Genomic DNA, 128,698 nt, shown 5'->3' on the forward strand with positions numbered 1-128,698 from the left:
AGCATGGTGCCAAACATTCCTTTAAAGCAAAACGTCAATTTCTAATCTTCCATCACTTTGGTCTCATGCTTGAATTTGCCTTTGTGAATGCAATGCTCCATCTTTAAAGGCTTACCTCAGGTCAAATATTTCTTTTTGAGGACTCTACTTTATGAGGTTATTAACTAGTAACAGGAACCTATACTCTACACAGTGTACATTTTCGTTGGCCTCAGGTTTGGGATTTAACTTTCTTTAATTTCTCCTAAAATTGTGAGTATAGTTGTGATTGCTCCTTTACTACCATTTAAATATTATTTCCTCATTGATGGTTCTATGAAGATTGTGTATGGATGGTTACATCTACTGCATCTGGCACTTCTTTAAAGGACCAGAAATCTTCAAAATAGTATTTTGCTTATCATGATCAGACATTTTGTTATTGGAGTTTCAGGATGAAAACTTCCTGTCATATGTGTATGACTTATTTTTTTCATTTCCCAGTTTACTGCTTCCCGGTTTAGGCTTGTTGTAGTTACTGCATTTGGTAATTATTATTATTATTTTTTAAAGATTTACTTATTTATTCATGAGAGACAGAGAGAGAGAGAGAGAGAGAGAGACAGGCAGAGGGAGAGGCAGGCTCCATGCAAGGAGCCCGATGTGGGACTCGATCCCGGGACTCCAGGATCACGCCCTGGGGTGAAGGCAGGCGCCAAACTGCTGAGCCACCCAGGGATCCCCAGTAATTATTTTTTGAGTATAATTTTTCTTGGCAGAAATCAGCCCAGATTACTTACCCTGACATGGTTTTGACTCTTGTGGTAGTCTTTTGTGTTTCCAAAATAGCTAGGGAGTCCATTAATTCTACCATATAACCAACCATTTGATCAAAAAAAAAATCTGTCAAACTAGCTACTTGATTAAGCCATTAGATTGATTACATTGCTGTATACTGTACAATTAGATTGGGATTAGAGTATATTGCATATTGTCAGTTCAAAGCATACTACAGATCAAATTCTTGTCTTTAGGTTATTACTAGTGTGATGGATTATCTAATTTATAGTGGTCTAAGTATATATTTGAAATGGGGCTAAGAGCTGTAGGATAAACAAATACAACTCCAGTAATATACCTACAAAACTACAACTTAGTGTCTGTGATAACGAATAGATTACAATGCAGAGTTAAGGGCAGTGGATGGGAAGCAGAATAGCTGAGGTCTATCCCAGCTCTGCCACAACACAGTTCTTTGGACCCATCTGGACTTGAGTTTCCTCATTTGTAGAATGAGGGAGTTGGACTATATTTTCTGGGGCCTCTTCTAGGTCTGAAAAGCTTAGACTCTACCCTCCGATGGAGATTGACTGTCCCCTCTTCACTTTGGAAGATGGTCAAGGATCAAGGATCCTTCTTCAGATCCTTCTTTCAGATCTCTTCTTCTCTTTGACTTCCGAATATAGTTTGTTTAATCTTATGGCAGGAAACACTTTTTAGTGAATTGAACTGCCTCTTGTCATGAAACAGAGGATACATGGTTAACTTGGTGGAATGATACTAAGTAATTTAGGTCGTTTGTTCTTATTTTATTTAATAATGAGCTCCTAAGACCTTTGGGAACCTCTCCATTTAGACACTAACAGTCTCTCTCCAGGTTCTCGTTCTAGGTGAGGGAGTGATCTTCTCACTGTGAACAAGTTAATCCCTGTGGTCCAGTAGGGAGGTGATGGCCTGTAGAACCATTTGCCTATTGGAGCACACATCTGGAAAATTCTCCTTGGTGGAGCAAACATAGAACACTGAATATTTTATCCACATCAATGAGAAGCGAGGAGTGGGCCTTTAGTAAGATGTAACTATGCAATAACGCAACAAAACTGGCTAACAGCACTTCATTTATTACAGGGCTAAATGCTCATTATTGTTTGTAAAGAATAAATTCATAACCTCTGCGGAGTTATAGTTTATGCACAGTTGATTTCCATTTACAGAGGAAGAAAGTCCTAGTTTTCTCTAAATGTCAAGCTTTGACTTACAAAACTCCCGTTTTCTTTTAGTGTGTGGGGTTTGTGTGTCTGTGTGTGTGTGTGTGTGCGTGAGCGTGTATGTGCATGTTTAAGAAAATGTTTAGCAACTAGATGGGAAAGCAGGGAAATAGGACTTGCAATGCAGAAGAAGGGAAAACACATTTCAGAAATTCGAAACAAACAAAACCCAAACAACTGAGGGGATGTCACGGAAGGTCTCACCAGAAAAGACCCACATCATATGTTTCTTTTTTATGTGCTTCCTCCAGGAGCAGAAGGGACTAGAAAGACTGGATTTTTCCAACAGAAGGAGTGTGAATCTGGAATTCGTATGCTGAAATCAGTGTAATTTGATGCTGCAAAGAGGCACTTTGCTTCTGCAATTGAAATAAAAAGTAAAGTGCCTACCTGGGTGTTTCCAGGATAATTGCAAGCAAATAAGACTAATTAGGAGACTTTGTAGTCTCTAATTAAAAGCTGGGAAATAATTCATTCTGTGATACAAGAATCCCTGGATGTTTGGCAGAGGTATACAGAAAGGGCACATAATTCCTTACTGGGAGCTTTTACTTCCCAAGACCGAGGTTCCTGTTCTACAGAGCACATCATTTTGGAAGCAGGGGATGAACAGATTCAAGGCTTGGTACCCACAGATCCATCCCCTAAATACACATCTGGGACAATGAGTGTAGGAGATAGGGAGAGGCAATGTATTAGCACCAGCTGTACTTGGAAAATGTCATCTAAATAGATCTGGGGGTGTACATGGGGCAAGCTGCCAAGTGCTTCAGGTTGAAGTGGATAAATTGAAGCACTTTGCTTAACCTTTGGGGACTTTTAAAACATTTCCCTTTTCATGCCCCAGGTTATTATTGGGCAAGGGAGAAACTGAAATCCAGGGGGAAAGAGCATGTGTTGGGGAAGGAAGGGAGCGGGAAAGTTCACTTTGCAGAATAAAGAATATTTTAAAAGCTAGGTGGGCCAGATTCTCCCCCAGGGAGTTCGATTAAAAAGCAGAAATGATACTTTCTTAAAAACAGTTCATTTGTAATTTCCCATGACAGTATAAATATGGAAAAAAATAAGGCTCCGCATCAGTGATAACGTTTCCGGGGTGAATCTTTGGCAAAATTGTGGCCCGGCAACGATTCAGGTGGTGCTCGTGTTCTTCTTTCAACCAGGTTCACAAATCCTGGCTGCGTAAAATTTCCAAAAGGTTTAGCATTTTCTCGTTTTCTTCTTACAGTCAGGCATTCAGAGGTACGTGTTGGTTCTGTAGCTTTGGCAGAAACACGCTGAAAATGGAAACGAATATAAAATACTTTGTCTTTAGGCTAATTGGGACTTGCAAGGCCTGAGTAAATTGGTACATTAGTACATTTCTTAAAATAATGCAAATGAATGCAAGACACGTAGGTAGAACCACAGATGCAGAGAAAAAGGTTAGGATAGTAATTCCTGCGTTTTTGTAGGAGACACCGGGTAAGGCCACCACTTCGGGAACCAAGTTCCCCTTGGGGGTGCTGGGTGATGATTTTCGATGAGCTTCACGTTCTTGGAGGGGAGACGCGAGCGCAGCTGGTCCCGCCGTGGCTGGGGGCTGCGGAGCGGGGGCCGCGGGCTGGAGGGGCGCAGCTGGCGGGCGGCGGGCGGGGCCGGCGGGCTCCCGCCCCCCCGCCCCGGGCAAGGGGCTTCCTCCCCGGGCCTGGCCTCCTGCGTGGCTTGAGCTCGGTCTCAGCGCGGCTGCCACCCCGCCCTCGCCGTCGGGTGGGGCGCAGGCCCGGCCCCGCAGCCTCAGATAATCGAACAGCAGCCGTGACACTCAGAACAGCACTTCTTCTTTTTCTTGGGGTGGAAAATGGTGAGGATCGCTTCATCAAAAACCGCTTTGAGACCTTTCTGAGTTAGGGCCGAGCATTCCAAGTAGCACTGTGCTCCGATCTTCAACACACACACAAAAAAGGAGAGAGAGTGACATAAGTCAATCGGAGAAGGACAAACATTATATGGTCTCATTCATTTGGGGAATATAGAAAATAGTGACAGGGAATAAAGGGGAAAGGAGAAAAAAATAAGTGGGAGATATCAGAAAGGGAGACAGAACATGAGACTCCTAACTCTGGGAAAAGAACTAGGGGTGGTGGAAGGGGAGGAGGGCGGGGGGTGGGGGTGAATGGGTGACGGGCACTGAGGGGGGCACTTGACGGGATGAGCACTGGGTGTTATTCTGTATGCTGGCAAATTAAACACCAATAAAAATAAATTTATATATATATATATATATATATATATATATATATATATATATATGGAGAGAGAAAGGCATGAGAGGGAAAGAAAAAAGAAAAGCAGAGCAGGGTTCAGTGTCCTGCCCAGCCAAGTGCTACTGCGGCCTGTGCCACAAACAGCCCCTGCTTGGTTTGGACTGTTGTTGTGGTTTCTTTTGCATTTTCATTTGCATCTGCTATCTTAACTTTTATGTTTTACTTCCTGATATTAGCAATAAATGCTTGTGGATTGCTTTTGCTTAAGCAGTAAATTCTGAAAGTGATCCGCAGCCACTCATTCTTAATGTAAGAATATAACAAATGTAAAAACTGCGTGAGGATTCAAAAGCGGCGATGTTGTTTAAATATAGTTTGCGAACAACAGGGCTACATGATGTTGTTTTTAGCAACCTTTCATATGCAATGCAGAATGCGGAATGTATAAATCTGGTACAAGTGAAATGTATCTCCTTCTGTATGCGGGAAGGCAAAGTGTCAACTTGGTGGGAAAGCATATAGAAAGGGAGCGGGTGATAAGGTTTGATAGGTCATTCTTCACTACAGTGCACTTCTGATGAAGTATCTCTCAGCAAGGTAATATCCAGTTGACATTATTATTTGGTTTTAACATACTTTAAAAGGCATGTTTCTAAGGAGTTGAAAAACCCAAAACATGTAAAATAAAAATCATAAAATACATTTACTGAGGGGACACCCTCCTTGTTAAGTATACATTCTATGTGTACTTAAACGATAAAAATATTTTGTTCTTGCTTAGGATTTTCTTTCAAAGCTTTTGAAAATTTCATGCTATGGTATATTTGATAATCACAAAAATCTTTTTGAGAAATATAGGAATTCAGTTCAGAACTATAGCTTCTCATTTAACAGATAGCAAGGCAGGCAGAGCAGACCATGTTTGGCAGTCAAATTCATGAGATTGTTCGTGTGAAGGAGACTCAGGGTCTTAATTGCTCATAAGCTTGGTATGAGCTAATGACATGATGTAGGCTTTTTAATGTGAAGAACATCTGGAGAAATGCTTTTTATTATATGCTTCACATTATATGAATAACTGAAGAATTAAAGAAGATTCGCAGGAGGGTAGTTGGATGGTGAGCCCTTGGAAGCCACAGCAGATATGTGAGTAAAGCAGGGTAGCAAAATCACATGCCTATTGCAGTAGCTTATGTTCATGAGGAAAGCAGAGTGGGTGCCAGACAGTAGGGACAGGTGGAAAATGTGGTGGCCTGAAACACACACCCCCTCTAGAGTTGGCAGTCTTACTCAGCTTTGGACAATTGTTGCCATGGTTCACTGTTGCCCATCCTTGTAGAGTTGGTCTATTGGATTTTTAGGGACATCTTGGTGGCTCAGTGGTTGAGCATCTGCCTTCCACTCAGGTCGTGATCCCAGGGTCCTGGAATCAAGTCCTGCATCAGGCTTCCCGCAGGGAGCCTGCTTCTCTCTCTGCCTATGTCTCTGCCTCTCTGTGTCTCTCATGAATAAATAAATAAACTCTTTTAAAAAAATAATTACCAATTTAAAAAATATTCTGTGAGCCAACCAAGACACTAATGTGTGATTTCTGTGGCAATGACCAGCCAGTTTGCAATGAGTGGACTGTAGGAATTTGTAGTTTTGCTTAGGATATAGTGGGAGCTGCCCCAGAAGATGAAATAAGTTGTTTAAGGGCTCCCACCCAGAAAGTGGAAGAACTAGACCAGAATCTGGGTCTCACTTGGTGTGTGTTTTCTCTGTTCTATGGTGGTAACACTTACCACTCAACTCTGCAAGGAGCTGGTCAAAAATTAAGCATGAAATAAAGTTTTTCTGATTGGGTCCACATACTATGCACTTCCCCCCTAAAAGGAATAGATACTGTATGAGTTAAAGGAAAATACCCACAGAAAAGATGTTGGATATTAAAAGTCTATTTTATGGTTTTATTTTATTTTATTTTTTAAATATTATTTATTTATTTATTCATGAGAGACACAGAGAAAGAGAGAGAGGCAGAGACACAGGCAGAGGAAGAAGCAGGCTCCATGCAGGGAACCCGACACAGGACTCGATCCTGGGTCTCCAGGATTAGGCCCTGGGCTGAAGGTGGAGCTAAACTGCTGAGCCACCTGGGCTGCCCTTATGGTTTCATTTTAATCATGGTTTGGCCTTTGGATTAAAATGTAGCTTTTTCATATGTAACTGATGAATCGTTACATTCTACCTCTGAAATACTGCCCCCCCCCCCAAGAAAAAGGCTTTTTAAAATCATTAAAAACAGTTGGATGCAAAAGAGGGATAAAAAATAGAGAACATTTTCCTAATAATGTCATGAAATGTCATCTATTACATTTTGGGATTGTAGCCAACGCTTGCTATGCACATGTGAAATGCACACCACTGTAGTGAAGAGTCAGCTGAATGATCGCTTGTCATGTGCTACCTCTTCTCTGTCATCCTGAAAACATACCCAGAGAGTGCGGTGGGGCCATTCTATCTGGAGTGCCTCCCCACTAAGATGGCAAGCCTCACTTAATTCGGAAATTACAGGAGAGCTGGGCTCAGTTCACATGTGGGGCTCTGGGCCAGCTGATCCTGTATGGTGGGCAGAGGCGCTGTGTCGTCCTCACTCCAGAGTGCTGCTAACAGCATGGTAGGGTTTGCCTTTTGAAGGTGGAGAAGGAGCCCAAATGTGTCTGTCTCAATTCAGGTATTTCTGAAGATAATGAAACTGTGGATCGGGGGATTATTGTGTAACTGTATTAATGTAACATTGTTTTGGACTGATGATTCTAGGAAAAGTAGCACACAGATTTTGGGTGTGATTTGGGAAATTTGTGTGAGAAACAGAATCCAAGTATGAGGCGAGTATTTTGTTAACTGTGTATCAGGTGCTCTGAAGGTCAGAGAGAAGACTTCACCCTGGTTCAGGGAAAAGGCACAGCCGTGTGATAGACATGACTGAAAATAAGCCACCTCATTTATGACCTCCACAGGGTGAGATGGAAAACAGTCTCAAGGAAACATGACTTTCCTTACAGCTTCCTCTGCCTCTTGGAGCAAAGTGACCTACATAGTCAAATATTTAGAACAATCTGTAAGAGCTCAGGATTTGTGGATCCTTGTTTAGATATGCATGTTAGCAATCTGTGACATACTTTGTCAAGATGATTTCTTTTCCAGAAAAAAAAAAAAACCCAGAGATTGAGGAATACAAACTGAGAGAACATGTTTCTCATAGTTTTGTAAGAGCTGAAATTTATCATCCCAAAGCTGGGAAATTTATCAGGCATGTGCAGAACATACAAGAATCTGACAAGAAGAAATTAAACAAACAAAACCCACAGTGACCAACTGAGTGAAGGAAAACTACCCCTTCTTCCAGGTTGTCCTTGTGGAGGTAGGACAGGTTATAGAATAAAATAGAGTGTAACTGGAAGCAATAAAGGCAAAGAGGTCTCCCCAGCCATAGATGCATCTGAGAGGCACATGAATTGCAACTATTTGCTGAGCTGGACCTCATGTTTCATTGGTTCACTTACTGGTAGTAAGAACTTTGCAAGGTGAGTCTGTCATTACCCTCATCTGCAGCTCAAAAAACTGATGCCAGAGAGAACAAGTTACCTCCGGAAGGGCACACAGCTAAAACAGTATCGGAGGTCTGAATTTGTCTGTCCCCTAAGCCAGAGTCTTAACCACTCTGTGAGGGTGCCTTCTACCAAATGAAAAAAAAAAATGTGGCCGAAGGAAAAGAACTAATGAAATAATTGAGATGTTGTTTTGGATGTAGTGAGGGTGTTGAGAGAGGACGAAAAGAAAGAGTAAGGCATTTCCTATAAGTGGAGAAAAGAGAAAATATTAGTGGAATGAACAGACTAAGCTGGCATCTAAACAATCAGCTAATAACTGAGAAGAACCCTCTTTTAAGAATTAGGAAAGGTATAGGCAACTTGAAAGCCAAGAAAAGGAAAAAGAACCCAACAGCTTGTGAGATAAATTTCATCATAACAAATTGCTCAAAGAGGAAAAATCTGTCTAGGCTGGATAGATTTGCAGTTGATTTTTTGGTAAGGCTATAAAGCAGAGATTGCCAGCTCAGGGATGGGTAGATAATGTGAGTGCCCTGCTTGAGCATTGGTAATATGGAGTGGTGGGGATTGTGACAAATTGAAGAGTATGTTCCTTGTTTAAAAGACTGTTTAAAGGGGATCTCTGGGTGGCTCAGCGGTTTAGCACCTGCCTTTGGCCCAGGGTGCAATCCTGGAGTCCCAGGATCGAGTCCCAAGTCGGGCTCCCGGCATGGAGCCTGCTTCTTCCTCTGCCTGTGTCTCTGCCTCTCTCTCTCTCTCTCTCATAAATAAATAAAATCTTTTAAAAAATATATATATATAAAAAGACTGTTTAAAGGTTGCAGTTGATGAGGAAGTCCTGGCCTAGTGTTGCCAGACCTTCAGATTTTTTATTTTTAGAAGCCAGAAGTGTGTATCTTCATGGAAAGTTTCCATTGTTCAATGTCGGCCACTAAATCACATTAAAAATACACATGTGGACTGATGAAAGCATTTGTGAGTGAAATCTGGCTCATCGCTTGCCAATGCACTCTCTATGCTTTAAAGGATGCCTTTACATGCACTTGTCTCTCTATTTGGATTTTTTTCCTTCCTAGTCTCCTAGTTTGTCCACCTGACAAACTCGTCCTTATCCTTCAAACCTGGCTCAGATGTCACTGGCTCTGAGAAATTGTCTCTGAATCCTCCTTCCGTGAATGTGTCCATCACTACCCCTCTCTGCTACCTCAGTACTAAGTATTCATGCAGGGGGCATGAGGGAAGGGGCCATGGACCTCTTGAAGGAAGGTGCTTCATTCTTGCAACCCAGACCCCAGCAGTGAAGTGACCAATCAATTTTCAGTGAACATGAGAGAAGGAAGAAATGGCCAGCACAGAAAACAAGGAGGTTAACGGTGACTTTTGCAGTCAGTAGGTGGGTATTAAAGATTCCAGTTGATTAAGATGACTGAATATTGAGGAGTGCCTGGGTGGCTCAGTGAGTTAAGTGTCCGACTCTTGGTTTCGGCTCAGGTCATGATCTTGCCATCGTAGAATCAAACCCCACGTCTGGCTCTGCACTCAGTGTGGAGTCAGCTTCAGATTCTCTCTCCCTCTCCCTCCTGCTCTCTCTCTCTCTCTCAAATAAATATATAAAATCTTAAAAAAAAAAAGGTATCTGAACATAGATTACAGGATTTCTGCAGTAATTTTGCTGCTTTAAACCCACTGGTGCATGCTTGTCACAAAGCCAGCCGGAAATAGGTACAAAGACAAAGAATGAGAAAACCAGTAAGAAAGACACAGGCTGAAGAAGATAGCAGAGCAAAAAGAGGCCAAAGGCTGCAAAAGGCAAAATGTTTTGTCAAGAAATACCTTAGGAAGTTGGAACTTAGAAAATCATGTTTAGGTTGCATCAAATGGTATTGGGAAAGAGAATGCACAAAGAATTATATTCTTAGAGCTAAAGTGTAGCAAAGTGTCCTGCACATGCTAGGTGTTCAGTGAGTTACTGACAAGCACACCCAATAGCAGTAGCAATGTGCGCAAATGGGGAAAGCTGGCTGGAGATTAAAAGATGCAATAATGGCAGGAAGAGGGAGAATAAAACAAGTAGAGGGATAATGATGAATATTTATTATCAATTGATACAAAATATTTATGTAAATGTGGTTGACTTTTGACAAGTGTAAGGAATTGTAAATATGCATGATGTTAAAATACCCTTTAAAAATAAAATGCCCTTTGAGGCTAAAAGGAGATGGTAGATGAAAAATGCTTTGGAAGTTGAAAAGTCTTGAGCAAAAGGAATTGGATATGAGAAATTTTAACGTGCAAAGCTTTTAAACTATGGGGAGAATGTGCACATTAAAATACGGGGCTTCAGTGTATAAAAAAGAAGCCCCAAACCTAAGGGTTTCTTTTCAGAATAGAGGAGGGAAGAAGAGCATAGTGGGAAAAGCAGTTTCATATCCCAGCTCTGCCACTTTCTAGCAGTATGACCTTAGCCTCTCTGGGCCTCAGTTTCCTCTAGGAAAGTGGAAATAATAATACACACACCTCAGGGGGTTGCTGTGAGGATTAATTAAGACAAGGCATGTGAAGTGCTTGGCATAAAGCCTAGCGCATTGCAAACACTCCATAGATACTAGCTGTTATTATAAACTACTTGAAAGGAAAGTCAGGGAGCAGAGAAACTTAAAGCATCTCTATAATTACATGTATTGTGATGAAACAAGTTAAACTCTTGCTTGGATTTCTTCTAAATTGGATTTCGTAAGCTAAACATGATTCTCTCTGTATCTGAGAGCAGTTGCTAGGAGAAACTGGCAAAAGGCAATAAAGATGTGAACTCAGCCATTGTTCCTAAAATTAGTATGAAACGAGATGGGAGGCTTTGGAGTGACTTCTTTTCAGAGGGAAAAACAACCCCCTAAATGAGAAGTTAGGCCAGGACACTGACAACATGATGGTGGCGCTAGGACAGAAGCGAGGCACACAGACCAAGCTCCTGCAAAATGCTGATTCTCCCGGGGGACCTCCTCGTTGTGAAAAATGCATAGCTGGGAATCACATATACTTGTTGGTGGAGTTATTTGTCTATGCGCCTTAGTGAGGGAAGTTTTTTTTTTTTTTTTTTAAAGATTTTGTTTATTTATTCATGAGAGACACACAGAGAGAGGCAGATACATAGGCAGAGGGAGAAGCAGGCCCCATGCAGGGACCCTGAGGCAGGACTGGATCCCAGGACCCCAGGATCACGACCTGAGCCAAAGGCAGATGCTCACCACTGAGCCACCCAGGTGTCCCTCAGTGAGGAAAGTTAAGCTGAATGTGTGAGGAAGAGGTTGAGAAACCTATAGACATGTACCCATTTTACAGGAGGCAAAATAAATGGTTGGAGGAGACCATGGTCAGGTACATGGCATCCCCAGAGCTGGATTAGAGTTGCTTGGGGGATTAACTGCTGCACGAATCCAACATGTTCATCTCCCCAAGACTCTATTTCCTCACCTGCAAGATGAGACACACGCTATGTGCTTCAGAAGATCACCTGGAGGCTGAAATGAAGCTGAGCCTGCAGAGTGCTTAGTATCCTAAGAACTCAATGAATGGCTCATACTGGTAGTTACGACATGATATTCACAGAAGTAGGAAGTGTTGTCTCAAGTATTTGTGACACTTTCTCATGTATCACGACCATAAAAACATAATTCTATTTAATTCACTTCGGTTTGAGTGTATCACTTAGTCATGGTGCCTATAAGAACATTTTAAGAAGAGAAATGCTTACATCTTTGTTCATGAATTTGTAGGTAATATTCTTCTTGACTGGTTTAAAAGGGTGACTCCTCTGCCCAGTGTATGCATTTTGCAGGGTTGGTTACTTTAGAAACTTTAGTCACTTTAAGATTTTATTTATTTATTTATTTGAGAGAGAGAGAGAGAGCACAAGTGGCAGGGCTGGGGGGTGGGGCAGAGAGAGACTCTCAGGCAGACTCCAGGCTGAGCTTGGAGTGCAACTTGGGGCTCGATCTCATGACCATGAGATCATGACCTGAGCTGAAACCAAGATTCAGATACTTAATCGACTGAGCCCCCCAGAAACTCCTAGAAGCTTTAGTTACTTTAGAAAAAGAACAATTTCTAAAACCTCTGGCCTGGGTCTGTGGGTTTGTGACTAAATCAGTGAGGAGGTGGACTCAGATTATGGAAATATGATTTAAAAGCCTCTTCGTGTATAAAACAGCTCCTCCACTTGTCCCCATTTTATTGTCTGCTTTGGCACACACATCTTGGTGGTAATCGGGAGACAGATTTGGTCTACATAATTTCCCCATCAGAATCACCATTCACGTTAAGCTCTCAAGAATGAAGAAAAGTTGGTGAAAACAGTTCCAGCTGTGAGCTAGTTGATATTATTCTGTCAGCAGCCACTTGGATTCTCCAACTGGTTACCTTCTTCTCTATGTTACTCTTCTAGATACTGTTCGTGACATAATCCAGTGTCCTAAGTGGCCATTCATTATATGGGGAGCAGATATAACCCTGCCAGACGCTAATCCAAGTTTTTCCCAAGGAAATCACAAAATGACTTTTATGGGGTCATTTCAATGAATTACATTGATAATAAGCAGTGAGATATACAAATATATACCTAATGACTCACTTTATTCATACTAAATACAGCAACTGGATATTTAAAGGTTGCTAAATCAAATGATAAGTGCTTCAGCAGTTTAAATTCACCAAGTTTTTTCTTTTTCTTTCTTTCTTTCTTCTTTCTTTCTTTCTTTCTTTCTTTCTTTCTTTCTTTCTTTCTTTCTTTCTTTCTTTCTTTCTTTCTTTCTTTCTTTCTTTCTTTCTTTCTTTCTTTCTTTCTTTCTTTCTTTTCTTCTTTCTTTCTTTTCCTTCCTTCCTTCCTTCCTTCCTTCCTTCCTTCCCTCCTCCTTTCTCCTTTCTCCTTTCTTTTTCCTTTCTCCTTTCTTCCTGCCTGCCTGCCTGCCTTCCTTTATTCTTTCTTAACAAGAAACTGAGAACAGTGGCTGGGAAGAACACTAACCAAATGGTCGGTCCCTTCCAGCCTAACTGAAAGAGGGGGGACAGCATGAAGCAGACAGAAGACCCTCAAACACCTATTTTAAAGCAAAAGCCTACGGAGCTCACCCATTCCAAATCATACACCAAATTCTTCTCTTAGCATATATTTAAAATTAAATTCAAATCTGACTCTACCGCTTTTGCAAGCTTCACACCATGCTCGTAGGTGAGGGGTTTCTCTTTCATATACAGCAAACGGGCCAAGGTTTTGGGGTCATCTCGGAGATCAATCTGGCAAAAAAAAAAAAAAATACACATGTGACCAACTCACATATTTTTTCAGACCTAACCAGGTATTTTAAACTGTGATATGATAGATTCCCCTCTCCCTCTTAAGATCTATGAAGTTGCTTACTTTTCTTTAAGGAGGCACATACACATGTCCATGTTACATCTAAAAAAGTAAAGTGATTTCTTTGTAAGTGTAAACAGCAGGCTTTCCATGTGTTTTCTTCTTCAAAAGCAAGTCCCCTGAGAGCTGAGGACTTACTCCTGAGGTTGTCTGAGGTGTTTTTGAAATTTCCTATTTATTTTTAGATCCCGCTTATAGGAAATGCATGATGATCGATCGGTCTTATTACCTTACAGTAATGCCTCATTTGATCCAAAATTATATTACTCATTTCTTAATAGTCTATTTCCTGGCTCTGAATACATCTTTGTCTTCACCCTCACGGGGATAATGATTTGCCTTCTGTTGGAATATTCTAAGGACTGTCACTGCAGGCTCTGAAGGCACTTCCTCAAGAGGAACTCCCAAAGGGTCTGCTCAAGGAATAAGTGTTAATCTTTTCAAAGGTAGAACTGCTTTGAAAATGGCATATACATTTGGATTATTTTTGGTAATTTAATTAAATATTTTAGTTGCTTTAAAATCTCACTGTGTATGTGAACCTATGCATACATGAATGGGTGTAAATGTGAGCTTGGATTTTAAAGAAAAACCAATGTATTCATCTATTAGAGGTCCATTTATAAGCACATTGCTCAGCTTTCCTAATTTGTGGGTTCCTTCTTGTTTAGTTCTGATTGCTCAATGCAGTGCCCGCCGATGATAAAGCAGGCTCAAATGGCACAGAGATGCTTCTGTCCTGTCACATATTTTGGCAGCAGGGATGTAGGCCTTATCTATATGGTCGAACATTATCATCTGGAATTAAGGTAAAAGACTGCATTTAAAGAATTATCTTTCAGAATAGAAGCATTAACTCTACTCTGAGTTTTGGATATGTTAATTATCTGTCCATATCTTTTCTAGGAAGTACTTTTCTTTTATCATTTTTGAACACTTCTCTTTGTCAATCAGAGTATAAAATGAGATATAGAAAATAGGAGCATATGAAACAGATAACAATAAAACCCATCAGTATTATTACATTTCTGTGTCTTTGGATAGTAATTTAAGTTTTAACATAGCAAAGAATAAAATCCTTTCAAAACTAGAAAAAAGTAGAAACAATCTTGAACACATTTGTGCAATTGGCTTACTGTTGGAAATTCAAATTATAGAACTTTATTAGCTTTCAAAACACTTCACAGCCTTTTACAGTCACAGGTTTGTTTATCTGATACATCTGTTTTTAACTTCCCTCCTAAGATCTGTAAGACCAGGAGGTTTAATGGGAACGGAGGAGTCCATTTCTGTCTTCCTTCTCCAGTGGTGTTAAGGAGCTCCTGTTATCAGGTGCTCATTCTGACTGCTGGAGTCATTTTGACATTCACACCCATTTTGTGACTTTCAAGCAATTGTAGATTTCAGATATGAAAAATATTAGGTAGTAAGTGTGATTGACATCCCCACCTCATTCCTCTGGCTCAGGGCTGGAGAAGGGTGTCTGCTTCAAAAAGTACTTTGTTATTTAAAATAAAAAGCAGAGAGAGAGGGGCACCTGGGTGGCCCAGTGGTTTAGCGTCTGCCTTTGGCTCAGGGCGTGATCCCAGGGTCCTGGGATGTGGGATGGCACCCTGCATCAGGCTCACTGCAGGGAGCCTGCTTCTCCCTCTGCCTATGTCTCTGCCTCCCTCTCTGTGTCTCTCATGAATAAATAAACAAATCTTAAAAAAAAGGAGAGAGATTAATTTTTAAAGACCACATCAAAACCTCCTGTTTCCTATTAAATAGCTCCTTTTTTTTTTGACCATATGCTTAATAGTAAGGCAGACCTTAGGAATGGCTGTCTATCGAATTGATATATCCGAGACTCTCTTATCTCTTGTTGGTGAAAGAGGATGCTCAGGAGACACCTAAAGGGTCTTTCCTTTTGTGCTGCCCTCCTGCCCCTCCCGCCCCACCCACCATCTCTGCCATCGCCGCCTCTAACCTGAGTCCCTATGAGGACATAAGGCACATGAGGCATGCAGTCCTTCAACTCCGGGACCCATTCCTCCTGGACGTTGTGGTAAGAGGCAGGATTTACGACGGAGAAGCAGATCAAAAACACATCCGTGTTGGGGTAGGAGAGTGGCCTCAGCTGGTTGTAATCCTCCTGCAGGAAGAGCAAAGAGTTTGTGCAGCCTGGGAAAGGCCGTTCCCCTACAGTTGAGTGTCCTGGGCCAGGATTCCCCTGCAGGGCCCTAGGACTGGGTTCCCTCCCAGCCCTGGGATCTGGTGGTTGCCTCCAGGTATTGCTAGAAATAGAGGAGCCATCAGTCAGGAAAACACCCTTCCTTGTGTAAAGAGATTATAAATTGCCCCCTTTTAAAGAAGAACTTAAAAAGAACTTTTTTTTTTTTTTTTAGCAGCTTTGGTGAGATAATTTACATACTATAAAGTTCACCCATTTTTTTTTAAAAGTTTACTCATTTAATGTATGTAATTCAATAAGAATTATTGCAATATCCTGTTGCATTGGAACTATGCTGTATTGAATATGATTTAAATTAGTGCAGCATTGGCCAAGGCACAGCAATTTTCTTCCTATATGCAATTTTAATTTAGAATAAGCTAGCTATAAATGTAAAGCAAACAGCTGTTGCCAGATCAGACCCCACAATTTTGTAGAAATGTATTGTGTGAGAGTTTAAAGTCCAGATTTTGAGATTTCCTCTTAAGTCTACCTAGAGGCTATTGTGTGGCCTAATAAATAAAATACCAGATTAATTATTTTTTCCCCCAAACACTATTCATACCAGAATATGCTCTGAGTGAAGAGTTCCTGGTTACATAAGTTGTTTGTGTATATACTGTTTTAGTGGAAAATGATAAAGACAAAGTAAAACATTGGATCATCTCAACTTTTTGGGAAAAAGTCAGCAGGTACCTTTTGTACATGAAGTGTTTCAGGAGGTTCCAAGGTAAATCTGCTATTTCGATATAACATTTTATATCTTCATAGAATTTAGTAACACATAAGCCAAAAGTAATTTTATTTATGTTGTATACTTATACCATGTCAGTATATACTATGTATACATACGTGTTTGCACATACCACAATTGACATGGTCGTCATCCACACCATGCATACTTTATATATGTATGCACACTATGTACATGCATGTACTATACCTATATAGGGCAACCAAACCTGCATATTCATACTTAATCACATACATAGACATGGACAACATAACAATTCATTTATTAGGGTTCTGATTACTCTCCCTAACATTTCAAGCAAATTATAAAACTCATATATGCTCATTACAAAAATTGAAACATTCCCTAGAGTAATCCAGAGAGTAGAAGTGAAAGTTTGTTTTCACCTTCTATGTGATCTCTAATAGTTTTTCATCTCTTCCCAGAGGAAGCCATGATTTAAGAGTATCCTCCTGAATATTATATATTTATAATAGATATAACAGATAGAATAGACACGTATTTAGTTTCTTTTAAAAATTGGTTGCATAGTTCATATTGCTGTGCCACTTGATCTTTAAAACTTAATATGTCATGGATATTTAAAAATATCAGTCTTGCCAACTTTCTATTGACTCTCATGATGTCTTTATAATAAGAGAATATGTCCATACATGGACACGTGTGACTGGAAGGAAGTCCCTTAGCGTGTTGAGTGCGGCATCTCTGGTCAATGGGCATGCGCTGATCTATTGTTAAGCTACTTCAAGTACCCAGTCCTCAGGGACTCTGGAACACATGGCTGCAGCTATTACCACTGCTAATCCCACTAGAATCTCAGCAAAGGTTTTTAATTACCTAACCAAAATCAGTGCAAGATGGCAAGGATGCTGAAAAATCCTAAGTTCTCTTTATACATGAACCCTGTAACCAAACCTTCTTGCCCACCATCTCTGCCCTGCTTTCCTTTTGCTCTGGGGCTTTTCCTTAGGATGCGGCCATGAGGCTGACAAGCTAAGACTCTTCTTCCCAGACCATAACTTACAGCTGTGCACAATACCACCTGCTCTCTGCCATTTCATCCTCCCATCTGGATTGTGATAAATGGAGCAGGGACCATGCTGTTTTTTTTTTTCTTTTTCTCATGCCCTACTTATACTCTGTCCACAGCAAACATTCCATAAATGCCGTTGACTGATTGGCTGATACCAGGTCTGCAGTGACCTGCAAATAAACACGTGGCTATTCCGTGGGTCATTTATGGCAGAGTTTTTGTTAGAATCACCCAGGGAGATTTGAGAATATCTTGACACCCTGCTAGCCAGCTACCTGCCTCTCTCCCCACACTTCAGGACCAATTAAATAACAATTTTTGGAAAGAGGGCCTGGGCATTCCAGTCTAATCAGTTTGGAATTGGCATGGAGTTGAGAATACCTGATTTGCATTGTTCTTATCTTCACAATCACTGAGGGTGCATCAAGGGCTTAGCACGAAGAGCCTGGCATTGTTTCAGTCACTTACTTGCATTGCCTTGTTGAATCTTCACAGTAGCACTGGAGAGATAGTAACATCCACAACCATATTTCATAGAAGAGGAAGCTAAGTTTTAGAGAAGTTCAGTAATGAACTAATGCCTCAGAACTATTAAATACTGGGATGGATTATTTAGCCCGAATCCAGCAGCAGTTCTTAATTGTGACCACATTATTTGCTTCAGCTCAGAACCTCAAGTGACAGGTTAAGCATTTTTTTTTAATTAAGTTATCTAGGAATCTTAATACAGACTCATGCTTTACCCAGGAATCTAAGAAATGTGGGACCTTGCATGTTTTAGATCGATTCGTGGCCTGCGATTGCTAGAAATTACCAGTAGATGGAAGCAGATACTGTATATTTAAAACCTCAAAGTCCTAAAACCAGAAACTGTACAATCAGAAGTGTCACAACTAGATAAGGTAGGAACAAATAACTGGTGGTCTGAATGGATTGTGTTTATTTGATTCTATACCCAGAAGCTATCAAAGCAATTCTGCTTACGTTCTGGAAGAGTTAGGAAGACCATGGATTGAGAATGTGAGAGGAGTCTGGGGTTTTGATCCTTTCTTTACTCCTGGCAGGGTAGCCAAGGCCCTCCAGCTGAGTGACTTTCCACTTTGTCCTTTGCTGGGGTTTATCTTGCTCTGTATTCTGGATATCTCTTCTGTAGAAGCCTTAGTTCTGCTGTGTAACTCCAGTCAAAAAGCTTGATTAATTTTCTCCTGTGCATGTAGCACTGTTAAAGATGCTATATGAAGCTGATAAGGTCAGTAAGAGTTGATTCTCCCCTTAGGGGAAAGAAAAGGAAAATATAGAAGTCACTCAATTTATTTGCAAGTGAGACAGGCCAAGTTTCTCTTGCTCTTGGTTAGCTCTGTGATAATAATGTAGAATATTTATTTACCTGAATCGGAAGAGCACAAATCAGAGCGGGAAGAGGCCTTTGAGACCAGGTGTGGTCGCTGCTTGGCAGCCTTGGCCTGGGAGCTTGTAAGGAATGCACATCCTCAGGCCCTGCCCAGCCCTCCTATGGCTGTGGCCCCGGGCAGGGGCTTTACCAGCTGTTTTGTGACTTTGTCAGGTGACTTTGTTGGAATTCAAATTTCAGAACTACAGGTTACTGTACTTCCCTGTCCCCTCTGCTGATTTCATAGTCGAAGAAGCCCAACTCTAGACAGCTTGAGTGATTTCATCAGAACTAATCAGAATCAAAAACACCTTTAAAGAAGTCCTCACATCATGGGCTGGCAGGGCTCCTGTTGGCCCCCATTAGCCACAGGCTGCAGCGATGACACATGGCAGGGGGTTCAGAATTAAAAAAGGGAAGTGTCCTCTTGAGATTGAGGGCTGGGCGGGTGGTGGGAGGTTGGGGGATTTGAATTTGTACCAGCTGATAAGTTTTCCACAATAGGGCACATTTTAAGCCTAGGTTGGATGACCACATGTTGAGAGGATGTAAAGGAACTCTGAGAAGTGGAGAAGTGGTTTAGCTGGTATTTGAGGCCACTTACAATGTTGAAACTGAGAATGGAAGGCTGCCAATAAAAATTAATTTATTTAAAAAAATGAGCACTGGGTGTTATTCTGTATGTTGGTAAATTGAACACCAATAAAAATTAATTTATTAAAAAAAATGGAAGGCTGGTGCTTGACTGTTTCTGGAGGAGACAGCGTCTCAATCTAAAATTGCCACTCGAGTAGGGCTTTGGAGGGCTAAAATGGACAAGGGGGCTGAGGTGGATGGGGAGGGGCTCAGGGAATAGGGAGGGATTTGGGACTTTAGGCTCTTGAGTACTTTTTACCAACTTCACCCTGAAGGCGGAGCACTGGTTTGCAGACAGATCTGGCGCTTTCAGATGACTATGGACCACTCTTGGGAAAGAGCAGTTCAGGGGAGCCTCACTGGATGGCCACACGCCTTCCGTATAGTCTGGAACAGCCAGAGCATGATAGTCCAGGTAGTGAGGAAGAGAAACGATTTGACCAGTCCTTCACAGACTCCAGGGCCCCTTGAGTCTTGTTAACGTGCAGCTTCTCATTCAGCAGCAGGTCTGGGATGAAGCCTGAGAATTTATTTCTAACAAGTTTCCAGTGATACTGATGCTCTGGTCCAGGGATCACACTCTGAGTGACAAGGAGAGTTGTACTGAGTCTCTCCTCCCCAAGCCCATCCATCCCTGATGCATATTCAATTGGAAATAGAATTCTGCTTCCAAGTCCTCTTGGGTTTAGTGACATTTATCTTGGATTTTAGCATAAGTCTCATTTTCATAATTCTCCCATAAGTACACTCATATCTGTCAGTCTTGGTTTGGAAAATGTGAGCAACATCCAGAGGGTGGGAGTGTAGCATAGTGCTTAAGAGGCATGGGCTAGGGAGACATGTTCTCTGGGTTCAAATCCCAGCACTGCCTGTGACTACTGTGTGATAGTAGGTAAGTTCTCTCTGCCTCAGTTTCTTTATCTGTAAAATGAGATTTATAACAGTGCTTGCCCCATAGGGTTGTTTGAGGATGAAATGCATTAGTATGTGCCGACCACTTAGAGCAATGTCTTGAATGTATTAAGTTCTTTAGTGGTCAAGAGTCCATCCTGTCAACAACAGCTGCAGTGTCCCTGCCCTCAGTGGATACCAGGGCTGAATCTGAAATTAACTTTTTCTAAACTGAATTGTAACAGGACCCATGTGCTTACATACTCTAATAGCACTTCTGAATCAATGTCCCTACAACCCCATATTCTTTTATAATTTGAGAAGTAAGATTGTGTCCTATGGTTACTTTTACTGATAACTTGTCATGTGAGCAAACTTCTTTCTAATCTCCGGATTGCACACTTCTAAAACCACATTAAGGCACATATGAGCAAGAAAAGTTGAGTGGCTCATTGAGGAAAAACATTTGTTTTGAGGCGTTAGGCAAACTTTCCATGGAGGATTGAGGCCAGATTCTGTGCTCCAGATGGCTCCATTGGGTCAGCCAATAGCAAAAGGGAAGGTTCATGTCCTTCCAAGTGGACCCTGGTTTGCCATTAATGAACCCCAATTATACTTGCCTCGTGTGCCTCTTCAAACTCTTTGGGACAGAGGCACTTCAGAAACCAGAGCAGATGAAGACATGCAGTGTGTAGTCCTGGCTCAGGGAGGAGTGTGGCTGATGGCCTTTCTACTCCCACACTTCCATGGTCACTGGTGACCACCGAGATTCTCGGGGCTGTGGTTTCTCAGTGACAGACACCCTTCCATGCTTGCCAACATACAGACAACCCCCTATCCTGAGGGGCTTGTATGCCAAGAATCCGGGGGGTTCACCCTGCTGAGAAACCCAGCTCCTGACTCCAGGAGACTCTCACTCTTCCCTGGTGGTGCTGCCAACTGCCACTTTTGCAAATATGGCCTTTGAGATATGTCTATCCTGGAGTTTGGCCTGAGGGGCCACAGTCTGAGTAGAGTTTTGCCCACATGGCTCTTGTAGTGGAGGGCCCACTGACAGAAGGAGGTAAGATGTCTTAGTGCTATGGCTGGCTCCATTCTAGGTGCCCAGCAGCAGGATGAGAGGATGCCTGGCTCTGAGCCATGACCAGGGACTGACTGGTCCCCCAGCTTGGCATTCCTCAGTTGGCAGATGCCCAGGCTTTGCTGCAGCATCCCCACCCCAGCATCCTGTTCTCTACTTGGTCTCTAATGACGCACTTGAAACATACTGGCCTGCAAATATGTCATGGAAAAGTCGGCTCTGGGACTCTTTGTAGCTGAGCCAAAGATCTGAGCTCTAGAAATCCCTTTCAGAAAAATTTTCAGTAATGCACTACTAGAGGCATGTGCTGTACAGCATAACCTGGCACGATCTCAATAGATTTGGCTTACAGGCCCAGCCTTATTGCCTCTCTGGTGTGAGCTGAGGGGTAATATGCAGAGTCAGCTTGTGAAAAAATCCCTTCCCTCATTGCCTAACTTAATGTTTGGAATTCTATCTAACAGATGAACCAGAGTGCTGAAGACTTTGTTTTCAAAGGATTCTACTCAAAGTCCAAATATTTGTTTGTTTTAGGGATTTGGGGAGGGAGCACATGTTGTGTAGGAACTGCCATGTGATAGGAGTGTATACATGTGACCTCATTTATAAAGTGCTTGGCGGGCTTCTGAATGGCCAGGAGCATGCCTCAGGTGGGCCTGGTGGGGACCGCAGTGGTGACCGAGGTAGACTAGGGATGACAATGTGGACGGAGCCAGGTTAAATCGTTTTGTCTAGAGCTAACTTTGAGGGTGGTAATGCCAAGTTCCTATCACTTTGCTTTGCAGAATATGTGCCCCTTGAGGTTGTTTTCACTAACTCTGACCCATGATTAGCTCAAGACAAAGATGAGGGACACTGCTTCCTGGTTTATTCATGTGAGACAATCTAATTATTTAATTACAGCAAGATAGAATTCTAGAGTTGGTTTCAGAGACCTTTTTTTTTCTTTTTTCTGTGGTTCAGGGATTAATCAGGTGGATCACCTCTCTTTCTTCTTAGTAACTCTGACCATATGAGTATTTTTGAATTAGGTGAATGTTCCTTAACCATGTGACCTCAGTGACATTTGCTGGGATATAACTGGAGACAGTGGAGGATCTTGCCTGAGGCTGGAATTGGAAATTTGGGGATCATACTTCTAAGTTAAATGTGTCCCAAAGCGTTATTGGCAGAGGTATAGAACCAGGGGGATCAACTCAGGTAAGGAGTATTTTCCTGTTAGAGCCATGCTTTGACCACCAAAGACTTTACTGCATATGGATCATGTAGGGGATCTTCTTAAAATGAATTTTCGGAGTCAATCGGCTGGAACTGGGGCCTGGGAATCTGCATTTCGAGCAAGCTCCCTGGTGATGCTGATGTTGCTGGTGGACCCCACACTTTGAGTGGCAAGGTTCCAAAACAGTGATTCCCTTTTTTTTTTTCAGCCCCAGGCTTGAACTCATGACCCTAAGATCAAGACCTGAGCTGAGACCAAGAGCCAGATGCTTAATGGATTGAGCCACCCAGGCACCCCCAGAACAGTGTTTCCTAAAATATGGTATATAGACTAGTGGCAGCAGCACTAAGAAGCCTGTTAGAAATGCAAATTCTTGGGCCTCATTCCAGACCTATAGAATCAGAAATTCTGGAAGTGGGCCCAGGGGCTGGGTGTTAGAAGGACCTGTACATGATTCTGATGTCTGCTCAAGTTTGAGAACCACCACTATTATACAAAATGAATTACATGTTACCCTTTAGTGTAACTCACTCCAATATTTAATGATCCTTTGCTGCTGGAAGATCTTCCTTGGGTCTAGCCTCAAATCATTTTGTTTAATTACTCTAGGTCTTTTAGGCCTTCTTGAAGTAGTCTGTGAAAAGTTCTAATCATAGAATTTTAGGCCTAGAAGTAACTTTAAGATGTGTCCTGATTTCTTTTCCCCAAGCTGCATGCTCCCTAATGAATCTTGTCCACCTTTGAGCTTTCAAAGTAGCTGGTAGAAAGCATTAGAGGAAAGCATTAAGTTGAGGAAATATTTATAACCCACTTGTTGTGATATTTTATCAGTGCCCATTGCTTCTTCTGTGTCAGAGGTTTGGATCATTCTATTTTCTTCAATTTGGAGTTTGAGGATATTTTTATACTGCCTTAGAGCTTCAAGTCCTATACTACTGTTATTTAAAATTTTTTCTAAAAAGGACAGCAGTGGGAAAGAATAATTAAACTCTACAGGAGCTTTTAAACAGTGTCATTGGATTGGAAATTAAACAGAGGCTTGGGAGGTTGTTCTGGGGACAATGAATGTGAAGAAGCTAACACTTGTCATGGATTGCTACAGAAGAAGGGAGCACTGGGTGGGTGTGAGGGGGCACAGGGAGCTTTTCAGAAGGCGAGAGAAACAGAGAGGACTCAGAGTCAGGCAATAATCTTTGCTGTACTGAACTTTTTGAACTAGGTTATATTCATAAACTCTAACTATGGGGATGAAAGGTATAAACTGTCCCTTTCGGGCTATGAGTTTCTGATGAATGGCAAACCCTAATAACTAGATGACTGAATGAAAAGTAGGCAGATTCGGTCCAAAAAGCAGTGTTCCTTTATCACCGGCAGGCTTTCTGGTGGAGGGACAGTCAAGCAGCAGGTACACTGAGGCCGTTGTACCTTAACCCAGAGGAGCCAAACCAGTTTTCCAGTTTAGGCATTTGGAGCATCCTTTCCTGGTTGTGTGTCTTGATATTGATATGAGAAGTCTCCTGCACTCCCCAGTTCCTGAGAGTAGATGGCTAAAACAGCCATCTGCAAATGATGGGTAACTGACTAACTCTTAGGAGTCTTGAGTCTGGTGTAAGATTTTCCAGGTTCCCCACTGTCCTGGCCTGCCCAACATCAGCCTCTGGTGTCCCACAGACATTTATACGTGGTCCTTGCAGATGCACGCAGAAATCCCCCAAAGAATGCCATTTATTATTATTTTTCTTAGTACAGAATTTTCAAGTTGAGCAAAAAGACGTATCTCCAGATAATTGTGGAAAAAAAAAAAAAAGGCCCAGACAAATGCATGACTACAAAGAACAATTACCAGGAAGCTCACAGTGGGAAAGAGCATGGTCAGTGTTCACTCCAAAGGACTTAAGATGTATGAGTTTGGACAGACTGAACAACCCGCTGATTTTGGCCTAAATAAATGACCCAATGGTAACAAAAGCTCTATCAAAGAAACTGGGCCACAGCCATCAATTGCTTAACCCATGAATTTTGTAACACTAGAAACTTTTCATAGTGGAGTGTGGGGTGCAAGGAAAGAAAGATGAGGTGGCATTTTCATCCAAGTAAGGCATGTGCTAACTGAATAAATATTGAGGGTTCATTCTAATCTACAGCCCTCCATTATTGGTTGGCCACATTCTCCAACTTGAAGACACATCTCTGACAGAATGAGAATATTTCAAGAATCTTAGAGAATTTAGAGTCAACTTCCAGTTATTCAGGGGTCGACCCTCACTTTTGGAAACCATTCCAAAACCAAAAGATCCTGGCTTTTCTTCTTCCCAACACTTCATCCATCTCCCTACCCTACCCCCGCTCATTCTCCGTCTCTTTTTGGACTTTTCCATGGCTCATTAGCCAATTCAAATAAAGGCTGGGCAAAGAATATAATGTGAAAAAAATGGGTGAAACTAAAATTCATAAAATTGACTCATTAATCCCAATCTGGAATTGGTGTGGTTAGGAAGAACTTGAGACTCTTGGCCAAATTCATTATTTAGTTATTGATGGTCATCCATCAATGAATGAATGAGTATTTGCCTACCAACACCTTGAGTAACATAATGATTTAGTTTTTGTAATTATCCGTGTTATTAAGATATTAAGAATATGCCTTTGTTCTCATTTAGATAGACAATAAATTTGTCCTGAGTGATCAGAAGAGGTAATAATACCTGTACTCTCAGTCTCCATGTGTCTAGCCAAATGGATCATTCTCCCCACCCCCCAAACCCTCAATGAAGCAAAATAGCAAAAAGGTACCTGTCCTGCAGTGTCATACAGTCCAAGCAGGTGTTGCTTGCCTCCCACTGTCACAGTAACTAGAAGAGAAGACAAGAGGAGAGTTTATAAATGCCAGCTTCAGTCAGGAGGCTTCACATTTCTCCATGCCAACATCTTCCTGGGCAGTCAGGACAAGCATATGCCTCACCCATGTAACATTCTAAACCAAGCTGACAGTGCGATTTCCAAATGCAAGGCAACCTTAGCCTGAAGTGAGAGCAGATGGGCTCAGCCAAGTCAAAATTTCTCAACTGAGATGAATATTATCGGTGCCACGAGGGTACCCTGTAGGCTACTCATTGATCCCGCGTAGGCCCTAGGATATCAAGCTATTGAAAAGAAAAGGATGCTGGAAGCTTTCTTGGTTTGGTTATTTTTTTCTTTTGTTTTGTTGGGGCCATCTTTCAGGATACAGAATGGGATGAGCAACTTCTCTGTTCAAAATATCTTGGCTTTGGTCTGTCTCTGAAATGTTAATAAAATCATGAAACAAAGAATAGTAACCCACCTACATATTTTATAGTCTATAAGGCAGGACTAAGAATGACACAAGAAGGGCTTAACATTTATTTTATAAAAGTTTTTCTTTTTTAGTGAAATAGTCTAGTGCTTTAGCCTAATTGATTTATTACAATACTGAACGTCAGTTGCAGGAGGAGATGTGGGATGGGTTTGCTTGCACAGACCTAAAGGGTGTACGTAGAGGGAAAAGTAGACAGTCTGATTTACCCAGCTGGCTTCCTGCCTTGCAAGTAATTGTGTCCATAAGGGAGAAGTAATAGAGGGATACCAGCCACTCTGTACATGTCTGGGGATGAAATAAAGTCTCAACTTGAAACTAAACTGAGATCGAACACCAGGAATGCAAAAGTAATACAATCTCACGGTGGATGGAGAGAGCGAATTTAAATCCCCTCCCCCCAAGCTCCATTTAATCTCTTTTTAGAAAAAGGAAGTAAAATGTGAGGGAGAATGTGATTTTCCCCCCCCTACTTGATCAAAAAATGTGCAAGTGCAGCGTAAAGATAATTTTGGTTCTTCCAACTGTTGGCTGTGCAGGAAAGAAAGATCCACTGCACAGTTACCTTTATCACGGCCTCTCTCACACATGCCCACTGCCCGCCCCATTCTTCAGCCTGTTGCTGAGCCTCGCTGATTTGGTACTGATTTGACTTTTGTTTCCAGGACCCTGGGCTACATGTATGTTAAGTACATCTCAATGGCTCATTCTCTGAAAAACACTTGTTTAGAAGTGCTGTCTCCCTAGACACCAGGAACGATTTTTCTAATCTACCCAGATCAACATGTGTTCAGCCTGATAACATGGCTGCGGCCACTCAGAGGAGCTTCCAAATGTGTGTTTTTAAGTGGTGAACCCAGCTCCGTGCAACGCTGGTGACAATGCTGACAGAAGAGGGGCATCCAAACATTTTTGTTTCCTTTCACATGTCAGGCAAGCAATGGAAATGAAGGTGAGACTGTGTGGTCCAGAGCTTTGTCTTGTTTTATTTTCCTCTTCCTACATGCTCAGAACCCAGTCAGATGTTCCTGAAATCTGCCTAAATGGTTTCTTTAATGACCAATTCACTACCTAGTCATGGATCAGGAATGAAGGGAAAAAATCCAACCATTACAACATGGAATTTCCGGCCTCTGGTGAGCCCAGTACACACAGGTCAGGGGCAGCTGTTCTGGAGACCCTCCTGGAGCCTCCCACGACCTACAGGCCCAGGGCCATCTGTGGAGCGAGCTGCAGATGCCGAGTCATCCTCACGGCCCTTTGGGCACTGTGGATATTCCTGAGCAATGGCTCTGACCTTTGTCATAGGAGCTCTGGGGCCTTTCCCTCTGGCCTGCTCTCCCTTCAGCTTCACTCTTCTCTCCCTTGGCAGCTTTGACAGCCGGAACTTACACCAGGCCCAGGGGAGTTGCAGGCCCAGTGAGGCTGGGCTGTGGGAGGAGGCTCTGGGCAGTCTTCTCTTCAGTCTGTCCTTCCCTAACTCAAGGCTTTATTGAGTTCCTGGAGCACACTCAGTGTTGGGAGTAGAAACACCAGATGTGATTCCTCCTGTCATGGAGTGCGGGGACTCCATGAACAGAGCCTCATGGGCAGAGCCTGGGCACCGTGACATGTAGCAAACACTATGCCGAGGCAGCGTGGAGGGGTGTGGGGGCACACAGTAGGGACATCACTGTATTACTGTGTGTGTGTGCAAGTGCGTGTGCGCCGGTGGGGGTGGGAATGTGCAGGGGCACTGCTGCTTGTGTGTGCATGTGCCACACACACACACACACACACAAACACACTCTCTGCTGGAGCTTCATGGCTGTGAGTCACTCAGGGTTTACTGGGGGATGTGGGCAGGAATAGGTGAGCATGCAGGGTCTGGCTGCCCTGACTCACTAATTTTGATTTTTTTCTGAAGGCTTTGTTAAGCTGTGAAAGTCCCCAATTCTTTTTCCTGAAGAAAGTAAAAGAGAAGGGCACCTGGGTGGCTCAGTGGCTCAGTGGTTGAGCATCTGCCTTTGGCTGATGGCATGACCCCCAGGACCAGGTATGAATCCTTCATGGGGCTCCCTGCTCAGTGGGGAGCCTGCTTCTCCCTCTGCCTGTGTCTCTGCCTTTCTCTCAGTGTCTCTCATGAATAAATAAATAAACTCTTAAAAAAAAAAAAGAAAGTAAAAGAGAAGGAATTGAAATAATTTCCTGTACCAAGGCAAAATGGTGGGAGGAGGGAGGATGGCATTTTTCAGGTGGAAATCTTGCTGGCTTTCAGCTTTGCTGGGTAGTGGCTGTCTGTTCTGTGTATTTGGACAGCCCTGGTGGAAGGATCCTAAAGGAGCTTGTACCTCTGTCCCTGGAAATCACTGTTCTTCTCTCTTCTCTGCCCTGTTAGTCTCCCATTTTACTGGAAGGCAGATAAGCAGATCGCACAGATGACGCTAGGGAATACCAAGGGATAGATCCAAGCATTAATCATACACTGTCGAGAGTGCAGATGGCTTTGTGAATCCATATCTTAAAGTTGCAGGGCATGCCTTATTGCCAACCTGTATCCTACAAAGTTCCTCAATTTGGAAACAAATCAGTCATGACAGCACAGAAGGAAGGTGTGCCCTAAAATGCTAACAGCAAATGTGGTGAGGTTGAAAGAGCAGGATCTTTTAAGTCAGATGGTTCTGTGTTCAATACCTATCTTCGCTATTCACCATCTGAGTGATCTTGGGAAAGTCACCTAACATCGCTGAGCCCCTCCATTCTTATTTGTTAAAAATGGAGATAACATCACCTATCAAAGAGAGCACTTGTGAAAAAGCAAATTAAGTGAGAAAATGACTGACACACAGCCTGGTCCACAGTAAGTGCTGAGCAATTATTACCTTCCCTCCTTCACCAAATGCTTCCTGAACCTGTAGTAATGACAGGCTCTCCACTGAATAGCCAGGGCACATAGCTGGTACAAAAATTCATAATGTTTGTGAATTACTGGTCACTCTCTACCCTACATGATAGCTACTTAGATCCGAGTCTTATATCTCCCACTGGATAGGAAGACCCTTGAGGACAGAATCTCCTTATTTCCTATCCTGCGCAGGCCACAGCTGGATCCCTGGTATATATGGTTGATGCTGAACACATGGTACACAAGTGGAACACCAGGGGCAGTTCAGAGAGAAGAAAGTCCTTCAAAATGTGCCAAGCTGCAGCTTGAAGCTCCCTGCAAGGCACTAACTGCTAGGAAGCACCTGCAGCCAGCAGATCTGTTGGCAGGCCGTTGGCAGGCTAAAATCCCAGATCACCAACTATTCTTGGAGCTATTAGAGTTGTTTACCGAGCTTAGAGGGGTTTTAAAGAGAGCAGGCCAAATGACCTGCTAATGGCTCAGTTGGTTCTCTCAATAAAGTGTGAGGAGTTGTCAGTGACCTGTTAAGATGTAAAACGAGGGCCTTCTTTAGATCCATTAAACTCTTTGCTTCCTTGTGTTCCTTTGGGCAGATGGGAGTGGTTAATTTTGTGAGCTGCATGCGGTGCTAATGAAGTCTAAGTCAGGGGTTTGCTCTCTTAAAGGATCAGTAAGTTTCACCCAGAAAGAAAATGTCCCAGGCGGGCTCTGAGCCTACTCCCCTCGGCATTTCAGTCACCTCGCGTCTGCCCCTGTGTGTGTCATTTGCAAACCTGGATGAGGAAGTGCGGATCATTCCTGGGAAGCCAGCTCAGACCAGCAGCCCAGCCCATCAGAAGCACCAGGAAACTGATCCAGAGTCCCTCGCTTGCTAGCTGATGGGCTGGCCATCTCGTGTGCCAAGAGCAGTCTTTTGAGGCCGACATGATGAATCCAAAGAACTGAAATAGTGGGAATGCCAGGTCAGTTGGGAGGAAGCCGCCCTTCCATCCCCAGCACCTAGCCAGCTGTCTGCATGGCTTATGTGGAGTTACTCTATTTGGGAGGTTGGATGAGGCACATTCGACGAGGTGCATGCATGCAATGCCGTACAGGTGCTATTTTGGAGGAAGAAACACTAGATTATATACATAGCAAGAAATAGAGTTTTAAGCAAGTTGAAAACGTGTTTTCAGGTGAGCATAGGGTGAAGATAGGTCAGAGATTTATTAACTCATTGGTGAGAGAAGCGGTAAGATGACAGATCTTGTACAAGGAGCATTTTGAAGAATTGACGTGTACAGGTACTTAAAAAGCAAAATGTTAGGATGAAATGACTAGATTCAGTGGGAAACTAGTTGTTGTCCTATGGGAAAGATAACCTTCAGTGTTCTCTTTTCTACTAAACAGGAATTCTTTGCGTGTCTATCTGACAAGATTTACAAGTTAACATGCACCTTCAGAAAGTCTAAGCTTCTTTCTAGTTAACAGCAGGATCAAGCAAAGGTACATTCCCCTAGATTATTAATCCCTGGGGGGAGGGCACCCCAGCATGGCAGCAAAGGGACAGTTTCATGCTCTTGGCCTTATATCTAAGCTTCAGGTAATTTTTGTTCATGTCTGAATCCAAGTCCCTGCTTTGTGACTCATCTGGTGAGAGGTTGGGCAAGCCAGTAGGTCTCTCTCACCTGGAAAGTAAACAAATCATGTTTACCCTAAGGGGGCATAAAAACTCTTTCTAAGCCGTTCAAAATCTGGGGGTAATCATTGCAACAGTTTGTCTGCGTCTAGGGGGCTGTAAGAAATGGGGAGTTTAAATGAAAATTTTCGATTCTGACTCTCATCATGCTTAGCTGACTGGACGTCTTCAGGGTCACCCACTGATCTTTTCTTCTCTGAACTGACCTGTTTTTCCTCGTTTCTGGAAAAGCCCATCTGGGGCAGTGACTTACCTAGCTTCACCAGCCACTCTTAGGAGCTGCTTGTGTGTGTTTGTGACCTGGTTGAAGCCTCACAATGTGCATGTTCATTTTATAAGGAACCAGCTCAGAAGCATCTGAGATTTTCTCCAAATTAAGGTAGGTTAGAAAACTATGAAGCTAGAAATACACAATACATTTGCCTAAATATCAGTGGTGATGAATTCCTTCCTGATGGGTTTCAAACTTCCAACAGACATGATCTTCATGCAGCTTGAAACCTTTTGCCCCCATCTACACCAGCCCACCCCAGCCACCTCTTTCCCCTTTTTTGCAAGGAATGCTTCTTACTCACTGAGCAGCAGACTCTCCCTCTCCTTCCACCCTCTCCCCACCCCACCCCTCGCTCCGCCCCAAATAAAGTTGCCTGGGGAGGTCTTTTATTTGATGTGCTGTATGAGGTCTTGTTTCTGCAGAACACAGACTGAGGAGAAAACCAAACAGGTGACCTGAGAATCTGTTAGGAAGGACTCCAAGGGCAGCCTGGGTGACCCAGTGCTTTAGCGCCACCTGCGGCCCAGGGCCTGATCCTGGAGACTCGGGATCAAGTCCCGTGTCGAGCTCCCTACATGGAACCTGCTCCTCCCTCGGCCTTTGTCTCTGCCTCTCTCTCTCTCTCTGTCTCTCATGAATAAATAAATAAAATATTTTTTTTTTTTAAAAAAAGGACTCCAAATTGAGGACTTTTTGGTTTTTTTGGTTAGGTCTGTATATGTGTCCTACAATAAGGAGAACCCCAAGTGAACAGGGTACCACATATTTGCCCTGCATTTTCCATCCCTGGTCACATTTCTTTCTCTTGACAGGGGATTTGGTTTGTAGTTATTTCAAGTTGTAACTGCCCTGGATTTTAAGGCAGAAGAACTGGATGGAACTGTGAACTCACTGTAAATGAACTCTGGGAGCTTGAGCAGGCCATAGCTTTTCTAAGTCTTGATTTTCTCATTGGAAATTTGAGGAGCAAAAGAGAGCAGGAGTATGACGATTTTGTACAGAGCAGCTTACACAAATATAAGGTGGCATCACTGAACAAACGGCTTCTTAAAGAACAATACTTTTGAGGGACACATGGGTGGCTCAGTGGTTGAGCATCTGCCTTCGGCTCGGGGTGTGATTCTGGAGCCCCTGGATTGACTCTCTCATCTGGTTCCCTGTGGGGAGACTGCTTCTCCCTCTGCCCATGTCTTACCTCCCTCTCTGTGTCTCTCATGAATAAATAAAATCTTAAAAAAAAAAAAAGAACAATACTTTGAGAACAGAGCTTGTGGGAATGGAGTTGCCTTGGCTCTGGGTGTGGGGTGGATGTTCTGGAAAAGTCTGCCCTTGTCAGTACTTGTTTGATGATGGAAGAGACGGAGGAGGAGAAGAGGGAAGAGCTTGTTTAATTCTAGGACTCTTGGAGCTGACTGGGGATGAATACACTAATAGTGTGTTCCTGTCAAGAGTTTTCAAGGAATTTAAAAAAAGTCATGATTCCATGACGTCCACACCCTGGAATTTCAGAGTTCTGCTTGGCCTCATTTTTCCTTCCACAACATTCATTTGGTCTGCACATCTTGACAATTCTACCTGCTAGATAGCTCAGGAACCTGGGTCCTCTTTACCATTCTTGTAGCTGTCCCCTGGTGACCCCTAACTCCCAGCCTTGTCAATTGCCAAAGCCTCCTAATCCACCTTCGGTTCTCCAGGCTCATCTGCTGTGCTTTCCTTACTGCCCCTGGAGTTCATGCAGCTGTGGCTCCCAAAGATCTCCAAGATAAACTTCAAATACCTTCCAAGAGTATACAAAGTCCTTGTAATCTGGCCCTGGTTTACCCTCTCTTTTATTTTTTTACCCTCCAATGATCCAAACTTTTTGTAATCTATTATACTCATGATGCCTTCGCTTAAGCTGTTCCCTCTGGAATACTGGAAAAAGAAATTCTGCTGGAATGCTTTCTCCACACTTGTGTGTCTGGAAAACATTCACAACCATAAAACTCGCTTCCATAACTTTTTCTTGATTCCCCCCAAATACATTAAGCCTCACCGGGCCTTGCTCACCGGGCCATACTGTGCCCGGGCCATACTGTGCTGTGTGTTATTTACTCTCACGTCATGGAGTTTAGCATGGGCCTGCCATGTAACTCCATAAATAATGGTTGAGTGACTACAAAGTGCATCAAGCTCTACCCAAACTGAAGGTTTTCTCTGAGACACCTATTTTCTGTAGATGAATCTCTGGCCTTTCTCAAAGGATCGCCATGGGCTCTTCTGGATGCTAAGTGGCAGGATGGGGTCCCCAGCAATGCCGGCCTCCACTGGAGCTGGCCACCTGCTGTGAGAGGATGCCATGGCAATGGGGCTCTGCTGGGTGGTCTCTGTGCTTGGAGCACCCTGCCACTTTTCCAGGCAACTCTCACCAGCCACAGGGCTGCCAGATTCTAGGCCAGAAGGGCAGAACCACTGCCAAGGTGTCCTGAGGTTCACTGGGGCTGTAGAAGCCATGGTCTCCAGGCAGCTTGGCATTAGCCACAGGGTTCAGGGGAGCTGTCTTTTAATTAAGACTTTGGGAAGTCGTGACTGAATTGTAGGTGAAGCCTGCACACAGGGGCTTGTTGTGGCAAACCAGAGCAGGCTTTTTGCAGGATCCCCTCTATCAAGAACTTCGTTAAAAAATGCCAGCTTCTTCCTAAATTGCTTTTAAAAACCTCACAATTATTAAGCTTGCATTGAGGTATTGTAGAATAAATAAATGCCTAAGGTGGAGGCAGAAATGTAAAATTTTAGCCTTTGGACTCCGTGATGGAGATGCTTCATGGCGGCCACCAGGGGGAGCTGGTTAAAACCACAGATTCCCTGGTTTCACACCAGGCCCCTAAGATTTTGAAGAACTAGGTGTGGGGTGGGACCCAGGTGTCTGCATTTTAATCACGCTCTTCAGGAGGCTGATTCAGAGCTGAGCCTCTGTTTCCTTATCTTTAAGATGAGACTAATGATACCTCGATTACTCTAGAGTGTCCCATCCACTTTAGACAGGTGTGGTGGATGTTAGATGAAGTAGTATGTGGGAAAAACTAAGTTTACAGAATGCTACAGATATAATCTTTTTGGCCATGTCTGACCTACAACACGGAAATGCGGCACTTTGGATATGATGGCACTCCTTTTGTCTAGAAATAGTCACTGTGGAAATACAAGCACTGGGGTGATGATAAAAGTGGAATAGCATGTTCCGGTGAAGAATTTTCAGAGAATTATTAGGCCCATAAAAATTGTATCAGGTACCCAGCTATAAATGAGTTAGAAAATATGATGGAAGGTACCCTTTTCACAATGACAACACAAACTATAAAGTGTCTGGTAATGTGCAAGACCTTTCTGACCACCCTGTTCAGCCACATAAAAGAAGGACATGGAGAAGAAACACTCATGGATTTAGGTGGGAAGCTCTGTATTATAAAGATGCTCTGTTTAATAATTTTAAAGTAGGGTGGCCCGGGTGGCTCAGTGGTTTAGCACCTGCCTTGGGCCCAGGGCATGATCCTGGAGACCTGGGATCGAGTCTCGCGTCAGGCTCCCTGCGTGGAGCCTGCTTCTCCCTCTGCCTCTGTCTCTGCCCCCCTCTCTCTCTGTGTCTCTCATGAATGAGTGGATAAAGTTAAAAAAAATTTAAAGTAATTCCAATAAGATTTTTGAACTGAGAATGCAACAGAGTGATTGCAGTAGTTTTACAGAAAATGAAATTGATAAGAATAGCTAATCATTAAAAAAATTACAGGATAAAAAAAATTACAGGATAACCATGTTAATATACATTAACATGTATTATAAAGTTATACTAATCAAAGAAGCATAGCACCAGCACAAGAATCAATGAAACAGAATAGGATCTCAGCCCCAGAGCTGATGCTACATGTGTAAGGATTTAGTATATAAAAGGCAGTGGAAAAAGACAAAGTATTCAATATATTGTATTTACACAGTTGGTTACTATTTGGAAATAAAACAGCAAGTGAAGAATACCATAAAGAAAATGATCAATATATTCGATTTTTAAAAATGAAAGAAAGGTTTAAGTGTATTGGGAAAAATGGTCATGATATATGGAGGTTGAAGAAGGTTGTCTTTGATACATAAGGTGCATTCTAATCAATAAGAATAATTTTTAAAAAAGATTTTATGTATTTATTCATGAGAGACACAGAGAGAAAGAGAGGCAGAGACACAGGCAGAGGGAGAAGCAGGCTCCATGCAGGGAGCCTGACCCCAGACTTTATCCCGGGACTCCAGGATCATGCCCTGAGCTGATGGTGGCGCTAAACTGCTGAGCCACCTGGGCTGCCCAATAAGAATAATTGTTCAAAAGAAAAGAAATAAAGAATATGTACAATTTACAAATAAATTAAGGGGCAATGAATATTGGAGCAAAAATGTTCAAGTTAAACAGGATATAATCTCTGGCCTATTAAACTGACATAGATGAAGAGAATGGCACCATACTGGTGAGTACATGAAGACATGAGCACTCATACCTGATGGAGGAAATGTAAATTGGTTCAAGTTTTCTAGCGAGTCATTTGTCAGTATAGATCAAATGCCTAAACATGGGTCTGTCTCTGATTCAGCAATTTTATTTCTACTGTGTATCCCCAGGAATAACAATATATCCATATAAGACAATTAATCACCAAAGTATTTATAATTGCTAACAGTTGGAAACAACCTAAAAGTTCAGTAATTGGGGATTGATCCTTTTCAGATACGGAATAACCTTACAATGTAACTTTTTATTTTATTTTTTTTAAAGACTTATTAATTTATCCTAGAAGGAGATAGAGCTTGGGGGAATGGGCAGAGGGAGAGGGAGAGAGAATCTTAAGCAGTCTCCACAGTGACCACAGAACCTGACGCAGGACTCTCACGACCCTGAGATCAGATCTGAGCTGAAACCAAGAGTCCAGAAGCTCAACCGACTGCACCACCCAGGCACTCCAAAATGTAACCCTTTAAAGAATATTGAGAAATGAGGTAAGATATTGAGGATATAATGTCTGATAGTAGGAGATAAAATTCTACATTTCATATGTAAAAATATTTATTGAGAATACTTTTTTTAAAGATTTTATTTATGTATTCATGACACACACACAAAGAGAGAGAGAGAGAGAGAGAGAGAGAGAGAGAGAGAGAGAGAGAGGCAGAAGGAGAAGCAGGCTCCATGCAGGGAGCCTGACATGGGACTCGACCCTGGGTCTCCAGGATCACGTCCCCGGCTGAAGGTGGCACTAAACCGCTGAGCCACGGAGGCTGCCCCAAGAATACTTTTTACCCCCCATACTTTGTTACCATGAACACCTAAGTCAGAAAAAGAATGGATATTTGGGTGCTCATCAGTTGTTATCATGTTGTGATTATCAATGTTTCTACACAGATTACATTAAATGTCATCTGGATTGTCTCCTGTCACACTCTCCCATTGCTTCTAGGTTCACTCTCTGGTTTTGTCTTAGGCTTCTCCAGATTTATTTGAGGGTGTAGGGCTGAGCTTAGATTTTTATGAGGACGCACATTTGGTGCTTGCTGCAGTGGAGGATTATAAACTAGTGAGGCATAGCTCATCTTCTTCAGAGAATTATGAGGAGCCAGTAATGCTTTACCTATACTTGCTTTTCAAAGGTACCGAGAAAATATTGTGCATTTGAGGATGCTGAAATCTGCCTAAATGTATTAGTTGTAAACCAAAACAAGTGTATGAGCTGTAAAGACAACAGCAGTGAATTGGTTCCAAATATGGCCCTTTATTGACAAAGTCTAGGCATAGTGAAATAAACCAGCCTAACAGATAGAGTATGTGTTTCTGCTCTCAATAACTCCTCTACCAAAGTATTATAAGATCGTTTGGAGAATATTAAACAATTTTTCTCTGTTTTATATTTTTGCACATGGTTGTTGTCCTAGATTATGTTTAGTTATCTGCCTCTTTGTTTTTTGGAAGCCTAGAATTTTAGGTACTGGTGTTGTTTTCCCCTTTATTTATTTCATTTATTGTAGTCTAGTATCCCCAACAAAATAGGGAATAGTTTTATAGTTTTATTTTTTACTTGTTTTTAAAAAAGATTATTTATTTATCTGAGACAGAGAGAGCATGAGAGAGGTAGTTGTGGGTGCAGAGAGAGGGAGAAGTAGACTCTCCACTGAGCAGGGAGCAGGAGGTGGAGTTCCATCCCAGGACCTTGGGATCATGACCTGAGCTGAAGGCAGACACTTAACCACCTGAGTCACCCAGGCACTCCTATGTTTTAGTTCTTTACAACTGTCCAGAAATATTAAGATTTTCTGGTTAATTATGATCAAAAGAGGATGTATATATGACAATCTGAGATAAAGCAGTTCTTGGAGCCTTTCTGCAACAAATAGCAATGAGACCATCTTGTAAGTTTATTGTTAAGTATTTTCTCCATTTGTCTAAGGTAACATCTACCACTTTTATGTCCTTGTTCACATGTTTTTCCCCAACTATTTGTCCTCAAACCATCTAAAAATAAAAATAGGGTTTTGGGAATGCTTATCAGCAATGTACAGTGCATGGCTAGCCAGTTTTGTTAAGGACAGGTTCACGGGTAGTAGAGGGATGCACTGAATGGGATACGCACTGTCACTCAAAGCTAAAAGGAAGCTTTGTACAAGGCTTGGTGCCTCAGGTCAACTGTGTCAGTGGATTAGCAATCTGAGGCTTTGAATTCTTTTGATTTTTTTTTTTTTTTTTTTTAGGATTTTATTTACTATTTGGCAGAGAGAGAAAGAGAGAGATCATGAGCAGGGGCAGAGGGAGAAGCTGACTCCCCATTGAGCAGGGAGCCCAAGGCGGGGCTCTATCCCAGGACCCGGGATCATGACTCAAGCTGAAGGCAGTGCTTAACTGACTGAGCCACCCAGGCACCCCGAGGCTTTGAGTTCTTACTCTTAGTTTTGCGGATGCTTTTCTTGTAAACCATTTTGACGAGAAGTGAAAGATAAAGACGCCAAAGGGGGATTCAAATCATAAACCATAGCACTGCTTCTCAAATTCATTTCAGGATTTTTCAGGGCCTACCAAGAGCCTTGAAGCTTTGTCCCTATCCTCCATTGGTCACCAGCACACCTTCTGTAAATATTTTAGTTTTCTTTTTGCCAACACAAGAAAGCCCAGGGCTTGTGTGGTGCTCTCCTTTGGGCTTTGGAGAGGAGGTCAAAACTGAGCAGTCAAGGGTTATTTTCTCTCTTCCATAGCATGGAGGTGGGGGTAGGTGGGAGGGGTGGGGTGGTAGAAGCAGGAAGAGGGGGAAGGGGAAGGTAATAAACATTTATAATTTAATATCCTTTCTTGTATCCTTGCCACATTTACAATTCAGTAGTTTGTTTTTCAGGACTGGGGCGGGGGCTCACTTGCTCAACTCTAGTGTGATACTAACACCATCATGTCTGTCTTGGAACCTATTGATCCTTAGGAGTTTAAACTACCACATAGTCAAGGACACCAAGGGTAGTTGGCATTACGGTTTTTACCAGACCAAAAGGTTAAAGGCCCAAGTGCTAAAAGAGGAGTTAAAGATAAAAGGATGGTCCTCTGGAGTTGTCACTCATTGGTCAGAAGGAAAATGAGGTTGTGCAGTGGAAGTCATGTGGACACAAGATCAGGTGGTCGACAGATGTATATGAATGGGGAGGTGGGAGGTGTACACTACAAAAGAAATGCAGGAATGAGGCTCACTCTCACTGGCCCTCTGAGGAGGCTGGGGGCAAAAGCACATTTTTGGTTCTGCTGGTGAAGCCCCAGGACATGGCTGCTCATGGCCTTGGTGGGAATTTGAGGCCTGGAAGGAACTTGTGCCAAAAACGACGACTGTAAAGAGAGGAAATTATAAACAAATAATCTTGAGGCTTGGAAAATGTTGTCTCATTCCCCTGGGTCATCGCTGCGGGGAAATTGACCTCAAAATGTGAGAACATGAGTAAAGGGAGGGAGGCAAGTGATTTGGGCAAATGAGACCATGGAAAGGGCTGATTTGCTCGGTAATTTATTTCAGTATTTCTACTGTACCCGGCAGTTTGGAACAAAATAAAAACCAGTGTGTTTTCTCATATTTGGGGATTTCTGAAGGTCTTTTTGAAGTTCTGTGAGCTATTTTAAAAAGTGTTCTTCTAGACCTGGGGAAGGGTGTACTACGGCTGTCCGTCTGTCTGTTTAGTGTAAGGACCTGGGCAGTCTTGGCTTTTGGAGTAGTCAGACACATTTCATTTCTCTGGGTGAGATCCCCTCACCTCGCTTTCCCCTCTCTGGCTCAGTATGGTGTCCTTCTTTCCCTTTCTCTGCTCCCTTAGCAAAATCTGTAGTTCTCTGTTTTCCCCACACATTGAGGTGAGGTTCTACAAGTGATTAATAACTAATAACTGACTGCACCTTGAATTCCTTACATGCAAAGACAAAGGATCCAGCAGTGTCTTGGAAGTAATGGGTGTTCAGTAAGTGGGTATTGTTGAATGAATGGATAGCCTAAAATCCTCCCCCACCACCCCAAGGAGGGTATACATTTTAAAGATGATCATGTCAAACTGATAACTCTTAATAGGGATTTCAGGAGCATCTGATAGGTTGGAGGAGAGTCTTTGCAGACTTGCAGCTTTCCTCACATCAGGAAATCACAGCAGAGAGTCCTGGTGATACTTTCTGGCATAGATGCAAGGAGACACAATTGTTGGATTGAAACTGATCAATTCTAGAAAAGGAAAGCTATTGAGTTCAGACTTGGGCATACTCCAAGATAGACAGTGATGGCATGTTTGGCTGGTTCCCATCACTGACAGTTGAGACAACCCTGTATGGCACAGGTGACATAAGGCAGCTCTTGAGATTGTAAATTTCAGGGCCTGGGGGGAGCAGCCCAAGCCCATGACCCCAACCTCTACCAGGGAATGGCCCCATCATCACTCCTGCTGCTTCCAAGTCTCACTCCCCAGCCAAGAAGGAGAGAAATAACAAAACATTGCTGCTAATTATGTTCCAGATAGTTTTTTGAAAATATAGAATTAGTGAAGGATAAATGAGCAATAGCCGTATCTCTTGAGACAAATTCACACTTTCTTTTCTTTTTTCTTTTTTTAAATTATCACATTGGCTGATCCTTTACAGTCAACAAAAAGTTTTCTCTTTTAGACTTCGGTCTAAAGTCTAAAGATCAGGTCTTCTGGCTCTCTGTGAGGTATGGCATTTGTGACTGGTTGCCGTTGTGTGATCCCAGGAAAAGTGAGAAGAGATCAGCCTTACAAACCAGTAAGTGGTGACCCACCTAAGAATAGAAATGGCTGGAGGAAAGCAGAGATAGGCAAGAAGGGGGCAGTGGCCTAAACCAGTGAAAGAAAATAGTAGAGAAATGACTTATGATATTATCTAAAGCCACATGCTTTTGAAGTATTCAGGTGAGTGTTATTTTTAGCGGATGAGAGAATTAGGAGCTGCCATTTGCAGACAAATGACAGCCGGATGCTCATGATTTGTACAAACAAGTATCTATTGAATGTCCCTTTGCTTGTCACCACGCTGAATTCTGAAGAGTTTTCACCTTGAGAATTAGAGGCCTTGACCTTTTGTTCAAGAGCAAGGAAAGGCAAGAGAATAAACAATATACATAAAAAAAATCTAGAGCTAGCAGACGGGCTAGAAAAATTATCTAAAAATCCAGCTGAATTCTTCTTAAAGAGTTGTGGGAATTTCTGAATTTCTCTGCCAAAGATCGCATCTTCACCTTCCTGTTCTTAGGAAATTCTTCTTGCCCCAACTTCATGTCCCTGTTTTGATGCTGCTGCCTTTCTGGGAAGGGCACTGGAGGAGTGACCAGAGGGCAGGAAATCCTAGGAGTGAGGGTGGAAGGGGTGGGAGGGGTGGGAGGGTCTGGAGAACAACAGAGACTGGTGAGTTCCAGGTGGGGAATGGGGGTGGGGGTCAGGGTGCGGGCAGGGTGGAGTCAGTGTGTGGGAGGGTGGGGGAGATAATAAAATAGTTCTTTCCTCACAGCAGCATGTTGGAGGGCTATTGATTAGGAGGAAGGGCTGTCTTTGTTAGGGTTAAAATCAGCTTTAGAGATATTCCTGGACTACTTTTCCAGGGCCAAAAATTATTTTTTTTTATATCATGTCTTTGGACTTAACTGTTGTAATTGTAAGGAATTGATTTGAGGGGATGGTTCCAGATACTGGAGACAGTTCTTTGATATTGTTTTAATCATATCCCACATTCATTCCTTGGCATATCCACAGATGCCTAATTATTTAGTGTAACAATGTAAGGAGAATAATGGTCCCCCAATGATATTCACCTCCTAATTCCTCAAACCTGTCAATATGTTACCTTATGTGGCAAAAGAGACCTTGTAAATGTGATTAAATTAAGGATCTTGAGTTGGGGAGATTTTCCTGGATTACCTGGTAGGCTTGATGTGGTCACAGTTGTCCTTATAAGGGAAAGAGAGAGGCCGGGAGTCAGCGACAAACATGTCAGAATGGGAGCAGAGGTTGGAGTGACATGAAGAGGTCTACAGAAGCCAGAAAAGGCAGAGAATGGACTTTCCCCTAGAGCCAGTAGGAATACAGCTCTGCTGACACCTTAATTGTAGCCCAGTGAGATACATTTTGGATCTTCAGAAATGTAAGATGATAAGCTTGCAATTTGTTACAGCAGCAATAGAAAACCAATGCAGTAAACTTTATATTATAAAATATCCACTAGTTAAATGATGTTTGCAAGTCAATGATATTTGGGGAGACGGGATGTTCTTTCTCTTGACTTAAAGTTTCCATGTGAAGGGTATCAATTAGTGTTAACACTCTTGGCATGACCTCCCCCAGAAGAGTGGAGAGAATTAGGGTGATCTGATTGGTAAGTGTGGGAGCAATACCTGGATGTGCCTTGCTCAGCCCTCCCCACTTACCCTTTGGGATCTGTCTGCTCAGGAAAGTAAAAATTCTGCTCTCTCTTTGGATACAGAGGTCTTTGTTTATCAATGCTTTTTGTGATGGATTAAGAAGCCCATGGTTACCCATGTGATTAAACCCATTCTGGTCTTTTTCTGTTGGATTCTTCTTTCCCTTTCTCCAGCAGGGACAAGAGGTCTTATTTATTGCATCCCCTGAAACACAACTCATCCCATAGATATACTTTCTCTTTTCCTTAAATAACTTATTGGTCATTATTTAATTTATTTATTATGTCTTGCTTAGTTCCAGAGAGCATTTCAGATGGCTTATAAATAGATTATAATTAAAAAAGAGGAGCAGAGGGAAAATGACGGAAGGATTGATTAGATGAAACTGGAATGAGGTTAATGCAAAGTATGTATGTGAGAATCTCCTCTAGTGCTGGCAGGCGTTGAGATTGGAGAGGCTCACAAATCTGACCCTGAACTTCTTATCAATCAATGCGAAGAGGGAAGCCTAATTGGTTATTGACTTATAGAATCATTATAGAATCAAAACTGAATGATTTATGGAATATGATAGCAAAACACCAACTGGTCATTCAAGAAAAACATAACCATACTGTGGAAAACTTCTTGGTCTTCATAAAGGGAATGTTTATAGAATGTCATGAACAGGATTCTAAATGCTATGTTGAATAAACATGGCTATACATTACATGATCTATTTCTTACGGTAGCTCTCAGTGTAAGTAAGTGCTGCAATAAAACACACTTCTTTTATTTACATTGAATATTTATTGAGCATCTACTATGGGTCAGAGAAAGTGGTGCTGGGTGACCAAAACAGAATTGTCCTTGTCTTCAGGGAGCTTATAGTCTAGAGGGGGAGCCAGATACCATAAAAATAACCCCACACTAGAAAAGTATAAAATCAGGCACTCAGAGAGTGTAAAACATGGGACTTATTTTAGATTAGGGTTCAGGGACACCCTCTTTGAGGAAGTGACTTTAAGCTGAGATCTTAGCAATAAGTAAAGTGAGCAGGGCAAAGAATATTTGGATAGTGGGAAGAGATCAGAGGTGTGTGTGTGTGTGTGTGTGTGTGTGTGTGTGTTTAAGGGAGAGAGAACAACATACACAGAAGCCCTGAGATGGGAAAGATGTGGAGGAAATGAAAGGTCAAGTTGGCCAGTGTGTAGTAAATGAGGGAGTGAGCAGACAATAGCCTGGAGAGCTAGTGTGTTTTGTAGCATGAGCAGTGGGAAGCCTTTGAAGGTTTTGGAGGAAGGAAGTGACATGTTCTTATTTATATTTTAAGAAGCTCACTCTGGCTGCTTTGTGACAGCAGGCAAGAGAGAATTGTCTGTTGTAGTAGCCCAGGAAGATGGTGGTGGCCTAGGCCAAGTGATGGCAGCAGAGATGTGATGTGTCTATGGTGGTGGGGGCAACAATATGCACAAATAGGTGGTTTGGTGTTGATCTAAACATTTCTCTCTTTCTCAACTTGATTTAATCATAAATCAATGTTAACTGTTTCTTAACTGATTGACTATAGCACTTAAGTTAGTCATATGTGCAAATTCGACTTGTTTCTTAGGAGACACTTCATCTCTAACAAGGCTGTACTTAGAGCAGTGGTCCTCAACCTTGGCCAATGCTAACAAAATTTCTGGGGCTGAGACTAGGCATAGATATAGATATATAAGGTTGTAAACAAGGTGGAGAATGAATAGTTTTACTAATGTGAGGTATGAATGGAACCAACTATTTGCAGTTTTCTCTAACCAGCTCTATATGGGGAAAATTAAATCGTGATCACCTGAGGAAACTAACATCCTTGCAAACACTTTAACTTTCAGTAGCTCTTGTCAAATTCATCTGAAGCCTTGAACTTACAAATAAAGGTGAATTCTTAGGCACTGCATGAATCAAAGTGTAGGCTAATTGGACGTGAAAGGTTTTAGTTCTAAATCACTGCCAGAGGCCAGCAATTTTGAGCATATGGTGGCTGCTCAGTGGTGGTTTTTAACAGAAAAGTCAGTCTGAATTCTGTTGCTAGGGGAAAATTTCCAGGGCTTCACACTTGTTAGCCTTCATGTATCAGAAATGATTCATGCATGCACTGAGTTGTGAGTTCCCATCATCCTGCCAATTCTTCAGAAGCTATTAGCTCTGTAGGGATAGGGAGTGTACTGGATGTATTTTGTTTCTTCCAGCACCAATTTAATACCTTCCTCTGTTTCCTAAAAGTGTCTTGAGCTTCCCAACATTGTGCAGAGGACTCTGATGGGTTGCAAGAGTGATCTGTGATTACCACAAGCCTATCACATATTCTATATGCGTTATTTTGTTGACTGGTTGGGAATTAACACATGACCCAAGTCAGTCCAACTGGGACCAGCAAGACTCGATTCCAGGTCCTTACTTGAGCTGCATGGGAAGGTAGCTGGCTAGAAGTGGGTGAGTAAGAAAATAGTTCCAGGAGCTACTAGTAGCCATTTGGAACTAGGAAAAGAAATCTGACAGTGGAACCAGTGTTGAGAAGGCAGGTCTGAAAGATGTTGTTTGAGTCATACATCAAGCTTCATCTAAAGCTAGGAGTACCACTGTAACTTGCAATGATGCAGTTCACTGTGTCCCTTGTTCACCGTGGCTCCAGCATGACAATAAATGTTGAATGAATTAACGGTAAGCAGAGGAAGGAGAGCAAGATTAGGAGATAGAAATCAGTATGGAATTTATGTAATTACAGAAGAAAACCTCATTTTCTAAGACACCAAATCCCATCATTTTTCTGACTCTGAAATCTCCTTGAATTAGCAAAATGTGGAATTTCCTTCTGATTACCTTACAATGACAAAGGGAGCTAAAATGGAAAAGAGCAGTAATAAATAATAATCTGGCCAAGAGGTGGTTGGGAGGGAGCAAATTTTTTTTTCTATCATGCTAGTGTTGAGGGGAATCTGACTCAGATTTAAGGCATGTAAGTCAATAAGTTCCCAAACTGAAGTATTTTATTATTCCCTTAGCTTTGTAAATGGTTCATTTCATTTAATTGCATCACCTTGACATAAATTATCAAAATCCATATATGAATTTCTAGTCACTATATCATGAAAGAAAATGTATTCACCTGTTTCAGTACACTAATCAAAAGATAAACATACCTAGTCAGTGATCTGCATCATAATTTGTTACCTTATTGGGAGCTATGAGGATACTTTATCTAAGCAATCTATCTCATTCACCTATAACATGTAGGTGAGAAGAAGGCAAAACGAAAACGATTTCTATGATGATTGGTAATCAGACAGTGACCTCTGTCACTGACAACCTCTATGATGATTTTTACCCAAGGACGTATTCAAGTATGAGAAAGAGACAATTCACTTTTATAAATGAGAAAAAAGATAGTTTTACATTTGCCAGTAGATGCTTATATAGTATCTTCTAAGACACCATGCAATGAAAATATTCATCATTTCTTCCCTTCTTGATTCTTTCCCTCTATTTTTAACCTCTATTCACTAGAGAAAACTAAATTCTGGGCCTACAGAAAAGGCGGAAGAAGAGGAAATGATAAACAGAGGGTAGAGTCTGCAAAGGTTTTAATTTCATATTTCATGCTTTGGAAATCCAGATACATTTGGTGAGCAGGTACCTGCTGTACCCGCTGCTGGGGATGCTGCTGTAGAACTATGTACCTGCTACATGACAGACCCTTCCAAGTCTCCAGCTTAGGAGACCTGTTGAGGTTCTAAGGAGCCATTATAACTCTGAGTGACTACACTGAGAAAACCTCAGTCTATATTTCATCACAATCCACACAACTTAACTCTCTGATCTCTGTACTCCATTCTTCACTTCATCTAACAATAAGGGCCAAGACCTATTTACTTCTTGGGAACCTCCCTGATTGGCTCTACTTCTTTCTGATCCCAGCCTTGTTCTGCATCCCCTGCCAATTCTGTCTCCAGACCTGTGATGTGGAGCTGGGTAGGAACATAGGGCATACTTAAAAGAAATCAATGAGCCTATTTCCACTAAGGGCTGACTCTAAGATCTCTTCTAAGCCGGTAAACATATTGTGATCTGAAGTTTGTCAAGCTGAATTTGCAACTTGGAATATAGTCTCCCCAACCCCTCAATGTTTAGGTTTCTAGGCTAGCCCACAATAGCACATGCTACAGCTGAATTCTTATACATGGATATAAAAACAGTAGTAGAAAGTATTCTCACTCCACGCACTGTTAAGCAGAAAAGAATTGTTAAAACTATATCTTGAATCTTAGTGGTCAATGGAAAACTAGGTGTAAGAAACAGGGGGAGAGAGCTAACAGGATTAATAATAGTTGATAGTCACGGCATACTTGCCATGTGGGCATTGTGCTAAGTGCTTTATGTGAATCATCTCATTTAATTTCTCACTTTAACAGTCAGCAGGAAAAAAGTCTCAGGTTATATGATTTCCCCAAGAACACACTAGTAGTAAGAGTCAGAACTGGGTATAGAACGTAGGCTTGTCTAATTTCAAAGCCCAGGTTTTTACCCACTGTGCGGTTTTGGTAGAGATTCTGAAGACCTTCTGAAAACTTACCAGGAGCTTAATGTCAATGGCTTATTATTAAGGCCAATTTTCTTAAACTTTCAAAACTCTTGACTTTTTTTTAATTGCATGTCATCCTTTTAGCTTACACAGGAAATGAGAGAGGAGAGCCTGAGAGGGAAATATTTTGAAGCCCATGGTAAAAGGCGGAGGTTGAGTGGAGGGAAGTAAGGACATTAGAAGAAGGAAGGAATGAGTGCTTGAGAAGGTGATGGGAAGCAGACATGGGGTTGAGCCCAGTTGCCTTGGTTGTTGCCAGCGAGAGCTGTAATGGGTGGGGGGAGCATGAGACTCTCCTAAACTGGGTCTTTGAAACATAGAGAGTCCTTGCCCTCCCTATGTCCCTGAGGAACCTCCTCTGGGGTTAGAGAAGGTCATCAACCATCTGAGAGTAATACTAACTGCATGGGTGTAATAGATATCAAAATAAGAATTAGAATCCAAGTCTTTCTGAATTCAAAGCCTGGGCTTTACCCACTCCTTTTTCATGTCTCAGATGGTCTGAACTACTGTGTGTGGCTGTGGACATCTTCTATGATGTCCCTGGCATCGGTGGTTATGGATTTTAGGTTTGCCAGACCCTTCAGTTTGTAAGCATTTGGCCACAAAGAGATCACACTGGTCTATGCTCAGGTCAGATTTGGAAAGCTTGAGAAACCTACATTTTTCTTGAAAATGGCAAAAGACATGAAGAGAAATCTCACAGAGGAAGACATAGACATGGCCAACATGCACATGAGAAAATGCTCTGCATCACTTGCCATCAGGGAAATACAAATCAAAACCACAATGAGATACCACCTCACACCAGTGAGAATGGGGAAAATTAACAAGGCAGGAAACAACAAATGTTGGAGAGGATGCGGAGAAAAGGGAACCCTCTTACACTGTTGGTGGGAATGTGAACTGGTGCAGCCACTCTGGAAAACTGTGTGGAGGTTCCTCAAAGAGTTAAAAATAGACCTGCCCTACGACCCAGCAATTGCACTGTTAGGGATTTACCCCAAAGATTCAGATGCAATGAAACGACGGGACACCTGCACCCCGATGTTTCTAGCAGCAATGTCCACAATAGCCAAACTGTGGAAGGAGCCTCGGTGTCCATCGAAAGATGAATGGATAAAGAAGATGTGGTTTATGTATACAATGGAATATTACTCAGCCATTAGACACGACAAATACCCACCATTTGCTTCAACGTGGATGGAACTGGAGGGTATTATGCTGAGTGAAGTAAGTCAATCGGAGAAGGACAAACAGTGTAAGTTCTCATTCATTAGGGGAATATAAATAATAGTGAAAGGGAATATAAGGGAAGGGAGAAGAAATGTGTGGGAAATATCAGAAAGGGAGACAGAACATAAAGACTCCTAACTCTGGGAAACGAACTAGGGGTGGTGGAAGGGGAGGAGGGCGAAGGGTGGGGGTGAATGGGTGACGGGCACTGAGGGGGACACTTGACGGGATGAGCACTGGGTGTTATTCTGTATGTTGGTAAATTGAACACCAATAAAAAATTAATTTATTAAAAAAAAACAAAGGGGGGAAAAACCCTACATTTTTCTAAACATACCCTGTGTATAATGGAGTCCATGGAATCTTCTGCCTTTCTTTTCAATGAAGCAAAAACAATCTCGTACTTATTCCCATTTTTGAGCTTAACCATGATGATTCAAAGGTAAGACAAAGGAATGCTGAGGACCACCACCAAAAGAGCTGCTTTACTATCTTAATGCATCCGGAGTTCTTTGGTATTAGACGGAAACACCATGGGTTTTATATTTTCATAGATGTAATTGAGGACATTACTTGTTTTTTAGTATTTAGTAACTTGATATTACTGGATCAATTATTTATCAATAACTGATAAATTATTCAATTTTGTTCTTTATGAGTTCGATATTATGCTTTTCCAGAAACTCTTTAAAGGGAGTGGCTAAAACAAATATGATATTTTTATTAAGTGAGGCAATCAGGGTGAAAAAATTAATGCAGGAAAAATTAAGTGAAGACAAAGAAGATGTTATTATACAAAATGATAGTTCAAGCTGTACATGGACTTGTGAGAAGTAGAACACAAATTTTGTCCTGCTATTTCTGTAGCCAATGTGAGGCGGATCAGGTGATGACTCACAATGTCCATCTGAGTCCATTTTATAGTTAAGGACACTCATATGCAGAGAGGGTCACCCAGCCAGAAAACCCTGGACACTGTGTTTAAACTCATGTCTGTCTGACTCCAAGTTCATGCTGTTTTCAGTAAGCCGTGCTGCTTTTGTATACACAAATACCCATGCATGAGTGGACTCAATCAGAGATGAGTATAATGACATCAAACCGAAAGCTTTGCTTACTCCCTTATTTGTTGAAAATTAATTTTATGTAGTTTCATGACCTTGAGAAAATTAATTAATGTATTTGGGTATCAGTTTCCTTGCTTTTGAAACTGAGATCTTAACACTTCTGTGGAATTGTTGCAATGTGTAGACATCCCACTAATATAATGTTTGAGATCTGAAGGGTGTTCAAAATGGTAGCCATTATTAATTACCAGAGCTGCTCATTTTAACCAGGTATTTCCTCCATTTGATAACATCCCTAATAGTGTCACAAACTAGAAAGTTTCCTGACTCTTGCAATGTGTGAACTGCCAAGCACTTTTTCTGAGCATGTTATATCATATATCTTTCCCTAAGAGTATGTGAAGTCAGAGCTCTATCATCCCTATCTTAGAAATGACAAGACTGAAGATGAGACGTTAATAGAACCATCTGTTTCAGAAATGAATGTGGTACATGTTGTGGGTAAGAATAGGTGCTGTCGATCAATCTGTATTAGTTGTAGGAGATCATTTGTTAAATATGCTAGTCACGATGCTACCCTTTTAGCAGCGTATCAGAGACAGTGCCTATTGCACAACTGTGTCAATGACTGCTATTTGTCTTGGAAGCATCTGTGACTGACAGCTTAATTCAAAAGGAGACCACCAATCCAGAGTAGTCACTGTTACTGTTGTGTTTCCCATATCACATCTGAAGGAGTCAAAAATTAAGTCTTCCTTAATTGCTATGGAGTCATTTCATGGCAATATTTTTCAGGCTATTCTGGCCATTTAGGTTAGTGGGTCACTGTATGGGTCATTGGGTCAAATCCTTTGCTGGTGCATTAGAAATACCAAGTTTTATGCATGTTACCAAAGAGCAGGAGAACAAAAGGAGCTAGTTTTGGTGCCATGGGTGGATCACTCTAATTGAGAGGCCAGTTAAGGATGCCATCTGGGCTACTTAGAGACATAAAGGGGGAGAAATACTTTTCCCTTTTAGAAGGGCTTGTTCAAATTGGAAATGAGGAGAGTCTGAAGGTATATTAATGACTTTTCCCCTGGGGGTTTTTCTTCAATTAATTTTTAGTTTAAATTAAAACAATAATGCAAAGGTGCAAGTACCATAGTTCTTCTTAGGACCCCTCTATCATTTTGAATACCTCTGTGCCCACAATATATATTCTGATGCCCCCTGGAATCTGGTGAGTTCCTTGTATTTGATGACATGGATGACACCGCACATTGCCCTCTATTGATTTGAACTGCAAAACTCAAAGGGAGATGAGTGAAATTCAAATTAATTTGAATTATTTGCCAGAGATTTTTTTACTTAACATAAAAATTTTGCATGTAGCAAATAATTGTGGCTATTTAATTTTAAATGTCTGAGTTACCTCTCTTGTATGACTGTAAAACATAACTGCTTGTATAGGTCTGTAGACAGTTGTATTTGGTTGAGATAAGAGCTTATGGATTTTTCCCTCAAAATGGCAGTGGGGAATGGCTTGTTTAAGGAGAGTTATGGCAAAGAAACTTATGGTGATTGCTAATGTGTGCCTTGCCTTTTCATCAGGACCCAGCTTCTTAAGGTGGGTTTAAGTGACAATGCAGAGGGAGAAAAAGGGTACTTCTTCCTGCAACATCAACTCCCAATAAAACAGCCAAATGACGACACTTTGTTTTCACATTAAAACAAAGAAAGATATATGATGGGCTAGAATGCCAAATTCATAAAGATATGAAAGACAAAACATGGAACTCTAAAGAAATTTTCCACTTGTCACTGCTAGGTGGGCTTCCCCTACATCACTCCCTGCCTCCTGCTCCCATTATTTCACCTTCCTTTGGGCTTCCCACCAAAGGATTTAAAAGACTACATTTGGTAGAGAACTCTGAGAGGCACTGGTGATTCCACCAGGACCCTTTAATTCACTTATGGTCTTCAAAATGGAATCCTTATACCATTTATTCATTTATCTTCATACCATGGAATCTCCTGACCTGAATATAAATTAACTTGACATTCAGCACTGGAAGGGGCTCTGCTTTGGCAGACACCCCGCACGCAGGCCTCAGGCAGACTTTCCACTGGGCCCTGGGTGCCAGCCTGCACTTGCTCCCCTTAAGTTCTTAACAATGTAACTAACTGCTCTGCAAAGTTAACTGGATATTGATGTCCTTGTCATCAGCAAAGCTGCAGAAAACACATAAAGGTAGTTAATGTGAATGTCTTTTGCTTGTACTTGCTTTTCTTTATATCAATAAATCCTAAACTTTCCCTTGAAGTCACCAAAAACTACTGGCAAGCCATTCTTCTGAATGTGTGCCCAGAGACAAGGGGATAAGTATTTGTTTAAAATATAAAAATAAATCCAGCAAGTTGTTGATAGGGCTAGAAATCTCTTCTTCTCTTCTTTCTCTTTAGTGATCAAAGACTTGGGAGGATACAAACAGTTTTTGGGTCTTACTTTCCCAGAAAGCTTAGAGGATGGATGATCAATATTATTAGGATGGTGCTGCATTTTTTACTTGCTGTTTAAAATTAAGATTTTTTTTTAAAAATGCAGATCTCCAATGACCACAGAATGAATGCACGTATGGTGTGGCCTCCCAATGTGAAAGAGCTGTCCCTGAGTAGCATTTGTGAGCCACTCTAGGGAACTGATAATATCCTCAAAGGAACTTTCCCGCACAGTCTTTGATATTTGGAATTTACATTAATCATTACTTCTCGTGAGTGCTCTGGGAAGAAAGCAAGTGAAATATTGACAGAGGATTTGCCATGAGTTGAATTTGAAATCAAGAGCTTTAGATTCAACTTAGTCTATAGTTGAACATATCCTTTACAAAGTAGAGTTTCCATCTCATGGAACCTTTATCATAAAAGGGGGAACAAATACATTGGAATCCTGTTATAAATGTCTTCAATGATCTGGGTTTTGTTGTTGCTGTTTTTGTTTTTGTCTTGTTTGTTTGAAGTAAACTCTGCCGCCAACTTGGGGCTTGAACTCAAGGCTGGGAATCAAGAGTCACATGTCCTACCAATGGAGTCAGCCAGGCGCCTCTTAAATATCTTACTTACATTAAATAAGTTGAATAATTTTCTTTCGAAAATCTAATTTCATGAAAATCCTGATATAACTTGATTTCATTATGTTCTTACTTGTTCTGTAAAGCCAGTAGGTATTTATGCAGTATCCATTGTGAGACTTAATAACAAGATTATAAGGTGGTCCTATAGTTTGTGGGCTTGGTTGTTTTTCTTGACATTTTGATTAGGGCATTTATCATCTCCCCCCACCCATATTGCTTTTGCCATGTATTCAGTGTAAATATTCCAGTATCTTTCTATTTATTCATTATGTCTTTTCTGCAGCCCAGAGCCCTCCACATTTTTTGCCATATAATTTTTTTCCTCTGAGATCAATCAACCAGCAAATATTTTATATTGTTGCTATAACAGGCTTTGCAGGAATTAAGCTATAATTCCTAAAGGAATGGAGAAGATTTTTGCTCTACACAACAACTAACAGAGTAATATTTCATGCCAAAAAGTACTTAATGGTTTTGATGACAATAATAAATAAATACATTTAAAAAGAATGGGATCTTTATTTTCTTTCTTTTAAACACAAGAAAACTTAGACTATTCTAGAAAGAAGGTATATTCAGATACTCTTATTATTAAGATTTTTTATGTTTTTGTTTGACCATGAGACACCTCCCAACTTTTGCTTCTTCTTATTAACCAAATTTAACTCCTTTAAGATTTTCTCATGGGTCCTATTTTCAGTATTATAAATTATTCAATTTATCATTCCACCATAGTCACAGAGTATTTGCCATACAGAATAAAATATAAGATGCCATGACACTTCATAAAGGTAATGCAGGTCAGAGCCATTTCCCCTGAGGATTGGAAGTAGTAGGAATTTGGAGAGCCACAGAAATTTCTATTTTAGTTTCAGAATTTTGTCTCTGGTCTTTTAGCCTGGAGCTGATTTGCATGATGACCGTTTCCGCTGCCTAAAAGTCCAAAAAATATCACACATGGATTGGTAAAGAACCTCTGTTTCCCTTTCTCTACTCATCTTGAGGAAAGTTGGCTTTCCTGTATTTCTGCCCTGCAAGTAGACAGCCATGACCATCACAAAATTACAGCCGAGGCATCCTGACCTGACTCTCTTAACCCCTGACATGCGGAAGCTCTTGACAGGTGCAGTAGGCCAGTCATGTCAGGTTCTGACAACTAAATTAGTGGTTCTGATCAAAGCAACTTTCAGAAACAACTTAAGGCCACTCTAATTTCCCATAGGTATTAGTAAAAGTGTTTGGACCACTGACTTCTAATGTTCTGGAATAACATAGGACTACAAAGAGTCTATGAGTCTCCCCTGAATTCTCCCTGGTAATATGGGTCAGATGTGTTGGATGAACTTTCATTTCAATTTCCACTGTAAGATGATTTGTTGTTCATTCAAAGAAGCTGTGTTTAGCAGTATGTAATGACCTAGAAAGACCACAGGCTGAGTTTGGGCCCTCATTCACTCAGCACCCAGCCCAGGGTATGTATAAGGCAGTGTGGTTTTATGGTTATGAGCATGGGTGTGGGATGTCAACTCTGCTCACTGGCTCATATATGATACAACTGTGGACATGTTTCTTAATTGTGTTGCACTGTTCTCATCTCTAGAAATGGAGAAATCAGAGACACTTCCTAGGACCACCATGAAATGTACTGATACATATGAAAGTCCTCCTCACAGTTCCAGAAGCATGAACGGCACTCCATAAACTACATGCTGACTGTGCTGTCCTAACTATGACTAAAGGTACACAGCTCGAGACTTTCTCCAACCCTCATTTTTGGAAAGTGAAATTTCATACTATGCTGATGATAACTGTTGTTTTAACAATTTCTACAACTTCCTAAATGTGGCCTAGTCTGAAGTCTCTTGTTCCCTAAGGCTGGGTGAAACAAAGACACAAACAAAAAAGCAAGCAAAACATTGGAGTTAGCTTCAATACTTCTAAGATGAATCTGACTTCAGCTTTGTAAATATACATGAACTCTACATTTCACCCCCTTCATCTCTCACTTAGGAGTTACCAGGAAAAAACTTTTCCATGAAAGATTTGCTATGTTAGGCCATAATCTGCTGATGGGAACCAAGGCCAAGAGGTGGAATCTATGATAAGAACTCTAAAGTGTGTTGAATATGGTCTGAATCTCACCAATGCTTGGCAGCAGGACAAAACAGGGTGAGAGAACAGCCAGGCTTAAGTGCCAAGGAAAATGCCTTTGACACCTAAGTTGTACTTGCTAAAGAATGAGAAGCATGTGAGAAATCCCTTGATCTCACCGTGCTGAGCTAAGAAGACCAGGTGTGGGGAGATGGTCTGATGATACACATCAATTAATTCAGCTTAACCTTCAAACCCAGTCAAACTTCATGATAAAATCTGACTTACAAAATGAATACCTAAATTTTCATCAGCATTTCTCAATTATAGCTCTTGTTTTTTCTATATTTAGAAACTATTTGGAAAACTGCACAAGAAATTACCCTTTGGAGCCATAATTAAACTGAAACATAACAAGAGTGTAATTGGAGTTTTTGACTGATAGCTAACAGAATGCCATGTCACATACCACTCTCATGCTATTGGCCTAAGGGAGACCAGGAGGATTTCAGAAATCATACTGACTCTCAAGAGCAGATATGTTTTAATATTTAAAATTAATTTTTTTCCTGGCGCTGATATTGATCTGACTGGTATTGAATGCCAGGGAGTGGCATTGAAACATTCATACTATTTCAAGCGCTGTGTAGAGCACTTGGAAATGAAAGACAATTATCTTTTTGCCTGAAAGTTTTTTTCTTGTGAGATAAACTGAGCTGGTTAATGTTTTGTCAAATCATGCTTTCTAGGCTATGTCATCTTGTTTCCTGCTAGTGTCAAGCTCTTTTTTAATAGAGAAAGTCTGATTTTTCTTTCTTGCTATTTTCTCCTATATCTATAGGCAAACTATATCTCATGAAATATCCTCTTTTGTCAGCTCAAGCCCCATTGACATTAAGCTTCCCATAATGTGTGTGTGTGTGTGTGTGTGTGTGTGTGTGTGTGTGTGTGTATGTTTCAGACTTCTTTCTACAAAGAGAGAATTCTGGAGCCTTCACTGCTTTTTGGCCCTGAGACAACATTCCATGTCACATACAGACATTGGAAAGAATATCCTCAAAGGCATTCAGCTGGGTCATCTACCATCTACATAGCAGGTTTTGTTAACAAGGCTTTGTTCAAAGCAAAGGGACATATCAAGTGATTCATGACAGTTTCAGCCTCTCTTATAACCTGCAGCCTCTAAAAAAAAAAGAATAGAACTTGCAGCCTCTCTTGAACCTTGCTGGCCATTTAAGAGACTTTCTGTAGTCAGACTAAGGAGAATGGTTGGGGAAGGGGAGATATGATATATGTAGAAAAATGCAGAAACAACTTAAAGTCTTTGTGAGAACTGCATTTAGCTTTCAGGACATTGAAATAATGAACTGTGTTTATGAAGGAGAATTTCTTCCATGTGTCCCACATGCACTTTTTTCCCTGGGGAAATATTTATCCAAGCAAAAAAAAATTATTAAAAAAATAATGAATTTGCATTTTAATATTTCCTTTCTGGGAGAAAATAATTCTAACTTCAGGTCTTTTGGAAGATTCTAGAGTAGGGTTAGCTAATTTAATATTCTGATTTAGACACAGTTCTGGAGTTCATCAGAAACAAACTGTCGGGCAGCCTGGTGGCTCAGTGGTTTAGCGCCTGTCTTCAGCCCAGGGCGTGATCCTAGGGATCCAAGATCGAGTCCCGCATCGGGCTCCCTACATGGAGCGTGCTTCTCCCTTTGCCTGTGTCTCTGCCTCTATCTCTGTGTGTGTCTCTCATGAATAAATAAATAATCTTAAAAAAAAAAAGAAACAAGCACTCTCATCTCTGTATCAATTCCAACAACAGACTTATTTAGGTCTAACACCAGGTTACCATCTTAGTTTGAAAAAATGTATGTGGCAGCAGAGGGCACAAATATGATTTTTTTAAAAAAGACTTTCTTCAATGTGGATTTTGTCCTGATTTTTTCTTTTGAAAATTTGGAAACATACTGAAAAGTTGAAAGAATGATAAGAACACATTCTACCTCCCAACCTAGACTCAATAATGTGAACTGCATATGCTTTATATCTTTATGTCTATGATGCATATAGTTTTTCTCCCTGAACTCCCTGAACTACAGACATATGGGTGACATTTTACCCATAAGCACATTAGCAAAAATAAGGACATTCTCCCCCAAACTGCAATACTATTATATGCAAGAAATTTAACCTTAATTTCATATTTTTAAAAATTATTTTATTTATTTATTTATTCATGAAAGACACACAGAGAGAAGCAGAGGGAAAAGCAGGCTCCCCACAAGAGAACCTGTTGCCAGACTCGATCCCAGGACCATGGTATCATGACCTGAGCCAAAAGCAGATTTCAACCACTGAGCCACTCAGGCACTCCATAATTTCATAATTAATCTAAATTATTGCATGTGAAAATGTCCTTCATTGCTCACAACAGTCTTCAGTAGCTTTATTTTTTAAAGTCATGATCCAATCTCTATTTTTTTCCTTCCCTATATTGGTTTTATTTTATTTAATTTTTTTTGGATTCCAGACTAGTTTTCTTGTGGAATGTATCATATTTTGAAAGTACTAATAGTTTTGATATGCCTTCTGATCATTTAGAATCACAAAAGAAGCAGCCTAAGAACTTAGTTTAATGTATTGGTAAAAGAAGAGTTACCAAAGTGGTAAATGCTTTTATATTAATGTAGAACCCTCAAGAGACTTAGATTAGATGGAGTAAATTTGGCAGCAAACAAAATAGTATTTTGGGATCACAATGTTTCCAAGTTGACTAGTTTCTAAATATTCTTAAGTCAAAAGAGAGGGAAGTGATTTCTTTAGTGGGCCATCATTCTTTAGTGAATATGTTTAGCAAATGGCCTGGAATGGCAGTTTTCAGCTCACAGGAGAAATTGTGGTTAAAGAAAACAGAGTTGTTTGTGTCACAGTGGGGATTGGGAACTGTGGGACAGGAAAAGTCACCTTTCTTCCCAGGTATACAAGTTTACATTAAAAAAAAAAGATTTTATTTATCTATTCATGAGAGACACACACACACACACACACACACACAGAGAGAGAGAGAGAGAGAGAGAGAGAGAGAGAAGCTGAGACATAGGTAGAGGGAGAAGCAGGCTCCATGCAGGGAGCCCAATGTGGGACTTGATTCCGGGACTCCAGGATCACGCCCAGAGCTGAAGGCAGGCACTTTAACTGCTGAGCCACCCAGGCGTCCCAGTTTACATATATATATATTTTTTAAAAGATACATATGAAAAGTGAGATGTGAGAAAAACGATCTTATGTTTATGGCTTATTTCATCTGTTCCATATGAAAGTATATATAATTATATGTGTGCATATGCATTGCATATCTATATTGTTTAGATCTGAACAAGCAGAAAACAGCAATACTATTACTAATGTCAATAAAACATACCTCTTTTGTATCAGGTATTTTATACCGAAGTGAAAGGGGGGTTTGAAAGTAATGTTGGCAATGTTCAAATAATCTCTGTAGTTCCCTTTCTTCATTTATCGATGGAATTATTAAGCACTCACAGTGTACCAGGTAGTATACTTGAGGCAGGGATGCAGAGGTGAACAAAAGAATGTGATTCCTCTCCTTGAGGGATCACAGTCTACGGGGGGGGGGGGGGGAGAAATGTACAAAGTTACAGCCATATGAAAATTCGTATAATAAAGGGACATACAAGGTGCTATGTACTTGACCCACAGCAGACACCCAAAAATATTTTTTGAATAAATGGTTGGAATGAAGGAATCATAGAGTAGAGATCATCTAGTGACTCCTAGAATTAGAAATAAAAGATTACAAGAAGGTGGTAAAGTTTAAGCTGTGTCTTAACGTAAGTACAAGAGTTTTCCAAAGTGGACCATGTGATTGGATGTACCGGGGGCCTGTACAAACAGGGAAGCAAGATATGGAGAACATGCTGGTTCAGTTTGGCCCCAAAGTCAGGGTTCATGTGGAGTGGTGGTGGTGGCAGATATGGTTGAAAAGAGGAGTCAGAGCACAGACAATGAAGAACAGATTAACTCTATTCTGGAAATGGTTGGAGGCCAGTGAAAGATATCAAGTAGAAAATTGATGTGCTTGGATTTTTTTTATACCTTCCTGGTGGTGGTAGAGAATGAACTATAGGAGAGAAGACAGGCTGATCAAGAAGCTCTTATAATAATTCAGGGATGAGACAATGAATAAATCAGTGATAGGAGGAATAGAGATGAGGACTAAAGAGTATTTTGGCCTAGTAGTCAGTTGTTACTCTCTTGGTTAGATAGAATTCTGCATATGCATTTAGAAGCTGAGAACCTTGATACATTTTTATAAGGGCTAGAAATGAAAATGTCTCTTATGTTATTTCAGTCTTTAGTTCCTGCCCAGTTTCAGTTTAACTTTTATAAGCAAAGAGATCACATTACAATCTTCACTTTTTTTTCCGGTACCGATTATTTTTACAGCTTTTAAAATTGAGGTATAATTTCGTATTCCACATAATTCATCCAAAGTGTACGATTCTGTGGTTTTTAAAAAATTTAATCACAGAGTTGTGCAACCATCACCACAATCAATTTTAGATTATTTTCATCACTCCCAAAAGAAACCTTGTCCCCCTTAGCAGTCACTCCTCATTCACTCCTTTCTCTGGTCCCTGGAAAACACGAATTTATTCTCTGTTCCTATGGATTTGTCTATGTTGAGTGCTCCATGAAACAAAATCCTACAATATGTTATCTTTTTAAAAAAATATTTTATTTATTTATTCACGAGAGACACACAGAGAGAGGCAGAGACATAGGCAGAGGGAGAAGCAGGCTCCCTGCAGGGAGCCTAATGCGGGATTAGGTCCCAGGATCTCGGGATCATGACCTGAGCCAAACACAGATGCTCAACCACTGAGCCACCTAGATGCTCCATACAATATATTATATTTTGTAATTGGCTCCTATCTTCACCTTTGTTAATCATAAGAGCTGGGAAATCGGGAGTGGATTAAAAAATGGAGAAATCCTTTGAGAATCTGCCCCTCCTTTCCAAAGACTATAGAGTCCAGAGGTTATAATTTAATTGCTTAGAGCTCTGTAAGAGGCCAGATGGAGATTTACAAAAATACTTTTCAGTAATGATGCTACTTCTAAAGTATTGTAAAATATATAATAATTTTTCTATGCATTAAACACTTGTTAGATGCTTTATGTACAGTAGCTGATTTATTCCTTACAACATATCCATGAGGTAGATATTTCACTTTGTTACAGGTGAGGAAACTAAGGATTGGGCAAGAAGTTACCTCTTTCATAACTCACTTTGTGTGAGCTCAGAAGCCATGCTCTTGATTACTGTTTAAGAACACGAAGCACCCTATTTTCTTAATGCCCAGGTAACTTTTCCCTTTCTTTTTTATATGCCATTTGTCATAATCTTCACATTTTCCTCAACTTGAACTGGCTTGCCTATATTATCCTTTGGCTACTGTCCTCACCTTTTGAAGCATTAAGAAAACTCATGATAGATGAATGGATAAAGAAGATGTGGTATATATACACGATGGAATATTACTCAGTCACAGCAAAGAATATCCTGCCATTTGCAATAACATGGGTGGACCTAGAGGGTATTATGCTAAATGCAATAAGTTAGAGAAAGACAAATGCAGTATGATTTCACTTATATGTGAAATCTAATAAGACAAATGAACAAATAAAAAGTGAGAGATAGAGGCTTCCAGTTATGGAATGAGGAAGTCACAAAGATAAAAGGCATAGCATAAGGGATATAGTCGGTGGTATTTTAATAGTCTTGTATGGTGGTAGATGGTAGCTACACTTATGGTGAACATAGCATAACAGCTTTGTCGAATCACTATGGTGTATACATTTCAGGTATACCTAAGATCTATGTAAAGCTGTGTGTCAACTATAGTTCAATTAAAAAAGAAAATAATAGCAACCAAAGATAGTATCTAAGTTTTTTAAATAAACACAATGGGCATAGCGCATTGTAGAAGCATAAAACCTCAATAGAGGACTATGGAATAAATATTGCAACAAACAATACAAAAGAAAACACATAAAATATGTCTTTGTTAGGAGATGGTAGGACTAAGAATCTCACTGTTTCGCATCCTTAGATGGGGTTGGGGAAAACTCCATTGTGAAAGTGGGTCAGGGTGATTCCTGTCTAATCACCAGCCAAATGGATAAGATTTACTATTTGAAAAACATAGGCATGTATATCATTATTATGATTACAGAAGTCACATTTAATTTATTATTTCTTCTCAATATCTTATGAGAAACATGATAATCTGATTCAATGTTAAATCAACTATCGTTTATTATTTAGACACGGACTGTGACCTGAAGAGCTGTCCACGGGGGTCAGCTATGCATCAGCTGTCAGCTCTATATTCTGGCAAACTTCTTTGAGTGAAGTGGCTCTAAGAAATAGCCTGTGTTTATTTTCCTTCTTTGCCACTCCCCAGGTACCCTAATTTTCCTTTCTCCCTTGTGCCATTGTCTAAGTCTTCCTTGAGATTATTGAATCAGCAAAGCATAGTTTTGGGAAAGCGAGACAGCTTTTCCTATTTTGAGTTTAAATTTAATAAGCACTTGTGAAAATTAATCTTTTCAAGTATCAGAAAGGAAGAAAGTATGCGTGAATGCGCAAGAATGTAAGAATTTACTTGAGGTTGTCAGTTATGATTCTCTAGTTGAAGATGATTTGATGAAACCCACAGTGTGGAGGAGGCTTTACCAAGAAAAATAAAGTGCAGGTTTCGAAGGGACCCCAGGAAGCTGTTTCATGTGATCCACTGTCTCAGGCATGTCAGGTGTCCTAAGCACTTAAGTACCATGAGTCTGTTCTCTTTATGAAGAGATCTTCATTTATAAAACTTCACAACTCCCATCCTCATTTCAGTATCTTATGAACCAAACCAACTAACATCAATCTATATTGAGTTAGTCTATGGACATTTGGTGTTGTTCACTCTTTCCTGAATGTTGGAAACTGACCATAGTCGGAGAAAATACAGTTTATGAGGTCAGAAGGACAAAGAAGTTGGGTCAAGGGTCTCTCCCACATCAACAAATACAATAATAGCATTTATTCATCACTGATAAATATACTGACACTTTGGCTCAATTAATCTTCATGTGTCCTAGATGAAGTAAGTCTCATTATATCTTCATTTTTACACGTAAAGAAAGTACAGATTAGAGAGTTAAATGACTTGGCCCAAATAAAAATTACCATGGAATGACAGAACTGTGTATTTAATTTAGTATCTTTGATCAAAAGCATATCTTTTATTTTTATAAAATTTATTTTTGAGTAACTTCTACATCCAACATGGGGCACAAACCCACAACCCCTAGATCAAGAGTAGCATACTCCACTGACTGAGCCAGCCAGGTGCCCTGAAAGCACATCTTCTTGACTATTTTACATGTATATGTATCTATTCCTAACATGGCTATGCAACATAATTATGCGATAACATTTTGCAAAAGCATGGCTAGTTCTTTGCCCACATAACCAGGGAAAATGATTGTTCGAGCATGACATGTTACAAAGAAAGTAATTAAAAAATATTTTATTTATTTTATTTTTTTAAAAAGATTTTATTTATTTATTCATGAGAGACCCAGAGAGAGAGAGAGAGAGAGAGAGAGAGAGAGAGAGAGAGGCAGAGACGCAGGCAGAGGGAGAAGCAGGCTCCATGCAGGGAGCCCGACATAGGACTTGATCCTGGGACTCCAGGACTGCGCCTTTGACCAAAGGCAGGAGCTAAACCGATGAGCCACCCAGGGATCCCCCGATTTTATTTATTTTAGAGAAAGAGAGAGCACGTGAATGGGGGCCAGGGCAGAGGGAGAGAGAGAATCTCAAGCAGACTTTGCTCTGATCATGGAGCCTGACACAGGGCTCGATTCCACTACCCATAGATCATGATCTGAGATGAGATCAAGAGTCGAATACTCAACCAACTGAGCCACCCAGGTGCCACTAAAGAAAGTAATTTTGATTTATTTGACTAGCTGTTAATGTCACCCATCAAAATGGTTGGGTTCCCTGAATTTTGGAACTGGTCAACTTCTCTGTGCTTCATCATAAGTATGCTCTAATATCCACTATAAGGGACTCATAAAAGCGGAGGGGAAAGGTAGACATGGATACAAATAAGTGTTGGAATTAAGGAAGAATCAACATTTAAAAATAATTAAAAAGCATTGTACCCTTGTAAATATTGACTCATTCAGAAGATATTTATTGAATGCCACACATTCTTCTAAATGCTAGAGGCATGGCTCCTCATCTTACCAGACAAATCATAAAAGGATGTGGTATATGAATGCATTCATATGTGCCTACAATATTTTAGGTGGTTATAAATTCTGTAGAAAAATAATGCAAGATAAGTGAAGAATAGTTCATTATTATATAGTGTGATTGAACAAGATCTTGCTGATAAAGTGACATTTGAGTGGACCCTTGAAGGAAGTAAGCAAGCCAGTCACATGGCTATTGGGGCATAAGTGTCATGCAGGGGGAACAGCAAAAGCAAAATCTCTACAGGGGAAATTTGCACTCAAAAAATGGCAAAGAGACCAGAGTGATTGGAGGCGAGAGAATAACCCTTTTAAAAAAATTACTCTAATATTTTTCTCTTATCCAAGTGCATTATCTTATAGTTCCCATAAAATGTTAAATAATAATGGTAATATGGGAATGTTTGCCTTATTCCTGATTTATTGGAAATACTTTTTAGCCTTTCCCTATTAAGTATGATGCTGGTTTTTAGACTGACGTAGATATGTAAACAAAATTCCCATGTGTTTAAGTTGCCTATTACTGCATAAGAAGCCACAACAAAATTTAGAGACTTAAAATAAGAATCACTTTATTATTTCAAGTTTTCTGGGTCAACTGGACTTCCCTCATCAGTTTCTCTGCTTTATCATACTTCAGCTTGGGCTGCAGTTGCCTGGGGCTTGACTAGGTTGGAGCTACCAAGATGACTCACTCATATGTGTGGTAGTTGGTGCTACATTTTATGGGGACTGAGCTGAAGCTGTTTACCAGAGTGTCTTAGTTTTCGTTTTGTTTGGTCTTTCTATAGGGCTTGGGCTTTATCACATTGACAATGGGTTCCAAGAGGAAGGAAATCCTGGCCTCCAATGTACTAGAAAATAAATTTCTCTTCATTCTCTTGGGCAAAATAAGTCACAGGACCAGTTGAGATCTGAAGGTTGAAAATAAGCTCCACCTCATGATGATGGAGTGACATATTTATAGAAGGAGGGGAGGAAGTGACAATGGTTATCTTTGGAGGTTATCATACCATCAATTCCCTATTTTGCTTTTGTTATTATTAAATCAAATTTTATTATTAATTTTTATGATGCCTTGTCAATCTCTGTGAAGATGACCATACTATTTTTCTCTTTAGACTTATTAATATGAATTTTGTGAATAGATTTTCTAATGAACTATCCTTAAATACTTGGAATAAATCTCTTTTGAATATGGCTTTATCTGTATGATTCTTCATGAGACCCGTAGCTTCTGTGATCTGAACCAGGTCTGTGGAGGCTTGTAAAATCCTCAGATCAGGGATCCCTGGGTGGTGCAGCGGTTTAGCGCCGGTCTTTGGCCCAGGGCGCGATCCTGGAGACCCGGGATCGAATCTCACGTCAGGCTCCCGGTGCATGGAGCCTGCTTCTCCCTCTGCCTATGTCTCTGCCTCTCTCTCTCTCTCTCTGTGACTATCATAAATAAATAAAAATTAAAAAAAAATCCTCAGATCATTCTGTTTTGCACTCCTTTATATTCATGGGATGTAGTTTTTTCTCTTCTAGATGTACCCCTCACCTTAAAAAGTATATTTTTTGTTTGCAATTTTGAGATCTGTTACCACTGGGCTCTGTCTTTTCAGCCTCTTTCTACTTTCTTTCTTTTTTTTTTATTCTTCAGTGGATTGTGCTGTTCTGGGCAGAATCCTTCAAAACGTATTTTGGAATTTATGTCCTGGTTTTACTGGAAACATGGTTTATATTTTTGTTTTCAATTTTTTTGGATGATTTTCAGGAAGAGAAGAAAACTGGAATCATGGTCATATCAGAAGCCTCAATATGTAAATATAAAATTTTTGCAGAAGGGAATATACAAATATTAAATTGATTTTCACAAACTCTCAATAGGCATTTTAGAGTTGAAATTGAGAAGCGAAAGATGGCATTATTTATGAAAATAGGGATGAGATTATTACAAGTTACTCTTTTATCATCTTTTCTTTGGTAGCAAATATAGCCCTCCTGTGGAAACTTAGAGGCAATTTATATCGCTCCCAGGGAAAATTTTTTTTCCTCCATCTACTTCCAACTCTACCTTAAAAATGTATATATTATAGGTATTTAACGATAAGGATTGTTTAAGTAGTAGTTGGATGCAATTGGGGAAAATACTTTTCTTTGAAGATTGACTTCAATCACTTTTCAAATTGTGATGGATCGAGGTTCTGAAGAACAAGTCTGGGAGTTAGCAAGGGTGGGGGTATGGTAAAAGGGTGAGCATTAACTTTAGAAGTCAGAGTATGCTAGGGAAATTGAGAAGGAAACAAACACAATCTTCCAAACAACCAGCTTTTGGATCCATTCTAGTAGGAACTAATTGCACTTATTAACTGCTCTGTGAATTTGGTATGAAGTAGGCCTGGGTTTTTCACTAGGCAATAGACTGTTCGAGGTATATTGTCAACAGTAAACAGCACAATTACAATTTTGTCTTTAGAATAGAGTGTTTTAATATCCAAATGTTCTTATTGTGAGTCTTTTCAAGGTTGTAAAAATGGATTTACATTCCTGATTAGAAACAATTCTTCTGGTACTGCAGCTGGGTGATCTGGGTGGTGGATCCCTCTTGCAGCCCTGCTTCACACCTGCTGCTGAGATAATGCCCACAACTCTGAGGCATCTCCACCTCTAAAAGGAGCAAGCAGGCTGTATGTCCGAGTTATGGTACAGGAAGCAGCACCTCCGGCTTTGAGCTGTATTTCGGGCACTCGCACATCCACATTGCTTATGAATGTGTGAAGGGACAAATCAGGATTAAGACTGCACTCTTAGAGATGCAGTCCTGGGGAAAGAGGATGTATATGCTTTTATGCTTTTGCTGTATTTTGTGGCTAATTATATCTCATGTCATTCTACACTCGTGGCGCAGCTACTAAATAAGGTGATTTATTACGAGTAGGAAACAATAACATTTGATAGTGTTTTCTGATACACAAAATGCTTTCATGTACATTATACAATTTGTGATTTCTTGAGGATGTTTGGCTAATATAGATTAGTTGCCTGGGAACCCCTATAACACTGTGTTATCAAGAAGACAGGTTACTTCAGAGATACCTGGTTTCAATGCAAAATTACATGTTAGAGTTATGGCAGTAGTAAATTTACTCAACAGGATATTTTTAGAGGCTCTCATGGTGGAGTGAAATTGGATGATGAAATGAGACTATAGATATTTTAAAGAGCTTTTAAGGATAATACCATCTTTTCTTAAAAGCAGCCATGTCAAAGTTATCTTGTAGGATGAGATTGAACTCTAATCTGGAAAAGTGCAGCTGTGTAATGGGTACCTGAGGAATATGTTAATATATATCCTTCCTTCTTTTTTCTACCAAGAGACTTAGGGTTTCTCTGTCTTTGTTTCTGTTTGTCTCTGTAACACACACACACACACAGATTCAGTATCAACAATGAGTTGGACTGCACTTATATTTCAGTCTTCCAGAGATGTCCATGAAATTCAAGGTTGGAATGCTCATATTGAAAACATTGCTTCCAGCCTTGAGCTGATAAAATTGGTATGAAAGTTAGTCTGACTACTTTACAATTTTCTCATGAAACTGCAGATCGTAACCTCCCCGTGAGGAAAACACTGACCCATGGGTGACAGAATGAAGCCTTTGGGCAAGAATCAACTCAATAGATGTGCTCCATCCTTCTGTACACCTCTGTGGGTCACCTAGGATGATGACAGAGTAGAGCAGTTGATAAAAATGTTATGCATAAATGCAGAACTTGGATGGAAACGAGAGAAAAGAAATCTGTAACTCGAAGGAAGAACATCTGTCAATGCTGAGAGTTTTGCTGCAGAGACATGCAGTGAGGACCTAAAGATGGACAGGACCACAGGATCTCTTTCTTAGACTAATGGGTCCTACTCTAGCAATAGCTACCCTGGTGGATGATAATTTCCTACTTTTCAGTTATACACATCAGTGTGGATGACACTTGGAGGAAGTGCCTCCAACATCTTCAAGAGTCGTTTTCAGCTTTGAGTTCCAGGAGAAGCAAATTTAAGGTCCATTTATCTGCCCACAAGTCCCAAATTCTGCTCTTACTCACTCATTCTTGGCACTTGTCATCAACATTGATAGTTGAGCTTATAGCATTAGGGGCTACCCCATGTCCTTCCTCCTCTCCTCCCTAGTTCCTTTTTGTTCTCCAGATACACAGAGGTGAGGAGAGCAAGAAATAAAACACGTTTTGAAGATTCACTGCTCTGCCTTTGTTCTCTTGGCATTCAGATCCACAAAACATGAGGCTGCCTCCATTATTATTTTTTTAAAGATTTTATTTATTTATTCATGAGAGACAGAGAGAGAGAGAGAGAGAGAGAGAGAGAGGCAGAGACACAGGCAGAGGGAGAAGCAGGCTCCATGCAGGGAGCCTGATGTGGGACTCGATCCCGGGACCCCAGGATCATGCCCTGGGCCGAAGGCAGGCAGGCGCTAAACCGTTGAGCCATCCAGGGATCTCCCTGGGTGCTTCCATTATAAAGTGGGTCCATTTACACTGAAATAATCTCAGATTCTTTGAAGGAGGAGATGCTAAAACCACTTTGGAAATTATACAGAAATGGCATATTTAAACCTGCCTAGTCTAAATCCCTCATTTTATAGTTTAAGACAATCATCTCTGGCGTCTATGAAGATGTATGTTGTACTTTTCATCACTCGGGCATCCATTGTGTTCCTGACCCCGGAAAAGGTGCTATATCCTCTCTTTGGTGTTAGAAATATAATCAGAATTTATAATCCAGTGCCTTCTCTAAGCCCACATGTGATGGTGGGGGAATCTTATTAGGAGGAGCAGACTGGCAGAGGGGAGAAAAGCAATTATTTTAAGGGGGGTATTCACACCACTGAGGGACGGCAGAGAAAGAGGAGGAAAGCTTGGGGGATTTTATTCTCTCAAGAGACTGAGCACAACAATATAGATATTTAGAGATGAGCAGAATGCCAGATTCTTTTTTTTTTAATTTTTATTTATTTATGATAGTCACAGAGAGAGAGAGGGAGGCAGAGACACAGGCAGAGGGAGAAGCAGGCTCCATGCACCGGGAGCCCGACGTGGGATTCGATCCCGGGTCTCCAGGATCGCGCCCTGGGCCAAAGGCAGGCGCCAAACTGCTGCGCCACCCAGGGATCCCCCAGATTCTTTACTAAAAATTCCAGTCCTGCCTTTTGAATTTCTCCGTCTTTGGTCGTTGAGAAACAGTGTGCATGAAGGAGCAAGGAGTTTGGCAGTCTTTTGTAATTCAGGCAACACTTGGATGTTTTCTGAGAGCTGCAGCTCTCCTGTGCCACGTCTGCTCTGACTTAATGGAGCAGAACTCCAGGCAGCCCCTGCTTTCAAGGAGCACCTTCCCTGGGGAGGGAGATAGAGTTACCCAGTCAGGGATTCCAGGGATCAGACATTCCTGTGCTTGTCTTCATCCCTAGAATGCAAGACACTTTATGTTTCCGAGACTTGCTGTTAAAATGAGGAAAGAGCAGATGGGGTGCTTGGGTGTCTCAGTCTGTTGGGTGTCTAACGTTTGACTGACATCTTAATCTCAGGGTCGTGAGATCGAGTCCTGCACTGGGTGTGGAGCCTCCCTAAGATTCTCCTCCCTTTCTCCTCTCCCTCACCCCCTCTAAAAAAATGAGAAAAGAGCAGAAATTTGGGGGAGTAACAGAGGAGGATCATCTTCTGCACTAAGAGAAGGATCCTAGTGGGTCTCAGTGGAAAAACTACCAAAAGTTAGGGGCTGAAAGAACCCTGTCCTTGAAGAATTATGGAGAATAATTCTACTTAATTTTCTCCCTCCATAGATTAGATAGACATTGCTCAGGGGTAGACTTGCATTATTCCTTCTGAATCACTGATTAATTCACCAGAGCAGAGATATGAGTCGTTTCTGACTTCTTTTACATCACAGTAGAATTTCCATAACTGAATTTCTGTGATTCTCACATATACCATTAAAATATTTCTGAAGTTTTTTTTCCCTACTAAAAGACAAAATTTAAATAGTATTAGCATGAAATTTGGCTGATTAGGAGCTGCTTGTCAAGTTAATATACCATGAGCCTTTCCCTTAAAGGATGTACATTCCCTTTCATATAGAATTCACTGGGTGAAGGTTCTGCAGGGGGGAAGGAAACCCTTAACGCACACACCAAAGAAAGTTTGGGATCCTTTAAAAAAGAAGTAGGGGAACATGGAAAGGCTGAATAAGAACAAAAACAATTTTATGAGGTTCTTTCTGAGTATGTCATATATCTTTCAATGGCAGATTATTGATTTTAAGAACCATGAAAAGAAAAAAATGTGCATTAAATCCTCTGAAGTCTCCATTTTCAGATACTTTTTATTTTTTTATTTATTTATGATAGTCACACACACACAGAGAGAGAGAGAGAGAGGCAGAGGCACAGGGAGAGGGAGAAGCAGGCTCCATGCACCGGGAGCCCGACGTGGGATTCGATCCCGGATCTCCAGGATCGCGCCCTGGGCCAAAGGCAGGCGCCAAACCGCTGTGCCACCCAGGGATCCCCAGATACTTTGTTTAAAGGTTGTTGGTGTCCATTTACAAAGAAATAGAAAAATGGCAACAACTTTTAATGGATAAATAGATCATCCTGCGGGCTGATCTTTCTCACCCTCAAAATGCTTTACTTGGTGTTTTTTCTCTGGGCTCTGAGTTAATTGCAGGGTTTGTGGGAATAAGCAGACATTGGCTGTAAAATCAGAGCCAAGTGTCTCTGTCAGTAGAATAGAAATTCTTTTCCTCATTTCACAGGGAACAGGCTCCTAAACTGTTCATGAGGTGGTGAAACATGGGAAGGCTGAGGCAGTGATGCAATCAGAAAGGAAATCTATGAGGGGTTTACTAGCTCCTTGTGACACTGAAGGCAAATAAAACGTGTTTTCCCAAATGTTGTGTGGATGCTTTGAAAGTTCTGTTTCTGTTCATCTATATTCCTGACCCATCCCAACACTGTAAACTCTAACTTGAAAGTTTGGAAATCATTTGAGGATCCAAGTATAGAACTGGGCGTGATGTGAAGGAATTTACTATGTAAATTACTATACTTAAGGTTAGTTGATGTTGTAGTAGGATCCAAAATAACTAATGGTCTCTTGTAGGTACCCCGGAACTCTTAAAGCTTGGAGCCTGATTCTTCTTGTATCCAGAAAAACCTGCTGAGTTCTATACTACCCTAGGATAGGATGTCTTTTGGGAAACTGAAATTCAATCTGTGGTAATTGGTGAGGTTGCTAAATAGGATGTCTCGCTAAATAAACCTTTTATGTGTTAATGGGCAGAAAGTAAACGAAGCATAAAAGTCGTTCAGGATGATTTGTAGTCTACTACATACTAACTCCTAGTAAGACTAGCATATCTGTTACGGTGACTGGGTATTCAGTACTATAAAACACAGTGATCTATGGGAACCACGGGGACCAGGTATCCTAGAATACCACAAAATGTGTCGACTTTTGGAGCCAAGATTAATTCTGGGATTCGAAGAAACTCCGTATTTGAAAAGCCTTAACATGATATTATAATGTAGATAAACCTGGGAATAACTTAATAGCGATGTATTTATTAGAAAAAAATGCTGGGGGAGAGAAATGTAGTACTCTTATATTGGCGACTTCAGTTCTTTATATTAGTCAGATTGACCTAACTTGATTTAAATAACAAGTGGGGAAAAACACCCAAAAGACAGAAGTGCTTGGAAAGATTATTTAGTTTAGATTTTTACATCCTGTTAATGACTATGTCTAAGTTTTGACAAGATGCCCATTCCTATCAAACCATTACAAAGGCTTCGGTGTACCAGCTATGGATTTGAAATGCAAGTTGTTCATGATTGACTTAAATTGAATTTGTGAGTAGCTACTTATTACAAATGGGGGAAATACAAGGTCAGGTATTTATGAAGGGAGTTGGAAAGATCTGGGTGTATTGTCTGAAGACAAGGAGGAAAGTTTCCTCAGTGTTCAAATACATTAAGAGTCATCATTCTCAGGATGATAATAAGGATTTCTCCATTTTTGCTGAGCTTGAGTGAGAGGAAATAGCTTTGATCTGCTGCCTGATGGATTCAGTTTATCTAAAAGGAAGGACTTGGTATGGAGAATTATTAAGGGGGTAAATGAACAGAATAAATAGAATAAAACCTCTGCTAGCAAAGTTAGTACCTAATATAGACACTCAAGATTTAACTTTCATTCTCTCTTTTGAAAAGTTTGGTTAAAAACATGTTTACTATTGAAAATTCTTATGGCTCTTATTTACCAGCTTGAACTATGGCAAATGTCGTGTGCAATTCACTTTAGTTGAGGAAAGAAACATTTGGGGCTCATAGTGCAAGCTTATCCAACATAAGCAGAAAGGAGGAGAGAGAGAGAGAGGGTGGGGGGAGGGGAAGCCAGTTTTCTTCTCATATCTCTTACTTTGACAAGTATAAAATGCCTCATTATTAGTATATATGAACGTGTTCATTGCATTTCTTGCAAGCATACAAGCTGAAAATTAGTACACTTTCTAGCTAATGAATGCTTGCATTTTATAAATATCATCCATAATTCCTAGGAGTTTTACACCTGTTATACATTAAGAAGATTATTGACTTCCTGTTTTTCTTCATAATTAATCTCATTATCTGGAAAAAAAGTTATATGGCACATATTTTAAGGACTTAAGGTTTTCTTTTTGCCTCTAGCATATGACAGCCAAAAAACAGAGATAAAACAGAACTCCTTTATATAATTAGGAAAACAGGGCAGCCTCGGTAGCTCAGTAGTTTAGCACCGCCTTCAGCCCAGGGTGTGATCCTGGAGACCTGGGATGAGTCCCACGACGGGCTCCCTGCATTGAGCCTGCTTCTCCCTCTGCCTGTGTCTCTGCCTCTCTCTCTCTCTCTCTCTCTCTCTCTCTCTCTCTCTCTGTCTCTCATGAATAAATAAATAAAATTTTTTTTAAAATTTATTTATGATAGTCACATACACACACACACACAGAGAGAGAGAGAGGCAGAGACACAGGCAGAGGGAGAAGCAGGCTCCATGCACCGGGAGCCCGACGTGGAATTCGATCCCGGGTCTCCAGGATCGCGCCCTGGGCCAAAGGCAGGCGCCAAACCGCTGCACCACCCAGGGATCCCATAAATAAAATCTTAAAAGAAAATTAGGAAAACAACTTTTTGCCTGGTTAAATCACTCAGAACTTACAAGTTTGAAATTTGACTGGAACAAAATGTTTTAGAATTTTTTCCTAGAAAAATAAAATTGTTTTGCAAGTTCTAAATCAAGCCAATGCAATATTTCTGAATATATGTTTATGATGCTTAGGATATATCCTTTTAAGATGTGGGAGGATCAAATTTCAGCATGGAAAACTATCCTGACTATTTACATAGGATGCTACCTTCAGTGTAAGTGCAGTGGTTAAGACTGTGAGACTCTCAAAAAAAAAAAAAAAAAAGACTGTAAGACTCTTGATGTCATTCATTCATTCATTCATTCAGCTGACATTTCTGAGTGTCTATTGTGTCATAGGCTCATTCCCAGGCATTGGGACATAATAGAAAACAACACAGAAAGAAGCTTGCCTTTGTAAAGTGTACATTCTAAAGGGAGGCAAAAAATGGATAATTAAATAAACAAATAAGATACTAATTACAGAGGAAATTAATAGGTGTTGAAAGGAAGCCCAATTTAATTGGAGTGTTCTGGCCTCACTGAGGAGATAAGATGTGAGCTGATAGATTTGAATCCTTTCTGCCACTTCCTGGCCTTGTGATGTTGGACAGGTGACTTCTCTGAATTTCAGTTTTCTCATCCATGAATTGAAGATACTTACTACCTAGAGAAATTGTGGGGCTCATAGAAGGAAGCAAGAGTAACAGGTTTTGACACATATTAAATACTTAGCTAAATAGTATTAGTGAATTACTTTTTTTTTTTTTTTAAGTAGGTTCCATGCAAAGTGTGGAGCCCAACTCCAGGCTTGAACTTGTGACCCTGAGATCAAGACCTGAGTTGGGATCAAGAGTTAGATGATTAACTGACTGAGCCACTCAGGCACCCTGCAAATTACTATTTTTGTTACTCAAGTGTAGATAATCCTGCAAAAGGATCAGGAGGCAATTTTGTTCACTGTGTTGCATCCCGCCCAGGCCATCTCTCCCCTGTTGGCAAGCAGAATCACATCCTGAGGCTCGATTTGCTAATTTGTGTTAAACAGCTGGAGAAACTCCAAAGGGAGGCTTGGTCCCCACTAGCAGGACTGTTTGTCAAGCTGGTTGATTACTAAGGGTGCGAGTCCCAGTTCTGAGATTTCTGCCTCCCACAGAATTGACATGCTATCTCTTTCAGGAACCAGATTCTAGTCAGAGGAGAAGACTTTCTGGACACTCAGGAACTGCATTTTAAGAAGTTTTCCATTTTTGTTTTTCCCAAATGTAGGTCAAAGCACAAAGCGCAGGAGGAGTAGCCGAGGGGAAACAGATGTTTATGTTCATTTCATAATCGCAGGGCCGGGTGGCTGTGGAAGAACAGTACATAGCATCCAAGACGTCCAGAGCTGCACCAAAACCACCCCCAGGGTCCTCGGCTCCTTCCTGTTTTTGAAGACTTCTTTGCTTCTTCCCCTGAGAGGAGGTGTTCTCGAATTTCCCTCAATGAGCCCGCTGAAGATCTCCCAGTCAGGCCAATGATTGGCCTTGTGACTCCTTTATAAGTCCAATGGAGTGTGACTGGAAATGAGGTCTGTCACTTCCAGGTTTGGCCCATAAAACTTTCCATTCGAGTTTATCCCTGTTGTTTCTCATCCGACTGGCTAGATACAGATAATTTGAGGTCCCAAGGGATGGCAGGGTCACAAGATGGAAGGAGCCTGGGTGTCTAAATGACTAAAATGGAGGAAAGTAGCCCCACTGACTTGAACACTTGCCCAGGACCATAACATTAACAAGGAACACTTTGCCACGGTGTTGATCCCTTACATGTTTGTGTTAGGTTAGCATACGCCAACTAACAGTGGCTTTTTGATTAATGTTAATAGCTCTAAAACTCTACACTGATTATGATGTTTGTGTACTGCTTCATGGCCTCCACTTACTTCTCTTCAGGTTATTTAACCTTGGGCAGATTGGTTAATATCTTCGCGCCTTGATTTCCTCATCAGTAAAATTGAGAAAATAAGACACCTCATAAGATCATGGTGAGGAAGCAGTGAATCGATGTATGAAAATATCTGAAATATGCCTAGATCATAGCAAACACTTTGGAAGCTACTGTTATTGTTGTTAATACACATACTAGTGACACTTGAGTTTCATAATTAATACTACTACACTGCTTGTTGGATCACACATGGCCATAATGGGACTCAATACTAACACGGGAATGAAGAGCACCGGAAATAAAAGCTGTATTTCACAACAAAGACAAGACCAAGTAGATACACATAAATCAGGTCCTTTTGTTTCATGAAAATTGAACACATTCAAGAAGCTGGTGGACTTCAGAGCTTTCAGGAACAATGCCAGGCCACTCTGTGACTCACAGTTGGTCTCTCTTGAATTCATGATGAAATTTATCCTGCCTGTGTTACACCCAGAAAATTAACTGTTTGGATTCTACTGACTAACCCAATGGGTGGCATGGATTTTTGTATGCGGGAAAGTAAATTTTCAGCATCATATCAGAAACTGCAACCTTTCACAGAGGGTAGAGCTTCCATCATAGGCCCTTGCAATCTTGTGCTCAGGATTTTTTTTTTTTAATATCAATTTTTTTCAGGGATCATGTTTTGGGTGTTCTATCTAAATTTTTTTTAATTTTTTTTTTATTTATGATAGTCACACAGAGAGAGAAAGAGAGAGGCAGAGACATAGGCAGAGGGAGAAGCAGGCTCCATACACTGGGAGCCCGACGTGGGATTCGATCCCGGGTCTCCAGGATCGCGCCCTGGGCCAAAGGCAGGCGCCAAACCGCTGCGCCACCCAGGGATCCCTTGTGCTCAGGATTAATGAGGGACAGCATTTTTTTTATTTTTATAAATTTATTTTTTTATTGGTGTTCAATTTGCCAACATATAGAATAACACCCTAACACCCAGTGCTCATCCCATCAAGTGCCCACTGCAGTGCCCGTCACCCAGTCACTCCCACCCCCTGCCCACCTCCCCTTCCACCACCTCTAGCTCGTTTGAGGAACAGCATTGAGTTTCCTCACCTGTCCTTTCCCAAGAGGCCTTCTGTTTATTGCCCATCTTCATGCTGCCTTTGTCAAACAGGTCAACTATATCCAAAACATAACGTCCAATGTGCTGGGCCATCCCTGAGCCAAATTTGCCATTTATCTCACACTAAGAGGGAGAAATGGCAGATTTTGAAAAAGCTATTCCAGAAATAAAATACTGTTTCCCTGAAGCCCAACCTCCGTGGGCAGGTAGGTAGTAAAATTTATGAAGGATTTCCTAGCCTGGAAGTGAAGGGAGTCAGGCCATGTGGAACTAAGTGTCTTGGTCGCAGGGAGCCTGAATTGGTCTCAGTCCTTGGTTTGTTGCCAGCTAAAACTGGAATGTAGGAGGGCTGGGAACTGCAGATGCAGTTTCCAATCCTTGGAGCATGGTTTTTTTGGGGGGGGTAGGGGGTCACAGATATTTAATTTTCTTTATCCTTCTTCTATTCTTCTTTCTTACTCCTAAGAGCTGCCGCTCATAACTTACCAGTCCTCCCGTTTGCTTTGGCTTTCCGAGTGTAAGCTGTACCCTGGAAGCCTCTGACCTGTGCTTGCTTTCAGCAGCATCTCAGGGTAGACTGTGAAAGGAAGTGTCTCTGTAAATCTCGCCACTGCACCTTTGGTATGGCCTCCAAGGGTCCAGAAAAAGCATCGGCCACACATTACACTCTCTCTAAAGGAGATATTGGAGGGCGTTGGATACCTATAAGACTGTGTTTTTGAGCGTCATTGCATTTAGAAGGAACAGAGTGAGTGAGTCTACTGGTCCGTGCTTGTCTCCTCTTATTAAAACTTCTTTTATATTTTTGTCTGAGGTTAAAATCCTGGTGATTTATTTCATAGTCCCATGAGAGTTGTTTCAAGTTTCCTTTTGGCTTACAGAAAATGAACCTCATCCATTCTCTAGAGACTCTCAAGTGTCTTCAGAAAGAGCAAAAGAGACACTCCCGAGTAAATATTCCCAAATGGGTAGAACTATGTTACAAACCTTTATAAGCCCAGGGCTTTGTTTTTATTTACTTTCTATCATTTTGTTTTACTCTCCACCCCTCCCCTTGCCAGTGGATTGGACAGTTTCCCTTCCTGCTCTGGCCATTAAGGTTATGATTCAGTCTACCTTGGACTGATCACCATTTAATTAGGTAGAAAAGTTAGACTTGACTTTCAGCTCTCTGTGAAACAGAAACAACTTCCTTTTACATCTCAGCTGATAGAGCAACCAGATTTTCTCCCTTTCCATGAATCATGTTAATTTCCTGAATAGGCAGCTGGATTTGCAAACAGTGACTTCAAAAATGAGTTTTGCTTTGTTTTTAAGATTTTATTTATTTATTTTTGTGTGTGAGAGAGGGAGAGAGAGGGCATGAATGTGCATGAATTGGGGGAGGGACAGAGGGAGAAGCAGACTCTTACTAAGCAGAGAGCCTGATGTGGGGTTTGATCCTAGGACCCTGAGATCATGATCTGAGCCAAAGGCAGACACTTAGGTGACTGAGCCACCCAGGTGCCCCCAAAATGAGTTTTGAAACACAGGTGGCTTTTGACAAACTCTAGGAGAGGTGAGTGATAGAAGAAAGAGCCACAGACAAAATCAATACTAAGCCAGAGGCTGATAGAAATGGTGAATGAGGTACACTGTGCCCACAATCCAATCTGACCAGGCTTATTTGACACAGTCGTGCACATGAACATACCATGGACATGATCTAACTTGACATATAATCTAACTAAACACAAAATGGAAGTGTCGCTCCTACGTCATATGTTAAGTGAAACATCACTTGATAATATTTTATCCGTGAGGGGGTTGTCACAAAACTCAAAGCTCAAGAAAAGATAAAGATAGAACAAGAAATGTGATTGTTCCATGGTAAGCTGTGAAAGCTCTAAAGGTTCTTAGGACATCTTGAGTCCTCCTAGAAGGGAGTAGAAAGCAGGACCCAGAGATGTTTCTCAGGCTTGCTTGTCGAACGCGTGAGTGGCCCTATCTCTTTTCATCCCACTGCCCCTAATTTGTGGTCCTAGTCCTTAGCTGAATTTGGGATTACTCTGAAGCATGCTCTGTATATAAGAACTATAAGTTTGAGTGGGCCACTCAAAATTTAGGTAGGCTTCTGAGTATAATGCATATGGAGCAATTTGCAGCTCATCTGTTTCCAAATGAAATTTACACATTGCAGGATTACATTATTCAACTGATGTGACATTGGCGATTGGTCAAGAAAACTCATCCTAATGTTACAATTCCAGTAGACATAAAATGATACTTGTCAACAAAATAGTTCAAAAATAGAACAAGTTTACTAAATTTCTAAACATGTTCATTCCTAAAGATTGGACCAGCAGTTTGTTCATTTATTCAGCAGTTTCAATGGACCAGAAATTACCTAAGTTCTAGAGGGACAAAGGTGATTAAGACATACCACTTCATTTATTCAATAACTATCTATTGAGAATCAACTCTATGTTGGGGTCTTTTTTTAAAGGCTGGAGATAGAGCAGTGAACAAGACAAAGTCCTTGTCCTCATCAAGTTCACATTCAAGCGTGGAATAAAAATGGTAAGCAAATAAATAGAAGTATAATGCCAGTAGTGTGAAATGTCATGAATAAAGATGTAGCAGGTAAGAGGTTAAAGAGTAACTCGGTGTGTGTGTGTCTGTGCTTTTGTGTGTGGATGTGTTAAATAATGTGGCCAATTAAAGCTAGAGAGGATCTAGGGGAATAGTGTCAGGCTGGGGGAAGAGCAAGTGTGAAGTCTTCAAGGAAAATGGGATATCGGAGTATTTTAGGCATACGAAGTTGGCTGGTTTGGCTAGAGAGAAATACTGAGGAGAGTTAGGAGGTGAGGATGGAGAGACGACAGGGCCAAGTCATGGAGCACATTGTAGAACATGATGAATGATGGGGTCTGTGAGTGTGAAGGGACTGGGAGATTTGAGCTGTGGATCACCCCCTTGCCAGCTGTGTGAACTGACTAGAGGAGGGCAAGATTGGAAGCAGGGAATTGAGAGGTGATTACAGTAGTTTAGATGAGAAACGATGGTGACTTAGATGAGAGTGACACAATGGAGGTGCTAGACGTAATGAGGTATTTTGACTGTTGTGCTGATCAGTAGTAGGGGTATTGTCATAGGAAGAAAGGAGCCAAGGATAGCACTGAAGTTTTTGTTCTCAGCAACTGGGTTCAAGATTGTGGTCATGTACTTGCATGGGGAAGTCTAAGGGAGGAGTAGATTGGGGGAGTTACAGAATTTTGTTTTAACAGATTAAGTTGGAGATGCCTATTAGATATTCAGATGGACATTTGGATATATGAGTCTGGGTCTCAGGGGAATATTGGGACCAGAGATATAAATGTGGTAGCCATTGGTATATAAATAATAATCGAAGCCATGAGATTAGGTACAACCAACTTGGGCATGAACGTAAATCGAGAAGGGAACCGAGGGACTGAACATTGAGGTTTGCCAACATACAGTGGTTGGGAAGAGATGGAGCAGGAGATGGAGAGAGATTTGCCAGTGAAGGGAATAAAAGCCAGGAGACATTGTTATCCCAGTAACCAAGCAAAGAAACAGTCTTGAAGCCATCCAATCCAGTAAGATAAGAATTGACCAGGGGATTTGGCAAGACACGACCTTCTCCCTCAGGAGCTCAGAGCAGAGTGGGAGTAAGAAAAACAAAGAAACACGTAGATTGCTCTATGTGGTATAAGTTGCCTTCTAGAAATGTAAGCAAATTTCTGGAGCTGGGTTGAAAGTGGAGCAAGGAATTCTCCTTATGGAGCCAAGGAAAGAGGCCTGGAGGAGATGTACATTCGGGCAGAGGAAAAATAACTAAGATTCATAAACCTTAAATATTTTTTTTGGTTGGTCATTAATTGTTTTTATAATCACTCATGCAAAACTGCTATTTCCCCTCCCAATTTAATACTCCACTTCTATTTACTTTGTGCACATTTATCAATTATCAATACACATGATTACTATATTATAAAGACAATACATACATTTCATCTTATTCCTACTCCATTTGGAGGATACTCTTAGAATTGCCATTTTCCTTTGTTGTAGTCTCTATCTTTTTATTTTAGAGGTGGGGAGGGGGAGAGGGAGAGAGAGAGAATCTCAAGCAGGCTCCGTGCCCAGCACAGAGCTGATGCAGGGCTCTATCTCAGGACCCTGAAATCATGACCTGAGCTGAAACCAAGAGTTGGATGCTTAACTGACTGGGCCACCCAGGTGGCCTGTAGTCTTTATTTTTTAAAAAAAATTTTTTCCCTTTTTAAAAGATTTTATTTATTCATAAGACACACACACACACACACACACACACACAGAGAGAGAGAGAGAGAGAGAGAGATAGGCAGAGACACAGGCAGAGGGAGAAGCAGGCTCCCTGCAGGGAGCCCGACGTGGGACTCGATCCCGGGTCTCCAGGATCAGGCCCTGGGCTGAAGGTGGCGCTAAACCTCTAAGCCACCCGGGGCTGCCCCGTCATCTTTTAATTACATTCTAATTTCTTTCCATAACTGTGTGCAAGTGTAGAGAACTTATTCTTAACAATAATAGCTGCTATGTACCTAACACTTATCATGTGAGGCACTGGTCTAAGAACTGCACATATATTAATTTATTTTGTTCTCACAAACACTCCTAATACCAATGTTGTCTTGTGTGTGTGTGTGTGTGTGTGTGTGTGTGTGTGTGTGATAACTGAGGGACAGAAAGTTAAGTGACTTGCTCAGGCCACACAGCAATGGCAGTGCTAGTATTAGGAGTGAGCTCTCTGACTTCAAAGCCCACCACCTTGAGCAGCTTTTCTTATTGTTATATCCCTACTTTCCCAGGGTGGGCAGCTGTTAGGGAAAAATTTTCCAGGGGTAGTTTCTCTTAGACATAAGCTGCAATTTTCTAAAGACTGGGCAATTCAGTTGCTGCTTGTAATTTCAGAATGGGCGAGTAGGACCCAGGGACTGGATACCTGATACTTGTTCACATAAGGAAGAGAGCATTAGTTCTTTTACAATTGACTGCAGGATTTCAGGTAACTGCGTAGGGCTTTACAGTCAATGAGCTCATATATGGGGAGGCTGGTGGTACAAGGAGCTTGTCTTTGTGATGGAGAAGATCTCCTTATGAATGGAAATGTTCACTTCATTACGATCCTAGATATGTGAGGCTCATGGCTTCATTTCCTTTACAAACTAACTGAAAGCACCTGGGATGATTGTGTACTTAAAAAGGTACAAAGTGTGAATCAAAGCAACAGTGTTTGGAAATGCCTACTATGCGCAGTGTATGGCTTTGGGTAGAGTGGCTGCAGTTTCTTGAGAGGTAAAATCATAGAGCAGCCAAAATCTTTAAGATGCTTTGACGCACAAATAACAGTAAGTATATAGATAATTGAAATATAAAATAATTTCATCTTTGTGGAATCCAGGGGTAGTCCAGCCTTTGCTCAATCTCGAAAATTTTTTTTATAGGCTGACTTTATCTCTAAAGATGGTTTTATCCTCTTTCTTTCTGAGAGACTTTCTTTATATAGACTGATAATTGGTTGAACCAATAGATGGGGATTGGGATACATCATTTTCAAAAGGACTTGAGGTCTCTTCCTTTAGTAGACTTTGCCCCCCCTCCCCGCCCCCAATCTAAAAGTTTTTGAAATTAGGTACCAGCCAGTTTTCCTTTCCTAGCAGAAAAGAGGATGTGGAATAAATAATTTGGTAAGATGTTTCCATGTCAAGTATTTTGGTAACTTACTTAGTTACTTACTTACTTTTAATCTTATTAGGCTTTTTTTTTTTTGGTTTTGGTTTGTTTTTCTTTTTATTCTGTTTTCATTAAAATATTCTTCTCTGGGCGCAGTCATTATATTTTCAGAAAAGCTTAAGGGAGCCAGCCTTAAAATTTGCTCTTAATTTTTACAAATATAAAACAACCTTCTGGGAAGTAGATACTATTTTCACTGTGGTACTCTCCCAATCTGCTATGTAATATTGTCATAAATCTTGTAACGGTAGGAGAAGGAGGAGACTTAGGTGATTGTTTAGCTCTGGAAAAGAAGCTACTTCCTAACAGAGAGGATTTCAAATGGCCACATAGCAAAGCCAACATTCACACAGGTTTCCTGTGGGCCACTTCCCCTTTGCTGAACCTGACCCAAAGCCAAGGTGAAGGAAGGGAGAATTTCCTTTTATGAAGTCTCAAATCTCTGATAACTCACCGAAGCTGATCATTTTGTTGAAAAAAAAAAAACCTATAAAGTTAGGCTACTGTAAACTTGAAGAATTTCATGAACTTGCTTTTGAAGAACAATATTTGCTTTGGAAATGAAGAGAAAAAGTAAGAATCAACATGGAAAAATTGAGATAAGCTATCCCATTGATAAGAACACCTACAAACTTTAGAACACCCAGAAAACAAAAGTAACTGAAAAGATTGAGTTGTGGTGGCTACCTTATTTTAACTGTCACGCCCTAAAATATTTTATGTCCAATTTCATCCTTTCTGGACATACTTTAAACTGATTCAAATAAAAAAAATAAAATGATTCAAATGTTATTTTTATCTTTTACCTTAAAAACGTACTAATTAAACATGTTCCTTTTAATTCAAGATACATACTGCCTAATGGACACTTAAAACCTTTTCGTATTCCTCCCTCCAATATTTCATATTCCTCCCTCCAACCGCCCCCCCCATCTACAGCCCCAGGAAAATAAAAAAAGTACAATAATAGTACAGCCACCGATCGTTACAGAAAAGTGAGTGTTCTAATGCTTGTGCATCTTACCATTTCATTTATGAATGGCATGGGGTACATATATGAAAAGTGGCAAACTTCTTTCCCTAGTTGTGTGGTTAGTGGTGATTTTTTTTTTTTTTGGTTAAAAAAAAAAAGTGTCTTGCAATCACACTACATTTTAGAACGTTTGCGTAAAAAGTTAGCAATCTCCAGGCGCACATGGAGTGAAATCTCTGGCCCCAATGCCTGGAGAGCAGGTCCAGGGTATTTCCCCAGTGTTAGTCATCTGATTTAAGGGTTTAAGGGGGGCGGGGGGAGGAGTGTTAGGATGCCAATCGGTGTAGGAATTGTCCTAATAGTTCCAGCAAAGATCTTGGCTGTGCGTTCCGCTCCGGGACCTGGCCACTGCCGGCCCGCACCCCACGCTGCCTGCTCTTAGAAATAAAGCAGGCCCCTGTGAGTTGGGGTGTGGCCGCCCGCACGGTGCCCCCCCCCCGCCCCCCGACGCAGGGACAGGCTCCCCACCTTTCCTTACCTGCATAGTGGTCAAACACAGTGGGCACGTACTCCTCTGGGAAGGCGTCGTTGGCGTAGCTCATCAGCAGGCAGGTCTTCCCCACGGCGCCGTCCCCCACCACCACACACTTCAGCATCTTCTTGTCCTCGGTGCCACTGCAGCCGCAGCTGCGGTCGCCTCCCTCCGGGCAGTGCATCCCGGCGGCTCCAGCTGCGGGGACCGTGCCGCCGCCGTGGGTCCTCCGGCTGCTCCCGAAGCCCATGGAGCGCGGCGGGCGGCGGGCGGGCGGCGGGCGGCGGGCGGCGGGCGGCGGGCGGGCTCCCGGTCACTCTGCCTCGCTTCGCGAGCCTGGGATGGCGCGGACCTGGCCCGGGCAGCTGGCACGTGCCCTCGCGCTTACCATACTGGTCAGGAAAGGCAACGCACGTTTGGGAGAATGCTCAGAAGCCTCTGTCCCTGTTCCCCTCTAGTTTGAGCTGAGAAACCCGCATCCTCGCGGAATCCTAGGGGCTTGCTGGCCTCGCCGTCTACAAATGTCAACCGCCTGCGGTTCCCCCTGGCGCTCCCCGCGCCCGCCCGCCCGCCCGGCCGGCCGAGGACACGTTGGGATCCTGCTCAGCCTCGCCCCCTTTCCCCCTTCGCATCTAACATGGAGGGAAGCTGGGCTTTTTAATGGAGTTTCCCCCTTGCTTCCTCCAGCTTGCGAGTATCAGGAAATCATGGGTTTCCTGCTGCATTCCATATTAGGATCAGTGGGCTGGGGAAGGCTGCAACAATGGGAGCTCTGTGTGCGTGTGTTTGTACTTGTGGGGAACGCTGCCAGGGCAGGGAGTGGGAAAACACTAGGGGTCCCACTGCAGACTCAAGCTGTCAGACTTCCTGTTTCATCTGCTGCTGGGCAGGCTGTTTGCCTGGGGCTGGCTGGGAAGACGCTGACGACAGGGGAGTGCTGTCCGCCCCAGACACAGAGGGAATGGTTTAGGGGAGCAGAGGGAGCCACACCAGCCCGGTGCTGGATAACATATGACATCATCCCTCACTGAGTCACCAGCGAAAAGCTCTGCAAAGTAGAAGTGGACAGTTCTGCCCATATTTCAATGAGGGACCTCAGGAAATCCATCCAGGCGAGAGAGAAGAAAACCTTCCAGAAATACACTGTGTGGAAGGGAAACATTCTTACAGATCATAGGTATAATATGCGTGATCAAGTTTATGAGCTGCCGCATTTGAGCACAACACTCAGACGTGTACCCAGCCATAAACATCTGTATGGTTGTAGCACATAAGAAATCAGCCAGACACGGGACATTTGCAGCTTCTTATTAGCGAATAAACACACATGTGCTTGGCTTACGCTCTTGGAAATGAGAGTACGCAGGATGGCTTCCTTGGTTTCCTTCAGGTGCCCAAATGCTGCTTTTGCGTGGACAGTTTCCTTCATGATTTACTCCTGTCTCCTTGGGTCAGCCTGGTCCTCTTACATTACAAAAGAGCCATTGGCAGCTAATTTATTTGTCCGTTGGGTTGCTCAAAATGAAGCCCCCTTGAAGCCCTGTGTTTGATTAATGTACTTGGTCTTAGAGGAGATGTGGAACTCTGCAAATGATTTCGGCAAATGGATCAAGTACTTTTTTGATGGGGGGAGTCTCCGTTAATTTGAGATTCATGAGCATTTATTTTCCAGCATTTAGATTATCTGATTGATTTGAGAAGGGTTTTTTTCTTTTTTTTTTTTTGTAGAGGAGATGGGAGAGAAGTCTGTTTTAATAGGCGGCTAACAATGATATATGCAATATAATAATATACAGTAATATAGAATATGTAGTATTATAATGTGTATATATATAAAAGGATACATACTCATATATGCTACAGTGTAACAGATATAGCCTCAAATTTCTTCTCTTTTAGATTATAGTAACATTCGCCATAGTGCTTCATATCCCATATATTTTTTCCCTAGGCTCTGTTGCCATAACAAACAACTCCCAAAGCTCAATTATTTAAAGTAATATGTATTTATTGTTCATATTGTTATCCATTTTGCATATTTTTGTCACCCTCATTCAGGGATCTAGCATGGTGGAGCAGCCACACTGAGAGCATGGATGATCACTGTGGCTGAAGAAGAAACTAATGTGGTCAAATGGCATTGGCTCCTACAGCTTCCTTCTCACAGTGACATTTCTGCTTGCATTAACTGGCCAAAGCGAGTCATAGACCCATGCTAGGTTCAGCAGGGTCAAAAGTATGATCCTACTATGTGCCAGGAAGGAGGGAACCAGAAATTGGTGAACGGCCTGAATGGTTTACAGATAGTTCAGACAACAGGGATAATGTAGTTAGTCGAGATTATGTTAGCAATACTAAAGTTAAATTCCTTATGTTTAATGTCATTCAGGAGCATTTGAAATCACCTATGACTGCATGTGATTTATACAATTTTATTTTCATTTAATCTACCCGAAACATCTGGAATATGTGATAATAAAATTGCAACTTGAAAACTTATGTTTTTCTTCTAGAAAAAACCCTCAAGTGTGAAGGTGGCAGCCAAGCAAATCTGTGCAGAGTGGTTGACAATGCCAGGAACCCCAAACTGAAGGTGATGAACAAGACTGCTTTGAGCACAAAGTGATGATATGTGCTTGCTAGAACCTTGAAGGGGTTCTGATTTTGACTTTGTCCCTGAGATCACGCGGTAAATATGGCATGGAGTAAATATTCCCTTCAAATATGGAGTTCTCAAACAATGGCTGGCCCCACACTTACAAGTATGCCTGGGCTCACTGAACACTTGGCCTAAGAAAAACTGAGAAATTGGATTGGATGAAATTTAGATACATCTATGTTTAACCCTAAGTTTTGTGTTATCACGCACAGATATTTGAGTCCATGCCAATTGATACTTGATTACAAATTGGGACACCTAAGAGTACTGAAAGCAGCCAGTTACGGCCTTTACCTCCTATTCAGAGGATTGGCAAATCTACCAGACTGGCTTGTATGCAAAGATGGGTCATGGTTATTGAGATTGTTGACTATTTCCCAAAATAAACATGTCCCATCACTCTTTACTGCCCCCAGACTGGATATTTATAAGAAAAAAAATGTTTGAGACGTTTATGGAAAACAGCCAAAAAAAAAAAAAAAGCTAAAGTTTTAATAGCCTGCTGATTCTATGGATCACATTGCTCATGTGAGAATAAATCTTTTTAAATATGAGAAGATTGACTTGAGCCAGAGTAACAAGATTTAAAGAAAAAAAAAAGTAATGATAATTCAGCCTTGTTTTTACAGATCCATGAGTCCATAGAACTGTGACTGCTTTCTTGTCTAGGTAGAATGGTCAAGAATATACTTTAATTCCAAAGATTTATGGTTATGAATTTAGAAGTGGTAGGAACACCATTTACTGAAATAGTTTCAACCGGATGTCTGTATTTTAAGGATCTTGGCCATTTGAATGACCAAGTGGTGGTTTCGTAGCCATTAATTATTGGTTTACCTCGAGCACCAAGTTTACACAAACCTACCAGTACGTGGTGAAATCTTGTTGGGTGATATTTCCTGCTTTTTTCTGAGTTTTCTGTTCCTTGGCTCCCTCTTGTCCTCTGAGCTTTGGCTTCACATGAATTTTCCCAAATGCCAGCAGAGCATTTTTGCATGGAATTCTGACTTCTCTGTTTGCTTTCAGTTTTAGTAGGACTTTAATAAAAGAGCCCAGATTTTTCTCCCCTATTTTTTTTTCTTTTGTGCTTGAAACTAGAAGTTGTACAGGGAAATAAGGCAATTGGATCAGAAACTCTGATTCTGGATGATTAGCCACTACATAGGAGAATGTTTTGACTCCAGTCTCAGGAATGTGGGATGTGCTGTGGTTACAGTGATTCTGAGATGTCCAGCCCAGTCACAAGTCATCCCCTGTTCCACAGGAAGCCCTCCAGACTGCTGGTGGTGGTGGCCAGGTGGGAGAAAGGAAGGGACAGCATGGTTCTAGCAGTTCTGACCCAAATGTCCCACTGGACCTAACCCTTAAGATCAGTTGGGGCACTGCTAAAACTTCACAGGATGTCCTAGGACTGGCCTGGTCTGGAACAGCTGCTCCCCAAGAGGGATGAGTCATTATTATAAGGAACACTCATACATTTGTGTTTTTTTAATCTTTCAGACCACCTGTACTCAGCCTCTGGCTATTGCCCATGTTATAATCATGTCATGTAATATGATATAATATCATAATCATCTATCAGCCGCATTTTCCTGGATATGATCTTTTTATAGGTTTAGAAATGGCTTTCTTTCTTTTTTTTTTTCCTTTGAGGATTTTTCTTTCTTTGCTGAATCTCTTAATTATGATAGAAGTAGTTATATGTGAATCTCAGGCAGATGGGGACTTCTTTTTGTCTTAGGAAAGAAGAGGCTGATTTGGTGAGTAATGATAAAGGTGTGTGTGCGTGTGTGTATGTGTGTGCGTGTATATGTGTGTGTGTGTGTGTTCTATATTTCACTATTGCATATCTTAACTCTGAACACAAAGTTTTGTCCCACACTTGTGGATAATCTATTAAAAAATGTTTTTTTGGTCTCCCTCCATAGAAAACTAGTAGTTAGGGATTTTTCAGGTTCCCACTAGCTGGAAAATCTGGAGATAGCTAACAGTTTGGAAAGAAATTTCCCATTGATTCCTGATTTTCCAGACTGATAGAGATATGTTTTGGAAGGCAGACAAATTTGAGGTTGAGGTGGTGCTGAGTTGTTTCGCTGTCAAGGCCATGGAGCAGGAATAGTTTTTGGAAATAGCCATCTTGGAGTCAAACAAAGATCTTTGATGATTATTTCAGCCTGTTAGTGATATGGGCCCAAGATGCCAAAAGTCATCGGATTGGTCATTGTCTGAGTGGAAGAGCATGAGTGTCACTGCCACAAGCTGAACTTCTGTGGGCTCAGGGCCCTGCCACAATCTTATTGCCCTTTTTATTTGTGGGATCTACTGGGGAAAGTGAGAGAAATTTGTGTAAATCTTCACCTCTGCTAGAAAAACAGCTTCAAATTTGCCCTCTACTTATGATGTACTGTTGTTACTTGAAAAATTAATACAAAGATTCAAGAGTTTCAGGACAAGGGACATGGGATTCTGCTGTATACAGTAGGTGTTTTGGTAGTTGTAACCAGATTAAACCCACAAAGGAATCCTCCTGAGAGCCTGCAGTTTACTGACCAACTCCTTGTTGGTGGGACACTAAACACAGAGGGAAAAGCAATTCTACTCTGTGGACTTAATGTGTCTGATTACACTTTCTGAACAGTCCATTTGCTAATTAATTTAAATCACCCGCATCAGAAAAAATAGAGACATAAAGACTATCAATGCTTAAATGAGACCTCAGTTCAGATCTCAGTTTTGGTGTTTGTGTACTACAGAGACTGAGAGGAATGATCTGGAAACTAAGTCCCAGGGGGATAAGTAGAAGAGAGAGGAGAAAGAAAACAGCTTCAAACAGTCTATTAAAACCCCCAGGACAAAGGGAGGAAGACAAAGTCTTTTGTGATTATAACCCCAGCAACCAGGGGCATAAGGTAGGCTGAGTCATTATGTGAAAGGATACATGGTTTTCAGGTTGAGTGCCCTAGAAGAGACTCCCTTCCTAATTGTCAAGGTGAAGAATTCTCACAAAGTGTTTATTTTCCATTCAATTTATGAAATTTTCTTTTTTTGTGAATTTTTAAAAAAGATTTTATTTATTTTGAGAGAGAGGGCATGAGGTGGGGGTAGGGGACAGAAGAGAGGGAGAAGTGGTCTCCACGCTAAGCAGAGAGCCCAATTCAGGGCTCCATCCCAGGACCCTGAGATGATGACCTGAGCTGAAGATAGACGCTTAACAGACTGAGACACCCAGGGAGCCCAACTTTAAAAAAAAATTTCTATTCACTCTTTATTGTGCTGACTTATTAAAAGTACTGTGGATATTTCAACAATATTAGTGCTTTTTAATTTGCTTCTATTGTTTTGGGTGATATTACATTTAGAAGTTATTTTGTACTTTACCTTACTTTTTGGAGAATTGAAAAAATTGTAATTAATTTTGTGAGATGTATATCTCTTGTCTACCCTGAAAGGTAACATGTTTGTACTATAATTTTGTATGATAAAATAATATAGTTTTTACTTTATAATGAGAAGATTGGTAATAGGCTTAAAATGCTTTTGTTTTTATAAATTTCACATATGCAATTTTTTATCTAAACTTTGTTTTGTTCTTTCATATTGAAAGGGAAGTGATCCTCCAAAACTACGCACATCTCTGAAGCATTCATGGCTAATTCCAATTATACCAAATGCTCAGTACCATCATTTGTTTATCTCAGACATGGAGACTTCATGATAATTGCTGTCCATTCTGTAAATGCCCAAAGATTTATTTCTGTTTTTTTTTTTTATTATGTCTCAACATTTTTCAGAATCTCAATCTCATGGAGTCTGGGAGGGACTTTTTATAATTATCAAATTCAACTTTTTAAATAGTAAGGGACTTTTTCTTACAAGCAGGCTCAAAGGCTGTGCCTTTGCATGAATACTATTCTTCACTATGTAAAGCAGCAACTACTATTATTTACTATTTGAATAATCATAGGCATAGCTGGCTTTGTAGTGGACATTTGTTGCTTTTGACTAAGTTCTCTTTCCTCTTTTGGTAATGGCACTCTAATTTTTCCTTCTACCTTCTACCTTCACCCCAAATTGTTCAGCTTGGGCTAACCCCACTCTCTAGTGTAGGAGAGGGTACACGATCCAGGTTTGGCAAATAAGAATGATTTCTGGGGCTTTTTGCTGATGCTCTCCAGAAATAGGTGCTCTGGTCTCACCAAGAATTTCTTTCACGAAGGATCACATAAGGATCACCTGGTGGAAAGATCCTGCCTGATGCTGATAAAAATGATGATGATAAAGCAGTTTGTTTTCTTAAGTAGGCTCCACACCCAGCATGGAGCCCAACATGGGGCTTGAACTCACAACCCTAAGATCAAGACCTGACCTGAGATCAAGAGTTGGATACTTAACTAAGCCACCCAGGTGCCCCAAGTAATTTATATTTTTAATCCATTTAATCCTCCCCCAAAACCTGTGGGGTGAATATTATCTCCTCCATTCTTATGATTAAAAACTGAGGCTAATTGTAGTCAGGTGATTTGTTTAGTGTCAAACAGCTAGGAAGTGGTGGATCTGGGATTCTAAATCTGGCAGCCCATTTCTAGAGCTCATGCTTTTGCCATTATACTAAAGAAAAACGTGGCTGAAAGAGAGAAAAACAGATTCCTGATCACATAATTTGAGCTCTTGGATTAAACTATTCCTAACATAGCCCTAGATTTCCCATTTGAATTAGCCACAGCATTATCTTTTTGGTTTAAATTAATTCTGGAAGGATTTCTACTACTTGCACTTGAAAGAGCCCCAACTGGTGCCTGAAAGAGCAATGGGAAGTCTTGGATAAACTGCCACATGATATTTGAGACAATGCAAGTAGAGATGACTTTCTTAAGAGAGCTATGAAATGCTAGAGTATCTTCAGGTACATGTGATTATAATTTGCGTTGCGTTGCTCTTCAAATTTGGGCTTTTGTGTTTACATATTTACATTTGGTTTGAACTGAATGTTTGTCTCCCCATCCCAAATTCACATGTAGAAACTCAGTGTGATGATATTAGGAAGTGGGGCCTTTGGGAGGCGATTAGGGCATGAGGGCAGAGCCCTCATGAATGAGATTAGTGCCCTTATAAAGGAGACCTCAGAGAGCTCCCTTGCCCTTTCTGCCATATGAAGACACAGAGAGAAGACAGCAGTCCATGAACTAGGAGGCAGGTTTCCACCAGATAATCAAATCTGCCAGCACCCTGATCATAGACTTCCCAGCCTCCAGGAGTGTGAGCAACACATTTCTGTTGTTTATAACACTTATGGTATTCTGTTATAGCAGCCCAAATGGACTAGGGTAGTGGTTAAGAACTAGATGCAAGTCACTTAAGCCCCCATTTGTGTAGATTCTGAGACAATCCTCATCAAATAATAATCCTTTGTCTTTTAAATAAAAATATATTAATAACACCTCTATCAATGTAGTCATGAATATATAAAAGATCTAAGAAACAAAATTAGATCCAAATTAGCTTAAGCCAAAGGAGATTTATAATCATGTAATCGAACATTCCAGGGAAGCTGGGTTTGGCTGACCTAGGACTTAATGTTGCCAGTAGGATTCATTCTTGGCCTTCCACTTCTGGGCAGGCTCCATCCTCAGCATCTCCAGGAAACTCCACAGCCACAAGGGAGGTGAGTTTCACTTCTTTGGCTACCTCGCCCAGGAGGGAGGAGAGTGTGTGTCTCAGGATTTCCTGCATGAGGCAGCCAGGTTTCTCTGACTTAGGTTAAGTGAGATATACTGATGGGTTTAGGCTGAGTGGGTTCCACTCCTGGTGCCCACGGGGTACAAAATGGAAGATCGAGTTGAGAGAGGAAACTCCAGATATTGATGTTAGGAAGGAGAATGTAAAATATAATAACAATAATAGTACTACTTGAAGTTACAATGATAATAATAATAACAGCTAATAATACAGTGCATATTATATGTTGACATTTATTAGCATATTTAATCCTTACCACAACTGTATGAGATGAGTACCATTAAATTCTCATCTTACAGAAAAAAGGTAATGAAAGATTTAAAAATGCATATTCCTTAATTTTTAACCATTGATTACCTTTTATTAAACATTGTGATTGGGGATCCCTGGGTGGCTCAGTGGTTTAGCGCCTGCCTTTGGCCCAGGGCATGGTCCTGGAGTCCCAGGATCGAGTCCCCCATCAGGCTCCCTGCATGGAACCTGCTTCTCCCTCTGCCTATGTCTCTGCCTCTCTCTCTCTGTGTCTCTCATGAGTAAATAAATAAAATCTTAAAAAACAAACAAACAACATTGTGGTCAATCGCAGTATTTGGTAGTATATTTGTGTGGCAGTACTTGATAGTATACTTGTATGACTTCCTGAATGGTGAATGGGGAATAGATAGATATTAGTATATTATCCAGGAGCCAAACTTGAGGATTCTCTAGAGTTAAATGAAGATATATATTCATATTCCCAAATATCTAAATATTACAAATTATCTCTTTTTTTGTTTAAGCCATGAAATATATTTTACTTGGAACATACCAGTTGTCTTGCAATAATATAATATATTGTGATAGTGAAAAATATTTTTTCATCTTACAGGTGAGGTGACCAAGACCCAGAGAGAGGAAGTTCACACAGCTAGGAAGAGGCAGAGCCAGGATTCATGCAGGCACTCTGGCTATAGAACCCGCCCTGTTTACCTTGGCTGTGTTAAGAATGGATGGTGAGTCACAAACAAGGAGTGTCCTATGCTCAATTTCCCTCCAGTTATAATCCTTAGCCTTTTATTTAAGAGCTTGTAAAGCCATAGCAATGTTCAGTGCTGTGCCATACAATCCAAGTCTCCTTTGCACTGTTTGTGGTGATCCTGTAAGTCATGTTGGGTAGCCAATCAGTTTCTGAACTCTTGTCCTTTTGGTCAATGTCAATACTCCTTTATTCTTACTGAAGGTGTTGATAAAGAACCATACATCTTTATGAATCATCTCTGCAGCTGATTCCAATTTTTCCAGAGTCAAGGATGACAGTCAAATACCCTTCTCCCTTGTTTGTCTTTATGGCTATCATTTGCATAATCACCATATGATCAGGACAGTGGGTAAGGGTGAAACTGCTTGGTATTGTGATATCTTTAGCTTCATGTTTCTTGATTTGATATAGAACACGAGCCATCTAACCATTTATTTGGTTTAATTTTTGTTTTTTTTTTTCCAGGAGATAAATTTGGCACATAATAGGAAACATTTATTTCCTTCTACTCTTATGTACAAAAGCTTATTGTCAGATAAGTTGCTGCCTTTGATACCAACTTAAAAAAAAAAAGGAGTAAATACCATTTTGCCCACTCTCTTCTTTCCTCCAAAATATATCTTGGATATAACCCATGTTTTAAAAAATTAGCTATCACATTCTCTATGCCATGAAAACATAAGATACTGTTACTAGGCCAAGTCAACTTAATGAATAACAGAGCATCTTAGGAGAATAATTATATTCATTTCTAACATTCTTTTCTTCAGTTAATATCTATCTCCTGCACTTTTCTTAATATTTCTTATACCATTGGAATCAATAAAATGCTTAATCTGAAATTATTCTGGATTGAAGAACTTTTAAAAAAAAATGTTGCAATTTTCTTTATGTCATTGGGAAAAGTTCCCTTAGGGTAAATGTGGGCCTTCAAAATCTGGTTGAGAAGATGGGATTTGTGAAACGTGATTAGCTAACCTTCTATGGTTTTAGACTCTGCGTAAACTGAAATATACTGAAAGAAGCAGACTCCATAAAATGGAATGACAGCTTAATTGCCTTGATAAGCCTTTTGTAGAAATATAGATTTTCTGGTGTCTTCTTTAAGCCTTTCCTTAACCTCAGAAATAATTCTACAATTGATGCTGGATATAACATATCTCCTCTCATGGTTATATTAGAAAAATCACACGAGCATTTTGAGAAAAAAAGGGTTCTTCTGTGAGGCACTAGGGTAAACCATTAAAACCAGGATGGTAGTTTCTGCTTAGATACTGCCATCCCTCCACCCTTCCCAATTCCAAGCTAGATGTCATCATGTGCAAGCTCTAGCTGAATCTGAACATGGCCATCAAATTCTTCTCAACCCAGTGCTCCAGGCATCTTCCACAGACTGAATAGTATGTAAAGTAAAATCCTTTTCCAGCCCTGCTCAACCTTCACCAGAATGAGCAAGTAACACTTCCTGTGAACAAGGAGGAAGGAGAAAAAGGAGATGGGCCTTCTGACATTTAGTGAACAATTATTACATGTTAGGCACTGTACTGAGAATTTTTGCACACTCATCACATTTAATCCTTTCAAAAATCAGAGGTGAGTGTGATGTGATTTTCGTTGTTCTTAAATGGAAATGAAATCTCAGGCTCATAGTCACAGAGCTGGTAGGTTAAGTGATGCATTGGGGATTCAAGTCCAAGTCTGAATCTGAAGGCCATATCACAAGATTTGAAGGCTCTTCAAATCTTTTTAGAATCATTGTTAATAATCAATTGTTTATGTGATTTTAAGTGTGTAGTTTTAGTTTGGGGAAATAGCTGGAAGTACAGTTCACCATGGACTTATTAATTTCTGCAACAGACATTCATTGAGCACCGACTAGGTGCTGGTAATATTGTGGTGAACTGATCATATAAAAACCATCATTGCCCTTGTGGAGCTTACATATCAGTGGGAGGAGGTAAATAATAAACAATGAACATAGCAAATATGTAAATTACCTTAATAGGTGGTAAGTGCTATTGGAAAATAAGACAATGATAAGATAGGGATAATTGGCCAGGAGAGGGGTGGAGTAGAAAGTATTTCTCAAAGGTTGAATGTTTAATAGGGGATAGGGTATGTGAGGAAAGAATATTCTAGACAGAGGACAAGCCTGTGCAAAGGTCCTAATTTGAAGATATCCTTGGGAAGTTTGAGCCCCAGTGTGCCTGAAACAGAATGAGTAGTAGTTTGATTCATGAGAATGAAATAGAATAAAGCAATGGAAGGAGCAAAGTGCCAACTCTGAGGCCTTTAGATCCTGGTATGGACTTTGGTCAGTGTGATAGAGCCTCTGAAAGCTTGGAACAGAGGAATGTTGTGATTAGTTTTTTTTTTTAAGATTTTATTTCTTTATTTGACAGAGAGCAAGAGAGCACAAACAGAGGGAGCAGCAGAGAGGGAGGGAAGCAGGCTCCCCACTGAGCAGGGAACCTGATGCGGGGCTCAATTCCAGGATACCAGGATTATGACGTGAGCCAAAGGTAGGCACTTAACTGACTGAGCCATCCAGGCACCAGAGATTGGGTATATTTTAAAATGGTTACTCTGGCTTCTGTGAAAAATATGGACTGGAAGTGGGGGTAGAATAAAAGCAAGGAGAGCAGTTGTAATAATTCAAGTGAAATATGGGTGGCTTGGACCAGAGTGGAAGTGGAGAAACAGGTCACATTCTGGGTATACCAGTGATCTGAGGGAATGGATATAGGTTACCAGAGAATAAGAGGAATCAAGGATGAACCCTAAAGGTTTTGTTCTGGGCAACTGGAAAGATGGAACTTCCATTAACTGAGACTGTAAGTGGAAAATCAAGAGTAGGGAAGATCAAAATTTCAGTTTTGGGGATGATGTGTCTGTTAGACAAAGAGGACATACAAAGTACTGGATTTCAGAGGAGAGCTAGGGCTGGAGATGTGGATTTGCTTCCCTGGAAAAAAGGAGAAAGGTTAGAGGTTAGAGAAGCAAAAGGATTGAGGAGAAGCAAAGACAGTGCCTCAAGAAGGAATCTGTGAGAGTGTGGTGTCCAGAAGAGCAGGTAAGAAGGTATTTCCTAGAGGAGGCAGTGATCAACAGTGCAAAATGCAGTAAGAGGAGGGCTGATAACTGACTGTGGAATTTTGCAATGTGAAGGTCACTGGTGATCTTGATAAGGCTGGTTTTGGTGAAGTTAATGGGACCAAAAACTTGATTGGAGAGATTTTAGAGAGGGATCAGAGAAATCAGAGATTTCTTTCCTTGAAAAGGAGTAACAGCATAGTTTTTATGCTAATGGGAGTAACCTAATGAAAAGGAAAAAATTGATATAGGAGATGGAGGGAGAATTGCTGGTGAGAGGAAAGGTGTTCACAAGCATTTGCAATGAGGGAAGAGCTAAAAATATTTCTTCCTGAGGATCTGATAAGGACAGCTTTATGTCATTGACATATATTTTCAAGTGGTTTGCTCAAGTGGTGTATATTACTGATATCAGCATCTCAAACAGCCTGATCCATTATTTTGGCATATTGAGATTTTTAATACTGAGAGTAAAATGACAGAGTTTGTTCTAAGACTGACCTACAGTGAAAAGAGCTCCATTGCTGAGAAGTTCATTTTTCCCAGCACATGATGATGTTCTTCCCTGATCCCAGGAAAAACCGATTATGTATTACAGGGGTATATTTGAAAGCCAAATCTAAATGCTACAGTTGAACCTGAAGAAATGCGGTTAGAATTGGATGCTGTCAGAGTGGACTGAGAATTGGATCAAATTGCTAACCTTTCTGCTTTTGTGTGTCTTGGGTTCCTTGACTCAGCATCTGATAGAGCTTTGAAAGTAATCTTTAGACAAAAATCATCCTATAATTTTTGGATCATCTGCTTAATTCAGTTATGAGCTGTCTGGAGATCCATCCTAGATTGCCATTCCTGATGTCCACAACTGTAATTTAGGATTTTAAAATTTATTAGAAATAAAATATAGGAAAATAAGTCACCTAAAGGTGGATGAAAACTGATCTATGAACTGGATGTCTTGGTGAAAAACTGCAACCAATATACTGTCTCTCACTTATATAGGACCATGTTCATTTTTATTTTTAAATTATATTTTTGTTATTTTAAATTGGATTGAGACTTTGCTTCTTTATTTAACCTAAAATTTGTAGCACTGTGTCAAATGACTGCCCATCATGTGGTCTTCAGCTGTCAAGGGTTGGAGAAAAATTAGGCTAGGTCATACAGAAACATATAGGCTTTGAAAAAAATGTTTGAATTGTATTCAAGGGCAGTAGGAAGCCACTGGGACACATTAAACAATAGGAAGCCACTGTGACACATCTCACTGGGCAGTGAGATGTTTACAAGTTTTTAAATAAAGATCACTTAGTTCTTGTATTTGTTAGAGAGGTACAAATGTGGAATTAAGGAAGTTAACAACACGCTGGTCTATTTGAGGGGTGATGGTTATTTGGACTGGAGTGGTGGCAAAGGAGAGAGTAATATTTAACATTTATTGAGTACTTCCTATAAGAATCCTATGAAGTAGATACTATCATTGGTCCCAATGTTACATATAAGGAAACTGAGGCACAATGAGGCAACGTGACTTGTCCAAGGTTACACAGCTATGAGATTGAAGCTTGGCTTTTAATCTAAGTAACCTTTTGCCATAATTAATGATCTTTTTAAAAGATTTTATTTATTTATTCATGAGAGACAAAGAAAGAGAGGCAGAGACACATAGGCAGAGGGAGAAGCAGGCTCCTCGCTGGGAGCCTGATGTGACACTTGATCCCCGACCCCGGGATCATGCCCTGAGCTGAAGGTAGATGCTCAACTGCTGAGCCACCCAGGCGTCCCCATAATTTATGATCTTAATTACTAAACTAACTTGCCTCTATTGGAGGGAAATGAGAGAAGTCAATAAAGCTATATTTAGAGGTGAGATCGGGAGGATTTGATACCTGACTGGTTGTGGATAGAAGGTAGAAGGTAAGATGGAACATGCAGAGATGACTCCCATGTTTCTCTCTGAATCAACTAGAAGGACTTAACATTTGTTAAAACAGAGAAAGAGTAGAGGACACCTAGATTTAGAGGAGAATATCAAGTGTGCTGTTTGGCAGGTACAGGTTAAGCTGCTTGTGAGACATCCAAGTGAAGATGGTCCATGTGGAATTGTAGCTCAGAAGAGGTCTGGGTTGGAGAGATCCACTTGGGGACTGGTGGTTCATTGGAGAATGTGGTTGGGCTCTGAGCTGACCTATGAGCAACACAGTACCTGGTATATAACATAGGCCAGTAATACTGAAGGAATGAGTTTGTAGAGTAGCCATGATCTTTGGATTTGGAATGTACCATACATAGTATCAACTCAAGTATTCCAAGTTTTGCTTTCTGGCTGTTATATGGTTAACAATGTTCACTGAAGACATTCTCAGGTATTTTCCATGGAATGACTGTGAAAGAAGAGCACTCTGAAAAATATCTATTTTAAACACGTACATGAATACTTAAAGCTGTTTAATGAATAGCTCTAATGATTTACATTCTTAGTTTGCTAAGAGATAAGCTTTTTTGTTGTTGTTCTAGAACTCACCAATATTATTAAACAAGATGGTGGGTATTGAAAACAACGATTACTTTTCTTGTCTTTCAAATCTTAATAACTTCATATTTTATTTTATTTATTTTTAAAAATAACTTCATATTTTAAAGGAGTTAAACATTTTTAAATTTAAAATAACTCTAAATTTCAAAAAAGTTGCAAGAATAGTACAAAGATCTCCCATAAATTCTTAATCCAGAATCACCAATTATTAATATTTCACCATATTTGCTTATTCATGCCTTTTCCCTCCATAGATAGAGTCTTTCCTGAACCTTTGAGAATATGTTGCAGGTATCATATTCCTTTACTTCTAAATATTTAAACATATATTTCCCATGAATGAGCTTATTCTCCTCTATATTCACAGAATAATTTTCAGACTCCAGAATTACAACATCTTTGTAATATCACTTTATAATTTGTAGTCCATATTCAAATTTCTTCATGGCCATTTTCCCTCCAATAGAGGATCCAACCAAAGGTTATGCATTTCATCTAATCATCATGTCTCTGTAAGTCTCCCTTAGTTTGGACAGTTACTCGGCCTTTATATTTTAAGATTTATTTTTGAAGAATATATAAACCAATATTTTGTAAAATGCTCTTCACTTTGGGTTACACTGATGTTTCCTCAGGATCAGATTCAGGTTATGCATTTTTGGTAGAAGTATGATAAAAGTTAGGGTTGTGTTCTCAGTACCATGTCAGGAGGCAAATGATGCTGGTTTGCCTGATTATTGGCGATATTAACTTTGGTCTCATGGTTACAGTGGTATTTGTCAGGTTTCCTGATAATAAAATTATGATATTATGATTTGTCCCTTTATAATATTAAGTAATCTGAAATAATTAAATTTTAAGGTAACAGCTACTATGTGTACAACTCAAAACCTGTATTTTTCATTGCTGGATCCCTAGGAGGAAGAGGCATTAGGAATATGGAGGCCAGCTAACAGAATCTGCCATGAGGACTCAAGTTCATTTACTCAGTTTCTAATATGCAGCTTCTAATATTGTTTAAATCTCTTAGTTATACCATCGGGCTAAGTTGGAAAGGGGGTGACATGTGATCATATTCATGATGTGGTTCCAGCCCATTCTGGTAGATAGAAGAAAACATCTGGTCTTTGTACCACACCTACTTTTCCTCCCAATCCAGTAGTAAAAAAAGGTTTCCTGACGATTGATTATTCAGTATATATCCAAACTATTTTACATGAATTACCATTGGCTTATCTCCCCCACCCCTTCTTCACAAGGGTTCTAATATTCCTCATATCCTGGAATTGGGTATTGGCTTTTTACCTTGTCTCATTCCCCATAGTTATCAGTCTTAGGATGCCAAAATGAACCTTAGAGCACCATGAATCTACTCATACAAATATGAAGAAATGTATAACTGAGTTTTTTCCATTTTATTCTTGAATCAGATGGTAATTCTCTCAGCCCTGTAATCATTAATTTTAACACAAATTCTGTAATAAACATAAAAACATGAAAAAAACAGCATACTTGTATAAGGCCTTATGCATATTTTATCCATTTTTATTTTATAAACTTCTAATGAGTCATCCAGTATGAATTTTGGCAGACTAGTGTAGCATAGTACAGTTGTGTGATTTTTCAGACCCTGGTAGCATTGGGTCACATTTTGCCTTTGTTCCACATCTGCCCAAAGCTTGTAACAAATTTATCAAAATTCCTGCTGTATACGGACTGTTCTAAATGAAAGAGATTTCAGAGAATAATTCCTTTCAAGCATGAATATTTAAATAATACATTTGTCCTTAATATCTTCCCATGAAAATTGGCTTCTTAGCCTTGTTTCCAGTTATTTAACCCTCAAATGAATTCCACTGGGTTAAAAACAACAAGAAAAATTTATTCTATTCAATCATGTTGTCTCCATGATTGACCCCTAAGGTAATAGAAAGGAAAGCATGTCTTATGCTGTTAAATAGTGTGTTGAATCTAGTAAAAATTGCCTCATTTACTAGTAATAATTTTAAAACTATGTACTATCCAAGTTTAAACAGGAATCTCACCTCATTTGGTCAAGTATTGAGTTTGGAAATATACATTGCTAAGATAAGCAAATAATCTTTGCCCAAAAATAGGCTGAATACTTTGAATGGTCTTAGAATACTTTTCAACTAAAGTAAAAATTGCCAGAAATTTTTTTTGTAACTTTAGTACATTGTACTAAATGTACAATAAGTTTATAATAAGTTTTTTTTTTAAAAAAAGATTTTGTTTATTCATTCATGAGAGACACAGGGAGAGAGACAGAGACAGGCAGTGGGAGAAGCAGGCTCCCTGTGGGGAGCCTGATGCATCACTCCATCCTAGAACCCTGGGTTCACACCCTGAGCCAAAGGCAGACCCTCAACCACTGAGCCACCCAAGCATCCCTATAATAAGTTATGAGACATTTTCTTGAACAGAATTTTTCAGACTGTTTTACAGTGTTCAATTGCAGCAAAACACTTTTCCTGTAAAGGAGTATCGAAAGAACCTAATAATTTTATTATGATATTCCTATCATCTTTTCTTCATGAAAAGAATACCAAACAATTTCACATTGACCTCAAGCATTATTTAAAGCTAGAGCACAGAAGGTATATTAGGATTAAAGCTAAGATGCTATAACAAAGAAAGTGAACAACACTGTAGCTTAAAGAGCACAGAATCTTATTTCTCTTGTGCTGTAGTTAATGAGTCTAGGCTGGGGGGCAATGGGCTCCATGGAGCCAGTCATTTAGGGGATCACATTCCTTTCATCTTGTTTCCCCACTGATGTTGTCTTTGTCTAGAAGTTGAAACTAGATTGTGGGCTAGGTTATGAAGGTAAACATACCTTTAAAAAAAGCTAGATTGGGCAGCCTGGGTGGCTCAGCAGTTTAGCGCCGGCTTTGGCCCAGGGCCTGATCCTGGAGTCCCAGGATGGAGTCTCACGTCGGGCTCCCTGCATGGAGCCCTCTGCCTGTGTCTCTGCCTCTCTCTCTCTCTCTCTCTCTCTCTCTCTCTCTCTCTGTGTGTGTGTGTGTCTCTCATGAATAAATAAATAAAATCTTAAAAAAAATAAAAAAAGCTAGATTGTCTTTGGTTGAAGTTAAGTTGTAGGCACATGCATGTTCTGGTTCTTCAGAAAGGGAAGGGAGCATGAAGTGCATGACCAATGTCTTAAGGTCCAGATCAAGAAATGATACGCACTTATCTAGTTCCTGTTCCTTAGTCACATGGTTACAAAATGTAAGGGTGGCTAGGAAATATGGTATAGTGGAGCCAGTTAATACTGTGTGGCTATGGAAGAAGAGGTAGCTATTTGGCTCCAGAGAGTTTAGACAGCTTGCCTAAGGCCACATAGCTAGTAAGTGGAAGAGTAAGTAGGTTCATACCCGGGTAATCTTGTCCTAGAAATACTGATCTTAAATATTGTTTAAGTTTTAGTTGCTGTATAAGAGCCATACCCACATGGAGTTATTTTTCATGCTTCTGCGGGTTGGATGGTTGTTCTTCTGTTGCCTAGATTAACTTATGTGGATACATTGAGCTGGCAGATTGGTTTAAGACTCAGTTCAACTGGAGCTGCAAGTGGGGCACGTTGATTCTTCTTCTAGTGGCTTCTCCACATAATTGGCCTGGGCTTGCTTACGGTACTACATTCTCAAGGCAGCATTCCAAGAGGGAGTGTTCTAGGAGCATAAAAATAGAAGCTACAAGGCCCCTGAAAGCCTATAGCATTGGAAGCTACACATCTTTATATCCAGTGCATTCTTTTGGTAAAATTAAGTCAGAAGTCTAGTGCAGATTTAAGGAGAGCCTCCATAGCTTTATAAAAATCATGGAAAACTCTAATTGCAAAGGGTATATGGGATAGAAACTGTTGTGTCCACCTTTCTAAACAATTTACCACAAATCACAAACACCAGGCAATTCTACTTCTAAAAATCAAAGATTGGAGAGCACCTCAGGAAATCTGAGAGATCCTCTGATCGAGGTCTGAAATCCACAGATATATGGAGTCTGTGGTCTTCACATTTTCATTCTGTCCTAAGGGATGATCAGGACAGGAAGTATACCAGGATGGAACTAAGAGACAATGAAAGAATGTCTGGTTCTGAATGGGTGATACACACTATTGGCTTCCTATGGCATAGTGTATTACATTGTGGGGGTGTGTTCAAGGAATTAGATAGGTTTGATGTGTAGACTCATGTTAGTTGTGCTCACTAGAGGGCACCTGAGGTTGGGAATGACGTCATTTGAAGTATAAGCAGGAGGAGATGTTCTCTGAATAAAAATACCTGGATCTTGGGGCTGGAATGCTTCTGAATTAAGAGGGACAATCCGTGAGAAGCAGGGAATCTAAACTCAGTAGGGCAACGTTAAGGGCCAGAGTTACTTCAAGTAGGAGACAGGGATTTTTAAGGCAATTGACAGTGGGAAATAAAGTTCACTGGAATGATGGGTGAGGGGATCAAATGGGATTGGAAGCATGGAAGAGGAGGAGAATGAGAACTAAAACTTCAGATGGAAACCTGAGATAATCAGTCCTGAAATCTTCAAGGGTAGTAAGCGCATCTTGTTTACTCTCATATCCCTAGTGGAAGTTGGTGTTAAACGTGTGCTAGATACTCATAAATGTTACAGTTAAATAAAATAACTTTGTACTGAAGCAGAAGTGCGAAAATCCCTAACTAATAAAGGAAGTAGTAGTGGGTGGTAACAAAAAGACCAGGAGGACAGTTGGTAGCAGATGGTCAGATTTTTTTATTTGAAAATCAAAATGGGATTTGTTTCTGCCCATTTTGTGGAGGTGCTTTAAAAGAGCCATAGTCTTTTTTGCTATGGTCTCTGATTTGATGGGAAACGCAATCTCTATATGCTTAGGACATATAGGACATTGTAGGACATAATTGTAGGACATAATTTGACTTCCAATAAAAACCAAAGTCATGAAATAGTGGAGCATTTTAAAGACGTTTCCCTAAATTGTAGACTTAAATTCCCAAATCTTGAAGATGGATGATCCCAGCTGTGCTGAATTATTGATTTTCAGCTAGTTCAACATTTTTAAGTCTCTTTTAATATGGCAATATTAAAAAAGCCCTTCCTTAACATTAATTCTGTAGTTTTTCTGTCCTTAGTTTCAAGCATGCAATCAAATCTAACTTTTAAATCTCTCTCTTTTTTTGGTCACTAGGGGTTATCATTCTTGGCAAAGTAAACATTTCCATGGGTTTTAATGAGTAGCACTGCCAGCAGCTGTTAGCTGTCTCTTAACTATACTATCTAGTGTTTAAGGTTTGTTGATTATATCCAAAGTTTCTGTATGTTTGAGCTGAATTTGGATACATTCCCAAGAACTATGATGCAGCTCCTGAGTTTTATATAAAATATTTTTGGAGTTTCTATATGCTATCTTGCAAGGATATATATCAAAACTTTCTACTTTTGGTTATGATATAGAAGAATGGGAAAAGTACTCTCCTGGTAACAACAACTAAAAACTCAGTAAAATTAAAATTATTCTTTTATATGGGGCTAGGGAAGAAAGGTGAACACAGGAAGTGTTGTAGAACCAAATTCTAGGTAAAAAGAAAAAGAGAGAAGAACAAAAGCAAGCAAACAAGCAAGCAAGCAGCCTTTTATGGATAGCAGAGAAGTGTGGCAGCTTCCATACATGGGGTAGGTCACTACTCCAGGTTGGAGCAGATGGAGTTGCAAACCTGCCGTAGATGTAGAAATCCTGTAGGATGAAGTGAAATCAGCCGAGCCTTAGATGACTGTGTGGGTTGCTGGGATGAGTGCTAGAGACAAAATCTGGAAGAGCACTAGAGACAAAAGCAAATTGCATGATCCAAAAATCCTCCACTATCTTTGAGGATTGTTGAGAAAGTGACAGTGGATGAGGAGCTGGAACACAGAGAAATCATTTTGTTTCACATATTCTTATAGGAATGGATTCCATGGTTCTACCAGAGTTAAGTAGAAAGATGAATTTTAAAAAAATATCTGTCTCCAAATCCTTCCTAACTTAAATGCTGGTTGTCAAAGACTCTGAGAGTCTGAGATTTTACTGTACTAGCAAGCTAATAGGTTAGACTGCCATAGTTTCATGGATGCTGGTAGAAGACATAAAACTCCCGGGTTCTAGATGAAATCAAAACAATGTATGGACATAAACTAGATTGGGCCCTGCAGAAGAAAAGGTCAGTGCACTTAAAACCGTATCAATAAACATTACCTAAATGAAGTAAAAAGCTTAAAAATAAGCTTTCTAGGAATTGAAATGCTCCGTATCTTGATTGGGGTTAAATGGGCTTATATCGTTGTCACGTTGTCAATATTCATCAAACTCTGTGCTTAACATCTGTACATTTCACTGTATATAAGTGGTAATTCAACCTAAAAAACCAGAATCAGAAACTGCCTTGTAGCCCATGTTCTATAATGCAATGGATAGAATTTCTTCAAAATTAACCTGGACTGGTAATTTTTTTTTAAAAAGATTTTATTAGGATCCCTGGGTGGTGCAGCGGTTTGGCGCCTGCCTTTGGCCCAGGGCGCGATCCTGGAGACCCGGGATCGGGTCCCACGTCGGGCTCCCGGTGCATGGAGCCTGCTTCTCCCTCTGACTGTGTCTCTGCCTCTCTCTCTCTCTGTATGACTATCATAAATTAAAAAAAATAAAAATAAAAAAGATTTTATTTATTTATTCATGAGAGATAGAGAGAGAGAGGCAGAGACACAGAGGGAGAAGCAGGCTCCATGCAGGGAGCCCAATGTGGGACTCGATCCCGGGTCTCCATGACCACGCCTTGGGCCGAAGACAGGCACTAAACTGCTGAGCCACCCAGGGATCTCTGACTGGTAATTATTTTAACAAAGCTGTATTGAGTACCTCCTGTGTATAAGGCATGTTCTAGGAATTGGTGAACAGAGCAAAAATGAGCCTGGCACGCATATACTTCATGTTTTAGCCAAGGTAGAAGGATGTGTTTGTATGTAGTGAGGAGAAGCAAACTATAAATAAATGCCTTAATTGATAATTTTTTAAAATTTTATTTATTTATTTATTCATGATAGACACAGAGAGAGAGAAAGAAGCAGAGACACAGGCAGAGGGAGAAGCAGGCTCCACGCCGGGAGCCTGATGTGGGACTCGATCCCGGGACTCCAGGACCACACCCTGGGCCAAAGGCAGGTGCTAAACCGTTGAACCACCCAGGGATTCCCCCTTAATTGATAAAATTGAGATATGTGCCATGAAGAAAATTGGCTGGAGAAGGGGTAAGAGAAGAAATATATTAGATCAGATGATGAAGGAAGACTTTGGAGTGGGTAACATTTGAGCTGAATCTTGAATAATAAGAAGGAGCTAGTGCCGGAAAGAGCTGTGGAAAAAACATTTCAGGCAGATGGAACAGCCAGTGTATAAAGTTCTGCAGTGACAGTAAGTGTGGTTTGTTGAAAGGACCACAGTAACCCTGTGTGTCAAGAGCACAGTAGGCAAGAGGGAGAAGAGTAGATGGTAAGGGTCATCTTGTACCTATTACTTATGCTATGTGGATTCTCAGTGATTGTTTTGAATATAAATATTCCTGGCTAGTGTCCAAATCATTTTATGGATGTAGAGTTTGTGTGAGAATACGCTTTGTGAACTGAAAATAACTGAACGCATTCTGGTTATTATTGCTGTTATTTTGAAATTTTTAAATGTTTGTATGTTTTCAGCAGTAAACTCTACTTTTAATAACTCTGCCTTTTTATTGCTTAGTAATCTAAGTCGTAGTGGAACAATTAGAAAACTACATATAAAGCCAAAAGAGTAAAAAACCCCAAAAAACCCTGTGGTCATGTTAAGTATGTAATTCTGGACATAATCATGTACTTTAACTAGCCATGTTGTATTGTTCTGAAAATTGATATCACTATTTCCATGTCATTTAATATGTATTATAATATTTTAAAGGCTACAAGGTGAACAGTCATGATCCTGTAGTCCTGTGGTCTTGAATATTTAGGTTGTTTTCCATTCATCATGATAAACAATTGGGCATCTTTGTACTTACTCCTAATTATTGTTAAGAGTAGATTTTTGGAATTGTTCCTTTTGATATATACGAAGTGGCATTCCCAGTGTCTGTACCAATATAATGAACTGTTTCAGTGTAACTTTTTCCTTTACAAAAATTACCTGGAAAAAATGATAGTCTTTCTATTGTTTTGCAGGCACATTCTGAACCAGGAAATGTGCTGTTTTTGTTTTTAGAAAATCAAATCCAAGACAAAAGCTTTTTTTTTGAAAAAAAAAGAAGAAAGGTTATGGTCCAGTGGAAAAGTCATGGCTCACAGGTTGACCCATTACGCTTCCTTCTTCCTGTTTGGCTGATATGTTACTGGAATCATTACGTGGTTGTGTTATGAGGGGAAAGAATGAGAGGGAGATGATGGGTAATAGGATGAAGGGAATAGATGCAGACAGAATCAAGGAACCAGGCAGGGGAGATAGACTGAGGCTGATATGGGAGGCAGGATAGTGGCCCCCAAAGACGTCCATGTCCTAATTCCCTGAATTTGTGAATATGTTGCTACACACAGCAAAGGAGACTTTGCAGATGTGATTAAGTTATGAATCTGGAGGTAGAGATTTTCCTGGATATCCCGTGGGTTTCACATAATCATGAGGATCTTTATAAGTGAAAGAAGAAGGCAGGAGAATCAGAGTCACAGGATAAGATAACAGAATTAGAGATCAGAGTGGTGCGGTTGCTGGCGTGAAGGGGGCAGCCTCTGGAAACAAATCTCCCCCAGGAGCCTCCAAAAGGAATGTAGCTCTGCCAACACATTCGTTTTAGCCAGGGGATCCATTTTGAACTTCTTACCTCCTTAACTTTAAGATAATAAATTGTTTTAAGTTACTAAGATTGTGGTAATTAGTTATGGCACAGTTGGACAATAAGATAGGTGCTGAAGGTAATGGGGGAGTTAGGAAAATGAGTTTGATGTTTGGGTGGAGAAACAATGATGGAGAAAGATAAGGTATGTGGGAACTGTAGGGAGGGGTGGAGCAGAAGAAGGGTGACTCCAAGATGAGATCACCACCCCCTGCTGGGTTTGCTCAGCACTACACACTTTCCCTTCCCAGCTCTGCTTCATATGTATGTGTAATTATTTATTTGATCTCTATCATTCCTTCTAGAATGCAGACTCTGAGGGCAGAGACTGTTTTGATCATCAGAATCTTCCGAGCAGGGCTGTAATAACTGATAAGGAACAAATGAATATCATAAAGAATAAGTGAATGAGTGAATTGGGAGAAAAAGCTGATGGGTAAATAGAAAATAAAAGAACATCCAGTAAGGAGGGAAGCCTAACACATAGCCAGTTTCTTATAGATGTAAACTTTACATTGCCTATAGTGATTTTTCAGTCAGTAGGGCGGATTGATTGATGCCGTTTGACAGGCACAGTGATTGATTAAGAGCAGCTGGGAAACTAGATTTCCTTGGTTCAAATCCATGTAGCTATGCATACTGTCATATTTAACTATGTCCCTACCATACTTAAATGTGATACTTTTCAGATATGTTGGTCTAAATACAGCAAAAGGCTCCATGCATCCATGTATCCTTGCATCCGTCCATCCAGTCCAGGCCACTGGTTAGGACCATAATTGGTAGGGGTGCCTGGGTGGCTCAGTGGGTAAAGTGCCTGCCTTCTGCTCAGGTCATGATCCCAGGGTCCTGGGATGGAGCCACTCAGAGGGGAGTCTGCTTGTTTCCCCCTCTCTCTCTCTCTCTCTCTCTGCTGTTTTCCCCCACCTGGCCCCGTTCCTGCTTGCTCTCTTTCTTGCATTTTCTGTCTCTCTCTCTCTCAAATAAACAGATAAAAAATCTTAAAAAAAAAAGAAGGAACACATGTGGTAGAGCCAAGGTTCAGTCTTAGCTCTGTCAGTTTCTACAGAATGCTGGACACGTTACTTACAACTCAGTTTTTTGATCTATAAAATCGGGGACTACTAGGGCTATTGTGAGAACTAGTTGTAAAGCCATTAGAGTAACTGCTGGCAGTCATTGATAAATATTATCTATTATTAGTAGTAGTTGAATAAGGTAAATTTTGGTTAAATAGAAGCAGAGATCAAGTCTGCCGCTATATAGCTGTGTGATTGGACAGACTCTGTATTTCTGGTTAGGGAGAGGACTTGTTCTAAACCAGTGATGGTCAATCTTTACTATGAACTACTCAAAGGTGCTTTGAAAATGCAAACTCGGAGTCAGTAGGTCTCGGTGGAGGGTGGGGTTCTGCATTCTAACAGGCTCTCAGGAAATGTGATGCAGCTGGTCCATTGACCATACTCTGGGTTGGCTCCTTCTGGTTTCAATACTTCTGCTCTTTGTGTCACCAGCCTTCTAGTTTCACAGCCTGTAGAAACCTTGCACTTGCCTTCCACTTTTTCTTCCCTCTCATTGCCTGTTCCAATCCTTTTGTTGCTAATACTGTTCATCTTTCAAAATGTCTCTTCAGTGTCCACGGAGCCTAAATTATGAGAGAATGATTTAGAAAACTGATATAACTACTTGGTTATCTAGCCACTACAATTGTGAAGTATATGAACATGGCAGAATTTATATAATTTGGTATCACCAATATGAAAACAGACATTACGTGTGATTAAATCTGGGACACCCCTGACCCCCAGCATTCTATCTATAGAGAAATACCACCATTGGATGGTACAAACATGATTCATTCCAGGTGTGTATTATTTTTTTCTTTTTCCATAGCTCCTTTAATGGGTATGTAGTATTTGGAAAATGAAAACATTGTTTTCAAAGAATGACCGGACCAGAGTCTGTCCAATGCAAACGTTTTTCTGGAACCTTCAGGAACTGTACTCCTTTCTCTCTAAGTATCTTTATAGGCTTTCCTTTCTCCTCATTCTTTATCTTCAGGCTTCACTGACAGAAAGGCCTCACTCTCCAAAAAGATATTTCATTTTATCTCCTCTGTGTTTGGAAACTCGTCCTTTCCTCCCCCCAGGTTCTGCCTGACAGAAGAGATTAGCCTCTGAGGCTTTCCTCAATGGTAACACGGTACAGAACACCAGTCCCCACACAGGTGGGTCTTACTTCCAGGGGCTGCTTGGGGCCCAGGGCCAGAGTGCTGACACCATCCAGAATTTTGCCCTGACCCCTCTGGGGTCTGCTCCACGTGAAAGGACAGGGAGGGGACATGGAAGGATGAAGCCACATGTTGCCCAGCTGCAGCTGACGCCAGCAACGACTTGGGATGCAGCCCCACAGCTGCAAAGTAAGCCAAGCAGCCAGCCACGTCCACAGCCGCGGAGTCTCCAAGGGGAAAAGAGCCATCAAGCCAGATGTTATTTCTAGAAAAAAAATTGCTGTGGAACTTGGCCTCTGAATGGTGCATCTGTCCAACTTATCTCCGCTTGGTCATAGATGATGAAAACTCTGAGAGGAAGCCTGGAAAAAACAAGGAAGAAGCATAACTTGACTTTGAAAAGAAAGTCATGAAATAGATGTTTTTGCCAAAGCATTTATTTTGGAGTTTCTCAAATTTCTTAGCTTGAATTCATATTGAAATGTCCTTTCTGGAAGTGAAAAAGATCTGTTAATCATGTGCTGATACATATTCTGCTTGATTCTACCTTTTATGTCCTATGGGGTATGAGGAGGACGTTTGGTTATCCCTTAGAGAAGAGAAGAAAAACCCTTGCCTTGCTCTTGATTCTAGACCTTACTGGAACAAGCCTCCTACATTAAGTCACTGTACTTTCCAGGACTGCTGGGTATGGTTGGATAGGTTATTCACTGCTCAAGGCTGCCTGATTGAGGAAGAAGAAGGGGGCTAGAATGTAGCCTGTGCTACACTGCATAGGTCTGTGTCCAAATGGGAGGGGAATATTCTTACAGATAACACAAAGATGCTATCCATTTGCCAAGGGCTGTGCCCACACTTTTACCTTGCATGGACAGGATATAGTTTTCCAGTTAGCATAAAGTGTTACATGGGTATATCGCCCAACCTGACCCCATCTCAGACCTCCTAACTGAGACAACCACCCTCTCAGTTGCTAAGCCAGCAGCAGCCACATCTCTGTCTCTCTGCAAACCAGAGAGCTTGTAGGACTGTCCAGAGGCCAGAGCATCTGGCCCTGAATTTGTTTCTCCATTTTGATCAGCAAGATTTTGTCTTGAGATCAAGGCTCTCCACTTATACTTAGGAGAGAGATTCTTGTCTTATTTTCTGAGCCAAGTTGCTATCTCAGAGACATGCGTGTGTTTTGATTCCTTTGGAACTAGGGACCTGTCTTGGTCTGGCCATTCACAGGCCAGGGATTTGAACAGAGCTCTGCTCCCTAGCTTGCTTGCTGAGCCTCCCTTCCCCTGTTGTCCTTTCTGCTTAGATCTTGGGCCTGCCTCAGAGTGAATCCCTTTATTGTTCTACTTGCCTATACGGATGCTCCTACTGATTAGTGTTATGTTCCTGAGGTTGACGGCTTGCCGGGACCACTTTCTTTCTCTTTTGCCTTGGATCCTCTGGACATGGTATTCTGAACTTGTCTTGAGGCCTCGCTTTCTCTCTTGGCTGGGTCTGGTTCAATGTCTGTTCTTTCCTAAGCTGCCTCATCCTGCTTTAGGGAAAACGTCACATACTTGGCCATCCTCTGAGATATGGCACTTAGCTCTGGGAAGGGCCAACTTTTTATGACCCAATGGTCAGTTAAATGTTATAATTAATACTCCTTACCAGATGTGTGCTGTCTGAAATTCTATCAAAGGCACTTTTCTCTCCAAGAGGGACAAGATGAGGGACAGTGACCAGTGAATTACAAATACTTATGGCCATTGCATAGTAATATTATTATCTTTCTTGACTATAGGAATCCAGGGTAGCAGGCAGACATAGGAGGTCCAAGGACAGCAGAAGGGAGGCATATACAGAGAACAAGTTTGAGAGGCACTGAGGACTCTTCTCCTGTTTCTGTCTTTATCTTGTCCCCGTCCTGGGCCAACAGCTTAAATTGCTTTAGACTTTGATGGAGTTTGGATGCTGAGAGGATATTGGGCAAAAATAGTGTCCTTTAGGTCCAATGGAGAAACAGAAACAGGATTTGGCTATTATTTGGAAGTGGGTAGAGAAGCTGAGGAATGAGCCATAACTATACCATGCAATGTATAGTGTATAGTAAGGACTACAAAATGTAAAGTAATGTAAAGTAAGGACCACAAAATGATTAGTGCCAGAAATGAGTTCAGAATAGAGGCCAGAGGGCAGCCCGGGTGGCTCAGCGGTTTAGCGCCACCTTCCGTCCAGGGCGGGATCCTGGAGACCCGGGTTCGAGTCCCATGTTGGGTTCCCTGCATGAAGCCTGCTTCTCCCTCTGCCTGTGTCTCTTCCTCTCACTCTCTCTGTATCTCTAATAAATAAATAAAATCTTAAAAAAAACAATTAAAAAAAAAGAATAAAGGCCAGGAAAAAAAAAAGGAATAAAGGCCCGGGAAAAGATGCAGGATCACAGGCAAGACAGCTAGTAGTTAGACCTGTTTCACTAAGAGGAAACTTTGAATGTGATGCACACACTCAGATGCTCACATAAACATTTACCTCTCTGGGTCAGCTGGAGCACCCTACTTCCTCCATGTTAATAAGGATAGTATAGGCTGATAGAAGGAGTTTCATACGTGATCTATAAGTCACTAAGTGGCAATTGAAGAAATTCTTGTGATTTTTCTGAAGCTTTAGATTTGCTTCATGGAAATTAACCCATCCATGGGAGGTATGATCTAGAGTGACTGGAACATGGCTTTGGTGTCAGCCAGGACATGACTCTCTGTAGTTGGAGCTCAATCAGTTGCTCACTGTTTATGCTTGAGCACTTAGCATAGGCCTCACTTTCTTCATCTATGAACTGGGTATGATAATAGTACCTGTGTCAGTGGGCATTGTGAGGATCTCATGGGATCCTATGTTCTTACACAACATGATATTCTGAAGCTCCAAAAGGAATGTCCGGCAGAGGGTGTTTATGAGTGGTGCCTTTGTTTTGGAGGAATTCCCAATTTTCCCACAAAACAACCTGCTATTCCTATTAGCAGAGTTCTCAGATATCTGAAGGTACCAGAGCCTTTCATTTTAGAATCTTCTGGTGTATGAAGAAGTGAAATATAAAAGTAGATCTTTAGTTTACATAACTGCATTTAGCAAATCAATGCTGTTAACACACAAACACACACACACAGTGTTGTGCAACATGATTGTGTTATTTATATGATCCTGGAGGGCCTGGAACAGCCTCAACTTTAAAGTTGTGTGGGAAATGTCTTTCAGTTCTGTTCGGGCCTTTCTATACCTGAATGCTTAACCTTACTGGGGGAAAGGTGGAGAGTCTAAATTTGAGGCTCAGGCTTAATGGTCCTCCTAGCCCCATATGCGATAAGCCTCAATGAAAGAGAAATCTGACCTATCTAGACCACTCTTCCATTGGTTTCTGCTGGCAGAAATTGGGAAGTGTCTGCTGTTCTCCTATCAATGTAACAAACACACACAGCTTAGGTTACACTTGTCTTTATTTTCGGAAAATCATTATGTGGGACAGCACTGGACTAGGTATGAGGAGTACTGTTTTATGGTTTGAATGCATTCGCCAGCATCAGGAGATGTGGAGGAAGATGCTTCTCTTCTCAGGGCTCTGGTGCCCTGTCATTTAAATGATGGGGCGAGGATTTTATCTTCCAAACATCTAGGCTCTAAGGGTCTGTGATCCTGTGTGTGCATGGAATGGAGTTGGCGCATGTGCATGAGGCACACTTTCTTAAAGGCTGAAAGGATCAAGCAGAGTAAAAGATTTGACTTCACACTTTTCAGCGCTAGTGAATTAGTGAATTATAAAAGGTAAAGTTAGCAGTTAATTAATCTCTAAGTTAACCATAGTGATTACTTCTTGAAATATAGTTAATGGTTATCTTTAGATCTTTGGGTAGCTTTGCAAGATTTAAACCTCAGGGAAAAGAGTGAATGTGAAGATGAAAGGAGGAAGGCATCAAATCTGAAAGGGACCATCCTAGACTAAAAACCACCACCCAGTGCAGATACAACACCAACATGCCCGCAGATATTTTTCCATTCAGTCCTTACTTCCTTCATTTTCTCACTGAGTTTCTCTTTAGCTTTATGGTCTCCCTCTCTAAGTATTTTTGTCTATCTACACTGTTCCACTTTTATCTTTCCATTTTAAAAATAAGTTTAGGTGGGGATCCCTGGGTGGCTCAGCGGTTTGGCGCCTGCCTTTGGCCCAGGGCACGATCCTGGAGTCCTGGGATTGAGTCCCGTGTCGGGCTCCCGGCATGGAGCCTGCCTCCCCCTCCTCCTGTGCCTCTCTCTCTCTTTCTCTGTATATCATAAATAAATAAATAAATAAATAAATAAATAAATAAACAAACAAATAAATAAATAAATAAAATCTTAAAAAATAAAATAAAAAATTAAAAAAAATAAGTTTAGGTTTATAGCATAATGACTCGATTTATATGTATCACGAAGTGATCAGCACAATAAGTTTAGTTAGCATCCATTGCCTCATTCAGATACAAAAAAAAAAATTTATACCTGTGGTAAGAACTCACAGGATCTACTCTTTTACATTTAAAAAATAGATAGGTTTAAAATGACAGATTCTGGAATACTCTTGAGCAAAAGGAAAATCATATCTGTGAAATAACTGTGACTTTTTATTTTTTCTCTCTGCCAACAATGATCAGTTGGAAAGTAGGAAAATATTCTCCAGTAAATAACTCACATATTTGGAGATGCTTAATTGTTTAGATGAGGGATGAGAAAACAAATGTATAAATTTGCTTGAAGAGAAAATTAAAAGTTTATATTTGAGGTCTTTTGTGAAAGTGATGAAAACATTAAAAATAGGAGAACTGTGTATTCAGAAGAAAACATTACAAAGAAAAAAATTATGCTGTGATATAACAAAGTTTAAGAGATAAAGAATATAGCAAAAGGCATTCAATAGAGTTAATTTATGTACTTGAATAAAAATGTCTTTTGACTAGAGAAACAGATTTCTTTATAAAATACTACTCACATAAGTTATTCAAGGATAATGGCAAATTTGCTGTAATTCCAGATCAAGACAGATTTTAGGGTGGATTATGGGCGTGACAGTTGTGGTTCTCAAATTTCCCTCTTTAGAGTTTTATTCCTTTGGATTCTGAAGATCTTCTGTCATTCCAAGGCCCCCAGGAAAAAGAGAAATATTTCTGGAGGGTAAAGTTGTTGTCCTTTATATTTTTTTAAAGGCAAGAGTGGTATCTGAGTGTGGCACTGGACTGGAGGAAGAGACCAAAAAAGCATAATCCCTTGTTTCACAGATAACAAGAACTGTGTTACCCAGAGCTGTGTGGAAGGCTAAAGGCTGAGAATCAGAACAATGACTCGTTAAGTCAAATTCTGAGAATTATCTTGATCAGAAGGGCAGGGAACTCATTCTTGGAAAGTGAATGCATAGATTCCAGGGGAAAGAGTAATGACCTCTAAGTGCATGGAATGCTTGGCATCGCCATCCATAGAGATTTCTTTTGTTCATAATTGAATCCAACCTACTGTCTAGAGGAGTCACTAAAGGAATCTTAGAAACTAAAAATTCGGGCAGCCTGGTTGGCCCAGCGGTTTAGCGCCGCCTTCAGGCCAGGGCGTGATCCTGGAGACCCGGGATCGAGTCCCACATCGGGCTCCCTGCATGGAGCCTGCTTCTCCCTCTGCCTGTGTCTCTGCCTCTCTCTCTCCTCTCTGTGTATTCTCATGAATAAATAAATAAAATCTTAAAAAAAAAAAAAAAAGAAACTAAAAATTCGGTTGATGCCTTTGCCTAGGGGGGCCACTGGGTATCTTTCTCCACCTAGTGGCCAGTGCTTCCCAACCACAAAACTAAAAGACAATTGGTTATTATGGCAATGAAATGAGGGAGGTTTCTTGTTTTGCAATACCAGGCTATCAAATCCTAGAGTGAAGAAGATATTTAAGCACATGTTTGGAAAAGCCAGTGGGCGTATTAATAATTAGGTTGGCTTGCAAAGCTTCCATTGTTCAGATGACATGCTTTGCATTCTAGTGGAGAAAGAGCAGTCGGGAGTGCTTGCTGATCAAATCATGCACACAAGTAGAGTTAAAGCTCGAGGCCAATTTTATCATATGAAGTGGGTTATAAAACCCACTTTCCAAGGACAGAAAAAGATGAGAAGAAGAGATTTAAAGAATCTTTATTACTTTTCGGTGACTTTTGGATAATCTATCCCAGTTATACTCTGGGCATACTATAGGTACTCAATACAAGCCTTCTGCATTTAATTGAATTTTACAGATCCCTCTATGCCTAATTCTTAAATTGTTCTTGTTGTTTCTACTTCCCCCACCTAAAATCCTATTCCATTAAAAACAAACACATCTTTTGAAATATGCATGTAAGGAGCATTTTTAGTTGTTTTCATGTTAGTCTCGGCAGAATTTGACACTCTTGAGTACTCCCTCCTCCTGGAAATGTTTGTCTTCTCTGCTCTGGTTTCCATGACACCATCCCCTCCTGCTAGCCTCTTACTTTTCTTGGCAGTGTTATTTTTTGGTTTGTTATCCAATGTCATCCTCCTTTCGTGGTCTTCTAAATAATTTTGTGGCCGAGGCTCTCTTCTTGGCGTTCTTTTCTCCATCCTGCTTGTCTGCCTCCATGGTCACTTATCACCATTTGAACTCTGATGTAGACACTGGTGGTTTCTGGTCTTCTATTTTCTCCTGAGCTCCAGACCGAAATCCTTGTCTGTCCATTAGGTATTTCTACCACAATGTTTGGCAGCCACCTAGAACCCTGGGAAGTCTTAACTGAGCTCACTATTTTGTGCCTTTCTGCTACCTGCACTCTTGCCTCCAGTTTCTATCTGGGTATGTGACATTGTAATTCACTATTCAACCTTTTGCTTGCACAACAGTGATCTGATGGGCAAGGGAGAGAACACCCAAGCAGTTATACTTGATTGGCTCTGATACCAGTATGTCATTGTCCCTTCAATGTCAAGAGATTTTTTTATCCTCAGCCTTTTCCAGTTTTGTGATGAGAATTCTCAGATTTTTGGTTTGCTGTTGAGTAGAATGGAAGGATATACAATGAAAGAATTGTACATCTAAAAAAGAAAATAAAGCAGATTTGTATTTTTGGACAAATCTAAAGGATATTTAATGTTTTAAAAGGGGAAATATGTATGATTTCTGAAACTTTCTGGCACTTTGTACACTTGAGATTAATGCTTGGATGAATGTGAATCTCTTTGCTTTTTGTTTCCACTACATGTGTATGTACCTTCATTGGTAAAAGGCATTTTTAAATGTAGATAAAAATGTGACAATTTATACTAATATGTGGTAAGAATTTTAGAAACATTAGTGGTTCCTCATATAATCATATAGATTCAGAAAAAAGGAAAAATAAAATGTGAGAATTCACCTTAATTTAGAGTGGTAGATTTTGAAACTTTTTTGAAATTGGAAATAGGATGAGGATAAGGAACCATGTGTTTCCCTACATGCTGCAGATACATGATCTCCTTTCACTTTCCATCAACCCTGCAAATATTCTTGCCATTTTTCTTGTTTTACAGATGAGGAATTAAGCTTAAAGCATCTGACAAACTCCTTTCAAATCACACAGTTAGGAAGTGACAAAGCTGGGATTTAAACCTGGTTTGAGTAGCTCTCCAAACCACACTCTCACTACTCTGCCCAGGAAATAGAATGGTGCAGGGATTTTGTAGTTTGCACATTTATAAGATGTATGTCTTTCCAGGTTACATGACAGGTTACATGACATGCCACCTGTAGGCAGATGGTGTGAATATGCACAAGTTTCAAGTTGGTAGACCTTGAATCCATGCAGACTGTGACCTCCCTTGGAATAGCGACCTCCACATTTCCTCAATGTTCCCAGGAGGAATCAAGGGTTTTACATATAATATAAACTCCAAAGTACTCTAGTTTATAAAACTACCAATTCTGGCTAAATCACTACACCAAAAAGAATGAACTTGCACTGCTCTTTTACCAGAAAAATGTCCATTGTCGGATGTTGTCTTTTATACCAGGGGTTGGCACATTGGCCAAATCCAGCCTGCCACCTGTTTTTGTTCAGCCTGTGAACGAAGGGGTTTTTGCCTTATTAAATGCTTTTTAAAAAACGCAACAAATGAAAAAGAATATTTCATAACATGGAAATCATATGAAATTGAAGTTGTAGTGTGCCCAAATAAAGTTTTATTGGAACATAGCCCCACTTATTTATTCACATATTGTTTATAGTTGTTTTTGCACAATACCTTAGTTGAATAATTGCGACAGAGACCATATGGCTTTCAAAGCTTAAAATATTTACTATATGGTGCTTTACAGAATAAGTTTTGCTGACCCTTGTTCTATACGACTATTTGGTGGGTGGAAGTGCAACTTTGAGCGTTGGCTTTCTATGGCTTTGTTTTCTAAAAATCATTAAAATACAATGCAAATACAATGTACGCTCAAATACTAATGTGCAAGTATGCTTTGTTTATACACACTAGATTTTTTCTCTACTTTCAAGATAACACTATCTTGAAACTTTTATCTTCCAGTGTTGGTTCCAATAATAAAGAGACATAGGGATGTGAGAAGTGAATTCATACTGGGACTTAGTCATTCTTTGGAAAACGATTTTCCTGGTAGGAATCATATTAGTAGTAATAATGGTAACCTACGAGTACAGTTTAGAAATCACTTTTGTATGCCAAGTCACATTTAATCTTGATTTAATTTAACTTTCTGAAGCCATATTATTATTAATCTTTCTTTTGTTTACACATAAGGAAACTGAGGGTCCATGAGATTAGTTGACTTGTCCAAGATCCCCAATCAGTAAGGATCAGAAGCCAGACTCAAACACAGTGGTTACTTCCTTTCCTTTTTCTTTTCTTTTCTTTTTTTTTTTTTTTGGTGAGGGAAGGAGAAGCTTCATTGTTAAAAGGAAACATTTATGTTTTTACATCTATGAGCTATATGAATGTTTTGGTATCAGAAAAGTGGTGGGAATTTACTTAAAATAACAGTTTTTAGGATTTTGATTTTATTTTTGGACATTTTTACTATTTACAGTGTTCTTTGAAGCAATATCCTTTATAACCATAATTGCCAATATTTCTTTTATGCATGTTTAAATTGTCAGCACTGAAATAGACTTTGCAAGTAGTGACATATGGGAGTGTGTACTAAAATTATTTTTACTTATATGAGGAAATATGTTCATTTGATTATAGAAAAACACCCATTTCATTATTTTTCTGAATGAAAATCAGTATTTTAAATGAATAAAATATATTTAAAAGAAAAAAATATCCCAAGACAGATGATTGAATTTAACAGGGTCCTTTAATAAAATTGTTTATTTGGATTTGTAGTTTACTTAAATCCTATAAAATTCTTTTATTTGTTTTCACATATTCAAAAATATTAATACAGAATAGTTGCAAGCACTATGTATTAATATAGAATAGTTGCAAGCACAGGGGTTATCCTGTGCTTTTAGTAAGTTCATGGTCTATGGAAAGATTGGCCCAGGAACCAATAGTTACAATATAATCAGTTGATATGTGCCATTGTGGAAATGGCATAAAATGGCATATATAAAAGTGCTATGAGTACTAATTAAGTCTGAGTAGAAAATGAAAATATTGTCAGAGGGTAGGTGGGAGGATTGGGTGAATGGATGGCTCCATATAAATAAAGAATATATAAATAAAGAATATAGGAGACAATATAGAAAGGAAGTTTGAGTGATGGAAAGTAAAAGACTGGATGAGAGGGTTGGGGTGTGGAGAAGTTAGTGAGTTTGGTTTGGATGTAGTGATCCACTAATAGCCTGATGAGAGATAATACAAGAAAACATGGTTGTGATATTTTGTGAAAAGGGCTGTGATCAATAGCATGGGGTACCAAAGCATAACAGAATATGGCCACTAACCTTGATCAAGTGAGGAAGTCCAGAAGAAATTCCTTAAAGAAGCCATCTCTACAGAGATACTTAAAGAAAGAGCAAGAATTATCTGGATAAGATTGGAAGACCAGGGCCAGCATATGTGACTGAGTAGATATTATACTACTCCAGGGGATACTGGTCACATAGACTCAGATATGAATGGAGTTCCCCTGGAGTTCTTTAGCACATAAATCTGTACCACCATATATGCTGGCCCTGTGTGGGAATGGGTATTGGGTGTTCTAGGTAGACAGGAATGAAAGAGAGTATTCCTGGATGAGTAGGCCACAAGAGAAGAGTCTGAGGTAGAAGAAAGCATGACATGGTCAAGCAGTGAAAAATGGATTTTATTTCTGTTGTAGAGTGAAAGAATGAGGTGGTAAGATAGGGGAGAAATGACCAGAAATAGAGCTACAGTGGTGAATATGGACTAATTATCCAGATATTTGAGATCAGATAGGTCAGATAGGGTATTGGCACTAGAGATGGAGAGAAATGAATAAATGAACAGATTTAGGAAATAAGCTTGAGCTGCTTATAGGAAATTCTAGAATGTGATCCTAATTAAAAAAAAAAGAATTACAAACACATTGTCTTTACTATTCTAAAACTTTACATATATTACATATAAAAACATTTACATATATTAAAGCATTTAATCAGAACAATAATCCTATGAAGTAGATACTGTTATTTACCACCCCTACCCCTAATTTTACAGATAAAACTGTAGCACAGAGAGAGCTTAGATGACTTCCTGAAAACCACACCTCTCAGGCATTCTGGCTCAAGTACATGCTCTAAATCCTCTGCCTTCCAACAAGAAGTCAAAATAATGGGATTGACTGGAAATCAGGCATGAGGGGGCAGTAGATATAAATTTGGAAATCATCAATGGAGACAAAGAGAGCGAGGTGCCCTGCAAGTGAAGGGAAAAGTTTCATAACAAGAACCAATAGAAAATGTCAGGGGCAGTAAAATATTCAATTTGAAGAAGTTACCAGTCTTCACAGGCTTTAGGAATAGAGGGTCATGAATGACCTTGGTGGAAGCAATTTTAGAAGGATGATGGGGGTAGAGGCTAGCACATACCAGGTTGAAAAGTATATAGAAATAATGGAGGGTACTAGAAATAATGGAGGGAACCAAGGTAGGTGTTGATGGAAGTAGAAGAGGGGGCGTTAACTAATGGGGGAGGGGGAATCTATCCATCTCTTTCTCTCTCTCTCTACCTATCTATCCTCCTAACTACCTACCTATCCCTCTATCACCCATGTATTATCTATCTATCATCTATCTATCTATCTATCTATCTATCTATCTATCTATCTATCATCTATCTATCTATCAATCACCTATCTACTCCAAGGTGATATACCTCCACAGGCTGTGCATCAACAGGTGGGGTACTTTTGGTATCTGCTACATATTAGTTTCAGTATTATAGTGCCATTTTCTGATGTGCCAAACAGAAATGAGAGGCCTTTCTGTTTTAACTACTTCCAGTATGCCCACCTCAAACATTGAAGGAGGGTGGTGTCTAGAGCAATGTGGGAAGCAGCAGAGTTTGCTCAGAGTCTCTCCTTCCTTTTACTCCTAGAGTCTACCTCACATCAGTTCTCACCTCCATTCCCTCTTCACTTTGCTCCCTTTTCTCATTTTGTTCCATTCAGTTACTCTGGAACTGGCTCGGTAACTCTGTAGGGTACACTGTTTCTGCTGTGTCCTCTTGGCACTATCTGTCCTACAAAAGGTCCTCATGGTACTACTGGTGAGGCTCATAGTAGTCCTCACAAAGAAAGAGATGAGTAGCTGGAATAATTTCTAGGCATGTTTAGAGATTGGGGGGAAAAACCAAGCAGGATAGAGGTGTTTTGTCTACTTGATTCATATCCAGGGCCTCCTCAAATCTTTATGTTTTTTTCTCTTACTTACAAAAATATTGTTGATGACTCTTCTTTCAATCAATGGAAAAATAAAACATGAATGAAAAAGTTATGTCTTTTCTTAAATACTCTATCCTGCTAGTCTATGTTTCTATCTATGTATCTATATAACTATGTGTCTATCTACCCTATTTATGTATGATCATCATCTACCAGTCTATCAACCAACTTTCTATCTCATATTAAGTTATTGGAAAGTAGGTGCATTTTTTTCCATGAGTAGTCATTGATTTGACATTTTTAGGAAAATGTTTTTGTTCCACAAATTTTAACTGTTGACGTAAGAAGAAAAGAGATTTATAAAACTAGAGACTATGATTCTGTTAGTCTAGAGAGATCTATGTTAAAGTTCAAAAAATTATCTCAACAGTCTTTTACAGGGACAATAAAAAACAAGGAGATACCTTCTGTGGCTGTGAAAGTGCTCAGCAGTGAAGTATCAACATTGGATACTTGTGAAATGTATCTATGAAGAAAAATTTAATTGGCCAAACTCCCTGAAGTTTTATTTATTTTCTTAATATATATTTTTGAGGTGCCTAGGTGTTTTAGTCAATTGGCTAGGCCTCATGTCGTGATCTTAGGGCTCAGGTCATGATCTCAGGGTCCTGGGATTGAAACCTGGATTGGGCTCTACACTCAACAGGGAGACTGCTTCAGGATTTTTTCCCTGCCCCCCCTCTCAAATAAATACATATATATATGTACAAATATATATATATATATATAAAATGTAGTCCTTTTCCACCTACCTTGCATTTTTATTTGATATTCTTGCTTATGTCCTCTACATCCTTACTGTGCTTTTTCTGGTGCTTCTTCTTCCTTATGTTCTGTGTAATTTAGTCTTCATTTCTGAAATGGCTTTGTCTTTTTCATACATTTTTTTTGTCCTGTGTGCTGTCAGTTCCTGTTGTGTATCCTCCTGTTATCTACTATCACTTCCTCTTGTCTGGCCATCTGTTCTCTAAGTTTGGGTATTTCTCCTCTATAGCTTCAATTGCTGCATAAAAGTTTAAGACTCTCAGTCCGAATGTTAGATTACACTTTTTATCTGCTTTGTGTCAGTATTTTTCTGGTGTTTTCACTGTCTGTTAAAAAGCTACTTTACGTTTTCATCTTTTCAATTTTTTAGAAGACATTTGTGTGAATGTAGAGCATATTGCTTTGTTGTTACACATATTTTAATGAAATATATTTTTGTGATATCTACAGGAGGTTCCTGTGGAGGCATAAGGCCAGGGTAGATCTCTAGGATTTGCAGCTCAAGGGTATTCTCCTCTATTGCCCTCATCAAAAACCTAAAACATGGCCTTTCTGTGTAGTTCCATCTTTTAAATTATTGTTATTTTTTAATTGGTATAATTAACATACAGCTTTATGTTAGTTTTAGGTACACAGGATGATTCAACATTTCTGTACATCACTCAGTGCTTATTGTGATAAGTGCATTCTTAAATCCCCTCACATATTTCACTCATTCCCGTCCCCCCTTCCCCTCTGATAACCACCAATATGTTCTCTATAGGCAAGAGTCTGGTTTTTTGTCTTTTTTTTTCTTTGCTCATTTGTTCTGTTTCTTAATTTCCTCATATGAGTGAAATAATATGGTAGTTGTCTTTCTCTGACTCTTTATTTTTCCCTTCCAGTACTACTTTGTCATTGGGTAGCAATTATATGAAGTTTTCTTTTCTTTTTTTTTTTAATTTTAGTTTTTTATAAATTTTATTTTCTGATTTTCTGTTTCCTGGTTTCACTGAGAATAAAGTTTATGTGTTTGTTCTCCTTGCTGTTCTTTTTTTAAAAATTTAAATTCAATTAGCTAACATATAGTATATCATTAGTTTCAGATATTCTTTATGATGGGAAGATTCAGTTCTAAGCTGCTGCTGTGTTCCTACCAGAATCAAATCCGTATAATGGAGTGCTTGTTAGTCCTCAAATTTATTTGGGCCTCAAATCTGATTCTCCATTTCCTGGATCTTCAAGCTTATTCATAAGCCACAATGGAGGTGATGAATAACTTATTTTGAAGAAATACAAGGACAAAGATTGAAACTAAAACAGATTATTTTTTATTTTGTTTTTGTGTCTCTTTTATGAGAAAAATATTACTTCCTAATGATATTTCTTATTTACTGTATTTTAAAAGTAAGAGTTGAAATATTTCTACTACAAATAATATACCTGAATGTAGCTTGTGATTTCCTGGCGGCTCTTTTGTCTCTTGTATACATTCCCAGAGGAAAATACATTTGAAATATAATATCTTAACAGTCACTTGAAATGATTGTTCTCCATGTAGTCATACTATAAATTTGATACACTATTAAATACATCTGTTTTAGATTGTTATTTTTATAGAGTATTCTTTTTTAAATCTATTTTTTAAAGTTACATAAAAAACATTTATATGGTTCCAAAATCAGGAAAATAAACAAAGTACATAGCTTTCATCTTTGTGGCTTATATCCTAACCTCTTTCTCTCTAGTTTATTCATTTTTGGTTTATTCATCACTTGCTGCTTTTTAGTGAATAAACATATTTATATCTCCCTACCTCCATTCTTAGATAAAAGATATCATATAGTAAATATTGTTTTGTGTTTTGATTTTCCATTTGATACTACATCCTGGAGATCATATTCTCACACCAGAGCAGTGTATAAAGTTATCCCTCCTTCTCTTCTATTCTCCCTCCCTCTCTTCTGCTCTCTGTCCTTTCCTCCCTCTACTTTCTCTTTCTTCTTTCTTTTTTAAAATGGAGGTATAATAACATATATACACCAAAGTGCACAGATCCTAAATGTTCAATTCAGTGAATTTTTTACTGTGTGATCACTACCAGATTAAGATATAGAAATATATCCCCATCCAAAAAGCCTCCCTTTTGTCACCTCTCAGTCAATATTTCTCAAAGGAAATAACTTTTTGATATCTATTTTCATGGGACGGATTAGTTTGTTATCAGCTACTCCATTATGACTGACATTTGCCTAGGCATTTGAGTAAAAAGTCTTTTATGCTGGGCTTCTAACATGGCTGTGAAATGTATTCATTCTCTTCCGGTGTTGGGCATATTCCATTGTATGGATACATCACGGCTTATTTATCCAGTTTACTATTCATAGACATTTGGTTATTTCTAGTTTTCTGAGAATACTTTAGTTTGAAATGCATGTTTTTTTTTTAAGACTATGTTGTTATGCATTGAATTGTATAAACATCTTTGTGAAATATATATCCATGAGCCTATTTCTGGAATCTTTACTCTCTTAAATTGGTCTGTGTCGACCCTTTCACCAGTGCCTTACTTCTTGAATACGAAGGCTTCAGATTATCTTGAAATCGGGTAAAGGAATCCCCCAGCTTTGCTTCTTTAAATAGAAATTGTTTTGACTGCTTTAGTTCTTTTGCCTTTCCCATAAATGTTAGAAATTGCTTGTTTACACACACACACAAATGTTAGGATTTTTACTAAGATTGTGTAGAATCTACAGATCATTTTGGGGAAAATTGGCAGTAATATTGAATCTTCTAATCCATGAACAGTGAGTATCTTTTCATTTATTTAGGTCTTTGACCTAATTTTTATTTCTTTGATCAGTGCACATATTTTGCTACAGTTTTACCTGAGGTGCTATTATAAGTAGTTCAGTTTTTAAATTTTCATTTTCCAGTTTTTAATTTTGTGTTCAAATACAATTGACTTTTGAATATTGACCTTGTATATTTTGATCTTGCTAAGAACTTACTAGTTCTAAGGTCTCTCTCTCTCTCTTTTTTTTTTTTTTTCAGAATCAGTGCGATTTTCCACTATGACAGTCACATCCTCTGAGAATAAGTCACAATCTGCTTGGCTTTATTTCTTTCTTGCTTTATCAAATTGGTTAGGAATGATTTCTTTTATGCTCACATTTTTCATATAAAGTTTAGGTGTTGGATCAATGACTTGAGGAGAATTTATATGTAGATCATAGGGCTTTCTTTCCTAGAGCTCCCTTCTCTTTGTGATTTTAATCTTAAAAGTTTAGTCCCTGTGGTGGCCCAAACCCCAAACTGTTTCTCCATAGTCCATTAAGACCAGTGTATTTCTGGCTGGGGTGTAAGCCTCTGCTTACAGAAAACCTGAAAGCAATGTCAGGGAAAGAGCCAGATGAAAATAATAAAGCTCACTACCTGTACCTTCTTTCCCGCATGTATCACGGCACCTCAAATCCTGCCTGTGCTCATTTCCCCTCAGTTCTTGAAGTTATTTTAACATATTTTGTCCAAGTTTTAGAATTTTTTTCAATGGGATGGATCAGTTTGATATCAGCTACTCCATTATGAATGACATTAGACTGATACCAGAAGCTTTTAAATGTATGTTTCTGTGAAAGAAACAAGGAAAATAGGAAAGCTGATATTAAAGATTTATTTATACAAATGACTTGTAACCTTTTCCTTTTCTATATCATTCAGGCTGTCACATAACTATTTGAAAGTTTGTGGGAACACTGACCAGGTTGAGGTGTGGCTGCTTTGGCATCTGCAGCATTGATGTGGTTGTTACCGTTGCATAATGGTTACAATTTCCAAAGCAGAAACCCAAATTATGAATATGCACACAAGATGCACCAAACATTCTAGTTTTTTTTCTGGAATTTCCTGATAACACGAGTGCTTAATGTCACCAAACTTTGGTCTTTAAGAGTCCAGTACAAGCACTTTGGGTATCCCTGCCAACACCTCACTCTTTTATTGTCCTAGGCAATGACTCAAGAAAGCACTAATCAGAATGATTCCTATAGGGCAGCCCCAGTGGCTCAGCTGTTTAGCGCTTCCTTCAGCCCAGGGCATGATCCTGGAGACCTGGGATTGAGTCCCATGTTGGGCTCCCTGTGTGGAGCCTGCTTCTCCCTCTGCCTGTGTCTCTGCCTCTCTCTCTGTGTGTCTCTCATGAATAAATAAATAAAATTTATTTAAAAAAAGAGAATGATTCTTACAAATTATGCTGATTGCTCTCTATCTGAAATTCCTATTGCCATTTAAAGTTTTTATCTCTAACCTTGAGGCTCTTGCCATTTCTACTGTGCCAGCAAGTGTTTCCCTTTGTTGCACCTTCCCCCTAACTATGCTGGGTTTGGATCCAGACACTTCCTGATTTGTTTCATACCTTCTTTTGATAGACTCAGCATTTACATCCTCAATTTAATTTCATACTAGTTTATATATTTCCTTACTAAATTACAGTGTTGGGACGCCTGGGTGGCTCAGCAGTTGAGCATCTGCCTTCGGGCTCAGGTGTGATCCCGTGGTCCCAGGATTGAGTCCCACGTCGGGCTCCCTGCATGGAGCCTGCTTCTCCCCCTCCCTGTGTCTCTGCCCCTCTCTCTCTGTGCCTCTCATGAATAAATAAATACAATCTTTAGAAAAATAAATTGCAGTGTTACCTCCCATGATCTGAGCCCCAGGTAGAGTATAAATTTCTTTTAGAAAAGGACTTTGTCATCTATATATTTTGTGCCTACCTCAGATCTTGACAGAAACTGTTGGTTCACAGCTGTTCCATAAATTTGCTTACCAGCTAAATTGCAGTTTTTACATAACATTATCTTTAGTTGCTATAAGTATAGTTTTTCAAGGTTATTTTTTTCAGATGTTACTGGTGTTCAGTCTAAAATTAAACAGTAAACAATTTGAAGCATAAGAGCTGCTCCTAGGAAACCACAAATATTGTTGATATCCATTGCCATGTAGTGCTATAGAACAGACATTACCAACATTTTTCCATGGCTCTTGACTTCAAGAATTTACAATTGCAAAAGTGAAATAGAATGTACATGAAATTTCACCAACTTCCCTTGTTCAGCTGTTCCAGAAACAGAGTTAGTGGTGCAGTATGAATGCTGCAATTTCTTATAGAATTGCTGGGCTCTTGGGTCACATTGTGCCATGACTGAATGCTGGTTGTCATTCTGCTGTGGCCAGCAGCCCTCATTTTGTGATCCACTAATCTTCTGCCATTGGCCTTTTTGTGAGCAGGTTAACTGTGGTGCAAAAGTATGGAATTTTATAATGAGATTCAATTTGTTCTGAAAATAAAGACCATAAATGAATGTTTTTCTTCTTGTATTTCCTGATAGGACTTCAAATCGAGTGACAGATGGTAGAAACATCTAGAAATTGGTCTTAGAAATTGAAAATGATCACAAGCTCTTTGAATTACATCTCTGTTAACATCGAGGCCTGTTCTCTATTCTTGCCATGCTGAGACTTCCTTTTTTGTCAGAGATTAATGTTCCCCCTTTATTCATACAAAAGATTAAAGAGGACATATAAATATGAAACATGTGCTTTTCATTAATCAAAATTTTAATTCATCTTCTTGATAGACATCAAAAGACCTAAATTGCTGTGCAAGTTAGAATCATATAATACAACTAATAAGAAGTGGGTAGCTTTATTTGAAATATGGAAAGTTAATGTATTTCTTTTCATGGTAGATGAGGAGTTGGGTGATGGGTGATGATACTTGCCTAACAGGAATCATTTGGTTTCTTTTTATAGAGGCCTAACCTTCCTTTTCTTGGGAACAATAGGGAATTTGGCTGGAAGTAGCAGCCATGTGGAGAAGAAGGTGTGCCAGGTGAAGGAAAATGAAACGAATTTCTTGTGGTAATACAGTTAGAACTGTAGTGCTGTAAATGATATTAGACATGATCTATCATGATCCTTGTGTTATACAGATGAGGAAAACTGATACTTAGAATAGAAGTGGACTTCTATGAGATCACACCTTCACCTTGTTCTTGGCTGAGCAAGAACATACCCAGGAAAGATGCTCTTTATCACCCTGTAATGGTCGCAACCCCCACTCGGTACTCAGGTTGCTCATCAATAGTGTGGAGCTTCTCCAGCTCCACAGAATATAAAGAATGAGTTAACTGGAGGAATTCCTGCTTAGGGTGTTTGTTCCATGACCTTGGGGAAGAAGTTACTTAGTTTTTAAAGATCTTCAAAACAAGGTAAAATAGGGTCAAATGAGCACTATCAAGGAACCCCATTCTCATGCAGAGTGTCTGTCAACTACCTTCTAGCTACCTGTTCTCACACCTGGTAAGGTCCCTTCTGCTAAACCAGGAGCAAGGCTCAGGTGAGATTGCTGAGAGGGAAAAGTGAAGGTAAATGCAACACTAATTCTAGCACTGCTGAATTTTGCTGACTAGTGTCAGGTGATTTTGACATTGTAAATAATGGCAAAGTGGTTTCAAAGTTGGGAGGTCTGGTATTTAAGAAAATCTGTGGAAATTACAAAAATGACACCAGACCAAACCAGAAATGGTTGAAAAAATGTTTAAATATCACCAAAGAAATCTCTTACTCCACCCTTCCTTTTTTGCTGACATCTGATTAATGGCATCTGATTAGAGATTCCAGCTCTTTTGCTATGTGTACATAAACAAAAGAATTAAGATTTGTTTTTATAAAAATGAAGCTGTACTTTGTACACTTGATTTTTAACCTCAGTAATATTTCTTGGATTGCACCACATATCAAAACCTAACTACATACTATTCCATAGCAAGGTTATTCTATTATGTATTATAACATTTCTGTATTGAAGAGGATAAAAGTTGCCTCTGGTTTTTTACTTACAAGCAATACTGGAATAAATATTCTACACCTATCCATGCAAACGTGTGTGATCATTTCTTTAAACCAAGTCTGTACAGATTGAGATTTTGTTAATACATTGAGGCACTGAAAATTTTTCTAGGTCTAGTCAGTTCATCTTGAGGATTTGATATAGAGATGAGAACCAAGGTAAAGGGATGGATCTATGTAGGAATCCTGAATAATCTCAGTTCCAAAAATCTACCGAGTTAAAGAAACTAAAATAATTAGTTTCTCTTACTCATTTTGGTATTCACTCAAAGTGGCTCTGAGCCAGGGATCTTCAAGATAATATTCAGACTTGACGATTTGCTAGAACGACTTACAGGGTTCAGAAAAGCTATTATGCCCACCGTTATGGTTTATTACAGTGAGAGTACAGCTTAAACTCAGCAAAGGTAAAAGGTGACTGGGTGAAGTCCAGGAGAAGACGTAGGCTGGTAGGTACCTCTCCAATGCAGTCACATGGGTACACCTAATCCTCCCAGGGATGATGTGTGAAAACATGAATGAATTGTGTTGCCAAGCAGGAGGGCTTACCTGAGGCTTGGTGTCTGGGGTGTTTAGCTTTATAATGTTTCAGATTGGTTTTATAGGCATGCAGCACTCATTTGATTAACCTTAGCTACCCAGTTCCAACCCCCCCAGAGGTCAAACTGGTATAGTGTGGCCCAGGACCTCAGGCATACAAACACAGGCATTTACTGCAAGTCATATCATTAGCTAGCATAAACCATTTTGTCAAACTGATATAACCAAGGCCTTGGTTAGAAATATGAGACACTTTTACCAAGCAGGATATTGCAAGGGCTCAGAGGTTATCTCTTAAGAACTGACCAATGGCCAATCCTCCTAGATCAGGCCTTTCTTTGGAATGTGTAGGGCTGGAGAAACCAGGCCTGAGTTAAGCCTTTACTGCACAGTTTTCTTGTACTCTATTGGAATGATTCTGTGATCATATGTCTTGATCCACTTGAAGAGAAGGAGATATCAGGGCTACTTGGAATATCTTTATCATTTATTTATATTAGAACCAAGCAATTTCTATAGCTTCATTTAATGGAGACATAATGCATATGGTGTAACCAGTGTCTGACTAGGTTGACATGACTTGATTTGAGTCCTAGTTTAATCAAGTCCTGAATTTGAATCTGAAAGACTCATTATTTCAATATATATGCAAGCAAAGTAGGACTTCCCAGGGCTGAAAAGGCCATGATGAAAGTTTGAAAAAGATGTACTCTTGGGATATTGGTCTTGGTCTAGAGGGAAAGAAGTGACATTAACAAACATTCAATGTCCAACACCATTAATGTTTGTTTAAAAAATTCAAACATTTGCCTTATACTTCCTT

The 128,698-nt window shown here is 40.2% G+C and overlaps 1 protein-coding gene across 1 annotated transcript; it reads right to left on the minus strand.

The window, feature by feature from the left end:
* Nucleotides 1–1,864: 1,864 nt before the first annotated feature.
* On the minus strand, nucleotides 1,865–82,344 carry RHOJ (ras homolog family member J). The gene is made up of 5 exons (XM_055304140.1): nucleotides 81,616–82,344; nucleotides 25,289–25,347; nucleotides 15,249–15,413; nucleotides 13,063–13,158; nucleotides 1,865–3,950 (listed from the first exon to the last, which is right to left on the minus strand). Exons 1-5 carry the CDS (start codon nucleotides 81,857–81,859, stop codon nucleotides 3,804–3,806), a joined length of 711 nt encoding a protein of 236 aa, XP_055160115.1. The 5' UTR covers nucleotides 81,860–82,344; the 3' UTR covers nucleotides 1,865–3,803.
* Between the last annotated feature and the right edge of the window lie 46,354 nt (nucleotides 82,345–128,698).

This window comes from Nyctereutes procyonoides, unplaced genomic scaffold, assembly GCF_905146905.1.
Source record: "Nyctereutes procyonoides isolate TBG_1078 unplaced genomic scaffold, NYPRO_anot_genome, whole genome shotgun sequence".
Taxonomy (NCBI): Eukaryota; Metazoa; Chordata; class Mammalia; order Carnivora; family Canidae; genus Nyctereutes; species Nyctereutes procyonoides.

Excerpts from the sequence above, each read along its gene's own strand:
- RHOJ (XM_055304140.1), bottom strand. The coding sequence starts at position 81,859 with ATGGGCTTCGGGAGCAGCCGGAGGACCCACGGCGGCGGCACGGTCCCC. Across the intron at positions 13,159-15,248 it reads ATGTCCTCATAGGGACTCAG|ATTGATCTCCGAGATGACCC; the intron begins GTTAGAGGCGGC and ends TTTTTTTGCCAG. Across the intron at positions 3,951-13,062 it reads GTGTGAAGCTTGCAAAAGCG|ATCGGAGCACAGTGCTACTT; the intron begins GTAGAGTCAGAT and ends TGTGTGTTGAAG.